The 117279-nt window shown below is 32.9% G+C and overlaps 4 protein-coding genes and 1 pseudogene across 4 annotated transcripts; 4 read left to right on the forward strand and 1 right to left on the reverse strand.

Moving 5' to 3' along the window:
- Positions 1-12011: 12011 nt before the first annotated feature.
- LOC114716958 (LEAF RUST 10 DISEASE-RESISTANCE LOCUS RECEPTOR-LIKE PROTEIN KINASE-like 1.1) lies at positions 12012-14604 on the forward strand. The gene is made up of 4 exons (XM_028902039.1): positions 12012-12660; positions 12759-12794; positions 13078-13341; positions 13541-14604. Exons 1-4 carry the CDS (start codon positions 12012-12014, stop codon positions 14473-14475), a joined length of 1884 nt encoding a protein of 627 aa, XP_028757872.1. The 3' UTR covers positions 14476-14604.
- An 8733-nt stretch (positions 14605-23337) lies between these two features.
- Positions 23338-82819, forward strand: LOC114716959 (LEAF RUST 10 DISEASE-RESISTANCE LOCUS RECEPTOR-LIKE PROTEIN KINASE-like 1.1). Its single transcript, XM_028902040.1, has 5 exons — positions 23338-23965; positions 24068-24103; positions 24360-24395; positions 80836-81099; positions 81299-82819. The coding sequence occupies exons 1-5, from the start codon at positions 23338-23340 to the stop codon at positions 82231-82233; spliced, it is 1899 nt and encodes a 632-aa protein (XP_028757873.1). The 3' UTR covers positions 82234-82819.
- A 9631-nt stretch (positions 82820-92450) lies between these two features.
- LOC114716960 (LEAF RUST 10 DISEASE-RESISTANCE LOCUS RECEPTOR-LIKE PROTEIN KINASE-like 1.2) lies at positions 92451-93385 on the forward strand (annotated as a pseudogene).
- Positions 93386-96479: 3094 nt separating this feature from the next.
- LOC114716944 (uncharacterized) lies at positions 96480-97100 on the forward strand. Its single transcript, XM_028902024.1, has one exon. It carries the CDS (start codon positions 96511-96513, stop codon positions 96976-96978), a length of 468 nt encoding a protein of 155 aa, XP_028757857.1. The 5' UTR covers positions 96480-96510; the 3' UTR covers positions 96979-97100.
- Positions 97101-100736: 3636 nt separating this feature from the next.
- LOC114716974 (nicotinamide adenine dinucleotide transporter 2, mitochondrial) lies at positions 100737-106760 on the reverse strand. The gene is made up of 10 exons (XM_028902053.1): positions 106464-106760; positions 106260-106370; positions 105920-106003; positions 105460-105566; positions 104502-104550; positions 104217-104326; positions 103548-103642; positions 101965-102053; positions 101767-101861; positions 100737-101657 (listed from the first exon to the last, which is right to left on the reverse strand). The coding sequence occupies exons 2-10, from the start codon at positions 106339-106341 to the stop codon at positions 101337-101339; spliced, it is 1032 nt and encodes a 343-aa protein (XP_028757886.1). The 5' UTR covers positions 106342-106370; positions 106464-106760; the 3' UTR covers positions 100737-101336.
- Positions 106761-117279: the final 10519 nt, after the last annotated feature.

Consider the following 117279-nt stretch of genomic DNA (forward strand, 5'->3'; position numbering starts at 1 on the left):
GTTAATAAAGATATCTTCATCATTCATGTTATCATTAGGTATATACTGAAAATAGGAAGACAATTTCTTAGAAAAGTTGTTTATATTTCGTTAAAATAAACTCCTCTTGATTATTAATAATAATTAAAAAATATAATAAGAATATTAATAACTTATACAAACTGATATAAGAAAAATAATAATTTAATCATAAGTACAATATGTTGGCGGCAGCACCTGCAAAATAGATTAGTTAATCCGAGTGACGTCCTAAGGACGCTGTCCTTAAGAGCTATTCCGCAACCACCGGTAGATAAGGATGCGGCACTCTCAAAGATTAAACAGATCCTTCCTGTAAAACAGGGTGAGCAAAATAGTAGAAGATAGTAGTAAACTCAGCAGGTAAGAGAGCATACAAGAGGGGGAAGAGAGGAGCTTGAAAACTCTAGAGCTATGTATAAAACCTTAGACTGAAATATCCTTTTATAGGCCTCATTTTTGGAACGTTGGCAGCCTCTTAATCACATTAAATCGTCAGGTTTTATACATTGAATGCATGCAATCAAGTATTGCAATATTATGGACGTTGAAGTAAATGGTAAATCAGTTTAATCTTTCAAAACCATTATTTAATATTTAGTCGGTTAATGCATTGAAGCAATTTGAATGGACCGCATTCAAAATTGCTTCAACACATTTAAATGGGAGGAAGAAACCGTTTAGTACTTTAATAGTTTTTATTGCATAATAAAAGCTCACCGTTTGATGTTTAAAATCTTCCACCGTTTCATTTTTTAAATCTTCAACGTATTTAAGTGATAAATACCAATTAAGAATTTTCAAACATTCCATCTTTAAGGCATTGAAAATCTATTTATGACATTAAAACTCTTTAACATTTGATTTTCCTATTCCTAATAATAATAAGAAAATCTGTCCACCATTAATGCTCAATTTGTTTTTATCTTCCCACATTCGCAATTAATGTAGGATCCTTTCTTTGACACCCCCACAAAAATATTACAATAATCCCCCACATGTATCAAAGAAAATACCATTTGCTGAGTTATACACGTGAGTACACCCATTGTATCTGGTGGTCCTTTGAACTTAAAACCAGACCTAGACTAATAATACTTAGTACACAGAGGTGCTGGTGGTCCTTATGAACTTAAAACCAACATCTTTTGGGTGTGTACTAGAGGCATTAATAGTCAGACTGTACCCCCACATCTCTACTGTTAATGGCATTTTTGTGCATTAAAACAGCCATGCACGTGCCTGGTACATAACGAATGCTCTTGAGATTTTACTACGATCTCATAGGAGTGGCCCTACTCCACATTCGTAGAGGTGATTTCATTAAATGTACCTACAATGAGCACACCATCCCGTAGGACTATGAAATCATTAAGAGCTTCTGCTCAGCCTCACCAAAATACATTCTAGGACTTTCTCACACACCATAAGAAGGAACTACTAGTTTATTTAGTGCTAGCAGAACTAACAAACGACTTGTTCTTACCCATTGAACATTCTTCATGGGATCACCAATTACAAAGGTTGGGTTGTCATCGCTGTTAATTTCGAATTGGCTTCAATCCCATTCCCCTTGATGTTTCATAAATTTTTTTCCTCCCCAGAGGTTTTGTTAACAGATCCGCTAGGTTCACTTCTGATCTTACATACTCGATTGAGATTACTCCTTCTTTTAGCAGCTGCCTTATAATATTATGTCTCAATCGAATATGTCTACTTTTACCATTAAAGGTTTTATTTTTAGCCGTAGCTATCGCTGATTGGTTGTCACAGTGTAAAGACACTGATGGTGTTGGTTTTTCGCCTAATGGAATATTTGCTAAGAAGTTTTTCAACCACTAGCCTCAGAACCAGCCAACTCCATTGCAATAAACTCAAAATCCCTTAAGGATTTTGTTAGTATAGTTTGTTTAGCTGACTTCCATGTTACTGCACCACCACCAAGATTGAAAATATAGCTACTAGTAGATTTTGTCTCATCTGAGTTGAAAACCCAGCTAGTATCACTATATCCTTCTAATACAGCAAAAAATCCACTATATAGTATACCATAGTTCATGGTACCCCTCACGTAACTCAGTACCCTAAGCAAAGCCTCCCAATGCTTACTGCTTGGGGCAGTAAGTGTATCTGCTCAACCTACACACAGCATAAGCTATGTCTGGCCTGGTATAGTTCATTAAATGCAGTAAACTCACAATAATCTGTGCATATCTAGATTGAGCAACTGGATCTCCTTCATGTTTTGTTAAATACATATTGGAATCATAAGGAGTGCTAATAGGAGAAACATCATAGTGTTCGAACTTTCTCAAGATTTTCTCAATGTAGTGTTCTTGAGAAAGTAGAATACCACGTTCATTCCTTATGATTTTAACGCCCAATATGACCTTTGCTTCACCCAGATCTTTCATGTCAAAATTTAAAGCAAGAAAACATTTTGTCTCACACACAACATTCATGCTAGTACCAAAAATAAGCATGTCATCCACATATAAGCAAATAATCAACACAATCACTATTTACAAGTTTTGTATAAACACAACGTTCTACCTCAACAGTAGAGAAGCCACCACTGAACAAAACTTAGTCTAGCTTTTCATGCCACTGTTTAGGTGCTTGTTTCAAACCATATAAAGACTTAATAAGTTTGCAAACTTTGTTTTTTTGTCCAAAAACTATACACCCCTTAGGTTGGGTCATATAAATTTCTTCTTCTAAATCACCATTTAAAAAGGCTATTTTAACATCCATTTGGTGAATAAAAAGCTTATGGATCGAAGCTAAAGCAATCAGGATTCTAACAGAAGAAATCTTAGTCACAGGAGAAAATGTATCAAAATAGTCAATGTTTTCTTTTTTAGTAAAACCTTTGGCTGCCAATCTTACCTTATATTTATCAATTGACCCATCCGGAAAATAATTTTTTCCTAAAAACCCATTTGTATCCAATAGGTTTTGCTCCTGGAGGCAAGTCAACCAAAACCCATGTTTTATTTTGATTTAAAGAATTTATTTCAGCTTTAATAGCTTCTTTCCAAAACAAAGAACCTGGAGAAGAAATAGCTTCATGAAAATTTTTTGGATCACCTTGTACCAAATAAGTATAAAAATCATCTCCAAAATATGTTTCTTTTCTTTGTCTTTTACTTCTCCTTAAATTCTCACTCAAACCATCATTTGAAGGTTCTCCAAAAGAAGAGTTTTCAATTCTTTTAGGAACACGCTCAACTTTCAATGGAAATATATGTTCAAAAAATTCTGCATCCTTTGTTTCAACAATTGTATTAGGATCCAAAATATCACTTTTTAAAACTAGAAAACGATAAGCAACACTTTTTTGAGCGTAACCAATAAACATGCAATCAGAAGTTTTAGAACCAATCTTTCTCTTTTTAGAATCAAATAATAAAACTTTTGCAAGACACCCCCACACTTTTAAATATTTGGGGTTAGGCACAAATCCTTTCCATAATTCATAGGGCGTCTTTTTTTAGTTTTTCTATAGGGTATTCTATTTTGTAAAAAATAAGCAGACAATAAAGCTTCACCCCACAAATTATTAGGTGCAACAGAACTCACAAGCAAAGCATTCATCATTTCTTTCAAAGTTCTATTTTTCCTTTCTGCTATACCATTAGATTCAAGTGAATAAAGAGGAGTTACTTCATGGATTATACCCTCTTTTTCACAAAAATCATTTAATAATAAATATTCTCTTCCTCTATCTGACCTAATTCGTTTAATTTTTTTTTGTTCAATTGATTTTCTACTTCTGCTTTATATAAAAGAAACATTTCAAAAGTTTTATCTTTATTTCTCAATAAATATACTTTTGTATATCTTGAAAAATCATCAATAAAAGTGATATAATATCTTTTGCCTCATCTAGTTTGAACTTGTTTTAAATCTCCTAAGTTAGTATGAATTAAAGATAACAATTCAATTTCTCTCTGAGTGGAAAAATGTGGCTTCCTAGTTAATTTAGTTTCTGCACAAACTTCGCATTTGTTAAAATCATTACTTTTAATTCCATAAATTAACCCAAGATTTTGCAATATCTTTATATATGATTTATGAGCATGTCCTAATCTAGCATGCCACATGTCAAAAGAATCAATCAAGTAAGCAGAAGAAGATGCATTTTCATTAATTTCAGCAACACTTAAAACAAACAAACGCTGATTACAATATCCCTTCCCAATGAGAACATTGTTCTTAGTCATGACAACTTTGTCAGACTCAAACGACACTCTAAGCCCAACTTTCCCAAGCAGCACCACAGAGACTAAGTTTGTCCTAACATCAGGGACATACAGAACGTCATTCAGTGCCAAGGTCTTTCCTGATGTGAGTTTCAGTACCACTTTTCCTTTTCCCTGAACCTTAGCAGTTCGAGAGTTGGCAAGGTAGATGTGGTCTTCCCCTTCTTCAAAGGAGGTAAACATCTCTTTGTTTGCATAAATGTGCTTAGTGGCTCCTGAATCCACTACCCATTTCTTCACATCAGTCACAATGAAGGTTTAAGAGACCACTGCAGCTATGACTTCATCATCATTGCCATCATCTCCTTCAACCAAATTCACATTTGGCTTAGGAGGATTATCACTTTTTTTAGTCGCTTTTTTCCTGCATTGTGCCACATAGTGCCCTGGCTTTCCACAGACAAAACAATTGCCTTTCTTTTTGAATTTGGGGTTAGAGTCCTTGGATTTGTAATCATATTTCTTATTTTTATTATTTTTGTTTTCGGGATCATACCTCTTGGAGCGCGGTTTTGATTCCACCACGTTTGCTTTGGCAGCTATTTCCTTTCCTTTTGCAACTTGTATAGCCTTTCTGTTTGTCTTCAATTATTATGTGGGTAATTAGATCTGACAGGGACAACTACTTCTGTTTGTGCTTTAATTGTTGTTTGTAGTCACTCCATGTCTCTGGTAGCTTTTCGATTAGTATGCTAGCTACAAACTCATCTGGTAAGTTGATCTTCTCGGCATGAAGCTCCTCTAGCAATTTGTGGTACTCGTTGATTTGAAGCTTGATATATTTCTCTTCAGTCATCTCCCCTTTGTAGAAATTCCTCACCACAAATTTCTGCTTCCCAACATCCTCGGCAGTGTACTTGAGGATGAGAGATTCCCATATTTTGTGTGCTTTCTTATAGACACAATACACATCGAATAGATCGTTAGATAAAGTGCTGATAAGAGTGTGTTTGCAAACCTTATTAGCATGTGTCCAAAATCTTTATGGGCTTGATCAGCATCTGGGGTTGGTTCGAACTGAGTAAGAGCAACAGCTACTCCATGCATGTCAAGGATGGAGTAAACTCGTTCCTACCACCGCCTGAAGTTCCTCCTGTCAAATGTCTCTATTTTTGAAGTGTTAGGAAACAGCCTAGGAATAGGAACTGCTGTTGGAAAAATAGTGACTTAGGCAGCATCATGGTCATTCTAAGCAGCAATGTTGCGGGGTTGTTCCATGATGTGAGTAGCTCTTAAGATTGTTAACGGCAGCACTTGCAAAATAAATAGTTCATCCGAGTCACGTCCTAAGGACGCTGTCCTTAAGAGCTATTCCGCAACCACCGGTAGATAAGGATGCGGCACTCTCAAAGATTAAACAGATCCTTCCTGTAAAACAGGGTGAGCAAAATAGGAGAAGATAGTAGTAAACTCAGCAGGTAAGAGAGCATACAAGAGGGGGAAGAGAGGAGCTCGAAAACTCTAGAGCTATGTATAAAACCTTAGACTGAAATATCCTTTTATAGGCCTCATTTTTGGAACGTTGGCAGCCTCTTAATCACATTAAATCGTCAGGTTTTATACATTGAATGCATGCAATCAAGTATTGCAATATTATGGACGTTGAAGTAAATGGTAAATCAGTTTAATCTTTCAAAACCATTATTTAATATTTAGTCGGTTAATGCATTGAAGCAATTTGAATGGACCGCATTCAAAATTGCTTCAACACATTTAAATGGGAGGAAGAAACCGTTTAGTACTTTAATAGTTTTTATTGCATAATAAAAGCTCACCGTTTGATGTTTAAAATCTTCCACCGTTTCATTTTTTAAATCTTCAACGTATTTAAGTGATAAATACCTATTAAGAATTTTCAAACATTCCATCTTTAAGACATTGAAAATCCATTTATCACATTAAAACTCTTTAACATTTGATTTTCCTATTCTTAATAATAATAAGAAAAAATGTCCACCATTAATGCTCAATTTGTTTTTATATTCCGACATTCGCAATTAATGTAGGATCCTTTCTTTGATAAACCACAAAAATATTACAACACAATATATTGAAAGATATAATATATAATAGAAATTCAAAACCGAAAAATGAATTTATATGAACACAAACTAATATTGAAGTGAATTTTGAAGTTCAATCATTAAACAATAAAATTTAATCATGATATAATTAATAGCCATGATATAGATTGATTTTGGTCTTCAATACAAAAACAAATGATATATGCAAAGAATTTTAAGAAAATAAATTACATAAGATACATATACAAGTAGAAGAATATTGTTTATCATAATCTATTCAAATCATTTAATTTTTTATATAGAATAATTTATTAGATTTTATTATAGTAGTTATTTTCTGAATAATTAATTATGAATCGTATGAATAATTTTTCACGCTCCATTTCATGCAATGCATATGATTCCCTCTTTGGTGCTTCATTAATTTCTTTACCATTCGACATCATTTACACTCGCTTTTTGTTTTTGGCCATTCATTGTTATTATCCTTTTAAAAACTTGATACTCATATTAGCGTGGTAATTACCATTATGCGAGTAATTCTTTCATCAAGCATAACGAACTTACGAATTATGTCATACTTTTTCTATTTTTCATACTTATTAGACTTAAATTTATATAATATATATTGTTATTTCCAGTTATTTCTTTGATTTAAATTTATATAATATGCATTGTTATTTCCAGTTATTTCTTTGATTTATTTTCCATCAACTGATCTTATTTATTTGACGATATTTGGACAACTATGGACATGACCTAATGTATATATTAATCAAGTTCAAGAGCCTGTGATGAAGAACATTTTGTTGAAATTAAAGACATAGACGTGTTCTCATTCACTTTCTTCATGGCTGATTTTAACGTGTGTATAAATATATTTGGATATTTTTTTAAGAGAGTATGGTTTGACTCTTGTAATAGTGTAGGCCTATTGGCTAATGGTCAAACACTCCTTCCAACTTGGAACTCCAAGTCAACTGCCGTATCCCATGCCCAACGTTCTCCGTGTTTGTACCGTAAATGACTAATCGACACACTTCATTTCCTACAGAATAAAACCATGAACTAAGTCATTACTTGAAACGCTCTCATTAATTGATGAGACGCCAAGTTCAGTTTTTGTTCTGTAAATGAGTGAGGATTTCAGAAGAATGGTTGTGCCTGTTTATTTTTGTTGGTCTTCTTCTTCTTCTTGTTGCTTTCAGACCATGTGCTTCCTCTCTCTTCTGCTTCTGGAGATTGTCCATATTCCTTTGACTGTGGAAATCTGGGCAAGCTCAGTTTCCCTTTCACCACTCCAAAACACAACAAGTGTGGAATGTTGGCCGTTTGAGGTTGTGAAGACCCTAATCCCAACAAAATTAAAACTGTGCAGTTCAGTGGAAAGGAGTTTCAAGTGAGGAGTGTTGATCGCTTTCATAAAATTAGAGTTATCCTCAGAGACACAGCTTTACAAAATTATTTGGAAAAAGATGACTGCCATGCCTTGTGCTGCAATATTACTCTTCCACCCAACTCAGCTTTGGGTTCCTTTGACATCCCAAGTATAACCATGTACAAATGTAATAGTTTTCTCAATCACAGGCTTTCAAAGCAGTTCTTGGACTATACAGGATGTGTTAAGAGTAATAATGAGACCATCTTTTTCGAAACGCAAGATCAAGACGATCCTCCACTTTCTTTAGCAACATGGTCAGGGGTTCAGCTTCCAGTGAATAAGCTGGCTTTCTCTGCCGATCCCTTTACATTCATAGCCCCTGAATTCATTGTTAGCATTCAACTTTCTGAAGACTTGTTTTCGATGTTTTGATCACAATAAAGGCTTATGCCATATCAACAGCACTGAAGGATTTTATTGTTCCAAATTCAAAGGTATGCATATTAACTATAAACGTAACTCTGCTTATTTCATTTTCTTTCTGTTCTATTCTAATGAGCCCCAATACTAATTAGTCCATTTAATATTTGCCGCTGAATCCTGATAACTACCCTAAATGATCAGGAAAAAGGATGGCCTTTGATGCTGGGATTGATCATAGGTAATTTACTTCATATTTTCTGTTTTCATTTTCAGCTATCTGCTTTCCAAGATAATTATTTAGAAGCCTGTATTACTACATATATTATTATAGGTTGTTACCAAGTTGTAAAATGTATTCACATTATGAGGCACCCAAGAAACGATAAGCAGAATCTTCGGGTGAAAATTCTAGGCCAGCATTCCCTTTTCAAAAGGCAGAGATTTAAGAATTGATATTGGACAGGTAGTTTTGGGGTCATTGTATCAGCGTTGGTGCTCGTTTTCTGGCACTACAAACAAAAACAGAAACATGTCAGGCTAGGATCAGCGAGTCAATACCCAAATGATGCAGATCCAGATAGTGGCAGAGTCTTCTTCGGAGTCCCAATCTTCTCCTACATGGAGCTTCAAGGGGCAACCAAGAACTTTGACTCCTCCAACAAACTTGGAGATGGAGGATTCGGCTTCGTTTACTATGGTCATCTTATCAATCACTCTCATTTCTTTTAGTGTAATCTTGTATTTTGCTTCATAAAGTTTTGAACTTTAAGCTATTTCATTTATAGGGAAGTTTCAAGACGGGCGTGAAGTTGCAGTGAAACACTTATTCAACCACCACTACAAGCGAGTGGAACAGTTCATGATCAAAGTTGAGATCCTCACTCGCCTGCCTCACAGAAATCTTGTCTGCCTCTATGGCTGCACTTCACGTCAGAGCTGTGAGCTCCTTCTTGTCTATGAATACATCCCAAATGGCACCCTTGCCAGTCACCTACGTGGCAGCTCTACAAATCCTGCATTGCTGACATGGCCTATTTGAATCAAAATCACTATAGAGACTGCCAATGCTTTCTCTTACCTTCATGCTTCCGGCATCATCCACCATAACACAAAACCGACAACATTCTCCTCGACAAGAATTTTTGTGTTAAGGTTGTGAGTTTTGGACTATTTAGATTGTTCCCAGATAATGTGTCACATGTTTCAACAGCACCACAAGGAACACCAGGTTATATTGATCCCAAGTATCACTTTTGCTTTAGGCTAACAAACAAAAGTGATGTGTATATTTTTGGGGTTGTGCTTATAGAGTTGGTATCTTCAATGCCAGCAGTTGATATGGGAAGGAACAGAGATGAGATTACATTGGGGAGTCTTGCAGTTAGGAAGACTCAGAGGAATGAATTTGAGGATCTGGTGGATCTTTGGGGATTGAGAAGGATAATGAGGTGAAGAAAAAGGTGGTTGCAATGGGAGAATTGACATTTCAGTGTTTGCAGATAGATAAGGAGACGAGGCCCTCCATTGATGAGGTTTTAGAGATTTTAATGAAAATTGAGAATGGGAAAAAAGAAGACAAGAATGCGGGGGAAAATGTTGATGGTGGTGAAATTTCAAAAAATAAAGCAGATGTACATGCAAGACCAGTGACTTTACTAAGCTTTGATCAGGCAAAGTTGCTCAAGTCAGCAACTTCACAAAACAATGCGATTGAGAGATGGGGAAAGGGAGAAGTTGATCAGGCAAAGTTGTTTAGCATCTAATCTCTAAGCTTGTCTATAATTCATGGTCCCTGGTCCATGTTTTGCTGCATTGGAAGCATCGTTGCACGTTATTCCTCATCCTTACCCTTTCAAGCCAAGAATTAAGTGATTGACCATGAATATTTATATTAAACATGAACACAGTACAAAATTTTTGTATTCATGCTACTATTCAACATTTTAAATTATCTTTCTTTCAGCTTTACACATCAAAATTTACGCAGTGTTTGGTTTATTAAAGAGAAAGGAAGAGAGATATTTTTAATGTGTTTTGTCTCCCATATAGTGTGCTCTGTCTTTGGTTCGGTGTGTTTAGTTTTCTTTCATGATTGGTGTTCTGGTTTTAGACGCTCTAGTATGTCACCTTAAACACTGAAACATGCGGAACGACATTGTCTCTACCTGGTGTTTGTGGCATTATCCTCACCTTAATTTAGAACACTTTTCTGGTTGTTTGTTCAACAAGATGTTGTTTCAGTGTCCAGGTTTGAGAAGACTAGCAATGACTAAACTATCAGACGAAATAAAAAAGTGAACTTGGCCAATGGAAAACTGCAAAGAAAGGAAAGAACAACGGAAGACGAAAAATTGAGCACTATAGGATTTGTTTTCCCATCATATCATATTTAAATAAGATAAAACAAAAACTCACAGTAACCAGACTACGCAGCACACACCATTAAATTTAAAAGGGATTGATAGACTCCTTTTTGGGCTTGGCTTATGTCTCTTCAATAGGCTGGGCATGAAACCTGCTAAAAAATGACAAATTTCATTTACATAAATTGTTAAAAGATAGTTATGCAACTTAATATAAGCTCCTATCTTTAATATAATAGTTAGTTTGACATTCAATTTAGTCCTAAATATAAGACTCCCAATCTACTTTGTCTCTCATATTTATTTATTTTTTTAAGGTAGTTTTGTAATAATTGCACATATTAAAATTTCAACCAATAGTAGTTTTAACTAATATATATTTAGCAAGAGTATTTTAAGGAAGATATCACCAATTTATTATAAAAAACTAACTTAATTAATTTTCTTAATTTATTTAAATTAGTTAACTAACTCTTATACTAAGAACTGGAGGTAGTACAAATTTTTTGTTGTTTGAAATTTCAATTTATGCAAAATAAAAACTTCCAAATAAAATAATTTGTTCCTTATATTTTTAATACGTATAAAATAAAAAAAATATAAAATAAAATATATGTTAAACTATACAACATAATCTACTAAAGGTGAATTGCATATAATCTCCCGATATTTCAAGATTTAAATGTAACCTACTTAAAAAGTTTTAATTTTTAAACTCACCTCATTAAAATATTTCCTCTATTCGCTGGGTGGATAAAATTTTGCTGTTATAATACATGAAACCTACATTAATTATTATTTTATTAACAAGTATCTTAGTACATGCAATTGCATTTGAGAAGTTTCTTCTTCATGAGAATGGGAAGGCCACATTTTTGGTGCTGAATTATGGAAATAGCGAGGAAAATGAACATAAGAACAGAAAAGAAGAAGAAGGCAAGGCAAGGAAGAAAAGGGCCAGAAATAAAAATATGGATCGAAAACGTGTTTTGAATAATCTAAAATCTTCAGAACTCCGTCACCATCATTTTTTCTCCTAACTTGTCTTCTTTTTCTTCATTGGACTCCAATTATCCAATCAAGTACTTAACGTCTTCGACCACACATTAAGTTCAGATAATGCCCCTGGTGATTTCTCCATGAAAGAAGTAAAATCCAATTATACTTAAGTTGACCCTGATGATGAATACACACACACACATATATATATGCTAGCGTATTTGCCGCGGATAAAACTCGGAGTTTCTGTCACTGGTCTTTTTTTGCCGTTGGGTGAACTTCAAGGCGGAGGGAAAAGCCCTTGGACTACTCAAAGTCATGCTAACATGACATTTGAGGAAGCTGAGTGGGAGTGGGTTACCCTTATTCTCCGGGCCACTTTTCCAAGTCTTGTTCTAAGTCAATGTCCAAGTCAACCGACGTAGTAAGCACTCGGATTCATTCGATCATTATTAACAAACACAAAGGGTTAGCCGAGGAGATCATTTGTGTCATGAGAATCCGCATAATTTGGCTGCCAAAAAGTATGAAATTTAGTATGGTTACTCCTGATTCTCTGCTTCCTTTGCTTTGTCTGTGTTGTTATCTGCTTCCTCTCTCAGTTGCCTGTCCACCAGCGCCTTCTCGCTGTGGAAGTCTTGGGGATATTTACTTCCCCTTCTTCGACAACACAACGGGCTCATTTTGTGGTTTACTGCCCATATCAGGTTGTCATGATCCAAGGCAACCCAAAATGATCCAATTGGGAAAAGAATGGTTCCACGTTAAGCAAATACCCCCGAAGGATGACCAACGTGGAATCATGGTTCTTGTCTCCAAGTTTCGAGAGCAATGGAGATCCAACCCCTGCAGCGTCTTTCCTGAGGAGTCTCCTTTGCTGTCTTTCTCCTTTTTAAACGGGACTTCCCTTTTGAAATGCAAGCATCCTCTCGACCACGAGGAACCCTTCGATTACGAGTTAGATCAAAAATGTGATGAATACCACATTTACCACCCTCCCGAGCAAGATAGCCAGTGGCCCGGTCCTTCAAAAGAATGTTCACGTGTGCAGCTTCCATTTGAACCGCCATCTCCTGGCTCATCCGTATTCGATGAAATCTATATTCAAGTAAATGTATCTCTCTCTTGTTTTGGTTGTATTTCCAGAGGAGGGCAATGCCTACCAGACGGCAAATGCAGCGTCCATGGTATGAGCACCTTGATTGATTGTGATCATTCAGATAACTTCATTTCTCTTCAGGCTTCTTGAAATCTTATTTGTTGATCTTTACCTTGATGATGACAGAGCACAAGAAAATAGATTCCAAGTCTATCACAATAGGTAATGTGTTCCCATGTTCACCTCGAGACAAGAATAGTCTTATTGCTTTTCATTCATGCCAGAGTACTATTGCTTGGTAATGAGTTTTATGAGTATTCCAAGTTATCAAATGGCTATAATTCAAATGATTTAGTAAGCTTTGCTTATAATACATAAAATTTCTTATATATCTTGGAGTTGTTTGTGACCGTTTGTGTTGATGAGAGGTCACATTCCAAGTACATAAATTTTTATATTAATTGTCCAAAAATCGATTAAAATTTCGAAGCTTTTCCTCTTATAGGTGTTGCTTTTGCAAGTGCTGCCGTGATTGTAATTAACTTGATTGCTATTCTATTGTGGAACAAGCGAAGATATAATTCTTTAAGCTCACAAAATAAGTCGAGAAGCATTGCACCTGATAATCCTCACTCAAATGCAATCCTAGAAAGTGGAGATATTTACTTTCGTGTCCCTGTTTTCTCCTATGAGGAACTCGAAGAAACAACAGAAAAATTTGATGGAGCAAGAGAACTTGGAAGAGGAGGCTTTGGAACTGTTTACTATGGTACGTAATCCACCTCAAAAAAATGCCCTATTCTTTCAGAATGTGTGTTGACAGTTTCTGCTGTAAGAAGTTTCCATTCTTCAAAGTTTAAATTTGAAGGACAATCTTATTGTTTTTGGTGAGATGCATTGTTATTGACTTGTGTTAATTTAGATATTGATGAACAAAATAACTTGTTTGTTTGATTTTGAGCAACTAGGAAAGCTTAAAGATGGACGAGAAGTTGCTATTAAGCGCTTATTTGAGCGCAACCCTACATGTGTACAACAATTCATGAATGAAGTTAAGATCCTCACACGCTTGTGCCACAGAAACCTTGTGTCGCTGTATGGCTGCACTTCACATGCCAGTCATGAACTGTTGCTGGTTTATGAATACATTCCAAATGGAACTCTTGGTTGTCATCTCCATGGAAATCTAGCAAAACCTGGTTCATTGCAATGGTCTGCGAGGATGAGGATTGCCCTAGAGACAGCAAATGCATTGTCCTATCTCCATGCTTGTGGCATCATTCACCGTGATGTCAAATCCAGCAACCTTCTTCTTGATCACCATTTTTGTGTCAAGGTTGCTGACTTTGGTATTTCCAGGTTGTTTCCTAAGTTTGCATCTCATGTCTCCACACCTCCAGCTGGCACGATAGGTTATTTGGATCCAGAATATCATCAATTCTACCAGCTTACTGAAAAGAGTGATGTTTATAGTTTTGGAGTTGTACTCATTGAGCTGATATCTTCTAAGCCAGCTATCATTAATACAAGGGACAATGATAAGATTAGTTTGGCAAATATGGCAGTTAAGAAGATTCAAAGAAAAGCATTTAATGAGTTGATAGATCCTTCCCTTGGGTTTGAGACAGAGGACAAGGTTAAAGAGATGATAATCTCAGTGGCAAACTTAGCTTTTCAGTGCCTGCAAAGGGATGGGGAGCTAAGACCTTCCATGGATAAAGTAATGGGCTTTCTGCAGAAAATTCAAAACGGGGAGGATGATTATCTTAAGCACCTAGAGTTTCATCGTTCTAGGTTTTCAAATTGGGAGATCCATACATCTCTCCCAACATCAGCACTTTTGGATGGATCGGTTGGATCATTGAACAATTCATTGCCACAGTGCCCTCCCCATACAGTATGATCACTATTGGAAAAGTAGTTTTTACTATACACTAATGTCATAACATATCCATTTGATTCTCTTGAAAGGATAATAAAGACACAATTTTTGTGAGCATTCATCCTCAACTGAGGATGAGTTAGCCTATCATCTACTTGTACTAGATCTCATATGACAAGGAAAATCCTTGTCATCACGTAAACATCTAAGGAAAACCCTCACTCGAAGAGAAAAAGTTTTAATGTACGAGAGAATTAGATTGTTTCATGCAATAACTAGATTGAAGATTTTATCCGGTTGTGGGGAATTAAGGGCTGCAATTCCTTCCCCATGGAACACGCAACATAAGTCTGAGCTCCCTATTGACAGAAACCAGCATCCATTATATTCCATGTCAGTTATTATCTATGTCTTGTGTAGCAGTTGTATGCAGTTATTTCCTTTTCTGTCTTTTAAGTTTATCCACGCTAGGAGTTATCTGCTAGTTATTGTGGGTTGTGTCTGGCTATATAAGCCTAATATGTGGGAAACGAAGTGCCATTCAGTAACCACTCCTTTTTCTCTCATATACAATTATTGCAGATTCTGGTTCTAGATATTTTCTCTTCACTCATCTCTCCTTTTTTACCTAAATTTCTTTTCCATCCACTTCTGTCCTAACAGACATGGTGCTGGACTTGGCTGAAGGACCTAGACCAACAACATGAATGACACCCGTGTCCTTCTTGATCTCCACATAATGTGCCTCGCGCACACTCTGAAGTCTTAACGCTAATGTTTGGTCCTTAATTAAGTGATTATGCTCACTCGGTTGACAATATATATATCGTCTAATAGGTAAGATTACTTTATTCAAAATCACTAAAGATATAACTAGCCATAACAATATTATCAATTAAATTGTCAAATAATCAGATAAGATTTGATAAAGCGTATCGTCGACGTGGGACACGTTAAAACACTTTTCAAACTGACTTTTTAGTAACACCAATCCAAACATAAATCGCATTACACTAATTGACTTTTACAAAAGTTAGATAAAATAAAAATCAATTTTGCTACTGTTAATCTAAATACGCCTGAATGGCTAGCTACTTCGCTTTGAGGGACAACAAATTTAATTCTATGAAATGACGAAAAACCAAAGCCGAAGTTGTGGCAACTACCCTCTCCATCCCTTTACTTACGGACGCTGGCAGTGGAGGGAGTTTTTTGATTTGACATAAGATAGTAAGGTAATTCAACACACGCAAAAAATAATTTTAGAGTTGTTCCTAAAGACCTCATACAAATCAGTTCATTTTGCAAGATCATTTTGAAATTGAAATTTATTTATTTCAATTGTTCTTATTATATTTCTTTCTCCCTTGTATAAATATAACAAGTGGCTAGTTCATCTTCTTGGTCTTGGTCTATCAACCAAGTAAACTTTCAAGCAAGTTATTGCTTGAAAAACAATCATATATAGTCTCAGACTGAACTTGTTCTATGCTTTTGGAGGGTGCCCACTTTTCTTTGACTGTGGGAATCTGGGCACGCTCTGGTTCCCTTTGACCCCTCCACAGCACAAAGCTTGTGGAATGTTACCGATTCATGGCTGTGAACGCCCCAGCGCTGAAAATACTGTGCTCTTTGGGAAAAAGAAGTTTCAAGTGATGAGAATAGACATGTTCAAAACTGCGGTTTTCATTAGAGACAGAGATTTACAGAAGCGTTTGGTAAATAATAGTTGTGATGCCTTGTGCTGCCGTATTACTCGTCCTTCCTGTATTCTGAACAAAGGCTTGTGCTGCCTCAACAGCACCGAAGCATTTTTATTGTTCCAAATTCAAAGCTACGCTTAACAAGTAACATGTTAAATTAGCTCTGCCTATTCTTTTTTTTTTTTTTGTGTTATCTAATGAACTCCAATTGTAATTTGTCCATTTCATATCTGCTCCTCTTAATTGTGGTAAACAATGAAATTGTGACAGAAGATCAAAACAGAAGACGGGCCTAGAAGCCGGGATTGATAATAGGTACTCTGGTTCTATTTATAAGACAGAAAGAGAAGATATTTTTTGTCCTATGTATAGGGCACCAAGAGAAATTTTTTATATAAATGTACAATTTTATCTTTTATTTATTATTGTGTTAACTTTGTTTACATGAGGTATAGTATATATTAAATAAAAATAAAGTTAAAAAGTTGTTGAATTTTAAATAAGAATTAATGAAATTTAAGGTTTTTCTTAGTATGTGTGAAATATGTTGGAAATAACTTATAAATAAGACCAGAAGGGTAACTTTCCCTTTATTTTTACTCACTTTTAGCTATCTCCTTTTTCCTATTATTATTTAGATCCTATATGACTTAATTATTATTTATATTATTAATATACATATGATAGCAAGTTCTAAAATAATATAAAATTTTTTATACACTATGGGAGAAACAAGATTTTTCATATGCATGAGTACAACAATTTATAAACTAAAATAAATTATTTTTTATATCCAAATATAACTTCAATTCTAAAATAAAGCAGGTTGTTGTTTATTTCTTTCTTGTAACCAATAAAAATATCTTTCACATCATACAGACACAATTATATTTTGTAAAATTATCATTAAAAACATAGATCTAATATCGTTCTAAATGCTATTAGTTTTTTGTGAAATTATCAAATTAATAATCAATTAATATTTAACCTTTATAAACTTTTATGACTTGTTTGTTTTGAGGAAAACAGAGGAGAGGTGGGAGATTTTAATGAGCTCAACTGAAAAGGAAAAAAAAAAAATCTATTTACTTCTCTTAATTTCCTCATTTGACTTGCCTGATTTACTTCTTAACCCTTAGACCACACATTAAAATACAGGTGCGTAAACATCACTGGATAGATAATGCCTGGTCATTGCTCCATAAATAATTGAAAAGAGGTACAATTGGATAATACTTGTTGATCCCGATGATGAAAACATATAATGGGGTATTTTTAGAATCACAATTGGTAAATAACAAAGAGAAAATTACATTAGAGTCCCGTTCAAGAAAATTAAATGTAAAAAAATTTCTTGAAATTATCAAATTAATCTGAAGTTTCAAAGAGCCTTATTACAAGAGAATTATCTTGTTCAATTACTAAATTATCCTCATTTTTTTAAGTATGCATTGAAAGCTAAAAGGACAATCCTTAACAACTTAAGGGATAATGATTAACAATTATCGTGACAGGTATTAATAACATATTTTCTTAATGTATTATAAAGATTTAATGCGTGGATTGTTAACATGATAGGGATAAAACTTGGAGTTTTTGTTACTGCAGTGTCTTTTTGTGGTTGTGGGAACTTCAAGGTAGAGGGCAAAGACCTTGGAATATTCCAAGTCTCGCTAACAAGACATTCGAGGGAGCTCCGTATAGTAAACACAAAGATTCATTCGACCATTATTAACCCAAAAAGGTTAGCCAAAGATATTGTTTGTGTGATGAAATCTCTGCACAAGTAGTACATCTGAACTTCATTTTCCTTTAGGCATCTTGAAATGTTATTTGATGGTGAAAAAGAGTAATAAACACTACAAAAAAAAAACAGCTTATTACAGACAGAATTAGTGATGAAAAATTATTTTGTCACTAATTTCTTACGAATTACCGATAGAAATTCCGTAGTTAAATTTAGTGATGGAATTTTTCTATCGCTAATGTTAACGAAGGATTAGTGATGAAATTATTCTCTCACTAATCTATTGAAAAATCCGTCAATAAATAATTAGCGATAAAATTTTTTTTCGTCAAAAAATTCTATCGCTAATTCTGTCGCAAATTTTTAATTATAAAATTTTAACGATGAAAAATTTCTATCACTAATTCCATCATTAAATTGTTTGTCAATAAAATTTTTGTCACTAATTCCATCCCTAATTTTAAATTTTATTATTTTAGATTATAATCTTACAACAATTTATATAATAAGCTAATTAAGAATATAATGATTTAAATATATTTTTAATTGTAAATTAAATTGATATATTTGTGGAGATGGTGTTAATGAAGATATCATTATCCTTTATCTTATCATTAGATACATATTGATAATAGGAAGACAATTTCTTAGAAAATTTGTTTATATTTCATTAAAATCAATTCCTCTTGATTATTAATAACAATTAAACAAATATAATAAGAATATTAATAATTTTTTTATGCAAATTGATATATGATACAAATTCAGAATCAAAAAAATGAATTTATGTGAACACCGCAATTTATGACCACAAATCAAACTAATAGTCAAGTGAATTTTGAATTTCAATCATTAAACAATGAAATTTGATCATGATATAATTAATACTCATGATATACATTGATTTTGATCTTCAACACAAGAACAAACGGTATATAGAAAGAACTTTAAAAAAAATCAATTATATAGGATACATATATAAGTAGGAGAATGTTGTTTATCATAATCTGTTCAAATCATTTAATTTTTTATATAGAATAATCTATTAGATTTAATTATGGTAGCTATTTTTTGAATAACAAGATTTTTTTTTACTAATTATAAATGCTTTTCATCAAATATATAAAACACATATAGATAATATAATATAGTGTAATATAACACATATGTAGTTAAATTATATATCTTATCAATGCTAATTAAAAAAATTAAATTTAAAAATATATTTATGAAAAAATTATGCATGATTTAAAATTCAAAATTAGTGTCATTAGAAATTAATATTAGACTACAAATGAGGTTTATAATTAGGACCGGAAGTAGTATTAAAAATATTTTTTAAAAAAATTATAAATTATAAAATAAATAGTAAAAAATATTTAAAAATTATTTTGTCACAAAAATAGTTATGATTAAAATTATCATATAGTTTATTTTTAGTTTTTAATAATATATATGTGTACATATAATTGTTTGTATAAAAAAATATTATATATACTTAATTTTGCATAATAAGTCAGTAAGATCATTGCAGTTCAGTTGGTGAAACCGCGCGTGTGTACACTTTGAGGAAGAATTATGTGGTAGTAACACATGGCAATACAAGGTAGCATGCGACATGGTGACATATGGCGATGGAGGTCAGGTGGCAGTGATACGTGAAGATGATGATGAGGTGGCAGTAAATGGAAGCACCACGTGGCATTTTAATTGAAGGAAAATTTCTATTGGTAATTACCAACGAAAAAATTCTATCACTACTCTAATTAGCAACAGAAAAATTAGCGACGGAACAAAAAATTCTATCGCTAATTTCGTAGCTAAATAAAAATTCCGCCATTAATCGCATGTTTTTTTAGTCAAGTCTTATATTGACCGTGTGCGTGGCTGCTATATATACTCGAAGAATTAATTAAAATATCAAAGCTTTTCCTCCTATATATAGGTGTAGCGATTGGAAGTGTTGTGATTATAATTGCCTTAGTTGTTATTCTATTGCGAAACAAACGAAGACACAAGTCTTTAGACTCAGAATCAGTCAAGAAACACCGGATCTGATAATAATCACTCAAGTACTATACTAGAAAGTAGAGATATCTACTATAAAGTCCCTATCTTCTCCCATGAGGAACTCAAAGAATCAACAAACAAATTTGATCGATCAAGAGAACTTGGAAGTGGACGCTTTGGAACTGTTTACTGTGGTAAGCCCCCTCAGAAAGGCCCTATTCTCTTCATAGTTGAATTTTGAAGTTATATTATTGCATTTGGTGAGATGTATTATTAATTTGTTTTAGTTTAGATATTAATGAACAAAGTGTTGGTTTGATTTTAATTTAAACAAGCTAAGTAGGAAAGCTTAAAGACTGACGAGAAGTTATTGTGAAGTGCCTATTTGAACGCAACACGTGTGTACATCAATTCACAAATGAAGTTAAGATCCCAACACAGTTGCACCATTGAAACCTTGTGTCTATGAATATATTCCAAACAGAACTCTTGGGTGTCATCTTGGTGATGTCAAATCCAGCAACCTTCTACTTGATCGCCATTTTTGTGTCAAGCTCGCTGACTTTGGTATTGTTGACTTTTTTTATTTTTTTTATATAAATTAATCTTTTAATTTGACTTTTTTGACAGCTATGGACATTAATATTAGTGGATCTAACACAAATACGTGTCTGTGATGAAGTTAAGATTTAACGCAACTATGGACAAGTTAAGATCTTATATTTTGCAGCATTAATCAAGTTCAAGAGCCTGTGATGAAGCACATTTTGCTGATGACAGACATCCATATGTGTCTCATTCACCTTCTTAGGCCTATTTTGATACCGCTCGAGTCAAAATTATGGTTTTCTTAAACAGTAATTGAAAATTAATTATAAACTGAAAATTATGATTATTTAACAAGTGATCATGCATTCCTACACAAGTCAAAATGAATTATGAGATATAAAAGCTGTTAATAATAGCTTATGAGATAATTATGTTTTTTTTTCCCATAATTGATAATAGCATGTATTGACGTTTTTAATTAGTAACTTATGAAATACATATAATTTTATCAAAACCCACAGGCAGCATGGGGAGGCGTGGTCAGAGACACTGCAGTTAGATGGCGTATAGGATTTCAGAGACGACTAGGATTCCTCCCACCGACTGCGGCAGAACTGATGGCCTTGCTAACGGGTCTGCAGATGTGTAAACAGCAATGATTCAGTAAGATCATGGTCTTCACTGATTCTATAGAAACCATTAGATTGGTCGAAACTGAAGGAGGGGCCAATCACTTTTTGCATACTAAGATAACAGAGATCAGAGAACTAATCTCCTCAGATTGGGACATTAGCATCAAATATGCATCACGGAATGCACTCCAATGTGCAGATATGATGGCCAAAAAGGCACAAGTCATACATGAAGAAATGACTTATTGGCAAAGGCCCCCACGGGAGTGCTTATCTCGACTGCAGGATGATATGGCATTAGCCACTATATCCGCCACAAACTTCTAAATTAAGTTTTCTTGCCTTGTACTATTCCAAAAAAAAAAAAAGCATATAATTTTGGGTTCACAACTGATTTAGGAAAATGACAGAAAAATTATTCTTGAACTTTGAAATCCCCAAATAGTCACTTAAATAAGTAAAATTGTAGCTTAGATACAGGTAACCAAATTGGGATTTGTAAATTTATTGAAATGATCCTATTGCCCTTTATTTATTTACTTTTTTTTAAACTACCAAATACCCTCACCAGTCGGCTGTTCACTGGAGCTCTAGTGATGGCGATTGCGATGGCATCGGCAATGGCCGCCAGACTTCAGGTATAGCAAATAATATCATGTGTATAAATTATTATCATCTTGTTAGATTATTCTTTTTATTGCTGCCATGAGCAAGAACCCACTATTATCAGTATATTCAAGACTTGCGAACATGTCATTAAAGGAAGCTGAGGAGAAATGAGTTACCCTTCACCCCTTTTTTCTGAGTCTTGTTCTTAGTCACCGTCCAATACGTCAACGAAGGTAGTAAGCACACAGGTTCATTCAAAATAAAATAATTTGTTCTTCACATTTTTAATGTGTAAAGTAAAAAAAAAATTACTACCTCCTGTCCTTAATATAAGACCCTGTTTGACTTTTATTTTAGTCCTAAATATAAGACCTCAATCCACTTTATCTCTCATATTTATATATATTTTTTTCAAAGTAGCCTTTCTAACAATGATAGTTCTAGTCACTACACTTGATTAGCAAGGATATTTTAGGAAAGACAACACTTATTTAGGACAAATAACTTACTCAACTTATTTTCTTAATCTCCTCAAATTAGTCGACTAGCTCTTATAATTAGGACCAGAGGTAGTATAATATAAAGTATAGGTTAAAATATACAAAATCTTCATAAAAAAATTTTGGACTTTGGTTAATTGCATGTAATCCCATAATATTTCAAGATGTAAATGTAAACTCCATGAAGTTTTAATTTTTAAACTGAACTCATCAAAATCTTTCATTTATTCCCCAGGTTGGTAAATTTTTGTCGTTTGTAAGACATGGAACCTTTGGTCCCAAAAAAAAAAAGACATGGAACCTACATTAATTATTTTATTAGCAAGTATCTATGTAAAAGTAAAATTGTATTTGAGAACTTTCTCCTTCAAGAGAATGGCAAGGCCACATTTTGGGGCTGAATTATGGAAATAACGAAGAAAATGAACATACGAACAGCGAAAGGGAAGATTCGAAGAAGAAGGAGGTAGGGAAAGGAAGAAAGGTGCCAGAAATAACAACCTGAATCTGAAACATTCAAGGGAATGGGTGCACAACCGATAAAAACGCGTTTTGAATTTTCTAAGTTCTTCAGAACCCCGTCAACATCAAATGCATCTTTTTTTCTGCTACCTTGTCTTCTTTTTCTTCATTGGACTCCAATTATCCAATCGAGTTCTTAACGTCTTCGACCGCACGTTAAGTTCAGATAATGCTCCCGGTGATTGCTCCATGAAAGAAGTAAAATCCAGTTATACTTAAGTTGACCCTGATGATGAATACATATATATACTAGGGTATTTTTAAAATAATTATTGGTAAATATATAATAAAATTAGGTGGTTGCCGTGAATAAAACTCGGAGTTTCTGTTACTGGTCTTTTTGCCGTTGGGTGAACTTCAAGGGGGACGCAAAAGCCCTTGGACTAATCAAAGTCATGCTAACATGACATTTGAGGAAGCTGAGTAGAAGTGGGTTACCCTTATTTTCCAGGCCACTTTTCCAAGTCTTGTTCTAAGTCAATGTCTAAGTCAACCACCGTAGTAAGCACTCGGATTCATTCAACCATTAATAACACAAAGGATTAGCCAAGGAGATCATTTGTGTCATGAGAATCCGCATAATTTGGCTGCCAAAAAGTATGAAATTTAGTATGGTTACTCCTGATTCTGTGCTTCCTTTGCTTTGTCTGTGTTGTTTTCTGCTTCCTTTCTCAGTTGCCTGTCCAACAGGGGCTTTTCCCTGTGGACATCTTGGGCAGATCCACTTCCCCTTCTTCGACAACACAACGGACTCATCATGTGGTTTACTACCCATATCAGGCTGTGATGATCCATGGGGACCCAAAAGGGTCCAATTGGGAAGAGAACGGTTCCAGGTTGAGCAAATTTCCCAGGAGGATGATCAACATGTAATCATGATTCGTGACCCCTGGTTTCAAGAGAGCGTATCGAATCCTTGCAGTGTCATCGACTACAAAGTTGCTTTTCACGCGGAGTCTCTTCCTCTGTCTTTCTCTTTTTTAAACGGCATTTCCCTTTTGAAATGCGACGAGCCTCTCGACTACAACAACGTCTTATATCGCTGTGATGGCTACTGCATTTACTATCCTCCCAAAGAAGCTAGTCACTGGCCCGACCCTTCTAAAGGATGTTCTCTTGTCCAGCTTCCAATATTTGAAGCTAAGTTTCCCGGCTCAACCAACATATCCTTATTGGATGAAATCTATATACAAGTGCATCTATCTTTCTCTTGTTTGGATGAGAAATGCGGTGCCCATGGTAAGCATCTTGACTTATGACACCGGAATTAGGCCACATAACGTCATTTCTCTTTACGCTTCTTGAAATCTTATCTGTTGATCTTTACCTTGATGATGACAGAGCTCAAGAAAAACGATTCCAAGCCTATGACACCGGGTAATACATTCCCACGACATTCAAAATATTTACCCCAAGTAGACAAAACTCTCATTATTTTTTATATTATCTTGAAATCTTTTTTGCTGATCTTTGCCTTGATGATGGCAGAGCCTGAGCAAAATGATTCCGAGCCATTAGTTAATGCATTCCCACGATATTCAAAATATTTACCCCAAGTAGATAAGAGTCTCATTGTTTTCCATATTATATATCTTGAAATCTTATTTGTTGATCTTTGCCTTGATGATGACAGAGTGCAAGAAAATCGATTCCAAGTCTAGAATAATAGGTAATGCATTCCCATATTTACCCCCAACTAGACAAGAGTCTCATTGTTTTTCATTTATGCGAGAGTACTATTGCTTGTTAATGAGCTTATGAGTATTCCAAGCAATCAAATCGCTGTAACTGAAAATGATTTTGTAAACTTTGCGTATAGTAATAGATAGAAATTCTTATATAGGAGTCTTTTGAGAGTGTTTGTGTTGAAAGGTCTCGTTTCCAAACATTCCAAGTGATTGACTGTGTTCGTGGCTGTTATACTCCAAGAATTAATTGAAATTTCAAAGTCTATAACAATAGGTGCTGTGTTCCCATGTTTACCTCAAGAGACAAGAATAGTCTTATTGTTTTTCATTCATGCCAGAGTACTATTGCTTGTTAATGAGTTTATGAGTATTCCAACTTCTCAAGTGGCTATAATTCAACTGATTTTGTAAACTTTGCTTATCATGGATAGAATTTCTTATATATCTTGGAGTTGTTTGTGAGCGTTTGTGTTGATGAGAGGTCACATTCCAAGTACATAAATTTTTATATTAATTGTCCAAAAATTGATTAAAATTTCGAAGCTTTTCCTCCTATAGGTGTTGCTTTTGCAAGTGCTGCTGTGATTGTAATTAGCTTGATTGCTGTTCTATTGTAGAACAAACGAAGATATAGGTCTTTGGGCTCACAAAATGAGTCAAGAAGCGTTGAATTTGATAATCCTCACTCAAATGCAATCCTAGAAAGTAGAGATATTTACTTTCGTGTCCCTGTTTTCTCCTATGAGGAACTCGAAGAATAGACAGACAAATTTGATGGAGCAAGAGAACTTAGAAGAGGAGGCTTTGGAACTGTTTACTATGGTACGTAATCCACCTCAAAAAAAAAATGCCCTATTCTTTCAGAATTTGTGTTGACAGTTTCTTCTGTAAGAAGTTTCCATTCTTCAAAGTTTAAATTTGAAGGACAATCTTAATGTATTTGGTGAGATGCGTTGTTATTGACTTGTGTTAATTTAGCTATTGATGAACAAAATAACGTGTTTGTTTGATTTTGAGCAACCAGGAAAGCTTAAAGATGGACAAGAAGTTGCTATTAAGCGCTTATTGAAGCGCAACTCTACATGTGTACAGCAATTCATGAATGAAGTTAAGATCCTCACACGCTTGCACCACAGAAACCTTGTGTCGCTCTATGGTTGCACTTCGCATGCCAGTCATGAACTATTGCTGGTTTATGAATACATTCCAAATGGAACTCTTGGTTGTCATCTCCATGGAAATCTAGCAAAACCTGGTTCATTGCCATGGTCTGTGAGGATGAGGATTGCCCTAGAGACAGCAAATGCATTGTCCTATCTCTATGCTTGTGGCATCGTTCACCGCGATGTCATATCCAGCAATCTTCTTCTTGATCACCATTTTTTTGTCAAGGTTGCTGACTTTGGTATTTCCAGGTTGTTTCCTAAATTTGTGTTCCATGTCTCCACACCTCCAGTAGGAAGCATAGGTTATTTGGACCCAGAATATTACCAATTCTACCAGCTTACTGAAAAGAGTGATGTTTATAGTTTTGGAGTTGTGCTCATTGAGCTGTTATCTTCTAAGGCAGCTGTCATTAATACAAGGGACAATGATAAGATTAGCTTGGCGAATATGGCAGGTAAGAAGATTCAAAGAAAAGGGTTTACTAAGTTGGTAGATCCTTCCCTTGGGTTTGAGACTGATAACAAGGTTAAAGAGATGATAATCTCAGTGGCAAACTTAGCTTTTCAGTGCCTACAAAGGGATGGGGAGCTAAGACCTTCCATGGATAAAGTAATGGGATTTCTGCAGAAAATTCAAAACGGGGAGGATGATTATCTTAAGCACCTAGAGTTTCATCATTCTAGGTTTTCAAACTGGGAGATCCATACGTCTCTCCCAACCTCAGTACTTTTGGATGGATCAGTTGGATCATTGAACAATTTGATGCCACAATGCCCTCCCCATACAGTATGATCACTATTGGAAAAGTAGTTTTACTGTACCTTAATGTCATAACATATCCATTTGATTCTCTTGAAAGAATAATAATGACACAATTTTTGTGAGCATTCATCCTCAATTGACGATGAGTTAGCCTATCATCTATTTGTATTCGTGCTCATATGACAAGGAAAATCCTCATCATCACGTAAACATCTAATAAAGGAAAACCGTCGCTCAGACAGAAAAAGTTTTGATGTATGAGAGAGACTTAGATTGTTTCAAGCAATAACTAGATTGAAGGTTTTATCCGGTTGTGGGGAATTAAGGGCTGCAATTCGTTCCCCATGGAACACACAACACAAGTCCGAGCTCTCTATTGACAGGAACCAGCTAGCGTCCATTATATTCCATGTTAGTCATTATCTATGTCTTACGTAGCAATTTTATGCAGTTATTTCCTTTTCTGTTTTTTAAGTTTATCCATGTCCTATGAGTTATCTGTTAATTATTGTGGGTTGTGTCTGGCTATATTAGCCTAATATGTAAGAACTACTCCTCCAGTCCTAAATATAAGACCCTTATATTAGTGTCTATAAGGGTCTTATATTTAAGACCAGAAATGAAGTACTATTCAGTAACCACTCCTTCTCTCATCTAGAATTATTGCAGATTCTGATTCTAGATATTTTCTCTTCACCCATCTCTCTTTTTTTCCCTAAATTTCTTTTCCCTCTACTTCTGTCACACGGCACTTGACTTGGCTGAAAGACCAAGACCCACAACATGAATGACACCTGTGTACTTCTTGATCGCCACATAATGTGCTTTGCGCACTCTCAAGTCTCAACAATACTAATGTTTGGTCCTTAAGTGATTATGCTCACACGGTTGACAATATTTATATAGTCTAATAGGTAAGATTACTTTATTCAAAATCACTAAAGATATAACTAGCCATAACAATATTATAAATTAAATTGTCAAATAATCAATAGTAAAAGTGTGAAACTAATAAGGTTTGATAAAGCGTATCGTGGGTGTGGAACACATTAGAACTTTAGGAATCATTAGGTTGCACATTGCGTAAGATAACAACAATGGAAGAAGAGAGAGATTTGGGGTGGAGAAATTGTTTTACTTAGTGAATGATAAAATTATTTTTTGTTGGATTATCTTACCACCCATGTGTTAAAAGAACTCTCTCAGCCAATAAGAACTCCAATGGTTAGTGATTAGGGAATTATTTGTCACACCCCAATTTTTTTGGAGGCAACCGGCAAGGAATATGAGAAATCTCACAATCTCGAGCCTTCTCTTTCACAAACAATTAGTTAATAGGCAAAGGTATCTTGCTAACCCAAAACATACATCTACTATAAATAAATCATATAATTAAAATAATAAACTGTTTGTAGAAATTTCGGCAAAGTCTTCGTAGTAAATCAGACTTTCGAAAGTTCTACAATAGCTGGCAAGTTTAAAACAATATTTAGAGCTCAACTCCCCAGCACAAGTATATATATAATATAATTACATACCAATTTATCCCAAAAGACTACGATCTAACTATAGATTTCGTGGAGCATATAACTATAAAATTAAATACATAAGTATACTCTTAAGTTTACATTAGTTAAAAACTACTCAAAATAGATTCACAGGTTCTGGATCTTCAATGAGACTCTTCACTGCTCAGCTGAAGGGACAAAGTCTGCGGTGCTATCTGAAGTCAAAAATAATCTATCAGTGAATAACATCCCATTATAATATTTAATAAAATATTAATAACTGAAAAAAAATTTAACTTTGAAAGATAAATGGCAAGAATTAAAATTTCTATAGTATACAATCATGAATTAAAAGGATAAGTATATACTTGAACTCATTAAACAATTAAATCAAATCAAACTTCATAATAGGACAACTTGATATATAAAAATGATATAAAACCTTATTCTATTTTTTTTTCTTTCAAATCTTGTCTTTTCATAGGACCTCAATAGGATAACAACCATGGCCTAAAGCCACGAATACAAGCGTAGACACATAGTCCACAAGCATGAGTAACAAATCAAGCACAACCGAAACCACAAAACAAGCGCAGCCGAAGCCACAAAACAAGTGTGAGAACCATTCCCACTAGTATCAAGCCAGCTCAAGATTTGCATGGGGTGCCAAGGACTAATAGTACCGTAACAGTACCATTCTATATCTAGTCCTCCAAGAAAAACTCACAAGCATGCATGAGATCACTTTATCACTAACTTAACAGAGGAGAATATATATATATATATATATTTCTAACCATGGAATCCTTTAAAAAGTATTTTTGTAACAAATGATCCCAATCGGAAGGTTCTCAAATAGCATTTTTAAAACTCCTTTTCAAATTCCAAGCATAAATATTTATTAATTACAAAATGCTGGTTAACATATCACAAGTGGCAATTTATTCAACATAAGAAGCAAAAGTATTTCTCTAAACAATAAAACATTAATAAATTAAATAATTAAGATTGAAAAATGATAAAATTTAAATTAAATTACTTGGATAAACTATTTAGCAACAAAGATGATAATTTAACTAGATTAATAACAAGTAATACAAGTCTTTTTTTATTAAAACCATAATAATGGGATGCTATTCACTCACCTGATAAGTTTCCAAAATAATACTTAAATTTAATCACGTCCGTATTAGGAACTCTCCTCAATCCCCTAAAGCCTAAAAACAAAAATATTACTACTCAAGTCAAAATTTATATAAAAGTTTTCACGATAACTAGATAGATAAAAACTTCAAGAACCATCCAAAACGAAAATTCTAACAACTAGAACTCACTATTTTGACTCCCAAATTCTAATGGCTCTTATAGGATGGGCATTACACTTTTAAATTTATCTTACAAGAGTCACCGTATTGGGTACCATTTCAACACAACATCCTCATCAATTTAAACCCAACGGACATAAGAGAAATTTAACTTGGTCCTTAAATGACAAATAACATGTGTTTTACGTTGAACTTCAATTCTCCTGTTACTTGAATACCATCAACGTTGCAAGCATAAACTTCAACTACTCACGTTACAGCCCACAATTCACCATTATCATCAATCTTTCAATCCATCAAAGATCATGTAATCATTCAAACTCATCCACCGAACAAGCAACTTGGCTCAATAGATAAAGCATGACTTCTAAGTAAACCTTTTTCCTAAACCTTTTTATAAACACCTTGTACACAGTAATAATTAAACAAAGTGACCAAGCATATAAATCCATCATTCCAATTTTAATAAACTTTATGATAGCCACAACAAACCAAAAATTTCACAGCCCAGCACAATTATGAACGGTAAATCCAAAACAAAGGAATAAAATGTAAGAGGACTAACTTATCTCCATTACCAACAGCAGCAAACTAAGAATCTAGAGGAGAGGAAGATAAAGATCACATCAACAATCAGACAAGGGTAAGAAAAGACGAACTCCAATCCTTCTAACCACCAAAAATCAAACAGAGCAAGCAAGAAAGATGGTACAATGAAGCTGGAAAACTTAGAACCAAAGCAAGCCAAAAGAATCACAATGCCATGTTGGCGATGGCAACTTTGACAGCAAGGTACGGTGGGAGGAGCAACGAATCAAAGGAGGGAGAGTGGAGAGGTTAGGGTTTAAAATTCATGAGTCATTCTCTCAGTTCCTCCTCCCTCTTCTCGAAGTGAAAGCACCGGAAAGAAAAAAAAAGGAAAATTATGTTGAAGTCCCATGTAAGAGAAATTATTACTCCAAGGTCCCATGAAATCATCAAATAAATGTGAAATCCCAAGGGACTTATGGGTAAGAGAATCAAATTGTAAAATTACCAAACTACCCTCACTGATTAATTTAGTTGTTAATACATTCCGTGATAGTTGTTAATATAATTGGTTTAGTTGTCAATGACAAGCATGTAGTGCAAGTGGACATTGGTTGTTAATATATATTGCAATAGTTGTTAACATAACCGGTATAGTTGTTAATGACAAGCATATAATGCATGTGGACATTAGTTGTTAATACATACTGCAATAGTTGTTAACACAACTGGTTTAGTTGTCAATGACAAGTGTGCGGTGCAGGTAGACATTAATTGTTAATACGTGCTGCGATAGTTGTTACCATAACTGGTTTAATTGTCAATGACAAGTATGTAGTGTAGGCAAATATTAGTTGTTAATATATGCTGCATAATTGTTAATATAACCAGTTTAGTTGTTAATGACAAACATGCAGTGCATGTGGATATTAGTTGTTAATAGATGCTGCGATAGTTGTTAATATAACTAATTTAGTTGTTAATAATAAGTGTGCGGTGTATGTGAACATTACTTGTTAATACATGCTACTACAGTTGTTAATATAACTGGTTTAGTTGTTAATGACAAGTGTATGGTGTATGTAGACATTAGTGGTTAATACATGCCATGATATTTGCTAATATAGTTAATTTAGTTGTCAATGACAAATATATGATATATATTAACAATAGTCAATATATACTACGATGATTATTAATACAGTTAGTTTAATCGTCAATAAAAAATGTGTGGTATAAGTTGATATTAAAGACCAATATATTTGGAAAGCATCTATTCTATTTTTTTCATATAGGAACACAACTTGTAAATGGTGGATAAGCTCATTTGCAATATGTTGAGAGTTGTATGATAATGAGAACCATGAAAGAATGAGTAGAACATCTAATTAAGTCATATAAAAATTTATCTAAACGTTGAAAATCAAATATAAATTTATATGTTATGTCATAATATGATATACAATTTCAATACAAGCACTCTAAATCTCATTACAATCATACATATTCACTATAAAGATTTAATTTTATTTCATGAACAATAACGTTAAAAACAATAAATATTTATTACTCAAATAAAGTCATTCCTAGTTACAAAAGAAGGACATTTCTTGTTACAATAAAATTCATAAACAATTGAAACATCTATTTTTCTTAATTTTTTTGCCACAACCCAACCAATTTATCAAACCCATTTTTCTTGAACTTGCCCATCACATTCTTCATTCTTCTTGTAATATTCTTCTGCAACGAGGGCATTACCAGAAAAGTTCGAGCTACTTTGGCCATCTTTCCTCTATGTTCTCTTCAACATCTTTTTACCCTGTAAAAAAATATCTAATTCCACCACATTGCAATATATCTTGATGGCTTAAGTTGATCTCTTAGCTTTAAAATCAAAGAGTGATACTTCAACTTCAGACCCTTTGTCCTCTTTCAACGTCTCCAATTCCTTTTGCCTATAGAAATACCATTTCATCATTGGTAAATAATATAGAACAAGATTAGTAATATTTCTTGAAAAAGATTAGATCAAGTAAACAAAGATGAACAACCTAGAATCCTACTTATATCTACATATCCAAATCAATTTATTTCTACACAATAATTCAATCACAAATCTAGTTCATGATACATTTGAAAAGAAATTGCTAATCTTCACTACAAATTCAATCACAAGTCCATCTTCACTAAGTCCATATTCCAACAAACAAATTATACCAAACAAAGCATGAATTATAATGAAAAGTCTTTATTCTACCAAGCACTTTCTAAGATAAAAAGCGTACTTGATCTGTAATTTCTGAAGCCCAGGCAGGAGGGAGCACGTTATTGAACATTTGTTGGTCTCTTGGATCTTGGTGAGTAGCAAGTTCTTCAACCACATATTGTCAAGTTTATTGGGGTGACCACTTTATTTGTCTCTGGCTATTCTTTTAAAGAAGTAAACAGCCAATAATTAAACAGTAAGACGACAAAATAAGTTCAAAACAAACTGTCAAATAAGTATGGCTACTGAACTTTAACCCAAAAAGACTATCTTTCCTGTAAAATGTGCTCCTCTAGCCAAATGCAAAATTTGAAAACAAAAGTGAAAGAAAATTTAAAAATATATTACTGATTAGAAATAGGGAGGGTGTGAAAGAGGGAAGAGAAAGGGAAAAGAGCAAGAGAAGCAGAGGAGAATAAGAGAAGAATAGAATACGGTGAAAAACCAAATAAATTCTTATCAAATTGCAAAGCTAAGTTACAAAGAATAGTAAATACTTATTTATAAGTAAAAGGCTTGATGGATATAAATCTAAATAAATATCCTAATCTTATCTAAATATTCTCTAGATATCCTAATCTATCTAAATCCCACCAATATAATTAAGTCTCATCTAAATCTTAGTAATATCATTTAAATCCTATATATCACATTTAAATATTTTCTTATTTATAATTATAATTACATAGCACAATCGTTAGTTGAGAAAACAATTAGAAATCTGAGCACACCACAGGCATGAGTAGAGAAAGAAAATTTTATGATTCTGTTATATTAAAAATATAAGTAGTAGTTAGTTACAGTTGATTAGTTCAGTTAGTTGATTTCAGATAGTTTAATAATTCCATACAGAACTAGCCGTTGGGAGCTAACCTATATAAAGGGGTTCCTAAATCAATTTTATGTGTGATGATTTTTTTCTAGTGAATATTGAATCTATTCTGAATTCTTAGTATCTCTTGACTCCCTCTCTCTCGTCTCCCTCTGTTTCTTCTACTCTTTCTCTCTCTCCCCTCTTCTTTCTCAAATTCCATAGCAATTGTTATCAGCCTGCAACTTGAACAAAGGAAAAATCAGTACCCAATTCCTCTTATTGAGGATTTACTTGATGAGTTACAGGCTGCCAAATGGTTCACTAAGCTGGATTTAAGAGCTGGGTACCACCAAATCAGAATGGTACCTGAAGATGTGGAGAAAACTGCCTTTAAAACTCATGCAAGGCATTATGAGTGGCTAGTAATGCCATTTGGTTTGACTAATGCCCCTGTAACTTTTTAGGGAGCTATGAACAGTATTTTTAAACCATTTTTAAGAAAGTTCATTTTGGTTTTCTTTGATGATATACTGATATATAGTTCTTGCTTGACAGATCATATGGAGCACCTGATTCAAGCCTTCAAAATCTTAAGGGAACACCACTATTTTGTGAAGAAATCTAAGTGTACCTTTGCTGCCAAGAATGTTGAGTACTTGGGACACATTATAAGCAATGGAAGAGTTTCTACAGACTCTAAAAAAATTCAAGCAATTGCTGATTGGTCTATTCCTCAGTCAATTAAGCAACTAAGGGCTTTCTTAGGCTTGGCTAGCTATTATAGGCGATTTATTAAGGGGTATGGAGGGTTGGCTAAGCCCTTAACTCAACTTCTCAAGAAAAATGGGTTTAAGTGGGATGAATCTGCCACTATAGCTTTCAATAAGCTGAAAAATGCCCTAGTTACAGCCCCTGTTCTTGCTCTACCAGACTTTTCTAAGCAATTTATTGTTGAAACCGATGCATGTGGCTTGGGTATAGGTGTTGTTCTTATGCAACAAGGCCAACCAATAGCTTTTTTCAGCAAAGCTTTGGCTCCCAAGCATCTAAGTCTTTCTATCTATGAGAAGAAATTGCTGGCGGTGGTGTAAGCAATGGAACATTGGCACCAATATCTAGAAAGGACCATATTTTTAATCAGAACAGACCAGCAAAGTCTCAAATATTTGTTTGGACAGAAGCTAAAAACCCCTTTTCAAATGTATTGGATAGCTTCATTTATGGGGTATGATTATGAGATTCAATACAAGAAGGGAAATGATAACTCGGTAGCTGATGCATTATCAAGACCACCTGGTTCACAGCTATTACAAATGTCCCTTGACACTACTTCTCCAGAATTAATGAATCAGATTCAAGAAAGTTAGAAGAATGATGCTGATTTGGCTGCCATTATTTCTAAAATTGAGAGGAAGGGGTCTGCTCTTGGAAAATACACGTGGGATGGCACTTACTTAAGGAGAAAAGACAAACTTCCAATAGGAAATGATGCTGCATTAAGGCAGAAATTGTTGGAGTGGCTTCATGCTAGTCCACAAGGTGGTCATTCAGGAATTCAAGCCACCTATCAAAGAGTTAAGGGACTGTTTTGGTGGAAACATTTGCATAGGGATGTGTAGGACTTTATTAAGGGTTGTGATACTTGTACTCGCTGTAAATATGAGACTATTGCATCTCTTGGTTTATTGCAGCCCTTACCTATCCCTAGCAAGGTTTGGGAAAGTGTTTCAATGGATTTTATTGAGGGTCTACCCAAACCTGGAAATAAGGAAGTTATTTGGGTTATAGTGGACAGAATGACTAAATATGCCCATTTTATTCCCCTTTCTCCTCCCTATACAGCATCTACCCTTGCTCAATGTTTCCTAGACCAAGTGTATAAGTTACATGGAGCCCCGGTTGAAATCATAAGTGATAAGAATCCAATTTTCATCAGTAACTTTTGGAAAGAATTCCTTAAGGTCTTAAAGGTGGAACAAAAGCTTACATCAGCCTACCATCCTCAAAGTGATGGTCAAACAGAGGTCTTAAACAGATGCTTAGAGGCCTATTTACGTTGTATGTGTTGGGAAAGCCCTAAGGAGTGGAGTGCTTGGGTATCTTTAGCAGAATGGTGGTACAAAACTAATTTTCACACTTCTACTAAAGCTACACCATATGAATTGTTGTATGGGCAGAAACCCCCAATTTACATTCCCTACATTCGTAGATCTGCTGTGATTGAAGCTATTGACAGAAGTTTTGAAGCTAGGGAAAGAATGGTAGTTGTCCTAAAGCATCACCTACACAAGGCTGCTAATACTATGAAGCAAAGAGCAGATTTAAAGCATTTAGATAAGGAGTTTTAGGAAGGCCAATGGATTTTTCTTAAATTGCAACCTTATAGGCAGATTTCAGCTGCAACTAGAAGCTCTCAAAAGCTAGCTCCTAGATTCTTTAGTCCCTACAGAATTTTGAAAAAGGTTGGTGGTGTTGCTTACTGTCTGGAACTACCCTCTGAATGCAGAATTCATCCTATATTCCATGTCTCAATGCTTAAACTCTGTCTAGACCCAAGTGTTAAGCAGAGACACCCACCTATTGACTGGCCAGTAGTCCCTACCACTCTATATCTAGAAAAAATATTAAACAAAAGGGTTGGTAGAAAGAAAAGAAGGATGATTACAGAAGTTCTAATTCAATGGAAGGGACTTCCTGATGAAGAGGCAACTTGGGTATCATTATTCAGTTTGCAGAACCAATTTCTAGATTTCCAGATTATTGATCCTTGAGGGCAATGATCTCTTAAGGGGGGCATTGTTATATTAAAAATATAAGTAGTAGTTAGTTACAGTTGGTTAGTTCAGTTAGTTGATTTCAAGTAGTTTAATAATTCCGTACAAAACTAGCCGTTGGGAGCTAACCTATATAAAGGGGTTCCTAAATCAATTGTATGTGTGATGATTGTTTTCCAGTGAATATTGAATCTATTCTGAATTCTCAGTATCTCTTGACTCCCTCTCTCTCGTCTCCCTCTGTTTCTTCTACTCTTTCTCTCTCTCCCTTCTTCTTTCTCAAATTCCATAACAGATTCATAACATTACTCTCTTGCTAGGGCAGACATAGTAGCTTTGCAAATCAGAAAGTTACTTATTCCAATTGACATATTTCATCCACAAACTATAGAGTTATAACAAAACCAAAATGAAAATGAACCAAATTGAAAGTGAAAATGATCAAAAATTCATCCAAGTGCTCATTCCAAAAGCAACCAAATAAACCCATAACGACAACCATTCACTCTCAAAAATAACACATTCATTATAATATGCAAATCCTAGCAGAATAATACAGAAAAATCACTTGCAAAGGAGGGAACCAATAAAGTGGTGGACCTTTGGTGCAGATGGGACTTGTAAGGATTCAAAAAGATTCAAAACAATAGACAGCTATCCCAATCTACAAGGAAAATCCACTAAATTCCAAACTGAAAGAACAATCCATAATATGAAAAATAAAAGATCATAAATACTATTCAAATACTAACAATGAAATAACTCTTCAATAACATAATTTGAGAACATCCACAATTAAATAGAATGCCTACGATTGGCCTAAAAAAACAAGTTTTGACATCAAATAGGAGATTATTTGGGATAAGAACTGTAAGAGAAATCAATTATCATAGCATAAGAGATTGGCAGAGGCAGAAATTAGAATGGATAGGTGGAGTGAGGAGTTATCTTGACCATCATACATATCTGTTAACATTATGCAGATCAGTGAAGAGAGCGAGACGGTGAGTGAGCAAGGAGAGCAACAGCGGACTGAAGGAGTTGATGGCAATAGACTGATGTGCTACGAACGATAGAGAAGCTAGACAAAGGGTCAAAAGCCAGAGGAGGCAACATCGTGATTCCGAGCAAGAGGCGAAGGCACGAGAGGCAAGAGGCGAAGGCGTGAGCGAGAGGCAATGGAATGGAACTAGGGATTTTAGGGGTTTATTTTTCTTTTTCTTTTTAATAAACAAGGGTAAAACGGTAATTGGGTAATAACAATTTTTCACCATCAGGTCCCATGAGACTTCAGAACCATTTGAAGATTTTCAGGGACCTTCTAATGGTTATTTCCTTTGCTTGGGATCCTAACGTAATTTTCCCAAAAAATAATGCTGCAAATCTCGTTGTTTTTTTTAACATGGGTACTTAAGTAATTTTTTCATAAAACTGAACAAAAATAAATTCTTCTTTAAACAGGTCTGGGGTTCGGAACTCGAACCTCTGGCCTCCTTAACAACCTTTATTACCATCTATCTCCAAGCTCTATTTAGTACTCAAACTACAACAATTAATATAAGTATTAGTTAATTCAGTATGAAAATTTCAACGTTATTACATTATTGGGAAATGAGTGATCTGAAAATGAATGGCTAGCTAGGGACAACAAATTTAATTATATGAAATGACAAAAAACCAAAGCCGAAGTTGTGACAACTACTCTCTCTATCCCTTTACGTACGGACGCTGGCAGTGGAGGGAGTTTTTTTATTTGACATAAGATAGTAAGGTAATTTAACACCCAAAAAAAAAAAAAAGAATAGTTCCTCATTATAAGCGGTTATCTCGAAGCACTTTTTGTCCTTTTTATTATAAGAGGTTATGATAGTTTTAGTGAGTATTAATTTTTTTTTTCCATATATGCCCATGTTTAATAAAGATAGCTGAAGAGTAAAAATTAAAATAATGTTAGTGAGGGTAATATTGGAAACCACTTGAGTTTTATGACAAATTTAATGATTTTGGATTAAAGGATAGAGAGTTTCAATTTGGTTCCCTTAACTTTAAAAAATATACATTTAGTCCTTTAACCTTAAAATTATTAACAAAAAATGATGACATTAAAATCTTAAATATTGATAAAACATTCTCAAATATTAACATATTAAGTTTGATTTTCAAAACAACCATAATTGTTACAAAAAATAAAAATTTAAGCCTAATAATTTTAGGATTAAGGACCAAATATATATTTTTTAAAATTAAGGAACCAAATTGAAACCTTATATATAATTAAAGGATCAAATGCATACTTTAGCCATAATTTTAGTTGTTTTTATTAGTACATGTAAATTAGTTAATATCCTCTTGTAACAAGGACAAAGAGGAGTATAGTTTTGAACAGTACTTTAAATTAATTGTTAATCTAATTATTAAAAAAATCAAATTATTTATTAATTATGAATCCTATGGATAACTTTTCAACTTTCATGTAATGCATATGATTCACAAATATGACGTATTTATGTAGCATGACGTGCATCCATCGAAGATCAACCTTCTTTGAAAGCTTTGAGAGTTAGGTCTTCTCTTTTTGGTCCATCATTAATTCAATTCATTTTCTTTTTAACATCATTTACACTCAATTTTTTTTTTAATTTTTGGTCACTCATTCTCATTATCCTTTTAAAAACCTTATATATCCGTTTGTTATGAAGTATTAGGAGAGTTGGAATTAGTATTGGCACCGATATAACTCATTTTAACATGTTTGGTGTGGAACTACAAGGCACTAAGCATTATTTGGGATTGTGCTATTCAAAAATCATTCATGGATTGAACATTATTTTTTACCAAATTATCCCGCATAGTATTTCACAAACTCCTCTTTTTAATTTATTTATTATAAGGGTATATAAATCTTTATATAATTTATGACTAATTATAAAATAAAATTAATATAAACATTCTCCCATAATATTACTTTATACCAAAAAGTAATTTTAAATCTTTATTCTCATTCCTACTGCCCGTCCCAATCCCATTCCCAGTTCCTTTAAATTGAAGTCCGCGCAGTCATGGTAATGTTACTATTATGTGAGAAATTCATTCATCACAGCATAATAAATTTATGACTTCTATTTCATAATTATTTACATGTTTCATACTCATTGGACAACTGAATTTGTAATATTGTGATTGCCAGCTTTTTTTCCCCCCTATATTTGACGAGATTTGACAACCATGGACATTAATATTTGCGGAGCTAACACTAGCATTAATCAAGTTCAAGAGCATGTGACGGAGCACATTTTGTTGAGGGACATACATATTACTATATTAGGGGTGCACAATGAACAGATTAAACCAAATCAAAGCCCAGCTCAAAGTCTGATCTGATTTTTAGTTAGCTTGGGTTTGGTAGTTCGTGGTCTAATCCAGTCCAATAGTGATCAGAGATTGGACTAGACTAAACTTGGTCCACAGGATTGACTACCTAGACCTTAATTTTTTTAAAAAAAAAAATTCTTTATGGGAATCAAGATTTTATACTAATAAACATAATTAAGACAATTAAAAAAATCTATAATAATATAAAAATCATCCCAAAACATCAAGACTTAATCATAAATCCATAAAAAATGCCTAACAATATTAAATAACAATAAAGAAACAACATTCTAAATCACAAAAATTTTTTTTAAAAAAAATCAGTTGGATCCATCTGGGCTAGTCTAGGTGGCCTAACCACTTGATCTCGAAACTAGTCCAGCCCGATCAACTAGTCTGGTCTAGTTTAGTTTGCTTTTATCACATCGCTTATTTGGACTAAACCACCACAAGTGTGACCGAACTAGACTAGATCACCTAGTTTTTGCACACTCCTCATACATATGTGTCTCATTCACCTTCTTATGCTTGTTCTGATACGTCTCGAGTCAAAATTATGGTTTTCTTAAAAAATTATGTGAAAATTAATTATCAAATCGAAAAGCTGATGATGATAATAGCTTATGTGATAATTATGGCTTTTTGTGATTTCGGATTCAAAATTGATTATAGAAATGTTTCGTTTTGGATTTATGTATAATTGATTTTTATATAGGGAAAATTGCACTAAGGTTCTGCCTAAGAGAATTATCAAATTAATTTGAAGTCCCAAAAAACTCATTGCAAAATATTCCATTTGCTCACTTACTAAATTTTCAAGTATGCATTGATAACTAAGAGAGCAGTCATTAATAATTTAGTATGCAACGATTAACAACTATCGTGATAGTTATTAATAATCCATACATTAAATCTTTGTGATGCACTAAAAAAATATGTTGTTAATACCGTAGCAATAATTGTTAATCGTTGCACTTTAAGTAGTTAACGATTACACTTTCAGTTATCAATGCATACATAAAATAAGATGAGGACAATTTAGTAATTAAACAAGCGGAATCTCTTGTAACGAGGTCTCTTGAAACTTTGGATTAATTTGATGATTCCAAGGGATTTTTTTGCATTTAATTCTCTTAGATGCAACCTTAATACAATTTTTCTTTTTATATATAGCTTAGCTAACACGAAACACCTTTCTTCCTAAGGCGTTTAGCGTGGGGCTGTGAATTTGAACCCTGGAATTATGTCAGAAGTAATATAATAATTAATTTTATCGTGTACACAGCCGTTTGAATATTTTTCAAGAAACCATGGTTTGCCAATGGGCTTATGGTCATACATACATTCCTTCCAACTTCCAATTCCAAGTCAACTGCCGTATGCCTTTATCCGGTGCCCGGCCTTCTACGTGATTCTTCCCTAAAGAATGAAACCAGTCCTTACTTGAGATGACACTCATTGAGACGCCAAGTTACAGTTTTTGATCTGTGCATGAGTGAGGATTTCGATCAGAAGAATGGTTGTACCTGTTTATTTGTTCGTCTCCATATTCTTCTCGTTTTCTGATCAGCTACTTCCTCTCCCTTCTGCTTCTGAAGAGTGCCCATCTTCCTTTGACTGTGGAAATCTGGGCAAGCTCAGTTTCCCTTTCACCACTTCAAAACACAGCAAGTGTGGAATGTTGGCCATTCAAGGTTGTGAAGGCCCTAATCCCACCGCAACTAAAACCGTACAATTCAGTGGAAAGGAATGTCAAGTAAAGAGTCTAGATCCCTCTTATAAAAATAGTGTTATCCTTAGAGACACAGCTTTACAAAATAGTTTGGAAAAAGATGACTGTCATGCCTTGTGCTGCAATATTACTCTTCCTCCCACCTCAGCCTTGGGTTCTTTTGGCTTCTATCCACGCGCAATAACCTTTGGTAAATGTATTGTTAGGCTCAAGGTTAGCCCTCCAAAGCAATTCTTAACTATACGGGATGTGGTAAGAGTCATAATGAGACCATCTTCTTGCGAACGCAAGATCAGGATTATCCTCCAGGTTCTTTAGCAGCATGTCCAAGGGTTCAGCTTCCAGTGAATAAGCTGGCTTTCTCTGCAGATCCATTCGCATTCATAGCTTCTGAATTCTCTGTTGACATTCATCTCTCTGATGTCTGTGGTCGATGTTCTAATCACAGTAAAGGAATATGCCTGCTTGACGGCGAAGGGGCATTTTATTGTTCCAAATCCAAAGGCATACATATTAACTATAAACATAACTCTGCTTAGTTAGTTTTCTTATTGTTCTAATCTAATGACGCCCAATATCGATTTGTCCGTTTAATACTTGCTCCCGATAAGTACGCTAGATGATCAGGGAAAAAGACGGGCTTTGATGCTGGGATTGATCATAGGTAATTTACTTCATATTTTCTTCTTGTTTTTTTTTTTTTTTTTTAGCTATCTCCGTTCCAACATAATTATATAGAATCCTGTATTACTGCATGTCATTATAGGTTGCCATAAAGTTGTCATTTGTATTCACATTATGAATTTGCCAAGAAACGATAAAAAGAATCTTTCTGTGAAAAGTCAAGGCAAACATTCCCCTTTCAAAAGTAAGAGATTCAAGAATTGACGCTTGGACAGGTGGTCTTGGAATCATGGTATTAGTGTTGGCGCTCATCTTCCGACACTACAAACAGAAACATAAACTTGTCAGACTCCGATCACGAATCAGTACCCAAATGATGCAAACCCAGACAGTGGCAGACTCTTCTTTGGAGTCCCAATCTTCTCCTACATGGAACTTCAAGGCGCAACCAAGGACTTTGACCCCTCCAACAAACTTGGAGATGGAGGCTTCAGCTCTGTTTATTATGGTCATCTTGTCTATCACTCTGATTTCCTTTTCTATAATACTGTATTTTCCTTCATAAAGTTTTGAACTTTAAGCCATTTCATTTATAGGTAAGCTTTGAGATGGGCATGAAGTTGGAGTGAAACATCTATTCAGCCACAACTATAAGCAAGTGGAACAGTTTATGACCGAAGTTGAAATCCTGACTCGCTTACATCACAGAAACCCTGTTTGTCTGTACGGCTGCACTTCACGTCAAAGTCATGAGCTCCTCCTTTTCTATGAATATATCCCAAATGGCACACTTGCCAGTCACCTCCACGGCCGCTCGGCATTGTTGACATGGCCTATACGCATCAAAATCGCTATAGAAGCTGCCACTGCTCTAGCCTACCTTCATGCCTTTGGTATCATCCATCGTGATGTTAAAACCAACAACATTCTCCTTGACAAGAATTTTTGTGTCAAGGTTGCCAATTTTGGACTTTCTAGCCGAGATGATGTGTCGCATGTTTTAACAACACCACAAGAAACACCAGGCTATCTTGATCCTGAGTATCATTTTTGCTTTTGGGTAACAAACAAAAGTGATATGTATAGTTTTGGGGTTGTGCTTATGGAGTTGATATCTTCAATGCCAGCCGTTGATATGGGAAGGAAGAAAAATGAGATTATGTTGGTGGGTCTTGTAGTTAGGAAAATTTTAGGAACGAATTTGAGGAGCTGTTGAATCCATGTTTGGGAATTGAGAGGGATAGTGAGGTGAAGAAGAAGGTGTTTGCAGTGGGATAATTGGCATTTCAGTGTTTGCAGATAGATAAGGAGACAAGGCCTTCCATTGATGAGGTTTTAGAGGTTTTGATGAATATTGAAGGTGGGAAAGAAGAAGAAGACAAGGATGCAGCGAAAGAAGGAGATGGTGGTGGTTGTGAAATTTCAAAGAATAAAACAGATGTACATGCGTGAGCAGTGACTTCAATAAGCTTTGATTAGGTAAAGTTGTTCAAGTCAGCATCTTCACCAAACAACATGATTGAGAAATGGGGAAATGGAGAAGTTGGTCAGACAAAGTTGTTTAGCATTTAATCTCAGCTTGTGTATAGTTCATGGTCCCTGTTCCAAGTTTTGCTGCCTTTGAAGGATTGTTGCATGTTACTCCGTATCCTTATCCTTTCAAGTCAGGAATTATCTGGCAGACATGGAACACAATCTGATAAATACCCATATTAAACATGAAGATATTACAAAATTTTTGTATTCAGGCTACTGCCCATGTTTCCTAATTCACGAGTTTCAGTTAACTTCTTTAATTGTTTTGGTTTGAAATGTAGTCTACCAACTTTTTAAAGTATCTTTCTTCTAGCTATACAGATAAAATTTATGCAGTGTTTAATTCACTAGAGTCGATAGGAGGAGGTATTTATAAAAGGAGGAAAGGGGAATGAAGGGATTTCAATAATTTTTTCAAATCACCCTAATTTTAAAGGGATAGTTTAACAGGGAAGGGAATGAAAAATTTATTAAAATTTTTCCTTCCTTCCCCTACATTATGTTTAACCAAATCAGTGGGACAAGTCCCTTAAATTCTATATTTATTTGTATCACTTTTAAAGGGAGATTTTATAAGTTTGTGTCTCATATCCCCTCACCTCTAGCAGGAAGCATAGTTTATTTGGATCCAAAATATCACCACTTCTACCAGCTTATTGAAAAGATCGATGATTATAGTTTTGGAGTCGTGCTCATTGAGCTGATGTCTTCTAAGCCAGAACTTGGAGAGAGACAAGGGAAGGCTACAAATCTATTTTGTGACAGTCAATCAGCTCTGCACATCGCTGCTAACCCGGTCTTTCATGAACTCACCAAACATGTCAAAATAAACTGCTATTTCATGGGAGAAAGGATGTAAAGCAACGAAGTGAAACCACCAATATATCCACGAAGGCGCAGCTTGCGGATGCCTTCACGAAACCAGTTGGAAGAGACAAGTTTCAGACCATCTTAGGTAAGTTGGGCTTCGTCAACTTACATGCACCAACTTGAAGGGGTGTGTAGAAGTATCCCAAAGATATAGGAAGCGCGTTAAGATATGAAATCTGATGTTGCATGTAAATATATTATTTGATACTTAATATTCACAAAGATACAGTAGGTGAGGATGCAGTAGATATACAAAACAGAATATCACGATTATCTCGCCCGCTATCGGCCTGTATAGATGTACGTGCTCTGAACTAATGGAAGTAAGTCGCTTTTTCATTCTGCGCTGTGTGATTCCTTTAAAATCTTCCCATACAAAATAACCTTTTACAGATGTAGTATTATGCTCAAAGTTAGCCCTCCAAAGCAATACTTGAAGTATACAGGATTTGGTAATTGTAATAAGGAGACCATTTTCTTCGGAACACAAGATGGAGATGATCATCCACCTCTTTTAGCAGCATGTCCATGGGTTCAGCTTCCAGTGAATAAGCTGGCTTTCTCTGTGGATCCATCCAGATTCATAGCTTTTGAATTCTCTACTAAAATTCATCTTTTTCATGGCTGTGCTCGATGTTCTAATCACAATAAAGGCAAATGCTTACTCCACGACAAAAGAGCATTTTATTGCTCCAAATTCAAAGGTATGCATATTTACAAGCATATACGTAACTCTGCTTATTTAATTTTTCTTACTAATAAACCCCGATATTAATCAGTCCATTTAAAATTTGGCTCTCATAATTGCACTTGATGATCAGGAAGAGAGACGGAATTTAATGCTGGGATTGATCATAGGTAATTTACTTCACATTTCCCTTCCCCCCCCCCCCCCCCATTTTCAGATATCTGCTTTCCAACATGTGAGACTATAAACAGAAACAGAAACATTTTAGACTGCGATCAGCCAATCACTGCCCGAATGAGCTAGATCCTGACAGTGGTAAACTCTTCTTTGGAGTCCCAATCTTCTCCTACATGGGCTTCGGCTCTGTTTACTATGGTCATCTTATCAATCACTCTCATTTCCTTTCCTGTAATCTTGTATTTTCCTTCATAAATTTTTTGAACTTTAAGCTATTTCACTTATAGGGAAGCTTCAAGATAGGCATGAAGTTTCAGTGAAATACTTATTTAACCATAACTACAAGTGAGTAGAACAATTTATGATCAAAGTTGACATCCTCACTCACTTGCATCACAAAAACCTTGTCTGCCTCTATGGTTACACTTCACGTCAAAGTCGTGAGATCTTCCTTATCTATGGATACATCCCAGATGGCACCCTTGCCAATCAGCTCCACGGCAGCTCTGCAAATCCTGCATCGCTGACATGGCCTATACACCTCAAGATCGCCATGGAAACCACCACTGCTCCGGCTTACCTTTATGCCTTTGGCATCATCCATTGTGACGTCAAAACCAATAACATTCTCCTTGACAAGAATTTTTGTGTTAAGGTTGTGAATTTTGGACTTTCTAGATTGTTCCTAGATAATGTCTCGTATGTTTCAACAGCACCACAAGGAATACCAAGTTATCTTGATCCTAAGTGTCATTTTTGCTCTAGGCTAACAAACAAAAATGATGTGTATAATTTTGGCGTTGTACTTGTGGAGTTGATATCTTCAATGGCAGCAATAGATATGGGAATGAACAAAGATGAGATTACATTGGGCAGTCTTGTAGTTGGGAGGATTCAGAGGAATGAATTTGAAGAACCGGTGGATCCATGTTTGGGGATTGAGAAGGATAGTGAGATGAAGAAAAAGGCGGTTGCAGTGGGAGAATTGGCATTTCAGTGTTTGCAAATAGATAAGGAGATGAGGCCTTTCATTGATGAGGTGTTAGAGGTTCTAAGGAAAATCGAAGGTGGGAAAGAAGACAAGGATGCATGAGAGACAGAGATAGTGGTAGCTGTGAAGTTTCAAAGAATAAAGCAGATATAGAAGCATGAATAGTGACTTCAATAAGCTTTGGTCAGGTAAAGTTGTTCAAGTCAGCATCTTCAAAAAACAACATGATGGAGAAATGGAGAAGTTGGTCAGGCAAAGTTGTTTAGCGTTTAATCTCTAAGTTTGTCTATAATTCATGGTCCCTCGTCCAAGTTTTGCTGCCTTTGAAGGATCATTGCATGTTAATCCTCATCCTTATCCATTCAAGTCAAGAAATATCTCATCCACATACTCCTCCGGTCCTAATTATAAGACCCAATTGATTTATTTGAGGAGATTAAAGAAGCAAGTTAAGTTGGTTATTTATAATAAATAAATGTTGTTATTCCTAAAATATCCTTGCTAATTAAGTATATTGGCTAAAACTATCATTATTAGAAGGATTATCTTGGAAAAAAATGCATAAATATAAGATACAAAATGGATTGGGTCTTATAATTAGGACCAAATAAAAAGTCAAATTGGGTCTTATAATAAGAACCGGAGGAGTATATCACTATCTGATAAATATTCATATCAAACATGAAGATATTACAAAATTTTAATATTCAGGCTACTGTCCATGTTTTTTAATTCACAAGTTTCAATTAACTTCTTTAATTGTTTTGATTTGAAATATAGTCTGCCAAAATGTTACCGTATCTTTCTTATAGCTATGCACATAAAATTTATGTGGTGTTTGATTCACTAAAGTTCACAGGAGTAGGTATTTATTAAAAAAAAAAAAAGAGAAATGAAGGAATTTTAATAATTTCTCCAAATCTCACCAATTCGGAAGAAAGAGTTGAAAGGGAGGGTTTAGCGAGGAGGTGCCTCCTAACTCTCCTCCATTTGTCCAATCAAATGTGGAGAGGGAAATTCCCCCCCCCCCCCCCTTTCTCCCTCCAACCTAATAGACTGTCAAAGTCTTCTTTCATCTCATCAGAATGACGTACACATAGGAAAGTCTTTTAAATTCTACTTCCTTCTTTTTTATAAAAAAACAACTACTACTTTTCCTTGTTCTGATTCATAAGTAATTAGACGTCATACCCAGTGCAATTACTCATAAGTAGAGAACAATAATGAGATGGGACATTGACATGTCAAAATATTTTAATGTTCATATTTCATAAAAAAAATGTTTTGGAATGGAAAATATTATTTATGAACTTTTGAAATAAAGTATTGATACAGAATTAAAAGAAAAGAGAATAGTTCTTTAACAGAGCTTCATATAAACTTTTAAAATATACCAACTATATTTATTGCACTCTCCCGTCTGATTCACAGGAGGTGCATATGCTTGGATGTATAATTTTAATCATCCAAACTTAAAACGATATTGCTTTTCAAATTTTTGGTTCTGTTTTAATTAAAGAAAATTTCATTTTTCCTCCATCCGAAAACTTCATTTGTTAATATGTATTGTAAAAACTATAATTTTTCTTATTATAAGAGTTATCAATGATTTATCTACACAGTAAAATATAGGATGGAAGTTATTTAAAACAGGACCAAAGTGTCTAATGCTAACTATTGTAATGCAAGTTTCACTTTGGATAATAAGGCATATGATAATTTAAAAAAAAAAAACACACATTTGAAGTAAACACCTTTCATGCGGTACACCTAATTAGTAAAAAAATAAGAGTGGATGATATAGTGTAAATAGGAAATTATTTTTAGGCATGCATTTCTCCTCCTTAATGCCCACCCCACCCGGCAACCCCCCACCCAAAAAAAAGGAATTTCTTTGTAGGTTGTAGCTATTTATTTTGAAAAAAATGTTAACAATTATGTAGCAGTAAAATTTTAGGTATATTCCAAGGTGAAAAAAATTTCAAGTTCCAAGGTCAAAAAAAATTTTAAGTATATTTAATCTATTTCTTTTATGAATAAGTTTATAGATTTTATTTTAGGTGATAAACTGACAATCCATCTTACTACTTTATACTTATTAGTTCAATTAATAACTAACAATTAATAAATAGAAAAAAAACCGAGTAGTTCCATTAATTTGTGAATAAATATTGGCGAGGAAATTTCCGGAAGCTTGAATAATCACAGTCTTTGTTTTATTTTTTTGGAAGAAAAATTAATAGTTATTTGTCCATTAACAATTATTAATAATTAATAGAAAAAAATCATATAGTAATCATAACACATTTAAACTTACGAGAGTATTTCATGGGGAAGCCATTTTCATGGTCTTTTAGATGTACCAACCAAACATTTCTCCCAATTCCATCTCCATACTCTTAAATTCTATCATGCCAATAGTTCTTTGAATTATTCCACAAAGTGATCAACAATTTTTTTCATTTTTCAAGATATTGAGAAGGGAGTTCTCTAAATTATTCAACAAAATGATTTATGGTCTTTTCACTTTTTAAGATATTAAAAAGCGTGCAAGCTTACGTAATTAGTTTATAGTTTTCTAAATTATTTCACAAAATAATTCATGGTCTTTTCACTTTTTAAGATAGTCTTTTTCAAGGTGATTTTTAAATTTCAAAATTTAATGTTAGATAATTATGAGAAATAAAATTTAGTAAAACAATCTAGATCTTATAATATAACTTTTATTATGGAGTTTCCATATTGATTAATTGATCATAAAAAAGATACGTGAATAGAGATTCTCTGACTTTATTTTATTTTATATATTAATATAAAATAGATATTTTCATATTATATTTCAGCAATTAATAATTATTAATTGAAGTATTATAGTATTAGATTATTATACTTGATAGACTGAGAAGAAAAAAGATTTCAATAACAAATCATATTAAAACATTGGTTATATAATCCCTCCACACAAAAAATCTACAATGTATTTTTCGGATAGGCATGATTAAGTTGTGCTGTGAATATCACAACCCTGAACATTAATCTTTTGCAGAGAAATGGAAGGCCAGCAGCCCCGTACGCATTGAACCCACACAGGAGCAAACAAGAAACGTAAATAACTACCCTCACTACCTCCCAAAAAAAAAAAAAAGCTAAACAACAAAACATGAATTCTGACCCCTAAACTTCGGGAAAAAATTTTGACAAAAACAAAGACTAAAATTGTTACTTCATCTGAAATTTGAGTTAAATAAATATTCTTTTAGTCCAATTAATAAGACAATTCTAACATGTTTTACGTAGACCTAAAAACATCTTAAACTGTAATAACTCTATATTAAAATATAACAACTTATCAACTTTACTCCTATTTAATATATATATTTTTTTAAAAAAATAAATATCTATACTATAATAAATAAGGATAAAATAGTACATTCATACTAAAAATTTAATGAAGTGACTTATAAATAGGTCCCAAAAAAATTATTTTTCTCTACCTTATAAATAGGAGCAGAGAAATAAGTAGTTATATTCATAATATATTAATAATGGTGGAAAACTAATAAAAAAATTCAAAAAGAAGTAAACAAATATAGTATGTTAAGTTGCAATTAAGATACACCAGGCTGCATGTTTAATTTCGATATGCGTATAGGGGCTATCAGTAATTTTTTATTATCTCTGTATGTAGCTTTTAATTTTGAAGTAAGGAAGGAAACAAAAGGCTTTATTAAATGCTAATAACATTTCTGACTAATAAAGTTTATTAAAAACTTCTATTACAATTTTCACAGCAAGAAGTTACGAGATGTGGCATCTTGATATATATATCCTTCAGATATTTTTAGCACACCTAATAATAATTTATATAATTCAAAAATGAGACTCTAAACTATTTGATTAATTCCTCGTGTTAAAATGTAAAATATGTAATACACTATAAAGTTATGATATTCAGTACACTTAGTTCGCCAACGATACCTCAGTTATTACTTAAAATAATTTTTCTCCACCAAGCATTTATTATTTCTTTCCACTTATTCTCATATTAAATATACAATACATTGATTGTAAAACATAATCTATTTCCTCTTATTCATTTATTATCTCTTTCATTAAGAAATCAGTTATAAAAAAAAATTTCATTATTTACTGTGCCCTCAATGGAAAAAAAATTTTTAAAAAATAAAATAGATATTATATGATTTCAATAAAATAGATATTATATCATTTCACTGTACATTAATTCAAACAACAAATTAAAGGAATTGACTGTCTGTTAGAAATTATCAATTTGGGGGGACTATGAAAGGTCAAAACCTCATTTATCATTTAACATTCACATCTTCCAAAATGCCACTTGAATGCTTTGAAAATTTCAAGAGAAGGATATTATCTGCAGATTAAACCAAAAAGTCATTGCAACCGAGAAAAGAATTTATCTAGTTAGACTTAATCTAAACAGTATTTAATATATTTTACTAGGAATATCTTATTTAATATATTTTGTTATAAATTAGTTTAGAGTGAAATCTATGACAAAAAAAAAAATAGTGTGAAGTCAAAATAGTTGTTCTGATATTTTTGCCTCTCATGCGGATGGTTTGTTAAGAAGTATTTTGTGGTTTCATTTATTTATTCTTATATTTGCTCGATTATTTCTTTATGCTATGTTTTCTTTTAAAAATCTTAAGAAGGTTCTACTTCAATCTCTTTTTTTTTAAATTTTGCATCCACCTATCTAATAGATAATCTTTAGAAATAAAAAAAATGGACTTCTTTGAATTCTATGCAATAAAATTAGAGAATATCTATTTTGATTTTAAAAAAAATTCCCCGAATTATATGATTGAGACACATTAAAATGGAGTATAAGTCCCAAAAATTCAAATAAAAAAATTGAAAAAATTATAATTATAGGGAGGGGTCAAACATCTAAAAACATCTTATTCTTACGTTGTAAAACTGAAAAAATATCAAGTATCCCAGCGTGCACCATTCCTCGTTGCTCGCCTTCAAAGCGATGATAACAATGCCATCTCACTTATACGATCTAAAACTACTAGGCTCCACCAGCTCGGATCAGAAGCTTCAGCCATTCGAACACTAGAAAATGTGAAATTATGTTGCCAATTTGCTCTATCATGAAACTCCACAGTGCAGCGATACTAGCCTGGCTGAACAGATTCCATGACTTTGACAACAATGGCATCGATGCCAGGAACATTACCAACATCTTGCTGGTTCCAAACCTACCACAAGAAAATTAATCAGTCTTAAAAACAAAAACTATTTAACACGTTTTCGCAGGAACACAAATAAACACCTAAAAGTGAAAGAACTCATTACCTACCTACCACCACGATGATGAAACTCAAAGACCTCAACCACGTTCCACAAAGCCAAATAGTGTCATCATACACACGCACAAGAAATACAGGCATAGAGATATGTATCACAGTATCCTGACCTCATGGATGCCAAAGAAATCTCCATAGAGCAATCTATTCTTATAGACAACCCTTTGCAGCAAAGAAAAAAGATAACAACCAACACCAAACAACTAAAACAAAAACAACAGCACAAAAGCCCCCCAATAACTCTATATATATGAGATCACCAATCCAAGAAAGACCCACTCTCCCAAAAGATAGGAAAAAGGAAAGACCGACAATAAATGAAGATAAAACTATCGATGCAAATGTATGTACCTAGATTGAAAAAAGAGGCTTATATCAACAACTAACAGCAAATAAGATGCAAAAAAAACACTGCCCAAGACCACTATGTGGACCAATCACAAAATCGCTACAAGGTTTATAAGATATATAGATAGATAGATAGATAGATATTTGTGAGAATTTCAAATTTTCTTGGCTAGTTTCCTATTTTGTCCATATTAATTACTTATTTTAATACTTAGTATATCCATTAGGGTTAATATAATTTTTTATCCTTGAAATTCAGATCCATTTTGGTTTTAATCCCTCAAATTTTAAACCGGTGGTTTTAGTCTTTGAAATTTAGTCCGTCTTAAAACATTAGTTCCTAAAAATATAATGGTATTAAGATCTGCCAAACTGTCATAAATAATGTTAAAGTGATGATGTGAAATCATAAGATTGTGTGTAAATGGATCTTGTGTGGATAACAGATTATACAAGGAGGTGAATTCATAGAATGTAATGCAAGAAATAGCTCCTCAAACAAACAAGAAGAAGAAAAAAAGGGTCAAACAACTATGTTTTGAGAACTTGTTATTTGTTTTTTCTTTCTATTATCCACACAAAATCTAGCTAGGTATCATCTAATGAATCCACACCATTACTTAATGTTATTTTTGATACTTCAGCAGATTTTAACATCGTCACACCTCTAGCAGCTAACGTTTTAAGACAAATTGAATTTCATGGACTAACACTATAGTTTTAAAATTTGAGAAACCAAAACCAAAATAGTCTCAAATCTTAAAAGCCAAAATTATATTAACTCTATTTATTATCCTATTTTTCAAGCCATCATCGATCTCTATCACACATTCTCTTTCTTTCATAATTCTCTTTATTTTAATCATTTTTTCATTCTTTCTTTTATATTATCTCTCCCTTATAAATAAGAGTATTTTTGACAGAAAAACTCATAATTTTTACATATTTATTGCATTTAGTCAATTTTAACTAACTTTGATTTCATCAAGTGTTTGTTATAAAAAAAAATGGAAGGAGGGAGTATTTATATGTATCACCACATAATATCATATATATAAATTATTATCATCTTGTTAGATTATTCATTTTATTTTTGCCATTGTGTGCACTCCAAGGTGGAGGGCAAAGACCAAGAACCCATTATTGGCAGTATCCTCAAGCCTTGCTGACATGACATTTGAGGAAGCCGAGGAGAAAAAGGGTAGGAATGCGACTTAATGGAAAATTTTTGTTGTTTGATATTTCAATTTATACAAAATAAAAACCTATAAATAAAAATAATTTAATTTATCCCTCATATTTTTCACACAAAAAAGTTAGAATATAATATATATGCTAAAATATACAAAATCCTCGTAAACTTTTGGACTTTGATGAACTGCATATAATCCCATAATATTTCAATATTTAAATTTAACCTCCATAAAGTGTTACTAGTAATTTTTAAACTGAACTCATTAAAATCTTCCAGTTATGCCGCCAGTTTGTTAATTTTTTGTTGTTTGTAATACATGAAACCTTCATTAATCATTTTATTAACAAGTATTTTAGTACAATTGTATTTGAGAACTTCCTTCTTCATGAAAATGGGAAGGCCGCATTTTGGTGCTGAGTTATGGAAATAGCGAAGAAAATGAACATCCTAACAGAGAAAGAGAAGGAGAAGGAGGTAGGGAAAGGAAGAAAGGTGCCAGAAATAACAATCTGGGTATGAACGTTCAAGGGAGTGCCTGCCCAATCGATAAAAACGCGTTTTGAATATTCTAAAATCTTCAGAACCCCGTCAACATCAGATGCATATTTTTTCTCCCAACTTGTCTTCTTTTTCTTCATTGGACTCCAATCATCCAATCAAGTTCTTAACGTCTTCGACCATGCATTAAGCACAGACGCGTCAACATTTCTGTGCAGACAATGCCCCTGGTGATTGCTCCAAAAAAGGAGTAAAATTTAATAATACTTAAGTTGTGATGATGAATACCTATACTAGGGTATTTTCAGAATCATTAGTGGTAAATATATAACAAAATTAGACGGTTGCCGTGGATAAAACTCGGAGGTTCGGTTTCTGGTCTTTTTGCCGTTGGGTGAACTTCATGGCGGAGGGAAAAGACCTTGACTACTCAGAGTCAAAGTCATACCAACATGACATTTGAGGAAGCTGAGAAGGAATGGGTTGCCCCTAACCCTTATTTTCCAGGCCACCTTTCCAAGTCTTGGTCTAAGTCAATGTCCAAGTCAACCGACGTAGTAAGCACTCGGATTCATTCGACCATTATTAACACAAAGGGTAAGCCAAGGAGGTCGTCTGTGTCATGAGAATCCGCAGGCTTCGGCAGCCAAAAAGCATGAAATTTAGTATGGTTACTCCCGATTCTGTGCTTCCTTTGCTTTGTGTGTGTTGTTTACTTCTTCCTTTCTCAGTTGCATGTCCACTAGGGCCTCGTTCCTGTGAAGGTCTTCCGGATATTTACTTCCCCTTCTTCGACAACACAACGGACTCATCATGTGGTTTACTACCCATAACAGGCTGTGATGATCAACACAAACCCAAACAGATCCGATTGGGAGAAGAATGGTTCGATGTTGTGGAACTTATCGACCAGAGGGCTGGCGAAAATGAAATCATCGTTCAGTCCCGCAAGTTTCCAAAGGGCTGGAGATCCAATCCTTGTAGCGTCTTGGATTACACAGTCCCTCTTCCTAAGCCCTCTCCTGCGCTGTTTTTCTCTTTCGAAAACGTGGTTTCCCTTCTCAAATGCAACGACCCTCTCCGCAACAACAGAGCCTTCGATTTCGTCTCGGGCCAAAAATGTTCTGATCACTACATTTACTATGCTCCCGAACAACCTGAGTGGCCCAAGCCTTTCAGAGAATGTTCTCTTATCCATCTTCCATTAGAACCGCAATCTCCTGGCTCAACCAACATATCCTTGTCCGATACAATCCATTTACAAGTACATGTATCTCTGTCTTGTTTTCTCTGCATTTCCGGAGGAGGGCAATGTCTACCTAATGGCACATGCAGGGCCCATGGTAAGCACCCTGATTTATGATCATTCAGATGACTTCATTTGTCTTTGGGTTCCTTGAAATCTTTTTTTTTTTTTTTCAATCTCTTCCTTGATGATGACAGGGCACAATAAAGTCGATTCCAAGTCTATAACAATAGGTAATGTTTTCCAATGTTTACCTCAAGAGACAAGAATAGTCTCACCGCTTTTCATTCATGCCAGAGCACTATTGCTTGTTAATGAGTTTTATGAGTATTCCAAGTTATCAAACGGCTATAATTCAAATGATTTTGTAAATTTTGCTTATAATAGATAAAATTTCTTATATATCTTGTAGTAGTTTGTGAGCGTTTGTGTTGATGAGAGGTCACATTCCAAGCACATAAATTTTTATATTAATTGTTCAAAAATCGATTAAAATTTCGACGCTTTTCTTCCTGTAGGTGTTCCTTTTGCAAGTGCTGTCGTGATTGTAATTAGCTTCATTGCTATTCTATTGTGGAATAAACGAAGATACAAGTCTCTAGGCTCAAAAAATAAGTCAAGAAGCACTCAATCTGATAATACTCACTCAGATGCAATCCTAGAAAGTAGAGATATCTACTTTCGTGTCCCTGTCTTCTCCTATGAGGAACTCGAAGAAATAACAGACAAATTTAATGGATCAAGAGAACTTGGAAGAGGAGGCTTCGGAACTGTTTACTATGGTACGTAATCCACTTCAAAAAAATGCCATATTCTCTTAGAATGCATGTTGACAGTTTCTACTGTGAGAAATTTTCATTCTTCAAAGTTGAAATTTGAAGGCCAATCTTATTGTATTTGGTGAGATGCATTATTATTGACTTATGTTAATTTAGATATTGATGAACAAAATAATGTGTTTGTTTGATTTTGAGCAACTAGGAAAGCTTAAAGATGGACGAGAAGTTGCTGTTAAGCGCTTATTTGAGCGCAACTCGACATGTGTACAGCAATTCATGAATGAAGTTAAGATCCTCACACGCTTGCGCCACAGAAACCTTGTGTCGCTCTATGGCTACACTTCGCATGCCAGTCATGAACTGTTGCTGGTTTATGAATACATTCCAAATGGAACTCTTGGTTGTCATCTCCATGGAAATCTAGCAAAATCTAGTTCATTGCCATGGTCTGCGAGGATGAGGATTGCCCTAGAGACAGCAAATGCATTGTCCTATCTCCATGCTTGTGGCATCATTCACCGTGATGTCAAATCTAGCAACCTTCTTGTTGATCACCATTTTTGTGTCAAGGTTGTTGACTTTGGTATTTCCAGGTTGTTTCCTAAGTTTGTATCTCATGTCTCCACACCTCCAGCTGGAACGATAGGTTATTTGGATCCAGAATATCATCAATTCTACCAGCTTACTGAAAAGAGTGATGTTTATAGTTTTGGTGTTGTGCTCATTGAGCTAATATCTTCTAAGCCAGCTATCATTGATACAAGGGACAATGATAAGATTAGTTTGGCAAATATGGCAGTTAAGAAGATTCAAAGAAAAGCGTTTAATGAGTTGATAGATCCTTCCCTTGGGTTTGAGACAGATGACAAGGTTAAAGAGATGATAATCTCAGTGGCAAACTTAGCTTTTCAGTGCCTACAAAGGGATGGAGAGCTAAGACCTTCCATGGATAAAATAATGGGGTTTCTGCTGAAAATTCAAAACGGGGAGGATGATTATCTTAAGCACCTAGAGTTTCATTGTTCTAGGTTTCCAAATTGGGAGATCCATACATCTCTCCCAACCTCAGCACTTTTGGATGGATCAGTTGGATCATTGAACAATTCAATGCCACAATGCCCTCCCCATACAATATGATCACTATTGGGAAAGTAGTTTTTACCGTACCTTAATGTCATAACATATCCATTTGATTCTCTTGAAAGGATAATATTGTGAGCATTCATCCTCAATTGAGGATGAGTTAGTCTATCATCTATTTGTACTAATACTCATATGACAAGGAAAATCCTTGTCATCATGTAAACATCTAAGGAAAACCCTCACTCAGAGAGAAAAAGTTTTCATGTACGAGAGACTTTGATTGTTTCAAGCAATGACTAGATTGAAGGTTTTATCTAGTTGTGGGGAATTAAGGGTTGCAATTCATTCCCCATGGAACACGCAACACGAGTCCGAGCTCTCTATTGACAAGAACCAGCGCCCATTATATTCCATTTTAGTTATTATATGTCTTACGTAGCAGTTGTATGCAGTTATTTCCTTTTCTGTCTTTTAAGTTTATCCACGCTAGGAGTTATCTGTTAGTTATTGTGGGTTGTGTTAGGCTATATAAGCCTAATATGTAAGAACTATCACTGAGAAATGAAGTACTCTTCAGTAACCACTCCTTCTCTCATCTAGAATTATTGTAGATTCTAGTTCTAGATATTTTCTCTTCACCTATCTCTCTTTTTTTTCCTAAATTTCTTTTCCGTCCACTTCTGTCCTAACAGACACTGCACTTGACTTGGCTGAAGACCAAGACCAACAACATGAATGACACCCGTGTCCTTCTTGATATCCACATAATGTGCCTTGCACACTCTCTCAAGTCTTAACAATGCTAATGTTTGGTCTTAATTAAGCGATTATGCTCACACAGTTGACAATATATACCGTCTAACAGGCAAGATTACGTTATTCAAAATCACTAAAGATATAACCAGCCATGACAATATTATAAATTAAATTGTCAAATAATCAATGGTAAAAGTGTGAAACTAATAAGGTTTGATAAAACGTATTGTGGACGTGGAACAAATTAGAACTTTAGGAATCATTAGGTTGCACATTGTGTAAGATAACATCGATGGAAGAAGAGAGAGATTTGGGTGGATAAATTGTTTTACTTGGTGAATATGCAAACTATAGAATGATAAAATTATTTTGTTGGATTATCTTACCACCCATGTGTTAAAAGAACTCTCTCCACGGCCGCCAATAAGAATTCCAACGGCTATTGATTAGAGAATTATTGGGAAATGAGTGATCTGAAAATGAATGGCTAGCTACTTCAGTATAAGGGACAATAAATTTAATTGTATGAAATGACAAAAAACTAAAGTCCAAGTTGTGGCAACTACTCTTTCCATCCCTTTACGTACGGACGCTGGCGGGGGGGGGAGCTTTTTGATTTGACATAAGATACTAAGGTAATTTAACACCCAAAAAAAATTAGAATAGTTCCTAAAGATATCATACAAATTAAGTCATTTTGCAAGATCATTTTGAAATTGAAATTTATTTATTTCAATTGTTCTTATTATATTTCTTTCTCCCTTGTATAAATGGGGTAACAAGTGGCTAGTTCATCTTCTTAATTGGTCTTGATCTTTTAGCCAAGTCAACTTTCAAGCAAGTTATTACTTTTTCGATCCTCAATATATGACATAATTATTAAATTGATTTTGCTCTTAAATATAAGAACTATTTTTTATTTTTATCAACTTTTTCTAAATTATCACCATGGATACTCTCTCAACCATAATTAAGTAAAAAAAAAAAAGGGAGGATATGAAAAAATATAATTATGATGTTTTAGGAAAAATATGTCATATTTCTTATACTTAACTAACTTATATAAATTTCTCAATCTAATTAAATTAGTTAAATAGATCTTATATTAAGGATAGGAAGAGTGGTTGAAAAACAATCATATATAGCCTAAGAGACTGAACTTGTTCTCTGCTCTTGGAGAGTGCCCCCTCTTCTTTGACTGTAGGAATCTGGGCAGGCTCCGGTTCCCTTTAATCACTCCACAACACAAAGCCTGTGGAATGTTGCCAATTCATGGCTATGAACACCCCAACACTGAAAAATACTGTGCTCCTTGGAAAAAGGAAGTTTCAAGTGACGAGAATAGACATGTCTAAAACTGTAGTTTTCGTTAGAGATAGAGATTTACAGAAGCGTTAATTTGGTAAATAATAGCTGTGATGCCTTGTGCTGCAATATTACTCGCCCTCTAGCTCACCCTATGGTTCCCTTCATATCCCAAATATAACAATGTACAAATGTAACAGTTCGCTCAATTAAGAGTAAGAATGAGACCATCTTCCTCCGAATGCAAGATGATGATGATCCTCCATCTTCTTTGGCAGCATGTCCAAGGGTTCAGGTTCCAGTGAACACAATGGCTCTCTCTCCTGATCCCTTTACATTCATAGCCTCTCAATTCTCCGTTAACTTTCAACTTTCTCACGACTGTGGCTCCTGTCTTCTAAACAAAGGCTTGTCGCTAATTTTAATTACAAAATTTTTAACGACAAAATTAATGATGAAAAATTTTCGTCACTAAATTATTTGTCACAGAAGTTTTTGTTACTAATTTCGTCACTAATTCTATTCTGTTGCAACTCTGCTACTGCCACTAATTTTAAATTTAATTATTTTAGATTATAATCTTACAACCATTTATATAATAGCATAATTAAGAATATAATGATTTAAATATATTTTTAATTGTAAAATAAATCGATATATTTGTGGAGTTGTATTAATGAAGGCATTGTCATCATTCATGTCATCATTAGGTACATACTGAGAATAGGTAAACAGTTTCTAAGAAAACTTATTTATATTTCATTAAAATCAATTCCTCCTGTTTATTAATAATAATTAAAAAAATATAATAAGATATTCATAAATTTTTTATATGAATTGATATATAAGAAAAAATAATTTTATCATATGTATATTATATTGAAAGATGTAATATATCATAGAAATTCAAAAGCCGAAAAATAAATTTATATGAACACTTTAATTTATAATTATAAATCAAACTAATAATCTAATATTGAAGTGAATTTTGAATTTTAATCATTAAAAAATAAAATCTAATCATAATATAATTAATACCCATGATATAAATTGATTTTAGTCTTCAATGCAAAACAAATAATATATACAAAGAATTTTAAGAAAATAAATTATATAAGATATATATATAAGTAGGAAAATATTGTTTATCATAATCCATTCAAATAATTTAATTTTTATATAGAATAATTTATTATATTTTATTATAGGAGCTATTTTTTTAATAACAAGATTTTTTTACTAATTATAAATGGTTTCATCACGTAAATGAAACACATATAGACAATATAATATAATGTAATATAATATATATATATAAAATTAAATTATATATCTTATCAATGTTAATTAAAAATAAATTTAAAAAATATATTTATGAAAAAATTATTTGTGATTTAAAATTCAAAATCAGTGTTATTGAAAATTAAAATTATATTAAAATTATTTTTAAAAAATGAAAATTATAAAATAAATAGTAAAATAAATGTTTAAAAATTTTTCATTAAAAATAATTATGATTAAAATTATCATATAGTTTATTTTTATTTTTTAGTAATATATATGTTTGGCAAAAAAATAATATATATTTATATATAATTTTTTGTGTGGTTTCTATATTCTCTGACACATTCATGGCTTGTGCGGGCTCAGCAGCACCGGAGGATTTTATTGTTCCAAATTCAAAGGTATGCCTAACAAGTAACATGTTAAATTTACTCAATATTCTTTAGTTTTTAGAAGCTCAAATGCACGCTTGTCAATTACTCCCGCCATCCCTTTACTCAATATTTTTTTTTTTTTGGTATAAAGTGTCCCCATTTACTTTGAACTTAAGATTAATTTTTGTGAGACTGGAAACGTTATAGTTAAAACCTTATCAACAAATATACTTTTTAAAATTTAAACTTGTCTTAATTACCTTACGGTTTTGTTTTTCTAAGTACAGTCATAGCTACTCAGAAAACACATCTATGAGGGAGAGATATCCGCACCTTTTGAAAATATGCTTAGTTTTCCTCTCCAGCTTATATCAGACTTCACATAAAAAAAAAGTACACAAGTTGAAATTTATTGCCGAAAGATAATAAGTGATATATTTAATGGGGAGTAAAAGTAAAAAAAAAATTGTTTAAAATTTCAAACAAAAATGATTTTTTTTATATTTAGGAATAACACTATGAAAAAAACGTTTCTCATAAAAGGAGACGAGGGAGTATGAAATCAGCTCTGCATTTTTTTCTTTCTGTTTTTTTTGTGAATCTAATCATATAAACTCCGATACTAATTTGACCATTTCATAATTGCTTCTGTTTGTCTTAGCTGAGGTAAACGACGAAACCGCGACAGAAGATTAAAATAAAAGATGGAAATGGAAGGTGGGATTGATAATAATATGTAACTTTACTTCACTCGTCCTCATTTATTGCGCTATCTCCTTTTTCCCACATTATTATTCAGATCCTATATAATAATAATTATTTATATTATTAACATACATAAAGATGGCAAATTCTGTTTTATTTTTATATTTTTCATTTGCATGAGTAGTACAATAATTTATAAGCTAAACTAACCTTTTGTTTATATTTGAACATAACTGTAAATGTAATTCTAAAATAAATAAAGTTGGTGCTTATTTCTATCGTGTAACCAAAAAAAAAAATCTTACGAAGCATTGCACTAGAAATAAAAAAAAAAAAGAACTATTCATGCTTTCGCATCATCTAAACACAATTATATTTTGTGAAATTATCATTCAAAACATAAATCTATTTCTATACCACGTCATTCATTTCTTTTTATAATGAATAATCTTTCTCATATTGGTGTTTTTAAATATAAGAAACAAAAATTTGTGTCTGAAATTTTAAATTTGTCTTTCAATTTTTACCCTGATTAAATATATGTCATTTATTATCCCTTCATAATAAATTTCTACTTATTAATTCTTTGATCCTATTTATAATGCACTTTCAGTATTTTTCACACAGACAAAAAAAACCTTAAAATACATTAACTCTCCATTAAAATATAATAATTTTTCAACTTTATCCATATTTAATATATACATCTTTAAAAAAAGATAACTATGTACATTATAATAAATGAAAGAAAAAATAATACATTCATGATGAAAATTTAATAAAATGACTTATAAATAAAACAAAAAAAAAACTTCTCTCTGGCCTATAAATAGGACCAGAGGAGTATCTCTTATGGGTACTATGTATAAATAATGTTATAATTGAATATGTGTGTCCATCTTACATATTTACTATTTTTAATTAAATTTAATTAATATTTTGAACCACGTGATTTTAGTAATTTTTTCTTCTAAAAGGAAATAGAAGGAGTATTTTTTTTTTGTAGAAACATCAAATTAATATTCACTTAATATATAACTTTTATTCATTTTTATGATTTGTTAGTTCTTTTTTTTTTTTCTTGAGAACGTTGTCTTAATTAATTTCCCCATTTGAGGTTAATTAATTTCCCCACTTGACTTATCGGTTCAAGTCCTTAGTCCCTTTCCTTCAACCACAAGTCAAATAAAGACGCTTCAGCATCACTGGCTAGATAATGCCTGTTGATTGCCTCATAAATAAGTGAAAGATGTAAAATTTAATTATACTCCTTTGATACTTGACATAGGACCTAATTAATTAATTTGAATAAATTTAAAGATATTATTTAGGTTAGTTAATATGATATGCTTTTTTAAAATACCATAATCATCTTTCTTAATTCCCTCTTTCTCTCTTCTACTTTATTATTGTTGAGGGAATATCAATAGAATTATTTTGAAAAAAATTCACAAACATGTGAAATATATCTTATATATAGAACTAACATCAACTCTCAAATTAGGTCTTATATCACTACAAAAAAATAGCTTATTAATGATGGAAAATTATTTCTTCACTAATTTCCAATGGATTACTGGTGGAAATCCTGCTGCTAAATTAAGCGATAGATTAGTGATGAAAAAATTTCATCACTAATATTACACTACAAAAAAACAGGGCATTAGTAACAAAATTTAGCCACAGAATTTCATTTCGTCGTTAATCCTTCACAAATTCTGTCACTAAAATTAGTGGCAATATTTAGTGATAGAAAATTTTCATCGCTAAATTAGTGAAGGATTAGTAACGGAATTTTATTCCGTCACTAAATTAGAGACGATTAGTGACAAAATTTTATTCCATCACTAAATTCTGTCACAAATCCGTCACTAATTCTGTTTTAAATGATTAGTCATCACCAATCTGTCACTAACTCTCATTTTGTGACAGAAATTAGTGACAGAATTTTTCCGTCACTAATTTCTGTCACAATTCTATCACTAATCCGTAGCAAAAAAAATAAATATATGATAATTATTTTTTAAACTTATTATTAAAATAAAAATATAATATATCATAATTTTTAAATAATATATTATATAAAAATTTAAAAATACAAATATTATAAAAGAAAATAAAAATAAAAATATAAAATATACTTATTATTTTGTTAAATACCTAAATAAAAATATGAATTATTAGAAATTTTTTACTACAACATAAAAATTAAATTCAAATAAATAATAATATATTAAACTATATAATATATATTAAATTATGTATATAATATTTATTATATATATTTGTATTTGTTATTAGAAATACTATATATATATATTTATTTTTGTATAAAAATTTTATAGGTGCTTTTCAACTCAACTGGCAAAGGCTTCAGCACGTGCGCAAGAGGTCACAAGTTCGAACCAACACTTCTTCACAAATTGGCTCAATTTGTGACGTGACGATGACATAGACAAGACGATGACGTGGCGGCTCATAATGATGGACACAAAGAGATGACGTGACAACATGGGGGAGAGAAATAGAAGTTGGTAAGATGGCAGCCATTGATGATGTGGCAGCTCATAGTGATGGACACGTGACGATGATGTGGATAAGAGGATGACATGGCAGTATGAGAGAGCGAGAGAAAAGAATGTGAGGTGGCAACCAGTGATGAGGTGGCAATTACAGACATGACACGTGGCGGCAATCAGTAGTTGCCATGTGGTATTTTAAATTTACAAAAAAAAAATTTAGGGACGGATTAGTGATGGAAATTTCCGTCACCAATTTGTGACGGAATTTTGCGTCATAAATCCATCACTATTTTGTAACAAAATTTTTGTGGAATGTCTCTAATTAGTGATGGAAGTTTTCTGTCACTAATTTCCGTCCCTAATCCGTCAGTAATCCGTTGCTAATTAGTGACAGAATTTTGAATTCTGTCGAATTAGTGACGAAAAAGTTTCATCACTAATTCCGTAACTAATCCGTCGCTAATTGAATTAGTGACAAAAAAATTCCATCGCTAATTCCATAACTAATCCGTCGCTAATTTTGATTAGTGAGGGAAATTCTGTCACTAAATTCCATCACAAATTTGCTTTTTTTGTAGTGTTAGCCACAGAATTTTCGTCCATTGCTAAATTTCGTTGCTAATCCGTTAGTAAATATTTAACGACGGAATTTTGTTCTTTGGAAATTTTTGTTGCTAATTTTAATTATAAAATTGTTAGTGATGAAAAAATTTCAGTCGCTAATTTCTGTCACTAAATTATTTGTCACGGAAGTTTCTGTCACTAATTCCGTCACTAATTCTATTCTGTATCAATTCTATCACTAATCCATCACTAATTTTAAATTTTATTATTTTAGATTATAATCTTATAACAATTTATATATAACATAATTAAGAATTCAATTATTTAAATATATTTTTAGTTGTAAAATAAATTGATATATTTATGGAGTTAGTTTTAATGAAGGTATCATCATGACGTCATCATTCTTATTATTATTAGATACATACTGAGAATAGAAAGACAATTTCTTAAAAAACTTGTTTATATTTCATTAAAATCAACTCCTTTTGATTATTAATAATAATTTAAAAAATATAATAAGAATATTAATAACTTTCTTATACAAACTGATATAAGAAAGAAATAATTTTATCATATATACAATATATTGAAAGATGTAATATACAATAAAAATTCAAAATCAAAAAATAAATTTATACGAACACCTAAATTTATGGCTATAAATTAAACTAATATTGAAGTGAATTTTGAATTTCAATAATTAAACAATAAAATTTAATCATGCTATAATTAATACTCATGATATAGATTGATTTTGGGCTTCAATGCAACAACAAATAATATATACAAAGAATTTTAAGAAAATAAAATATATAGGATACATATATAAGTAGGAGAAATTTTTCATTAAAATAGTCACGATTACTATTATTATATTTTTTATTTTTATTTTTAATAATATATATAATTATTTGTGTTAAAAATATTATATAGATTTAATTTTTTCTAATAAGTCAACAGGTTCATTGTAGTTTAATTTCATTGTATCTCAACTATTAAAGCCATGTGGGTGCATAGACGAGGTCTCAAATTCGAGCCATAGAGAAGTCATTTTGAAGAGGAATTATAGGGTGAGGACACATGGTGACATAAATAAAGGTGACATGTGAGATAGCAACATGTGACAGGCAAAGATGAGGTGACAACGACATATGGAGGTAAGGTGGCAACAATAAGTGGAGCTGGCCAGCAATCATCGCAGATGATGAGATGGCAACTAGTGGAGGCGTCACGTGACGTTTAAAATTTTTTTTCAAAAATTAGATTAGCGACAGAATTTTCTGATGCTAATTAGCAACGGAATTGAAATTCCATCACTAATCCAATTAGTGACAAAATAACTAGTGAATGAACAAATTTCGTCACTAATCTTTTATTAATTCCACCGGTAATCACGTGTTTTTTTTAGTGTATTAAGTACCAAAGGAAACTATTTAACTAGTTGACCCTGATGATGAATACCCGGTATTTTTAAAATCACTATTGGTAATTAATAAAATTAGGTAGATAAAACTTGGAGTTTCTGTTATTGTGTATTTCTGTCATTGGGGGAACTTGAAGGTGGGGCAAAGACCTTGGACTATTCCAAAGTCTTGCTAATATGACATTCGAGGAAACAGAGTATAGAAATGGGTTAGCCCTGACCCTTATTTTCCAGTCCACTTTTCCAAGTCTTGTTCTTACTCATTGTCCAAGTCAACAAACATATAGTAATTAAGCACACAGATTCATTAAACCATTATTAGCGCAAAAGGTTAGCCAAAGATATTGTTTGTGTGATTGTGTCATGAAAATCCATATATTATAGTTGCCAAAAAGGAATGAAATCTCTATACAGGTACATCTGAACTTCATTTCTCTTTAGGCTTCTTGAAATCTTATTTGATGATGAAAGAGCACAAAAAGCCTTATATTAATTGATTGTGTTCGTGGATGTCATGCACTCCAAGAGTTGATTAATATATCAAAGCTCTTCCTCCTATAGGTAGTGGAAGTGTTGTCGTGATTATAGTTAGCTTGACTGCTATTCTATTGTGGAGCAAACGGAGATACAAGTCTGTAGGCTCACAAAATAAGTCAAGAAGCACTGAATCTGATAATAATCACTCAAATGCAATCCTAGAAAGTAGAAACATCTACTTTAAGTTCCCTGTCTTCTCCTATGAGGAACTCGAAGAAGCAACAAACAAATTTGATCAATCAAGAGAACTTGAAAGTGGAGGCTTTAGAACTGTTTACTATAGGAAGCCACCTCAAAAAGCCCCTAATCTCTTAAAATATGTATTAAGAGTTTCTTCTGTCAAAAATTTTCATCTTCATAGTTGAATTTTTAAGTTATAGTATTGCATTAGGGGAGAATCCCTATTTACTTGTGTTAGTGTAGATATTGATGAACAAAGTATTGGTTTGATTTTAAACAACTAGGACAACTTAAAGACGGACGAGAAGTTGCTGTTAAGTGGCTGTTTGAATGCAACTCGTGTGTATAGCTATTCACGAATGAAGTTAAGATTCTAACAAGCTTGCGGCACAAAAACCTTGTGTCACTCTATGGCTACACTTCTAGTACCAGTCGGGAACTAATCCTAGTCTACGAGTATATTCCAAATGAAACTCTTGGCTGTCATCTCCATGGAAATCTAGCAAAACCTGATTCACTGCCATGGCCCTTGAGGATGAGGATTGCCGTAGAGACAGCAAACGCATTGTCCTATCTCCATGCTTGTGGCATCATTCACTGTGATGTCAAATCCAGCAACCTTTTTCTCGATCACCATTTTCATATCTCCACAGCTCTAGTAGGGAGCCTGGGTTGTTTGGACCCGGATATTACCAATTCTGCAAGGTTACTGAAAATTGAGCTCGTATCTTCTAAGCCAGCTATCGTTGTTAGAATGGCCAAGGATAAGATTAATTTGGCAAATATGGCAGTTAAGAAGATTCAAAGAAGGGCATTTACTGAACTAGTAGATCCTTCCCTTGGTTTTGAGTCCGATGAAAGCATTAAGGAGATGATATCTCTGTCCCAAACTTAGCTTTCCAGTGGCTACAGAAGGATGGGGAGCTAAGACCTTCCATGGATCTGCAGAAAATTGAAAATGGGAAGGATGATTATCTTAAACATCTAGAGTTTCGTGGTGCTGGGTTTTCAAACTGGATATTCAAACATCTCTCCCAACTTCAGTACTTTTGGATGCAGCTGAATCATTGAACAACTTAATGCCACAGCACCCTCCTCGTACAGTATGATCGCCACGAGAAAACTAGTTCTACTGTACCTTACTGCAAAGCATAACTAAGGAGCCAATTCAGTAGTTCCCAGTTCCACTTGATTTTCTTGAAAGAACGACACAATATTTGTTAGCATCTATCCTCAACTGAGAAAGAGCTAAGCTCTTTCTATTTGTACTACTGCTCATATGATAAGGAACACCTATCCTTGTCACGTAAACACTTCAAATATGCAATCAGTAAAACAGGTTAAGCTTTGTTTGACTGGACTGTTTAAAACCATGAAATCGAGAGTTAGGCTTAAAAAAGCAAGATTTCACAGTTAGTGGGTTTTTCACAGCCGACCATTTTAGAACCGAACATACATGATGGGCTAGCCCATTAAGGCAATTTAATTATTATTTATGTTTTGTACCATGAATGCATAGTAACTATGTTATGAGTATGTGATCTTGGTTTATTTTCTTGTTGCAAATAACATAAGTTATTTATGCTAAGGACATGCATTCTTCTAGCTAAAATGTGCTGAGCATTTTTTTTAAAAAAAAGTTAGTTATGCTTTTTACCAGCTTATTTTGGTTTGTATTCTTTATACTTCTTGTGGTCCTTATCATAAGAGGTTATCTTGAAGCATTTTTTGTCCTTTTTATAAGAGCTCATGATAGTTTAAATGAGTATTAAATATTTTTTTCCCCATATATGCCCATATTTAATAAAGGTAGTTGAAGAGCAAAAATTAATACAACGTTAGTGAGGATAATATTGGAAGCCACTTGAGTTTTATGACAAATTTAATGATTTTAGATTAAAGTATATATTTAGTCCTTTAACTTTGTAAAGAATTCTAATTTAGTCCTCTTAACTTTAAAAAGTATACATTTAGTCCTTTAACCTTAAAATTATTAACAAAGAATAATGACATTGAAATTTTAAATGTTGATAAAATATTCTCAAATACTAACATATTAAGTTTAATTTTCAAAACAATCATAATTGTTACAAAAAATTATAATTTAAGCCTAATAATTTTAGAGTTAAGGATCAAATATATGTTTTTTAAAGTTAAGGGACCAAATTAAAATATTGTATAAAGTCAAAGGATCAAATGTATACTTTGGCCATAATTTTAGTTGTTTCTAGTAGGATATGTAAATTAGCTAATAACCTCTTGTCATAAGGACAAGAGGGAGTATCGTTTTGAACAGTAGTTTAAATTAAGTGTTAATCTAATTACTCCTCCGGTCCTTATTATAAGACCCAATTTGACTTTTTATTTGGTCCTAATTATAAGACCCAATCCATTTTCTCTATTATATTTATGCATTTTTTTTTCAAGATAATCCTTCTAATAATGATAGTTTTAGCTAATATACTTAATTAGCAAGGATATTTTAGGAATAACAACACTTATTTATTATAAATAACCAACTTAACTTACTTCCTTAATCTCCTCAAATAAGTCAATTGGGTCTTATAATTAGGACCGGAGGAGTATTAAACAAATCACATTACTTATTAATTATGAATCCTATGAATAACTTTCCAACTTTCATGTAATGCATATGATTTACAAATATCACGTATTTATGTAGCATGACGTGCATCCAAGGAAGATCAACCTTCTTTGAAAGCTTTGAGAGTTGGGTGTTCTCTTTTTGGTGCATCATTAATTCAATTCATTTTCTTTTTGACATCATTTACACTCAGTTTTTCCATTTTTGGCCACTCATTCCCATTATCCTTTTGAAAACCTTATGGATCCGTTTGTTACGAAGTGTTCGGAGGGTTGGAATTAGTATTGGTATTGGTATAACTCATTTTAATATTTTTGGTATGTGACTAGAAGGCACTAAGCATTATTTGGGATTGCGCAATACCATCACCTGTCATGCTATTCAAAAATCATTCATGGATTGAACATTTTTTTTAATACCAAATTATGCCACACAGTATTTCACAAACTCCTATTTTTAATTTATTTATTATAAGGGTGTCTAAATCTTCATATAATTTATGACTAATTATAAAATAAAATTAATATAAAAATTCCCCCGTAATATTACTTTATACCAAAACGTAATTTTAAATCTTTATTCTCATTTCTACTGCCATTCCCAATCTCATTCCCAGTTCCTTTAATTTTAAGTCTGCCTAGTCATAGTAGTGTTTCTATTATGTAAGAAATTCATTCATTAAAGCATAATAAATTTATGACTTTTATTTCATAATTATTTACATTTTTCATACTCATTAGACAACTGAATTTGTAATATTGTGATTGCCAGTTTTTTCCCCCCTATATTTGACGACTATGGACACTAGTATTTGCGGAGCTAACACTAGCATTAATCACGTTCAAGAGCATGTGACGAAGCACATTCTGTTGAGGGATATACAAATTAAGGGTGTGTAATAGACAGATCGAACCGGATCAAAACCCAACTCAAAGTTTGGTTTTATTTTTTGTTAGGTTGGGTTTGACAGTTCGTGGTCTAATCCAATCCAGTAGTAAAGGCTAGACGAAACTTGATCTATGAGGCTATCTAGACCTTAATTTTTTTTTAAAAAAAAATTTCTTTATGAGAATCAAGATTTTATACTAATAAACCCAATTAAAAAAATTAAAAAATATATATAATCATATAAAAATTATCCCGAAACATTAAAACTTAATCATAAACCCATAGAAATGTCTAATAATATTAAATAACAATAAAAAAGAGCATTTAATTACAAAATATATTTAAAAAAAATCACTTCGATCAAACTAGGGTAGTCTAAGTAGCCTAACCACTTGTCCAGTCCAACCAGCTAGTCTGGTCTAATCTGACTTGCTTTTATCACATCGTTTATTTGGACTAAGCTAGCATGAGTTCGATCAGACTAGACTAGATTACTGAATTTTTGTACACCCCTCGTACATATGTGTCTCGTTCACCTTCTTGTGCTTGTTCTGACACATCCGAGTCAAAATTATTGTTTTGTTAAAAAAATAATGTGAAAATTATGAAATCGAAAAGCTGGTAATACTAGCTTTTGTGATAACTATGGTTTTTAGTGATTTCGGATTCAAAATTGATTATAGAAATATTTCGTTTTGGATTTATATATAATTGATTTTTATATAGGGAAAATTGCGGAAAAGTTCTACCTAAGAGAATTAAATGCAAAAAAAAAAGTCTCTTGAAATTAAAGGACATTAAGTACCATAAAATTTACTTGGATGCAATATTATACATAACCTTTTTAAAAGAGAAAAAGATAACAAAATTCTTCAACTTCCATAAATGTCCATTAATTTTATTTTTTTAGATCTCATTAAATATCACTTTTTCTCTCTACTCATTCTTACTTCCTCTTCCCCTTAGTATAACAGATAAATTTGAAAAAAAAAAAATTAAAGAAGTAAAACAATTACTTAAATATAGCATATAGTACCTGATCTCTCTAAAATATTTATATGCATCATTTGATTACATATTAGTTTATAAGCTAACTAAATTAATTTGGAAAAAAATGATAAATATAACATTTAAAATAATTTTTTTAATTTTTTTAATCTCTTCAAATTAGTCCATTACCTTTTATATAAAGAACTGGAGGTAGTATTTGGATGCAAGCAATGAACTTCATATCCTAGAAAAGAAATGCATACATATAACAGGCTTGGAGGTTGAGAAAACAACATAACAAAGAGAGTGTGTCTGTTGACTATGATGAGAGAAAAATGGAACAACTTGGAAGTGGAAATTAATAGAGTGAAAATATAGCATTTGGTAGGATCTAAAAAAATAAAATATTAACGGATATTTATGGGAATTGAAAATTTTTGTTAATTTTTCCTTTTTAGAAAGTTCATGTATAGTTTTACACTCAAGTAAACTTCACGGTGCCTAATTCCTAAACTTTATTGTTAAAAATATACTTCAAAACTAACTTCGTGGGCCCATTTGATAGTAAACTAATAGACATTAAAAACCTGGTGCCAAATGCCTCCTTTTAACAACTTCATGTATATTTTTGCATCCAAATAAACATTATGGTGCCCAGTGCCCCTTACAGTAAACTTTATTGTTAAAATTGTACTTTAACTCTAAAATAATTTGTCCCTCGTATTTTTCATACTTATAATGCAAAATATTTATAATATAATATGTAGGGTAAAATATACAAAATCCTCGTAAACTTTTGGACTTTGATGAACTACATATAATTATAATCCCATAATATTTCAAGACTTAAATTTAACCTCCATAAAGTTTTAATTTTTAAATTGAACTTATTAAAATCTTCTATTTGTTGTTAATTTTTTGTTGTTCGTAATACATGAAACCTTCATTAATTATTTTATTAACAAGTATTTTAGTACAATTGTATTTGTGATCCTCATGTCGTCTTGGGATCAAATTAAATTTAATCTAAAATGTAATACAGTGATGCAAAGCAAAATCATTCTTTTATTAGAGCCAAAATTAATTAGATCCTAAATTGACTAAAATCAAAATTACTATTATGGGATTTGGTTGGGTTTTTTTAAACATAAAAATTTAAAATCTATTTTGCAAATAAATAAACACAATTCTAAATCTTTTTTTTTAATTTTCTTTTATATAGAAAAAAATGAACAGGAAATGTAAGATTTAAAATGAAAGAAAATTAATTAAAAAAATAGAAAATGATAAAAATTTGGATTTTAGAAAAATATAAAAGAATGCTTCTTGAAAAATAAAAATTGGGTTATCCTTACTCAAAATAATATTAAGTAAGTAATTTTAATTAATAGATATTCTAAAACTCTAGTGACAACCACCAATTAAAAATATCATTGAAAATGATTTAGGTTATACCATTGAAAATAATTAATGAGCAATTAGGATTAAATTAGTACAATTTGGGCCTCTAAGCCAAAAGTACTCAACTTGTGATATCCAATAAATACCATGCAATTATAAAACTCATCTAAATTATGCAAGAATAACATAATCACATAAAATGTCAAACAGAATATATATGTGTGTGTGTGAATCTCATAAAATTATAAAACAGTAATTTTGGAGCTGAATTATGGAAATAACGAAGAAAAGGAAGATACGAACAGAGAAAGGGAAGATTGGAAGAAGAAGAAGAAGGTAGGGAAAGGAAGAAAAGTGCCAGAAATAACAATCTGAATCTGAAACATTCAAAGGAACGGGTGCACAATCGATAAAAACGCGTTTTGACTATTCTAAATTCTTCAGAACCCCGTCGACATCAAATGCATCTTTTTTTCCTCCTACCTTGTCTTCTTTTTCTTCATTGGACTCCAATTATCAAATCAAGTTCTTAACGTCTTCGACCACACATTAAAGTTCACATAATGCCCCTGGTGATTGCTCCATAAAAGAAGTAAAATCCAATTATACTTAAGTTGACCCTGATGATGAATACGTATATATACTAGGGTATTTTTAAAATAATTAGTGGTAAATATATAATAAAATTAGGTGGTTGCCGTGGATAAAACTCGGAGTTTCTGTTACGGGTCTTTTTTGGCCGTTAGGTGAACTTCAAGGCGGAGGGAAAAGACCTTGGACTACTCAAAGTCATGCTAACAGGACATTTGAGGAAGCTGAGTAGGAGTGGGTTACCCTTATTCTCCGGGCGACTTTTCCAAGTCTTGTTCTAAGTCAATGTCCAAGTCAACCGACGTAGTAAGCACTCGGATTCATTCGATCATTATTAACAAACACAGAGGGGTAGCCGAGGAGATTGTTTGCGCCATGAGAATCCCCATACTTTGGCTGCCGAAAAGTATGAAATTTAGCATGGCTACTCCTGATTCTCTGCTTCCTTTGCTTTGTCTGTGTTGTTTTCTGCTTCCTCTCTCAGTTGCCTGTCCACCAGGGCCTTTTTCCTGTGGAAGTCTTGGGGATATTTACTTCCCCTTCTTCGACAACACAACGGACTCATCATGTGATTTACTACCCATATCAGGTTGTCATGATGGAGGGGAACACAAAATGATCCAATTGGGAAAAGAATGGTTCCATGGTAAGAACATCTCCCAGAAGGATGACCAGCGTGGAATCGTGGTTCGTGTCTCCAAGTTTCGAGAGCAATGGAGATCTAACCCCTGCAGCATCTTTCCTGAGGAGTCTCCTATGCTGTCTTTCTCCTTTTTGAATGGGACTTTCCTTTTGAAATGCAAGCATCCTCTCGACTACGAGGAATCATTTGGTTACGAGTTAGATCAAAAATGTGATGAATACCACATTTACCACCCTCCCGAGCAAGATAGCCAGTGGCCCGATCCTTCAAAAGAATGTTCACTTGTGCAGCTTCCATTTGAACCGCCATCTCCTGGCTCACCAGATATATCCGTATCCGATGAAATCTATATTCAAGTACATCTATCTCTCTCTTGTTTTGGTTGTATTTACAGCGGAGGGCAATGTCTACCAGACGGCAAATGCAGCGTCCATGGTATGAGCACCTTGATTGATTGTGATCATTTAGATAACTTCATTTCTCTTCAGGCTTCTTGAGATGGAATTTTTTCTATCAAAAATTTCTATCGCTAAATTGCTTGTCACAGAAGTTTTCGTCACTAATTCTGTCACTAATTCTATTCTATTACAACTTCGTCGCTAATTCGTCACTAATTTTAAATTTCATTGTTTTAGATTATAATCTTACAACAATTTATATAACAACAATTAAGAATATAATGATTTAAAAAAAATTTAATTATAAAATAAATTGATATATTTGTGGCTTTGGTGTTAATGAAGATATCGTCATCATTCATATTATCATTAAGTATATACTGAAAATAGGAAAACAATTTATTAGAAAACTTGTTTATATTTCGTTAAAATAAACTCCTCTTGATTATTAATAATAATTAAAAAAGATAATAAGAATATTAATAACTTTCTTATACAAACTGATATAAGAAAAAAATAATTTTATCATAAGTACAATATATTGAAAGATATAATATATGATAGAAATTCAAAACCGAAAAATGAATTTATATGAACACAAACTAATATTGAAGTGAATTTTGAAGTTCAATCATTAAACAATAAAATTTAATCATGATATAATTAATAGTCATGATATAGATTGATTTTGGTCTTCAATACAAAAACAAATGATATATGCAAAGAATTTTAAGAAAATAAATTACATAAGATACATATACAAGTAGAAGAATATTGTTTATCATAATCTATTCAAATCATTTAATTTTTTATATAGAATAATTTATTAGATTTTATTATAGTAGTTATTTTTTGAATAATTAATTATGAATAGTATGAATAATTTTTCACGCTCCATTTCATGCAATGCATATGATTCCCTCTTTGGTGCTTCATTAATTTCTTTACCATTCGACATCATTTACACTCGCTTTTTGTTTTTGGCCATTCATTGTTATTATCCTTTTAAAAACTTGATACTCATATTAGCGTGGTAATTACCATTATGCGAGTAATTCTTTCATCAAGCATAACGAACTTACGAATTATGTCATACTTTTTCTATTTTTCATACTTATTAGACTTAAATTTATATAATATATATTGTTATTTCCAGTTATTTCTTTGATTTATTTTCCATAAACTGATCTGATTTATTTGACGATATTTGGTCAACTATGGACATGACCTAATGTATATATTAATCAAGTTCAAGAGCCTGTGATGAAGAACATTTTGTTGAAATTAAAGACATAGACATGTGTTCTCATTCACTTTCTTCATGGCTGATTTTAACGTGTGTATAAATATATTTGGATATTTTTTTAAGAGAGTATGGTTTGACTCTTGTAATAGTGTAGGCCTATTGGCTAATGGTCAAACACTCCTTCCAACTTGGAACTCCAAGTCAACTGCCGTATCCCATGCCCAACGTTCTCCGTGTTTGTACCGTAAATGACTAATCGACACACTTCATTTCCTACAGAATAAAACCATGAACTAAGTCATTACTTGAAACGCTCTCATTAATTGATGAGACGCCAAGTTCAGTTTTTGTTCTGTAAATGAGTGAGGATTTCAGAAGAATGGTTGTGCCTGTTTATTTTTGTTGGTCTTCTTCTTCTTCTTGCTTTCAGACCATGTGCTTCCTCTCTCTTCTGCTTCTGGAGATTGTCCATATTCCTTTGACTGTGGAAATCTGGGCAAGCTCAGTTTCCCTTTCACCACTCCAAAACACAGCAAGTGTGGAATGTTGGCCATTCCAGGTTTTGAAGACCCTTATCCCAACAAAATTAAAACTGTCCAGTTCAGTGGAAAGGAGTTTCAAGTGAGGAGTGTTGATCGCTTTCATAAAATTAGAGTTATCCTCAGAGACACAGCTTTACAAAATTATTTGAAAAAAGATGACTGCCATGCCTTGTGCTGCAATATTACTCTTCCAGCTCAGCGTTGGGTTCCTTTGACATCCCAAGTATAACCATGTACAAATGTAATAGTTTTCTCGATCACGGGCTTTCAAAGCAGTTCTTGAACTATACAGGATGTGTTAAGAGTAATAATGAGACCATCTTTTTTGAAACGCAAGATCAAGACGATCCTCCACTTTCTTTAGCAACATGTTCAAGGGTTCAGCTTCCAGTGAATAAGCTGGCTTTCTCTGCTGATCCCTTTACATTCATAGCCCCTGAATTCATTGTTAGCATTCAACTCTCTCAAGACTGTTTTCAATGTTTTGATCACAATAAAGGCCTATGCCATATCAACAGCACCGAAGGATTTTATTGTTCCAAATTCAAAGATATGCATATTAACTATAAACGTAACTCTGCTTATTTCATTTTCTTTCTGTTCTAATCTAATGAGCCCCAATACTAATTAGTCCATTTAATTTTTGCCGCTGAATCCTGATAACTACTCGAGATGATCAGGAAAAAAGATGGCCTTTGATGCTGGGATTGATCATAGGTAATTTACTTCATATTTTCTGTTTTCATTTTCAGCTATCTGCTTTCCAAGATAATTATTTAGAAGCCTGTATTACTACATATATTACTATAGGTTGTTATCAAGTTGTAAAATGTATTCACATTATGAGGTTCCCAAGAAACGATAAGCAGAATCTTCAGGTGAAAATTCTAGGCCAACATTCCGTTTTCAAAAGGCAGAGATTTAAGAATTGATCTTGGACAGGTAGTTTTGGGGTCATTGTACTAGCGTTGGTGCTCCTTTTCTGGCACCACAAACAAAAACAGAAACATGTCAGGCTACGATCAGCGAGTCAATACCCAAATGATGCAGATCCAGATAGTGGCAGAGTCTTCTTCGGAGTCCCAATCTTCTCCTACATGGAGCTTCAAGGGGCAACCAAGAACTTTGACTCCTCCAACAAACTTGGAGATGGAGGATTCGGCTCTGTTTACTATGGTCATCTTATGAATCACTCTCATTTCTTTTAGTGTAATCTTGTATTTTGCTTCATAAAGTTTTGAACTTTAAGCTATTTCATTTTATTTATAGGGAAGCTTCAAGATGGGCGTGAAGTTGCAGTGAAACACTTATTCAACCACAACTACAAGCAAGTGGAACAGTTCATGACCGAAGTTGAGATCCTCACTCGCCTGCCTCATAGAAATCTTGTCTGCCTCTATGGCTGCACTTCACGTCAGAGCCGTGAGCTCCTTCTTGTCTATGAATACATCCCAAATGGCACCCTTGCCAGTCACCTACGTGGCAGCTCGACAAATCCTGCATTGCTGACATGGCCTATTCGAATCAAAATCGCTATAGAGACTGCCAGTGCTTTGGCTTACCTTCATGCTTCCGGCATCATCCACCGTAACGCAAAACCGACAACATTCTCCTTGACAAGAATTTTTGTGTTAAGGTTGCAAGTTTTGGACTATCTAGATTGTTCCCAGATAATGTGTCATATGTTTCAACAGCACCACAAGGAACACCAGGCTATATTGATCCCGAGTATCACTTTTGCTTTAGGCTAACAAACAAAAGTGATGTGTATATTTTTGGGGTCGTGCTTATAGAGTTGGTATCTTCAATGCCAGCAGTTGATATGGGAAGGAACAGAGATGAGATTACATTGGGGAGTCTTGCAGTTAGGAAGACTCAGAGGAATGAATTTGAGGATCTGGTGGATCTTTGGGGATTGAGAAGGATAATGAGGTGAAGAAAAAGGTGGTTGCAATGGGAGAATTGACATTTCAGTGTTTGCAGATAGATAAGGAGACGAGGCCCTCCATTGATGAGGTTTTAGAGATTTTAATGAAAATTGAGAATGGGAAAAAAGAAGACAAGAATGCGGGGGAAAATGTTGATGGTGGTGAAATTTCAAAAAATAAAGCAGATGTACATGCAAGACCAGTGACTTCACTAAGCTTTGATCAGGCAAAGTTGCTCAAGTCGGCAACTTCACAAAACAATGCGATTGAGAGATGGGGAAAGGGAGAAGTTGATCAGGCAAAGTTGTTTAGCATCTAATCTCTAAGCTTGTCTATAATTCATGGTCCCTGGTCCATGTTTTGCTGCATTGGAAGCATCGTTGCACGTTATTCCTCATCCTTACCCTTTCAAGCCAAGAATTAAGTGATTGACCATGAATATTTATATTAAACATGAACACAGTACAAAATTTTTGTATTCATGCTACTATTCAACATTTTAAATTATCTTTCTTTCAGCTTTACACATCAAAATTTACGCAGTGTTTGGTTTATTAAAGAGAAAGGAAGAGAGATATTTTTAATGTGTTTTGTCTCCCATATAGTGTGCTCTGTCTTTGGTTCGGTGTGTTTAGTTTTCTTTCATGATTGGTGTTCTGGTTTTAGACGCTCTAGTATGTCACCTTAAACACTGAAACATGCGGAACGACATTGTCTCTACCTGGTGTTTGTGGCATTATCCTCACCTTAATTTAGAACACTTTTCTGGTTGTTTGTTCAACAAGATGTTGTTTCAGTGTCCAGGTTTGAGAAGACTAGCAATGACTAAACTATCAGACGAAATAAAAAAGTGAACTTGGCCAATGGAAAACTGCAAAGAAAGGAAAGAACAACGGAAGACGAAAAATTGAGCACTATAGGATTTGTTTTCCCATCATATTTAAATAAGATAAAACAAAAACTCACAGTAACCAGACTACGCAGCACACACCATTAAATTTAAAAGGGATTGATAGACTCCTTTTTGGGCTTGGCTTATGTCTCTTCAATAGGCTGGGCATGAAACCTGCTAAAAAATGACAAATTTCATTTACATAAATTGTTAAAAGATAGTTATGCAACTTAATATAAGCTCCTATCTTTAATATAATAGTTAGTTTGACATTCAATTTAGTCCTAAATATAAGACTCCCAATCTACTTTGTCTCTCATATTTATTTATTTTTTTAAGGTAGTTTTGTAATAATGGCACATATTAAAATTTCAACCAATAGTAGTTTTAACTAATATATATTTAGCAAGAGTATTTTAAGGAAGATATCACCAATTTATTATAAAAAAACTAACTTAATTAATTTTCTTAATTTATTTAAATTAGTTAACTAACTCTTATACTAAGAACTGGAGGTAGTACAAATTTTTTGTTGTTTGAAATTTCAATTTATGCAAAATAAAAACTTCCAAATAAAATAATTTGTTCCTTATATTTTTAATACGTATAAAATAAAAAAAATATAAAATAAAATATATGTTAAACTATACAACATAATCCTACTAAAGGTGAATTGCATATAATCTCCCGATATTTCAAGATTTAAATGTAACCTACTTAAAAAGTTTTAATTTTTAAACTCACCTCATTAAAATATTTCATCTATTCGCTGGGTGGATAAAATTTTGCTGTTATAATACATGAAACCTACATTAATTATTATTTTATTAACAAGTATCTTAGTACATGCAATTGCATTTGAGAAGTTTCTTCTTCATGAGAATGGGAAGGCCACATTTTTGGTGCTGAATTATGGAAATAGCGAGGAAAATGAACATAAGAACAGAAAAGAAGAAGAAGGCAAGGCAAGGAAGAAAAGGGCCAGAAATAAAAATATGGATCGAAAACGTGTTTTGAATAATCTAAAATCTTCAGAACTCCGTCACCATCATTTTTTCTCCTAACTTGTCTTCTTTTTCTTCATTGGACTCCAATTATCCAATCAAGTACTTAACGTCTTCGACCACACATTAAGTTCAGATAATGCCCCTGGTGATTTCTCCATGAAAGAAGTAAAATCCAATTATACTTAAGTTGACCCTGATGATGAATACACACACACATATATATATATGCTAGCGTATTTGCCGCGGATAAAACTCGGAGTTTCTGTCACTGGTCTTTTTTTGCCGTTGGGTGAACTTCAAGGCGGAGGGAAAAGCCCTTGGACTACTCAAAGTCATGCTAACATGACATTTGAGGAAGCTGAGTGGGAGGAATTGGATTCTCTCCACTACTCTTCCCATCCTCTTCCTTCCACTACCCTCCTTTTCTCTTCACAACTATTAGATCAAAACTCCAATGGTCCAGATTTAATATGTTATAACATTTATAAAAATAAATATTTGATAAAAAATAGATAAATAAATTTAAACTGTTAAAATCTAATCTGAACAGTTCATAACTACAGACTGTTATTATAAAGTATATTTTTTTTTTTTATTACAATTGTAAACTGTTCAGACTAGATTTTAACAGTTTAAATTTATTTATTTATTTTTTCAATAACATTATTTTATAAAATGTTAAATCTGGACCATTGGAATTTTGATCCAATGGTTGTGAAGAGAAAGAAGGGTAGTGGAGAGGAAGAGGATGGGAAAGTAGTGGAGAGAATCCAAGTCCGGGAGGGAGTGGGTTACCCTTATTCTCCGGGCCACTTTTCCAAGTCTTGTTCTAGGTCAATGTCCAAGTCAACCGACGTAGTAAGGACTCATTTGTGTCATGTGTCATGAGAATCCGCATAATTTGGCTGCCAAAAAGTATGAATTTAGTATGGTTACTCCTGATTCTCTGCTTCCTTTGCTTTGTCTGTGTTGTTATCTGCTTCCTCTCTCAGTTGCCTGTCCACCAGAGCCTTCTCGCTGTGGAAGTCTTGGGGATATTTACTTCCCCTTCTTCGACAACACAACGGGCTCATTTTGTGGTTTACTGCCCATATCAGGTTGTCATGATCCAAGGCAACCCAAAATGATCCAATTGGGAAAAGAATGGTTCCACGTTAAGCAAATCCCCCCGAAGGATGACCAACGTGGAATCATGGTTCTTGTCTCCAAGTTTCGAGAGCAATGGAGATCCAACCCCTGCAGCGTCTTTCCTGAGGAGTCTCCTTTGCTGTCTTTCTCCTTTTTAAACGGGACTTCCCTTTTGAAATGCAAGCATCCTCTCGACCACGAGGAACCCTTCGATTATGAGTTAGATCAAAAATGTGATGAATACCACATTTACCACCCTCCCGAGCAAGATAGCCAGTGGCCCGGTCCTTCAAAAGAATGTTCACGTGTGCAGCTTCCATTTGAACCGCCATCTCCTGGCTCATCCGTATTCGATGAAATCTATATTCAAGTAAATGTATCTCTCTCTTGTTTTGGTTGTATTTCCAGAGGAGGGCAATGCCTACCAGACGGCAAATGCAGCGTCCATGGTATGAGCACCTTGATTGATTGTGATCATTCAGATAACTTCATTTCTCTTCAGGCTTCTTGAAATCTTATTTGTTGATCTTTACCTTGATGATGACAGAGCACAAGAAAATAGATTCCAAGTCTATCACAATAGGTAATGTGTTCCCATGTTCACCTCGAGACAAGAATAGTCTTATTGCTTTTCATTCATGCCAGAGTACTATTGCTTGGTAATGAGTTTTATGAGTATTCCAAGTTATCAAATGGCTATAATTCAAATGATTTAGTAAGCTTTGCTTATAATACATAAAATTTCTTATATATCTTGGAGTTGTTTGTGAGCGTTTGTGTTGATGAGAGGTCACATTCCAAGTACATAAATTTTTATATTAATTGTCCAAAAATCGATTAAAATTTCGAAGCTTTTCCTCTTATAGGTGTTGCTTTTGCAAGTGCTGCCGTGATTGTAATTAACTTGATTGCTATTCTATTGTGGAACAAGCGAAGATATAATTCTTTAAGCTCACAAAATAAGTCGAGAAGCATTGCACCTGATAATCCTCACTCAAATGCAATCCTAGAAAGTGGAGATATTTACTTTCGTGTCCCTGTTTTCTCCTATGAGGAACTCGAAGAAACAACAGAAAAATTTGATGGAGCAAGAGAACTTGGAAGAGGAGGCTTTGGAACTGTTTACTATGGTACGTAATCCACCTCAAAAAAATGCCCTATTCTTTCAGAATGTGTGTTGACAGTTTCTGCTGTAAGAAGTTTCCATTCTTCAAAGTTTAAATTTGAAGGACAATCTTATTGTTTTTGGTGAGATGCATTGTTATTGACTTGTGTTAATTTAGATATTGATGAACAAAATAACTTGTTTGTTTGATTTTGAGCAACTAGGAAAGCTTAAAGATGGACGAGAAGTTGCTATTAAGCGCTTATTTGAGCGCAACCCTACATGTGTACAACAATTCATGAATGAAGTTAAGATCCTCACACGCTTGTGCCACAGAAACCTTGTGTCGCTGTATGGCTGCACTTCACATGCCAGTCATGAACTGTTGCTGGTTTATGAATACATTCCAAATGGAACTCTTGGTTGTCATCTCCATGGAAATCTAGCAAAACCTGGTTCATTGCAATGGTCTGCGAGGATGAGGATTGCCCTAGAGACAGCAAATGCATTGTCCTATCTCCATGCTTGTGGCATCATTCACCGTGATGTCAAATCCAGCAACCTTCTTCTTGATCACCATTTTTGTGTCAAGGTTGCTGACTTTGGTATTTCCAGGTTGTTTCCTAAGTTTGCATCTCATGTCTCCACACCTCCAGCTGGCACGATAGGTTATTTGGATCCAGAATATCATCAATTCTACCAGCTTACTGAAAAGAGTGATGTTTATAGTTTTGGAGTTGTACTCATTGAGCTGATATCTTCTAAGCCAGCTATCATTAATACAAGGGACAATGATAAGATTAGTTTGGCAAATATGGCAGTTAAGAAGATTCAAAGAAAAGCATTTAATGAGTTGATAGATCCTTCCCTTGGGTTTGAGACAGAGGACAAGGTTAAAGAGATGATAATCTCAGTGGCAAACTTAGCTTTTCAGTGCCTGCAAAGGGATGGGGAGCTAAGACCTTCCATGGATAAAGTAATGGGCTTTCTGCAGAAAATTCAAAACGGGGAGGATGATTATCTTAAGCACCTAGAGTTTCATCGTTCTAGGTTTTCAAATTGGGAGATCCATACATCTCTCCCAACATCAGCACTTTTGGATGGATCGGTTGGATCATTGAACAATTCATTGCCACAGTGCCCTCCCCATACAGTATGATCACTATTGGAAAAGTAGTTTTTACTATACACTAATGTCATAACATATCCATTTGATTCTCTTGAAAGGATAATAAAGACACAATTTTTGTGAGCATTCATCCTCAACTGAGGATGAGTTAGCCTATCATCTACTTGTACTAGATCTCATATGACAAGGAAAATCCTTGTCATCACGTAAACATCTAAGGAAAACCCTCACTCGAAGAGAAAAAGTTTTAATGTACGAGAGAATTAGATTGTTTCATGCAATAACTAGATTGAAGATTTTATCCGGTTGTGGGGAATTAAGGGCTGCAATTCCTTCCCCATGGAACACGCAACACAAGTCCGAGCTCCCTATTGACAGAAACCAGCATCCATTATATTCCATGTCAGTTATTATCTATGTCTTGTGTAGCAGTTGTATGCAGTTATTTCCTTTTCTGTCTTTTAAGTTTATCCACGCTAGGAGTTATCTGCTAGTTATTGTGGGTTGTGTCTGGCTATATAAGCCTAATATGTGAGAATTATCGTGGAAACGAAGTACCATTCAGTAACCACTCCTTTTTCTCTCATATAGAATTATTGCAGATTCTGGTTCTAGATATTTTCTCTTCACTCATCTCTCTTTTTTACCTAAATTTCTTTTCCATCCACTTCTGTCCTAACAGACATGGTGCTGGACTTGGCTGAAGGACCTAGACCAACAACATGAATGACACCCGTGTCCTTCTTGATCTCCACATAATGTGCCTCGCGCACACTCTGAAGTCTTAACGCTAATGTTTGGTCCTTAATTAAGTGATTATGCTCACTCGGTTGACAATATATATATCGTCTAATAGGTAAGATTACTTTATTCAAAATCACTAAAGATATAACTAGCCATAACAATATTATCAATTAAATTGTCAAATAATCAGATAAGATTTGATAAAGCGTATCAGCGACGTGGGACACGTTAAAATACTTTTCAAACTGACTTTTTAGTAACACCAATCCAAACATAAATCACATTACACTAATTGACTTTTACAAAAGTTAGATAAAATAAAAATCAATTTTGCTACTGTTAATCTAAATACGCCTGAATGGCTAGCTACTTCGCTTTGAGGGACAACAAATTTAATTCTATGAAATGACGAAAAACCAAAGCCGAAGTTGTGGCAACTACCCTCTCCATCCCTTTACTTACGGACGCTGGCAGTGGAGGGAGTTTTTTGATTTGACATAAGATAGTAAGGTAATTCAACACACACAAAAAAAATAATTTTAGAGTTGTTCCTAAAGACCTCATACAAATCAGTTCATTTTGCAAGATCATTTTGAAATTGAAATTTATTTATTTCAATTGTTCTTATTATATTTCTTTCTCCCTTGTATAAATATAACAAGTGGCTAGTTCATCTTCTTGGTCTTGGTCTATCAACCAAGTCAACTTTCAAGCAAGTTATTGCTTGAAAAACAATCATATATAGTCTCAGACTGAACTTGTTCTACGCTTTTGGAGGGTGCCCACTTTTCTTTGACTGTGGGAATCTGGGCACGCTCTGGTTCCCTTTGACCCCTCCACAGCACAAAGCCTGTGGAATGTTACCGATTCATGGCTGTGAACGCCCCAGCGCTGAAAATACTGTGCTCTTTGGGAAAAAGAAGTTTCAAGTGATGAGAATAGACATGTTCAAAACTGCGGTTTTCGTTAGAGACAGAGATTTACAGAAGCGTTTGGTAAATAATAGTCGTGATGCCTTGTGCTGCCGTATTACTCGTCCTTCCTGTATTCTGAACAAAGGCTTGTGCTGCCTCAACAGCACCGGAGCATTTTTATTGTTCCAAATTCAAAGCTACGCTTAACAAGTAACATGTTAAATTAGCTCTGCCTATTCTTTTTTTTTTTTTGTGCGTGTTATCTAATGAACTCCAATTGTAATTTGTCCATTTCATATCTGCTCCTCTTAATTGTGGTAAACAATGAAATTGTGACAGAAGATCAAAACAGAAGACGGGCCTAGAAGCCGGGATTGATAATAGGTACTCTGGTTCTATTTATAAGACAGAAAAGAGAAATTTTTTTGTCCTATGTATAGGGCACCAAGAGAAATTTTTTATATAAATGTACAATTTTATCTTTTATTTATTATTGTGTTAACTTTGTTTACATGAGGTATAGTATATTAAATAAAAATAAAGTTAAAAGGTTGTTGAATTTTAAATAAGAATTAATGAAATTTAAGGTTTTCCTTAGTATGTGTGAAATATGTTAGAAATAACTTATAAATAAAACCAGAAGAGTAACTTTCCCTTTATTTTTACTCATTTTTAGCTATCTCCTTTTTCCTATTATTATTTAGATCCTATATGACTTAATTATTATTTATATTATTAATATACATATGATAGCAAGTTCTAAAATAATATAAAATTTTTATACACTATGGGAGAGAAACAAGATTTTTCATATGCATGAGCAACAATTTATAAACTAAAATAAATTATTTTTTATATCCAAATATAACTTCAATTCTAAAATAAAGCAGGTTGTTGTTTATTTCTTTCTTGTAACCAATAAAAATATCTTTCACATCATACAGACACAATTATATTTTGTAAAATTATCATTAAAAACATAGATCTAATATGGTTCTAAATGCTATTAGTTTTTTGTGAAATTATCAAATTAATACTCAATTAATATTTAACCTTTATAAATTTTTATGACTTGTTTGTTTTGAGGAAAACAGAGGAGAGGTGGGAGATTTTAATGAGCTCAACTGAAAAGGAAAAAAAAATCTATTTACTTCTCTTAATTTCCTCATTTGACTTGCCTGATTTACTTCTTAACCCTTAGACCACACATTAAAATACAGGTGCGTAAATATCACTGGATAGATAATGCCTGGTCATTGCTCCATAAATAATTGAAAAGAGGTACAATTGGATAATACTTGTTGATCCCGATGATGAAAACATATAATGGGGTACTTTTAGAATCACAATTGGTAAATAACAAAGAGAAAATTACATTAGAGTCCCCTTCATGAAAATTAAATGTAAAAAAATTTCTTAAAATCATCAAATTAATCTGAAGTTTCAAAGAGCCTTATTACAAGAGAATTATCTTGTTCAATTACTAAATTATCTCATTTTTTTAAGTATGCATTGAAAGCTGAAAGGACAATCCTTAACAACTTAAAGGGTAATGATTAACAATTATCGTGACAGGTATTAATAACATATTTTCTTAACGTATTATAAAGATTTAATGCGTGGATTGTTAACATGATAGGGATAAAACTTGGAGTTTTTGTTACTGCAGTGTCTTTTTGTGGTTGTGGGAACTTCAAGGTGGAGGGCAAAGACCTTGGAATATTCCAAGTCTCGCTAACAAGACATTCGAGGGAGCTCCGTATAGTAAACACAAAGATTCATTCGACCATTATTAACCCAAAAAGGTTAGCCAAAGATATTGTTTGTGTGATGAAATCTCTGCACAAGTAGTACATCTGAACTTCATTTTCCTTTAGGCATCTTGAAATCTTATTTGATGGTGAAAAAGAGTAATAAACACTACAAAAAAAAAACAGCTTATTACAGACAGAATTAGTGATGAAAAATTATTTTGTCACTAATTTCTTACGAATTACCGAAAAAATTCCGTAGTTAAATTTAGTGATGGAATTTTTCTATCGCTAATGTTAACGAAGGATTAGTGATGAAATTATTCTGTCACTAATCTATTGAAAAATCTGTCAATAAATAATTAGCGATAAAATTTTTTTTCGTCAAAAAATTCTATCGCTAATTCTGTCGCAAATTTTAATTATAAAATTTTAGCGATGAAAAATTTCTATCACTAATTCCATCATTAAATTGTTTGTCAATAAAATTTTTGTCACTAATTCCATCCCTAATTTTAAATTTTATTATTTTAGATTATAATCTTACAACAATTTATATAATAAGCTAATTAAGAATATAATGATTTAAATATATTTTTAATTGTAAATAAATTGATATATTTGTGGAGATGGTGTTAATGAAGATATCATTATCCTTTATCTTATCATTAGATACATATTGATAATAGGAAGACAATTTCTTAGAAAATTTGTTTATATTTCATTAAAATCAATTCCTCTTGATTATTAATAACAATTAAACAAATATAATAAGAATATTAATAATTTTTTTATGCAAATTGATATATGATACAATTCAGAATCAAAAAAATGAATTTATGTGAACACCGCAATTTATGACCACAAATCAAACTAATAGTCAAGTGAATTTGAATTTCAATCATTAAACAATGAAATTTGATCATGATATAATTAATACTCATGATATACATTGATTTTGATCTTCAACACAAGAACAAATGGTATATAGAAAGAACTTTAAAAAAAATCAATTATATAGGATACATATATAAGTAGGAGAATGTTGTTTATCATAATCTGTTCAAATCATTTAATTTTTTATATAGAATAATCTATTAGATTTAATTATGGTAGCTATTTTTTGAATAACAAGATTTTTTTTACTAATTATAAATGCTTTTCATCAAATATATAAAACACATATAGATAATAATATAGTGTAATATAACACATATGTAGTTAAATTATATAACTTATCAATGCTAATTAAAAAAATTAAATTTAAAAAATATTTATGAAAAAATTATGCATGATTTAAAATTCAAAATTAGTGTCATTAGAAATTAATATTAGACTACAAATGAGGTTTATAATTAGGACCGGAAGTAGTATTAAAAATATTTTTAAAAAAAAATTATAAATTATAAAATAAATAGTAAAAATTATTTAAAAATTATTTTGTCACAAAAATAGTTATGATTAAAATTATCATATAGTTTATTTTTAGTTTTTGATAATATATATGTGTACATATAATTGTTTGTATAAAAAAATATTATATATACTTAATTTTGCATAATAAGTCAGTAAGATCATTGCAGTTCAGTTGGTGAAACCGCGCGTGTATACACTTTGAGGAAGAATTATGTGTAGTAGTAACACATGGCAATACAAGGTAGCATGCGACATGGTGACATATGGCGATGGAGGTCAGGTGGCAGTGATACGTGGAGATGATGATGAGGTGGCAGTGCAGTAAATGGAAGCACCACGTGGCATTTTAATTGAAGGAAAATTTCTATTGGTAATTACCAACGAAAAAATACTTTATCACTAATCTAATTAGCGACAGAAAAATTAGCGACGGAAAAAAAAATTCTATCGCTAATTTCGTAGCTAAATAAAAATTCCGCCATTAATCGCATGTTTTTTTAGTCAAGTCTTATATTGACCGTGTGCGTGGCTGCTATATATACTCGAAGAATTAATTAAAATATCAAAGCTTTTCCTCCTATATATAGGTGTAGCGATTGGAGAAGTGTTGTGATTATAATTGCCTTGGTTGTTATTCTATTGCGAAACAAACGAAGACACAAGTCTTTAGACTCAGAATCAGTCAAGAAACACCGGATCTGATAATAATCACTCAAGTACTATACTAGAAAGTAGAGATATCTACTATAAAGTCCCTATCTTCTCCCATGAGGAACTCAAAGAAAAACAAACAAATTTGATCGATCAAGAGAACTTGGAAGTGGACGCTTTGGAACTGTTTACTGTGGTAAGCCCCCTCAGAAAGACCCTATTCTCTTCATCATTGAATTTTGAAGTTATATTATTGCATTTGGTGAGATGTATTATTAATTTGTTTTAGTTTAGATATTAATGAACAAAGTGTTGGTTTGATTTTAATTTAAACAGGCTAAGTATGAAAGCTTAAAGACTGATGAGAAGTTGCTGTGAAGCACCTATTTGAACGCAACACTTGTGTACATCAATTCATAGATGAAGTTAAGATCCCAACACACTTGCGCCATTGAAACCTTGTGTCTATGAATATATTCCAAACGGAACTCTTGGGTGTCATCTTGGTGATGTCAAATCTAGCAACCTTCTACTTGATCACCATTTTTGTGTCAAGGTCGCTGACTTTGGTATTGCTGACTTTTTTTTAATTTTCTTTAATTTGACGATTTTGACAACTTTGACATTAGTAGGTGGATCTAACACAAATATGTGTGTGATGAAGTTAAGATCTAACCAAACTATGGAAAAGTTAAGATCTTATATTTTGTAGCATTAATCAAGTTCAAGAGCTTGTGATGAAGCACATTTTGCTGATGAGAGACATCCATATGTGTCTCATTCACCTTCTTAGGCCTATTTTGATACCTCTCGAGTCAAAATTATGGTTTTCTTAAACAGTAATTGAAAATTAATTACAAACTGAAAATTATGATTATTTAACAAGTGATCATACATTCCTACACAAGTCAAAATGAATTATGAGATCTAAAAGCTGTTTATAATAGCTTATGAGATAATTATGTTTTTTTGTCCGTAATTGATAATAGCATGTATTGACGTTTTTAATTAGCAACTTATGAAATACATATAATTTTATCAAAACCGACAGGCAATATGTGGAGGCCTGGTCAGAGACATTGCAGTTAGATGGCGTATAGGATTTCAGAGACGACTAGGATTCCTCCCACCGACACGGCAGAACTGATGCCTTGCTAACGGGTCTGCAGATGTGTAAACAGCAATGATTCAGCAAGATCATGGTCTTCACTGATTCTATAGAAGCTATTAGATTGGTCGAAACTGAAGGAGGGGCGGCAAATCACTTTTTGCATACTGAGATAACAGAGATCAGAGAACATATCTACTCAGATTGGGACATTAGCATCAAATATGCACGAAGGAGTGCACTCCAATCCAATGTGCAGAGATGATGGCCAAAAAGGCACAAGTCATACATGAAGAAATGATTTATTGGCAAAGGCCCCCACGGGAGTGCTTATCTCAACTGCAGGATGATATGGCATTAGCCACTATATCCGCCTCAAACTTCTAATTAAGTTTCTTGCCTTGTACTATTCCAAAAAAAAAAAATTGCATATAATTTTGGGTTCACAACTGATTTAGGAAAATGACAGAAAAATTATTCTTGAATTTCAAAATCCCCAAATAGTCACTTAAATAAGTAAAATTGTAGTTTAGGTACAGGTACCAAATTGGGATTTGTAAATTTGCTTGCAACGATCCAATTGCCCTTTATTTATTTACTTTTTTTTAAATATCAAATATCCTCACCAGTCGGCTGGTCACTAGACCTCTAGTGACGGCAACAGCAACGGCCTGCCAAAGTTCAAGTATAGCAAATAATATCATGTATATAAATTATTATCATCTTGTTAGATTATTCCTTTTATTGCTGCCATGACCAAGAACCCATTATTAGGAGTATATTCAAGACTTGCTAACATGTCATTTAGAGCAAGCTGAGGAGAAATGAGTCACCTTTCACCCCTTTTTTCCAAGTCTTGTTCTTAGTCACCGTCCAATACGTCAACGAAGGTAGTACGCACACAGGTTCATTCAAAATAAAATAATTTGTTCCTCATATTTTTAAATGTTATAAAGTAAAAAAAATATAAATATAAAGTATAGGTTAAAATATACAAAATCTTCATAAAAAAATTTTGGACTTTGGTTAATTGCATGTAATCCATAATGTTTCAAGATGTAAATGTAAACTTCATAAGTTTAATTTTTAAACTGAACTCATCAAAATCTTTCATTTATTCCCCAGGTTGGTAAATTTTTGTTGTTTGTAAGACATGGAACCTTTGGCCCGAAAAAAAAAAAGAAGACATGGAACCTACATTAATTATTTTATTAGCAAGTATCTATGTAAAAGTAAAATTGTATTTAAGAACTTTCTCCTTCAAGAGAATGGCAAGGCCACATTTTGGGGCTGAATTATGGAAATAACGAAGAAAATGAACATACGAACAGAGAAAGGGAAGATTCGAAGAAGAAGGAGGTAGGGAAAGGAAGAAAGGTGCCAGAAATAACAATCTGAATCTGAAACATTCAAGGGAATGGGTGCACAACTGATAAAAACGCGTTTTGAATATTATAAGTTCTTCAGAACCCCGTCAACATCAAATGCATCCTTTTTTCTCCTCCCTTGTCTTCTTTTTCTTCATTGGACTCCAATTATCCAATCGAGTTCTTAACGTCTTCGACCGCACGTTAAGTTCAGATAATGCCCTGGTGATTGCTCCATGAAAGAAGTAAAATCCAGTTATACTTAAGTTGACCCTGATGATGATACACATATATACTAGGGTATTTTTAAAATAATTATTGGTAAATATATAATAAAATTAGGTGGTTGCCGTGGATAAAACTCGGAGTAGTAAGCACTCGGATTCATTCGACCATTATTAACACGCAGGGTTAGCCAAAGAGATTGTGTGTCATGAGAATCCGCATACTTTGGGTGCCAAAAAGTATGAAATTTGGTATGGTTACGCCTCCTGATTCTGTGCTTCCTTACTTTGCTGTGTTGTTTTCTGCTTCCTCTCTCAGTTGCGTGTCCATGGTCTCTTCACTGTGAAGGCCTTGGGATATTTCCTTCCCCTTCGACAACACAACGGACTCATCATGTGGTGGTTTACTACCCATATGGGGTTGTGATGATCCAGGGGACCCAAAAGCGTCCAACTGGGAAAAAATGGTTCCAGGTTGAGAAGATTTCCCAGGAGGATGATCAACATGTAATCGCGATTCGTGACCCCTGGTTTCAAGAGATCATGGAATCATCGAATCCTTGCAATGTCATCGACTACACATTGCTTTTCAGGCGGAGTCTCCTCCTCTGTCTTTCTCTTTTTTAAACGGCATGTCCCTTTTGAAATGCCCCGACCAACTCGACACAACAGCTTCTTATACAGCTGTGATGGCTACAAATTTACTATCCTCCTGAAGAAGCTCGTCACTGGCCCCACCCTTCAAAGGATGTTCTCTTATCCAGCTTCCAATGCTTAAGATCAGTTTCCCGGCTCAACCAACATATCCATTGGATGAAATATATATACAAGTACATCTATCTTTCTCTTGTTTTGATGGAAATGCGGTGCCCATGGTAAGCATCTTGACTTATGACCTGGAATTAGGCCACATAACTTCCATTTCTCTTTAGGTTTTGATCTTTACCTTGATGATGACAGAGCCAAGAGAAACGATTCCGAGCATATAACATTAGCTAATGCGTTCCCACGATATTCAAAATATTTACCCCAAGTAGATAAGAGTCTCGTTGCTTTCATTAGCTAATGCGTTCCCACGATATTCAAAATATTTACCCCAAGTAGATAAGAGTCTCGTGCTTTCCATATTATATATCTTGAAAATCTTATTTGTTGATCTTTGCCTTGATGATGACAGAGTGCAAGAAAATCGATCCAAGTCTATAACAATAGGTAATGCATCCCATATTTACCCCCAATTAGACAAGAGTCTCATGTTTTTCATTTATGCCAGAGTACTATTGCTGTTAATGAGCTTATGAGTTTCCAAGCAATCAAATCGCTGTAACTGAAATGATTTTGTAAAACTTTGCGTAATAATAGATAGAAATTCTTATATAGGAGTCTTTTGTGAGTGTTTGTGTTGAAAGGTCTCGTTCAAAACATTCCAAGTGATTGACTCTGTTCGTGGCTGTATATAGTCCAAGAATTGATTAAAATTTCAAAGCTTTTTCCACCTATAGGTGTAGCTATTGGAAGTGTTGGCGTCATTATAATTGGCTTGATCGTTATTCTATCGCGGAACAAACGAGATTACAAGTCTTTAGGCTCACAAAATCAGTCAAGAAGCATTGAATCTGATAATACTCGCTCAAGAAGCAATCAATGTGATCAATACTTACTCAAATGCAATCCTAGAAAGTAGAATATCTACTTTGGGGTGCCCTCTTCTCCTATGAGGAACTCGAAGAAGCAAACAAAAAATTTGATCAATCAAGAGAACTTGGAAGTGGAGGCTTGGAACTGTTTACCATGGTAAGCCACCTAAAAAAAAGCCCTATTCTCTTAAAAGTGTGATTTAGATGTTGATGAACAAATTGTTGGTTTGATTTTAAAACAACCAGGGAAGCTTAAAGATGGACGAGAAGTTGCTGTCAAGCGGCTATTTGAGCGCAACTATATAAACGTGTACAACAATTCATAAATGAAGTTAAGATCCTCACACGTTGCGCCACAGAAAACCTTGTGTCGCTGTATGGCTGCACTTCACGTGCAAGTCAATGAACTATTGCTGGTCTATGAGTACATTCCAAATGGAACTCTTGGTTGTCATCTCCATGCAATCTAGCAAAGCCTGGTCACTGCCATGGCATGTGAGGATGAGGATTGCCATAGAGATAGCAAATGCATTGTCCTATCTCCATGCTTGTGACATCATTCACCGCGATGTCAAATCCAGCAACCTTCTACTTGATTATCATTTTTGTGTCAAGGTAGCTGACTTTGGTCTTTTAAGGTTGTTCCCCAAGTTTGTCTCTCATGTCTCCACAGCTCCAGCAGGAAGCCCAGGTTATTTGGACCCAGAATATCACCAATGCTATCAGCTTACTGAAAAGAGTGATGTATATAGCTTTGGGGTCATACTCATTGAGCTGATATCTTCTAAGCCAGCTATTGATGTTACAAGGGACAAGGATGAGATTAAATTGGCAAATATGGCAGTTAACAAGATTCAAAGAAGAGCGTTTACTGACTGGTAGATCCTTCCTTGGGTTTGAGTCAGACAAGGAGGTTAAGAAGATGATAATCTCAGTGGCAGAGTTAGCTTTTCAGTGCCTACAAAGGGATAGGGAGCTAAGACCTTCCATGGATGAAGTAATGGAGATTCTGCAGAAAATAGAAAATGGGAAGCATGATCTTAAGCATCTAGAGTTTCATGGTACTGAGTTTTCAAACAAGGAAATTCATACATCTCTCCCAACCTCAGTACACAGGGATGGAACTGGATCATTGACGAACTCAAAGCCACAAGGCCCTCCCCATACAATATGATCACCATTGGAAAAAGCAGTTTTATTGCACCTTAATGTCAGTACATCACAAAGGAGTTCGATTCAGTAGTTTCCACTTGATTCTGTTGAGTTGAGTCTGCCCTATGAGCATCAGAAAGAATAATACAATTTTTGTCAGCATCCATCCTCAGTTGAGGATGAGTGACTCTCTCATCTATATGTACCACTGCTCATATGATGATTCATTATATGGAAAATCCTCGTCATGTCAACAGCATTTGTTTGCAAAAAAATTATACAGCTTAGAAGCAGGTAAATAAGGAACTGTGGAATAATTAAATATTAAACTATCTTGCTCGGTGTGTGTGTGTTTGGAATTCTTCTATGACTAGCTTTAGTTATTAAATAGCAGAATCACGGATCTTTTAAGTGCAGCCCCCTGGTCTAGTGTGTACTGAATTTTCTTTCTTATCTACTAATTTTAGTATTCTGTCATGAGAATGTTTTGTTTTCCTTCGAGACATTATTGAATGTGACTTGAGGGTTGTGCTTCTTTTTATACATGACGACATATACAAATTACTTATCACTTTATTTATTAATTATTTTCTTTATTATTAAGTGTTTGAACTCAAACCTTTGTCAATTCCTTACCTCACCACTATTAGCCTCAAGCGGCCATGAAGCTGAACTGAATAATCAATCAGCCATGTGTTTGAGCATTTGCTTTCTACATGGTCATACTGAAACTAAATGGCATTTTAGGGAGTTTGATTTTTTTTTTATCTTAAATGATTTTACATTTAAGCGAAAGGAGTTTTGACTCATAAAATGCATAGTTTTTTTATTTAGGTGGAGACAAACAAGAACCTAACGTATGGTGTTTTTACATTTCAAATATTTTTATTTTTAATATGTATAAAATTTAGGAAAGATCCTAAAAAAAAGACCTTAAAAATTGGAAAATTGTATATAGGGACTTGTCATTTGCTTATCAATTATTGTCAAAACTAATACTAATGTTGTAACGAGTCCTTATTTTATAATTTTTCTATTTTTAAAGTCTTTTTTTGTGATTTTTCCTAAAATGTAATATAATGATAATGTTCTTATGGTTTCTTCAATTTTAGTAATTCTCAACTTAAATGGTACAAAAAATATAATAAGCAATCATATAATTTGAACTTATAAAATAAATAAACACAAAATCGCAAGATCTGTTTCCGTTTCAAATGTCATCTGAACAGTACATATGATATTCACGCCATGCATATTTCAAGGAATGGAATCAATGCAGAACATGACAAAGTAATCACTAGTCAGTTTAACCATTTGAATTGAATAATATTCGTTGTTGAAGAAAACTTAATTAGTATAGGACCCTACCAGACGAAGAAATTTATGTTTACACCCGACTAAGCAATAATATTAAAGAGTGAAGCATGTTCGAGGAAGCTAAGCTCTCAGAATATATTGCCCCTCACCTTCCTTGGTCCTTTTGTTCCCCCTGATAAAAGGACAAAATGCATTAATCAAGAAAGTAGAGACAGAATTAGTGAGCTACTCGTACATAGCCATGAAAAACAGGACTACTACTAAGTAAAACATTACGACTAATAGAAGATGTTACATGAGGGCCATCTAAGAGGGGGGAAAATGAGAGAAGTGAGAAGATATGGAGATATCTGTCATAAGCACGCCTCCGACTTCAGCAGAAGAGGGAAGAGTCAGTTTCTTCTTAACACTTTGGATGTCAAGTGCAGCTCCGGGATGATTTTCATGAAATGGAGGCTTGGTGATCCCCACAAGAGCCGCTCGCAGGCAGTAAAGTGAGAGTAAGCTGTTGAAATTTTTCGGTCTTCTCCAAATCAGCTTCTGGGATGCCCGATCCATGTCACACCTCTGCGTTGTCCCTTAAAATTGTGATTGTCTATGATGATGGTCCACCAATTTGGTCTGAAATTCGCTTCAGGATTAGGAATTTTGGCCTCTAAAACTCTTTTAATGTTGGAATCAGGAGCGTTGTAAGCTGGGCAATGAAAGAATTTAGACTTTGGATCTCCCTGATGAGGAGGACGAGTGTATGATTCTGTTCCTGGTAGACCTTCCTCGGTCAATGCCCGTGTAAATCAGCTTAGTAACTTGGGTTACCCTCAGAGATTGTGACAACTCAAGTGCACATAAAGAGGTCCAACTAGGAAACAAAAGATGGTTGCAAATTGGCAATACTTCCGAGAAGGATCATGAGCATGAAGTCATGGTTCGTGACCTTGAATTTCCAGAGCTCTTGTGGATTTCTAAAATTTGCAGTGTCTTTGACTATCACAAGCACGCTTACGGATCCCCTGTTGAGATGCGGCCTCACTCTATGACTACAGAAGTGTCTCCCATCGTAGCTGTTCTGACTACAACATCTTCTCTAAGCCTCTCAACAGATTGCCCAATTGCCTAAGCCTTTACCTTCAAATGCATGTTATGTTATCCAGCTTCCTGATAGTTTTTTTTTTAAAAAAAGGAAACTAACTTTCATGCTTAGATTTAGTGCCTCAGTTTTGATTTTAGAAGATACCCCCTCCTTCATAATTATTAAACATTTTTCTACTATTTCCAGAATTAAAGATATAAGACATCTTGGTGATTTTTGGGAGTAATTAATAATTGTTTTTCAAAGATATCTTTAAAGAATATTTGAAATTAATGAAATATCTTATGTGTATTTATGATTAGGCTACCCTGTTAAATAAGAGTAACCATGGAAGGAGCAGGTAATTTTAAATGATGTTAACTATTTTCTTAAGGTGGAAGTTGGCCAAAAAATACCTTTTAAACTTCTAGTGGAGGGAATATTTTTAAGTGCAATTTTTATTTGGCTTGTACTGATTTTCCAACTTCTAAGTGGATTGATTTCATAATTAGGGGAATTCTCAGCGCTAATCTTTATTTTTATATTTGAGGTTAAGCTCTCATTGAGAAGAACTAGAGCAGATTTTATAAGTTTTCCTACTAAATAAACCCACGTCACAAAATGTGCCACACTACTGCTCTGCTTTTTCTTTTTGGCCATTCAAGCTTTTGAACCTCTTTTGTTTCTTTGAAATCTTGAAGACAGAGAGAAAATAAAAGAAGCACACCAATCAAAATCAGACCCGGAGAAAATAATTCAAAGATGTAACCATTCCCAAAACAGATCCCGTTTTCCCTCCTAGAAGTAATCGATTCCCAATTGTCCCCTTATAATTACCACCACCACAGCACAATAAAATTTGAAGTCTCTTGCAGACTTTGAGAGCCACAGCCAGACACAGAGGGAGGGAGGGAAGGATAGTGAGAGAGAGAGAGAGAGAGAGGGACTTACGCTTAGATGGCGACGCTGCAGAAATTCAAGCTCCTGGCGATGCAATGCGGCGTCGTCCAGAGCCCCACACGAAGCCCCAGGACCAGCCCGCTGGTTCAGTTTCAGCGCCGGAAAACCACCTTGCGGATGCTTCTCTGCCGGAGCACCAGTAGCCGATCACCTCGTCGGCGAGAGACGACCTTTCAGCTGAAGCATGTGATGGATTCATCGGAGGAGGAGGATAGCGGGAAAGATTCAATGCGGAGGAACTCACTGAAAGAATTGTTCGGGTCCTCGCTTCCAAACGAAGAAGGAGGTGAGAGACAAATCACTGAAATCAGCGAGAGCAACAAGCTTCCATCTAGAGAGTTCCATTCCTTCGTGGGTTCGATTAACGGACTCGGGTCACCGAAACCGGGTTGGACGCGTTTCCGTTACAGGTCGTTATTGAGGAAATCTTGGCGCCCAGCTCTGGTCACCATTCCAGAGGAATAAAGATCTCTCTGTTTCATGCCATCTCCAATTTCCCCAGCTAATCGAATCCAAATGTATTTCTCTCTGTTAACTAGAATTTTAAAACTATTTACTGTGGCATTATCCTTAATCTTATACGATAATTAGCATAGAATTGTACTTCCGGATTAAAATGTGGGTTTTTCCCCTTTTCTGTTCCTGCTCTGTATGCCCGGTAATGCTCAGATGAGTTTACTGAAGATATATATATATATATATATATATGTCTTTATTAACTATACAAAGATCAAGAGGCATATACGTTGGCATTACTTCGGATATTGTAAAATGTTATGTGAAAATCACTGAAAAATTGTATTGCATAACTTCGAGAAGTAATCGAAATCTGTAGGTCTATTGCGAAAAGGAATTTATATTTTTTAATCAATAGAAGACGTTAAGTTAGTAAAAACGGGGAAAAAAAAATATACCAGTTCTATAATTTCATCTTATTTTTAATTAAGTCTTTATATTTTAAGTACCGACTAAAAAAATATAAAAAATTCTGATTAAGAACTAGAAAAAACAAAAGAACTATAAATTAATTTTCCAAATATACATGTGATTCTAACATGCATCCGCATACAGGTCAACGTCAGATTCGAGCCTATAATCCTCTCCAAGATAATGGTTTATGCTATTTTTTGGCCGATTAAATGCTGACATTATTGATTCTATTAATATAATATTATCTTGGAATAATTAATATGCAAGTCCTTGTAGTTTCAACTGGTTTTTAATCAGGTCTCTATAATTTTTTTTCTTTTTATCAGGTCCTTATACTTTCACATATTTTTAATGAGGTCCTTATAATATTTTTTCTTTTGATCAGGTCCTTATTGTTTTACTTTGTTTTTAATTAGATCCTTGTAGTTTTTATTCTTTATTTTATAAATAATAAAATTTTAAAAATAATAAATTATTGTAACAATCTTATGTTAATATTCTTTTAAATTTTTAGTCAAACAAATATATTATTTATTTTCAATTCTAATTTTTATAATTATAAGATTCAAATTACAATAATAATTTTTTCTTAAATTAAAATATAATTATAAATAATTTATACTTAAGTAAAATTATTATTCTGATTATTTATTGATTACTAAATGATTATATTAATTATTTTGTCTAATTATGTAATTATTAATTTAAAAATGAAATTAATTTTTAAAAATAAAGTTAATAAATAATTTTTTAAAAACTACAAAGGACCTAATTAAAAAATAAATGAAACTATAAGGACCAGATAAAAAGAAAAAAAAATAGAAGGACCTAATTAAAAACACACGAAAGTAAAAGGACCTGATAAAAAGAAAAAAATTTATAAGGACCCAATTAAAAATCAAATGAAATTATAAGGACCCGGAGATTAATTATCCCTATTATCTTTGGCCATAAGCATGATCAATTGAATAGCAATCAAATTGTAGTAAAAATTACCAACTAGTATTACCATATTAAGAGCACCTAATTATAAATTGTTGTGAGTATAAAAACCTTTTCTTTTTGTTTTTATCCATAAATCACGAGACGGTTTAAAGATGATGGACATTGAAAAAGCAAGGGAATTTACTTTTGACTAGTCCAAAAAGTGCATTACTTAAGATACTCTCAAATGGATCTTAAACAGATCATAATATCCAGGGAAACTTGCTTAAAAGAAAGAGTAAGGATGAGACAATTTATATCATATTTATTTAGACACTACGAAGTGAATTATAAACTCAGCCATGATTGCTGTATTATTTCATCTATAACTTTTATGGTATACAAATAATGGAATTATGTATATTAAAAATCGGTTGAAATCAATTAGAAACAATAAATATATAAAAAAAATAACTTTTTTTTAAAGTACCCTTATTTATAAAAAGCTGGATGAGTCATGAGTGAGTGACTAACCAATAACTAATGTGATGATGCTAACTAATAATTAATGGAAAAAAATTAAAAAAATACATATTAAAAATTTCAGACGAACTATTAATATCTATTATAAATAGGAACATATCATCATGAAAAAATCATCATGTATAAAAGAATAAAGGTAGTATCTTCCAATTGAAAAGAAAATAAAGGGACCCAAATAAATAACTAAATCTTTCAATGATAACATAATTAGAGAAGTACAGTGTGTAGTTCAATCAAATGAGCACATATCTTGTAATTTCTAAATGATTATGAAGACACATAGGATCAAGGAAAAGTCATTCTTTAATGTATATCCTATTCTTTTTAGGAAGAAAAATAGTGGGAGTGAAAAGTTAAAGTGAGGAAGGTAAATGAAAAAGAGAGGAGAGTGGGACATGTTGGATTTGACGTGGAAGAATGAGTGTAATGGTAAAGCAAGAACAATCAATCAACGACGTCAAAAAGGGCTCTGAAGGCAAAGACAGAGATTTATAGAAATATGCACACAACAATCACTTTGGGATGTTGCCTGCCATTAAAGACTATCCACTTCTCTTTGATCAACCAACAAAAGAAAAAGACTATCTACTTCTCAAAAGCTTAGTGTAGGCCCAAAATAAAACACTATTCTAAGTCACAGCCTTGAGATCAATAATGCACATATGCTTTAAGTTCCTTTACTACTTGACTCACCTTGGCTTTTATGCAGAACAGATTATTCATAGATTAGGATGTGCCCTTTATATCTCTTGTTATTGTTATATGAGACTTTGGAAGGATATTATATTTTAAATCTGTAACCAAAAAAAAAAGTGAAATATGTTTGTTAGATCTGTAAATGATGATTTTTAGAGTATGATTGGTAAAGTTGGATCCATATTTATTGTTGTCACCACCGAAGCATTTGTTTCATCAAGTTTTCTCTCCTATCTTTATTGTCATTGTTTGAATTAATTTTAAACAAAAGTTGATTGCAAACCCAACATTTTGAGTGAGAATGATTCTAAGTTTGGTACAAATTCACAATAATAAAAGTTCAAAATATAGATAAATTGATAAAACTTGAAATAGAATATGATAGAGTAGAAAATATGAGGAATGAATTAATTTTTTTTTTTGTGATAAGGTATGAATTAATTTGTTACATAGGAAAAATTAATTTGTAAATCCCTCACCCTATGTTTGTTATGAAGGAATTGGAAGGAAAGGAATGAGAAAAAAATTTTAATAAACTCTATTTAAAAAATTAAAAAATAGGATTATAAAATTTTGATAAAAAGAATATGTAAGATAAAAGAGAAAAAATAATAATTAAAAGCTTTTAATCCCACTTCTTCAATCTTTAGTCCCTATATAATTTCATCTAATTCTTAGTTAGGTCAATATAGTTTTTTTTTTTAAATATCAAGTCATTATAGTTTTACATGAATTTTAATCAAGTTCCTGAAAGCTTTCTTTTTTATTATTCACTTGAAATTGAACCTTCATGTAAAACTCAGAGAACCTAATGAAAAGGAGGAAAATATTGTGTAAACCTAATTAACAATACTAAAGACTAACAGATAAACTTTTCCAACAATTTATAACAATCTAATACTCTAACCTCAATTTCATCATTTGGAAAGAGAAGCAATCCATAATCATCAGTACAAAAAATATTAAAGCAGTGCCATCCAAATCATTTGTCGGGTTAAGGAACACTAAGAAAGGAATTAAAATTGTTCTTCGCAGAATGATGGTGACAATTCTAGTTACAGTAATGTTGATTATTAAGTCGGTGTTGGAAACACTCGGAATTTCATATCTGATGACACTTTTAGTTAAGGATAATAATAGGGACAGTTATTCCATATATTTTGATATTGAATTTTGCAACATAAAGAGGGAACACAAATAGATATCTCATCAATTACCGAAGATAAGACTCATTCTACCCAAGAAAAATTTCCTATCCTTACTCAACAAAAAACCCCATTCGTCTTTTGGTGGGGGCAAAGCCAACATACTCCACCATTTATGATAAATCAAAGAATTTGCATCATAGAAAAGAAAAATCCGGCCACTTACAGTTACAAATCCCAGAGAGAGAAAGAGAGAGAATAAACATTACTTAGGAAGATAACTTCAAGTATCAACATCAAGTTAGCCGCTCTTTATTTCCTAGAAGAACTGATGAAGCTTCCTCACCCATCAGATTGAGATGGTGATGACCGCCATTCTGGGTCTGATTGTAGCTATGAAACTTGAGTCTCCCATTGAAGGTACAAGAATTTGACGTGGCTTTTGAACAGCGACTCCCCGACAAAAATTTATAACAGTTGATATTTACTAGAGCCCAAGACCTCAGCCATGGCAGATTCCACTTAGCACAAGCTTCACTCCACGAGGATAGAGATGAACCCCAGTCCCATGCTTACCAACTAGAATCATACCATAGGGCCTTTTTCAAACTTCATGTCATCACTGTCTTCCGGCTTGGGCTTGTTAATATCAGTAGATTTAGGATAGCCTTGTGGATATACATTGTCCTGAGGAACAAAACGATGGAAGAATCTGTATATCATTTCATAACTGGTGAATGTGATGACAGCCGATGGAGTTGTTCTCAACAGATTGGTAGCACAACCCCGATAAAAGCCTGGAAAGCCGTCCTTCTGGAACACCTTCTTAGCGCAATCAACAACCCCTCCATACCGGACCTTGATATTTTTGGCCTGTCCTTGCTCCTGTAGCCTGGATCGTATCACCTGGAAACACAATTGTAGGGGTTAAGACCTGTGAAATCAAAGGTGTGATGCTGATAAAAATCCTGAGTTTTCTTCCCGTAGAAATTTAGTCAGACAATGTTAGACATACCTCATGAGGATAAGTCATTACAGAGGCAATTACTTTGGAAATTGAAGAAGCAATGGCAACATTTCCCGGACTTAGCTTGTCAACTGTAGTGTTTTCTGAACTATTTGAGATTTTCATTAGATAAGCATGTAAACATGAGGAAACAGGAAAGCATCACTTGTGACAGGGAATAAAATAATTTGCAGATATCATATTTACCCTTTTTTGCCATGTATGACTTAATCTTTTCATAAGATGGGAATTGTATTACAACATGACTTATGCCGGCCAATGAAGGCAAGATGCCACTGCATCACAAAGAAAAAAAATATTATAGAGTATTCAAAAGGATTAGCTCAGTTGCTAAATGGCAAAACTACATCCTTACAACCCGAGTTGGATCCATCCAATTGTAATATTCTAAACATAAACACATCAGCTAAGGTTGGGGAGCGGGGGCACTCCCCTTTAAATTACTAGGGAAGGTATTCGACTCATAACATTAATACACAAAAACAAAACAAACTCATGACCCTAACCAAGCGCAGAAACAGGTCAATTAAGCTCCAATTATACATTTCTTTTTCTAGATTCGATTCACTGAGTTCATTCTAGTCAGCATTTTCTATGCGCGAGACAGCTTAGTTTAAGTGCACCTGGTCATTTGGTGTGAGGGAGATACAAAGCAAAAGCAGACACATTGAAACTTGAATTATTATGGGATGGCCACATTAGATGGAACACAGCCACTTTTTTCCTATTCACCTTGCTAATGGACATCAGTTCATACTTTTAGCTAAAAACAGAAATTGATTCATACTATGGACTTTATAATCTCACCACATATCCTTGTTTAGCCAAGTGATCCATCAGATCCTGGCTAAAGGCTATGCTTGATTAAACTAGACTTTTTCAATCCTTTTCCTCTTTGTTTTTTTGTTTTTTTGTTTTTTTTTTTTTTTGGTGGTACAATTCTTTTCCTCTTTTTAGTGAAAAGCAAAGTCAACATGTTTAATGGACCTCGTATCACATCCCATAAACATTTGATGATGTTGCATACTAATTAGTGAGATAGTTTAAGGTCATTATAATGTAAGGCTAAATTATACATAACACTCCCTTGAGAGCTTTGGGTTATGTGCAAATAAGCTTTTTGACCTTTAGAACTTTACAATGAACCCCCTAAACCTTCACATTTATGTAGATAACTCCCCTACCATTAATTTGTTTGTTACTTCACTTGAATAACATAATATGAGAAAAGGTATATCTACATATGACTTAAAAGTTTAGGGGATTACCTACATATAACTCACAAGTTTAAAGAGGTTATCTGCATATATACATAGTTGCAGGGGGTATTTGATCAATAACATACTATGCTACATTAGCAAAATAACGGAATAATTCACAGCATGGTGGTTATCTGCACAAATCTGAAAAGTTAAGGGGGTTCCTCATCAAGTTTTAAAAGTCGAGGCTATTTGCACATTTTCAAGAAAGTTTTGTTTAACTTATCCATAATACAATACACACACACACACACACACAAAGCAAATATTATGAGATAAAAAAAATTAGTGATTACCTTTAATAGAGAAAGAAAAATTCAGTTCCTCAATATTATTTTTTATTCACCTTATTTAGCACCCATAAAAAATTGTTCATTGACACATAGGCAATGCAAATACAAACCATGATGAACACAAGTTAAAAAGAATGAGTAGTATACAACGTTTACCCATTTAATTTCATAGCAAAAATCCCAAAAGAGATTTAGTTAAATATGAGTAGAAACTGACCTGTACAATCCTCGCATGCCTTCCTCACGAGTAATCCTTGTCAGAGCAGAAAGAACACTCTTGTAAGGAACGACATTTGGCCTCATTCCCTGTGTCTATTAGTTACAGAAAAAGACATCAATAATTCTCCAAGATAAAAATGAAGAAAAGAGCAAAACATCTATGACATGTAATTTAAGGAACATTAAGGATAAGTGGACAATTAACAGAATGCGTAGGCAAATTATGCAACTTATCACTTGATGTAACTTGAGATTTCAGTTTACCCAGAAGGAAAAAACGAGAAGTTCAACTGAACATTTCAACAGTTCATGTTCATAACAGAGGACACAGCAATGGCAATGCGAATATTGATAAATGGGGTTTTACTACTAGACTTGAATGTGTTGAGGGCAAACATGGGGTTGCTTCTCCGACTTGGAAACAAGAGCATTTATGAAATAGTTAACAAAATAAAGGAGCGACAATTTTTAAATATTTTAGTGCTTCAAAGCAATGAGAGGCAGCCAAGGGGTGCAGATCAAAGCACGAAACCTAGCAAATTTCCAGGACTAATCAATCACGTGTACAGTTAGATATAGCTAAGCTAATAAAAAATTAAATTGATAGAAAAAAGGCATAACTGTATAAAATTCATATACATGCCTGCAAGATTGAAAATCAACTTACTTGAAGTCTGGTCTTAACAACCCACAATGGGTTTGTTGAAATTGCTGTGGCTGCTCCAGCACCGGCAGCAGCTATCATATTTTCACTAGTTGTGAGTTGGTGGCAACCATCTGCTACAAGTTTACCAATGAAAAATGTCATCAAAAATAAAGTCAAATATAGCAAATTTCAATTAAGGCTTATACACAACAAGAAAATCGAGTATGCTAATTTGATGCTTCCAAATTTGAAGTAATCAAGAAACCATATGATATATTAAGTAAATGGCATTAAAATAACATTTACCACGTGAACGAAGCAGGCCTTTTAGTTGCTCATAAACTGTGAAGTAAACCTACAATTGAGGCAAAATTTAGTCACTGAATGATTGAAAACCGTTTCAAACAAATGACTGAACAATATTAGAAAGATTATTCATTTTCTGATATTAGATGATTGTCCCTGACGTATAACCAATGACACAAAAGGATCTATAAAATTAAAACTGAGCAGGAGATCAAATTCCATTGGTTTGTCATTTGTTGATGTAAAAGAATGTGTACTGAACTACTTTCCACTGTTAGGGGATGGAAACCAACATTCCTCCAGCTGGAATGCGAAATCATTTGTTGCTTTAAATGCTACTTCTTCAAACCTCAGTAGGTCTTACAGGGTACAAAGCAAATCATAAAAGCAGCCATAGAGAGAAAAATATGCAATCATTTTCAATTACAGTCAACAGTTATTTCTAAATCAGTAAACAAAGAATATTGTCAAAGAGGTTGCTTTTAATTGATAATCTTCCCACTGAAAAGAAAGCAAAAACCTGATTATCCTTCCAGAGTTAAGCAGTAGAGGAGACAGAAGTTACCATGAGGTTCCATAACTACTTGTATATTAATAAATGAAAAGTAGAAAGTGAAAAGGGGAGGACCACGAATTCAGTGACTGGAGATAATGAACAATATAGGCCGGTGAAAAATGTAGGCTTAGATAGGACTATGTGGCAAATGGGAAATTAATATGAAGATTATAATTTGTTCTAAATGCTTCCTGTGTAAACCCAAATTGAAGGAACTGGGGTTATGGCTAGGCTTCTTTCAGATTATTTGAATATAAAATAGCAAAACAAATTGACGCTGAAGCAAGACAGAATAAAAAATACGTCTCCATCACCCAGCTTATAGAACCTAGTATGTTTGCCATCATGATTACTAATCATAGCATAAAGATTTAGTTAGAGGCAGCACGAGGAGTGACATACCGCCCAGTTTGGAAGTAATGCTAGTATTGTTGGTGAAAGTCCACGATACAGCCCCCTGAAACCTTCAGTTCTGGCTATATTCTGCAAACTTGTGATGATAACACTGCCTAAGAGAGTAACAAAAGTTACTTTGGTAAACAATCACTCAAAAAATGAAAGACAGAAAGCATTAATATCGAAATTGCAGTGCTGACACATGACATAAAATTAAATGATTATACATCTGCCAAAACTTGACAATAAACTTGTGTTTCACAAGAGAACAATTGCTTCTTTATAAAGTTTATGTATCACATTCACAAACTTATGCCAACCATTTACGTTGTAAATTCTGGTTTCTGATACCAATTCTCTGACTTGTTATCTGTCCAAATTCAACTCCAGTAATTAACTAGAAAATCTGAAGCCTGTTCTGATGGCAAAGCGAACTAACTTTTAGAGAGAGGGAAATCTAGCATACCTGTCTGCCCAGGGGGAAGACCATGAACTTGTAGTCTAGTCTTGATGACATCCAATGGGCACACAAATGTGGCCGCTATTGCCCCTGCAATGATATCAAGTTAATCATCCAGAAGCAAGTCTTACACTGCCAGATATTCTAGCAGTAAGTCATAACCGTAGCAAGAAACACCAATCAAACTAGTGCAAAAACACAAGCGCTTTACCAAAAAACACAAACTCTAGTAAATTAATAGAAATGACCAAAAATGACAATTATAAATCAGATTAAACAAATTAACAAAAGCCCCCCCAAAAAAAAGACCTCAAATTTGGAAAGGCAGGCTGAAAAAAACGCTTACCAGCTGAGGCACCAGCGCCGGCGTTGCAGATTAAGTCTCTGATGTTATAGCTGTTAACGGAAGATTGGCCATTGCTACTCATATTAAATTGCCCTGGCAACGCAAGTTCTCCTAATCAACGAATTGAAGGTGTTTCCCAATTACTGATCGTAAAACAGAATGGAGATCTCATGGCATATCTTCATGAACATGTTTCTTTTATACCATTCCCCCAAATAGTAAGATGATGGGCACTAATTGCGTGCTTATCTTGTCAAAAGGGTTTACGCGGCGAATTGGACCAAGAACGATGGGAACGTGTAAAACACTAACTTGGATGAAAAAACGAAATCCATGAAAGTTGAAACTTCGAAACGGGCACGCAAATTTATTCAATGCCTTATTTCCCTTTTTCTTCTGGGTCTTCGATCAGTCTTTGCGCACTGGGAAGCTTGAATCACACAGGAGCCATTTCGAATTGACTAGGTTCGAACTTCGGAACTGGGAAGCTCAGAATTCTTTTTTTTCTTGTTCCCAACCAAAAACGGACGGTTTAGAATCAGTTTAACATTTTTTTTTCCCCAATATAGAATCAATTTAAGAAAAATTACCCATATAAAAAATTAAATATAAATAAATGTTTTAAATCTCATTTAATAATAATTTAACATTTGCTTGTAAATAACATAACTTTAGTATATAAAAAAAAAAACATAACTTTAAATTGTAAATATGAAAATCTGACTGTGGCCGAAAAAAAATGAAAACTCGACTTATAAGTTATAAATAACAAATTATTATATTTAATTTGTAAATAACGCAATTTATAAATATTAAATTCTTAAAACTTAATACTAATATTGAATGAAACTTGAGACATTTATTTATATTTAATTTTTGTCAGCTATGACGTATAAGCGACTTTTCCATCAATTTAACAAGGAAATGAGCAGGAAAATTGTGTTAATATTTTTCTTTCAATTAAAACTTGATGTAGCTCGAATTGATAATATCAAATGATTTGCTTTGAAAAATCAATTGAATTGAATTGATTAAAAGAGTTAGTATAATTATTCCTTTTTCATTTCAATAAAGAGAAAGTTGAAGTTTTTGGCCTTGAGGGTAACTTTAAACCATTGAATTAGTTAATTAGTTTGAAGAACAGTATCTACAGGGTAAATAGATCCCCCTTTTTTCACCAAAAAATAGATCCCCTCTGATCTTATATTTTAGTCATTATTTAAAAATAAATTTGTGTCATTTTGCATAAAAATTAGAAAAAATCATTAAAAAAATCTAAAAATTGAAAAATTACACACAAGGACCGTTTAAAAAAAATATTATCAAAACCCATTCTAATATTGTAATAGGTTTCTATGCGTAATTTTTTTTATTTTAGTAGTCTTTTTTAAAGATTTATATTAGGTAAAGGAGAGTAGTATATCTTAACGGAGACACAACTTTGGTTGTTACAGCTTAGCATTCATACCAAACGTAAAACGTTGACGAAATTTGTGGATCCCGCCCGCAGCTTCTTTTTCTTTTTTCTTTTTTTTTTAAATAAAAAAAGTATCCACGGGAGTTGAGTTCAAAAGGTTCGTTAAAATTTTTTTTAGAAAAAAAGAAAAGAGTATCTCTTTTTTTTTATATACTCTATTTTTTTTTTCAGGGCTCCGTTAGAATGAGGTTACGTCGAAACAATATGTTTTGCACCATCTCAGCGTAGGTATTTCTACATTTCTACTTAATTGAGTTTTGTTTTGTGCTAATTTTATTTTTAATTGTAGTTCTTAACATAAAAATTAGATAGTCATAAATATAATATCAAATCACATTTGTTATAATGAACTAATTTAATTTAGTTTTATTAATCAACTTAAATTAGTTAAATAGTACTTATATTATAAGAAGGGACAATAACAAAAAAAGAAGTTAGAATTTTGTAAATGCCAAATAAGGAATGTCAACAAAAATTTATTGTTGTTCGCATATTCTGACTTGTCAATACCAAATAAAGTTTTGTTACCAAACCTGATTTGAGATTTATAATATCCATCTTCTTTTTTTGTCATTCTCCTTATTAAGATTTGGAAGCATTATTTAAAGCTGAAAAAATGCTCAAAAAGATACTAACAAATTATTCACTAACAAATTTTTCATAGGATACAAATTTTTTTCTATTTATAGGTATTCTCTTATTGGAAACAATCTTATTTGAAATACTGTCATATACTAAATATGGGCACCTCCCATAATAGGGATGCAAATTTAATTCAAAGTAAAAAAAATTAATTAAGTAATTTTATGATTTTGAAAGTTCAAAAGGTTTAGGAAGAATTTCAAAATAATACCTTTGAATTTCAAAAAATGTCAAATCAGTATTACTTGCTATACTATAATAGCAATTAACAACATTTAAAAGGCAAATGATAACATATTTTTATTATCACTCCTGATTGAGGCTTTTAAAATTTTAAGGTTACGTTTGGTACAGAGCATAAAAAATGAAGGGTGAGGATTGGAATTAGGGTTGAAAACGTATGTTAAAAGTATGATTAGCATGAGTGATTTCTTATCACATAGGATTAGGTAATCTCATATAGATAGGATTAGAGAATACTACCTCCTCTTATGGTATTTTCCAATCCCACATATATGGATTTGTCTAATTCCAGGTATCATATAATTACTCATATTAAACACCCTTTTAATATAGTTTTACACTTTCAATCTCAATTTTCATCCTTTATTTTTAATGCTTCGTACCAAATAAAACCTAAAGGTATTTTTGAAAAATTTTACAAAGTTTTAAACTATTCAAATGAAGAAATAAATCTAGTGAAAAATTCACTTAATCCGCTCCACAGGCATTTAGATTCTCCCTTGCTAACCAAGCATTTCCAATTATTTATCCATTCATTCAAATACTCATCTTCACACACTATTTATCCACCACAAACCACAAGTGCTTAACAAGTAAAATGAAGAACGTGACAATTTTTAAAAGAAAACTTCATATTTTACTCCACACATTAAACAATCCTAACTTATTGGATCAGTGACCATAATGTGGCGATAACATGTGGCAGAGTCACACTATTTCACACTTCTTCTTCTTTTTTTTCCTGTTATAAGAGGCAGGATTAAACCCGCATACATACACCCCACACACACACCCATAACACTTCTAATAACGCTAAGGGGGTATTTGGGAATGTTTAAAAGTGCTTCTAAGAAACACTTTTCCGCAAAACGAGATAAACTCCTCCACGTATTTACTTCATAAATTGTAAAAATACTTTTAAAATCATGGTTTGGTTCGATCCAAACACCCCTAATAGTGACCTGGAGAGATCGTAGAGGGATGCGACTTTGAAATAATCATCGACCACTGCATTTTTTGTTAGTTCGTGCTAGCACCTAGCAGAATGGTCTCCATTTCGGCTATTTGGTTTGCTGTCTTGACAAATCAATTTCAGTCTAGTCTTAAAAAATTGCAGTGCCATTTCAGAATCTTTTAAAGGCATTTGGATATTTAATGTGTATGGAGGGGCTAAGTGAAATCTTTCATACAACTACTTCATTACCCTCAATCCACATAAACTTTGGACTTTGGTGCATGTAATTTTTTTTCCGTGTTATTTCGTATCTACTTTATTATCAAATTAATGAAACGTAACTCGTCATTTCTAGTTGTATTGTACGCAAAAATTATTTTCAGAAGAATGCAGAAAATTAAAAAGTAATAATAATAAGAGGGTGTTTGGATATATCAAAATGCTTTCTAAAATCTTTTTTTTATATAAATTGAGATAAATTTTTGTATATATTTAATTTGTATATCGTAAAATTATTTTTAAAATTATAATTTGACATATATCTAATCGTTTCCTAAATTGAATTACTGTATTTATTACATTTATATTAATTTGTTTTTGTCCAATAATAGAGGTGACTAGAAGTCTAGAACTAGAGTTGTCACATCATGAGGTTCGAGCATCACCCCCAAAGAGTTCGTCACAACTCACAAACCTATCAAGAACTGGTTGCCAGCTAATCAGAGGGAATCTAACTGAATTCCAAATTTATGTCTCATCCAAACAGAGGAGTTTGCTTCTTTTTCTTTTTTCTTTTTTCCTTTGCCAGAGAAAAGGAATTTGGATATGATTTCTAGCTCGAAGATTTTTTTGGAATTTCAAAATTCTTAATATAAGAATTAGTTAATTAATTTAAATCTATTATAAAAATTAGTTAAATTAGTTATGCATAATAAATAAATATTTTTTTAAAATATCCTTACTAATCAAGTGTATTGATTAAAACTATTATTATTATAAGGACTACTTTGAAAAAGAAAAAGATAAATATTAGAGATAAAATATATTAGAGTATTATATTTAGGATCAAAATAAAATTTAAATAAGCTGTTATGTTAAGAATCAGAGATAGTATATTCTTTTTATATTATATATAAGAATTAGATAATAAATCTATAAAAGTAATAAATTTATTTAAATTAATTATTTATAAAAATGTGTGTTGTATTTTTTTTTTTAAAGAGATCTCCTAATCATTTGGTCTTATATGTAAGATCCGAAGAGTATATCATTATATGCGGTATGAAGGGACACAGTTTCTAGAGAAAATACTTTCAAGATTGCATCTAATGAAAATTATATGAGAATTCAAGTCATTAAATAATGGGGTTTGAAATTTAAGCCAATTAAGATCAAATGGCCTTACCCACGTGAGTTGGGTTGGCCAACAAGACTGCATGGGTTGGTGTATAGGCCAGTCCAACAACCCCCACCATTTTTTTTCTATAAACGTAAATAATTTTAATTTTTTTTATTAGGCATATGTATTATCATGTTTGAGATATTATTGACAGCTAAGTGTAAATAATTCTTTTAATGAGAATTTAACTATTGATTCGTCAGATTAGAAGGAATTAACCCTTTTCGTTAGACCTAACTTATATTTGTTAAATAATTTTAAAATCTTAAATATAACTTGCATAATCTATATATAACCCATTTTAAACTTCCATATTATGTAATCCACATCATCTAATCTTAATTTTCTCAAAAATATCTATGATTTTGTTTGATGAAAATAGGACATGCTCCCAAAATTGGTGGAACCTATGCACATACCAAGAATTCAAATTTCGGGCACAACCCACGGATAAGAATTGATGGAGTTGTTGTGTTCGCCGGATGCAGAGCAAACTGGGCCCTCAACCCGGCCCATCATCCCAGCCCGTAACAAGCGAAACCCGACAAGATTGGTATTTTTCGTTTTGGGCTACAGAAGCTGCTCTTTTAAGTACTTGGGGAATCTTAAAATCTCACGTGATGTAATGTTGTTCTTAGTTTTTTTTTTTTGGGGGGTAGACAAGCAATGCAATGCTATTCCTGTAACTGATAGGAATTAACTGTCTGTTAATTAACTAGAGAAATGATCCTTAAGGACCCTTCAAGACTACTAATACCATCTCTAATTTTTAATATAAGATAAGGCTGACTAATTTGAAAAAATTAAGAAAGTTATTAAATTACTATTTTCTATCATTAATATAATAGCTAGTTAACTAATTTGAGTAGATTAAGAAAGTTTGTTGAGTTAGTTACTTGTAATAATTAGGTGTTGTGTTTCTTAGAATACCCTTGTTAATCATGGATTAGTTAAAACTATCATTTGATTGAACATTTAACATGTGTAACTTCTACAAGACTATTTTGAAAAAAAAAAGAATAAATATTAGAGACAAAGTATATTAGGGTCTTATATTTAGGACCAAATTAAAAGTTAAATTAGTTTTTATATTAAGGACCAGAGTAATACTTAATTATAGCACATGTTACATGATCTCTTTAAAATACTTTTATATATTATTAGATTATATATGAATTTATAAATTAGAAAAATTAGTTGAAAAAAATATAAATATAAATACTCTAAAGCAATTTATCGGTTTTCTTATTTTTTTAAATTAGTCAATTGGGTCTCATATTAAAGATCGAAAGTAATAATATTGCCAACTTTGAAATTTTGAAAAATTTTAATTTCAGTCAAGGATCATATTCGTTTTCTTGAAAAAAGTCAAAATTTTGGGATCTTTAACTCTCGTTATTCATCATCTTAGAAGGTCTTTAAATGTCATTTTCCTATGTAATTTTTAAGAAAATTACATTAGGAAAAATGGTTAGGAATATATTTAAGACAAAAGGCAATAACAACTAATACATAGGACCACGCGTCTTTTGGGTGGGGGTATTGGTTCCACCAACACAATAACAAGTGCTTCAGTTTTAAAACTTGGATGCTTCCTCCCTGTCCCTCGTCTCTTTCAGAACTTGGCTACAAATCCCCATTTTCTCACTCCATTACTTGCTTTGAATTTTGCAATATTGATTTCTAAAAGATCTCTTATTTCATTAAAAAAAATTGGTTTTGAGATTTTATTCTTTCTATTAAAAACTCTATTTTAAAATATTTATTATCATTATATTAGTTAAATGCATAGGTAATACTCCTCCGGTCCTTATTATAAGACCCAATTTGACTTTTTATTTGGTCCTAATTATAAGACCCAATCCATTTTGTCTCTTATATTTATGCATTTTTTTCCAAGATAATCCTTCTAATAATGATAGTTTTAACCAATATACTTAATTAGCAAGGATATTTTAGGAATGACAACACTTATTTATTATAAATAACCAACTTAACTTACTTCCTTAATCTCCTCAAATAAGTCAATTGGGTCTTATAATTAGGACCGGAGGAGTACTTTTTATATGATATAAACAATACTCCTCCGGTCCTTTATATAAGACTTATTTAACTAATTTGATTAGATTAAAGAAGTTAGGTAAGCTAGTTAATTATAAAAAAAACATAACATGTTTTACTTAAAACAGCATAATAATCTTTCGTAATATCATTCCTTCCTCACTTACTTGATTATAGTTGAAGAAGTATCCGTAAGGATAATTTAGAAAAAACTGATAAATATAATAAATATGTATTATATTTGGGACTAAAATTAATTTAACAATTAGGTCATATATTAAGGACTGGAGAAGTAGTTCTATATTGTTTTCTATCAACACAATTTAAAAGTAATACTCCTCCGGTCCTTAATATAAGACTCATTTAACTAATTTGATTAGATTAAGGAAGTTAGGTAAGTTAGTTAATTATAAGAAAAGTGACACATTTTTCCTAAAATACCATAATCATCTTTCTTAATACCTCCTCTCCCTCTTCTATTTGATTATAGTTGAGGGAGTATCCATAGGGATAATTTAGAGAAAATTAATAAATATGAGAAATGGGTCTTATATTTAGGACCAAAACTAACTCAAGAATTGGGTCCTATATTAAGGACCGGATGAGTAGTATAATACTACCTCCGGTCCTAATTATAAGAGCTAGTTGACTAATTTGAGGAGATTAAAGAAGTAAGTTGAGTTGGTTATTTGTCCTAAATAAGTATTGTCTTTCCTAAAATATCTTTGCTAATCAAGTGTATTAACTAGAACTATCATTGTTAGAAGGGCTACTTTGGAAAAAAATGTATAAATATGAGAGACAAAGTGGATTGGGATCTTATATTTATTATCAAAATAAAAATCAAACAGGATGTTATATTAAGTACCAGAGGTAGTATATTGTTTATAAGTGATGCAGATATGATACTTACTTTACAAAATAAATGTGTATATAGGACCTGATTTTATTTTTTTAATGTATCTAATATCTTAATTTTATTTATAGTGTACAGAGCACTTTAATCTTACCTTTCTATGCATCCAACACTTCTCTCTCTGTTTTTTTTTTTTTTTTATCATGATGATGATTTTATATTGAAGGGAATAAGTGATACAGCTGCCTCTCAATCTCAGAAAAGCATCACTTATCCACCATTTGTTTCAGTCCAATGGACGCATTTATGATGAATATGCCTCCCAACCAAACATCATATTCGACGGACCCAGATCCTCTCTTCTCTTCTGCTTTCTTTTTTTTTGGCCTGAAATTCTCTTCTGCTTTTATTTACTCCACTCATTTATATCCACTTCACTAGATCCTTCTGTTACTTTTTTTTTCCAATTATTTGTAAGTCTCAGAGTATAATAAATTTAACTTTCAATCACTTCTATTGATTTTTTTTGTTTGTTTGTAAACTGAAGATATCAGGGAAGAGATTTTTCTTGTTTTCTTGGGATAAAACTTATGTCAAGTTACTTATATTCATTAATTTGAGTTTTCAAATCAAATCTTGTCATGTGGACTTTTTGAAAAAAAATAAAAATTCACACTGACAAATTTCAATATCAAACCGTTATTAATAATAAAAATCACACGACATGGTGTGATTAAAGAATTTAACCTAATGCGTATAATTAAACTACTCCTTTTACATAATAATTTTAGAGATTGCTCATTAAAAATATTGAAGAATAAAAATAAATAAATAACAGCTATACATATTAGATAATGTTACAGAACACTTTATATTATGAATCAAGAAAGTCTTTTAAAACTCGTGCTTTTTAGGACTTTAAGCAGTGTCTAGTTTGATGATGTTGCAGTTGGTTTGAAATGAGACTCAAATTTTGGCTGGTTTTTGAAGTGCAGACTTTCTTTTGGGTATATTGGTTAAAACTTTATGTTTTTATCTGTTTTAAATATTGTTGGGTTAGTGTCTGTGTCATGTTGTTGTAATATGTTTCTGTTTTTTGAATTTATGCCTCCAATTTGGTCACGCTTCATGATCAATTGGTGGTTTTTTTAATGTATTGTTTTATCGCTTTATTAAATTGACTTTATATATAAAAAAAAGTCTTTTAAAAGAAAATTTATGATGTCACCGAAAAAAAATTATAATTGTGATAGGAGCAAACACATAGCATATGATATTATAGTTGGATTAATTTTGTAATAATGGTCCTCTTCTTCTTTTATTTGACTTTTGTTTTGGCTGATTTTTTAAATAAATTGCAGGGGGTTCAATCTAGTTATATTAAATACATATTTGTTTTTTTGTCTCCTTCTATGTTATCCTTCCCTAATTGAAATCTTATATACACTTTCTTGATTGAAATCCCAACTAATTACAATACCCAAGACCTCCAAACTTGGATCTCGTACCTTTATGTTTAAGTTGACAGGTCGAGACATTGTTGTCTGCAATTAATTTGTCTAGATTCATCAATTAGTAAATAAAATAAGTAATTTTTTAATACAACCACATGATATGTGTTTTATATTATCATCAGATATGATTAAGAGTAGTTCTCTCGATATCATATACAAAATATATGATATTATCATGTCATATAGATAGAAGTATTATCAGTGAAATATAATTGAGAGCTTTTTTTTTTTGGTATAATTTTTTTCTAGCAAAGGTATCCTAATGCCAAATCTTCATAAAATGGCCAATGACACCTATCAGAAAACATTTCAATAAAGAAAAAATAATGGAAATTATCCTATCTATATCTAGTAGTCCATAAATACATGCAGTTCGTAGTAGATGAGGAGAATGTGTTCACGCATTTTAGCTCCCTAAATGTACTCTTATTTATAAAAAGAATGGGATTAATTCAAAAATTTGAATATTCTAAAATACTACCTCTGGAGAGCTCATTTGGCTTTTATTATAATTTTAAATATAAGACTTTTAATCCATTTTGTCCCTCATATTTATCTATTTTTTTTCTAAAATAACTGTTGTAATAATAGTAACTTTAACTAATACACATTATTAGTAAAAATATTTTAAGAAAGACAATATTTATTTATTAGAAATAACTCACATAATTAACTTTCTTAATTTATTCAAATTAGTCAACTGGCTTCTATATTAAAGACAATATTCCTTCCTATTCAATTTAGGGAGATGTGGCCCGTTTGGATACCTCTCAAGAATCAATTAAGAAAATAGTTTTACATAAGTCGAGATAAAATTCTTTTAACATGCTCTCTTCAGTTCTATATATAAGCTTCACTTTTGGAGATGAGCTTGGTTCAAAATATAAGCTTCATTTTTTAGTTTGTCTAAATATTTATTACTTTTTTTTGTCTAATTTGGTCCTTAGTTGATTATATTTAGTACTCTCTCACATTAATATTATCCCCATATATTCTCTTTTATTATTTTTTTTATTTATTGTCTCTCATCTACTCTCTTAATAAATATGGGCAAATTTAGAAAAAAAATTTTCTAACCTATTTATTATTTTTAATTGATTGTAATTGCTAGTTCATTAAACGTAATTTGCTTATTCGAAGCTTATATATAGGACCAGATAGAGTATTTATTTTGTATATAATTACTTTTAAAAAATTAATCCAAATACTTCTTGTAATTAAGTTAAAACATAATGTAATTAGTTATACCTATGAAGTTGGTGTGTGTGTGTGTGTGTGTGGGGTGGTGATAAAATACGACATTCATCTTCATAATCAGGCGAAACTGAAACAAGGTATCATGACAAATCTAAAATAAGTCAATCTAATTTTGCAATAATAATTTGTTTGTTTTCAAATCTGCAAATGGTAGAACACACACACACACACATCAGTATATAAATGATGAGCATGACAGGGGTATAATTACTCCTTTAATTTGCCTTTAAATTTTAATTATTCAGCATCGGATACCCATGTAGCCAAATCATTCAATCATCAAATAGGCTGAACAGAGGGCTGCATGTCTCATACAATCTTCACATGCAATGAAGAAAAAAAAATCATATATATAACTCTTGACCTAGCGAAAATAGTTAATTTCTCACATTATGATGAATCAAAGTTCGCATCTCTGTTAGGAGAGGTGTTCATATTTTGTACCTGATAGTGTTTTGAATAGAATTACTTCTAATAAGAAGACGCCTATGCTTAGCAAAAATAGTCATATACATAGTGCCATTGTTATATGAAAATGAGATAAATAAATAATCAGGTAAAAAAATTAAATAAATGATATATGTGCGTGTTTTAATTACTTGATGTTTTGTTTAAA

Source organism: Neltuma alba, unplaced genomic scaffold (assembly GCF_004799145.2).
Source record: "Neltuma alba isolate B1F8T4 unplaced genomic scaffold, ASM479914v2 tig00011700_pilon, whole genome shotgun sequence".
NCBI lineage: Eukaryota > Viridiplantae > Streptophyta > Magnoliopsida > Fabales > Fabaceae > Neltuma > Neltuma alba.

What these genes read in the sequence shown, in the direction of transcription:
- LOC114716958 (XM_028902039.1), top strand. Translation starts at nt 12,012, where the DNA reads ATGGTTACTCCTGATTCTCTGCTTCCTTTGCTTTGTCTGTGTTGTTAT. An exon ending in TTCCAAGTCTATCACAATAG is followed by an intron (nt 12,795 to 13,077) that starts GTAATGTGTTCC and finishes TTCCTCTTATAG; the next exon opens with GTGTTGCTTTTGCAAGTGCT. An exon ending in CTTTGGAACTGTTTACTATG is followed by an intron (nt 13,342 to 13,540) that starts GTACGTAATCCA and finishes TTGAGCAACTAG; the next exon opens with GAAAGCTTAAAGATGGACGA.
- LOC114716959 (XM_028902040.1), top strand. Translation starts at nt 23,338, where the DNA reads ATGGTTACTCCTGATTCTGTGCTTCCTTTGCTTTGTCTGTGTTGTTTT. An exon ending in TTCCAAGCCTATGACACCGG is followed by an intron (nt 24,104 to 24,359) that starts GTAATACATTCC and finishes TGATGATGACAG; the next exon opens with AGTGCAAGAAAATCGATTCC. An exon ending in CTTTGGAACTGTTTACTATG is followed by an intron (nt 81,100 to 81,298) that starts GTACGTAATCCA and finishes TTGAGCAACTAG; the next exon opens with GAAAGCTTAAAGATGGACGA.
- LOC114716944 (XM_028902024.1), top strand. Translation starts at nt 96,511, where the DNA reads ATGGCGACGCTGCAGAAATTCAAGCTCCTGGCGATGCAATGCGGCGTC.
- LOC114716974 (XM_028902053.1), bottom strand. Translation starts at nt 106,341, where the DNA reads ATGAGTAGCAATGGCCAATCTTCCGTTAACAGCTATAACATCAGAGAC. An exon ending in AGGCCTGCTTCGTTCACGTG is followed by an intron (nt 104,327 to 104,501) that starts GTAAATGTTATT and finishes AACTTGTAGCAG; the next exon opens with ATGGTTGCCACCAACTCACA. An exon ending in GTCATACATGGCAAAAAAGG is followed by an intron (nt 101,862 to 101,964) that starts GTAAATATGATA and finishes CAAATAGTTCAG; the next exon opens with AAAACACTACAGTTGACAAG.